At 37.7% G+C, this 143172-nt stretch overlaps 13 protein-coding genes, 1 long non-coding RNA gene and 1 pseudogene across 19 annotated transcripts; 7 read left to right on the top strand and 8 right to left on the bottom strand.

The window, feature by feature from the left end:
- Window positions 1–35163: 35163 nt before the first annotated feature.
- Window positions 35164–37396, bottom strand: LOC135679137 (uncharacterized). Its single transcript, XM_065192571.1, has 3 exons — window positions 36964–37396; window positions 36745–36827; window positions 35164–36321 (listed from the first exon to the last, which is right to left on the bottom strand). Exons 1-3 carry the CDS (start codon window positions 37234–37236, stop codon window positions 35553–35555), a joined length of 1125 nt encoding a protein of 374 aa, XP_065048643.1. The 5' UTR covers window positions 37237–37396; the 3' UTR covers window positions 35164–35552.
- Window positions 37397–39167: 1771 nt separating this feature from the next.
- On the bottom strand, window positions 39168–42638 carry LOC103992180 (DNA-3-methyladenine glycosylase). The gene is made up of 6 exons (XM_009411791.3): window positions 42230–42638; window positions 42098–42169; window positions 41779–41902; window positions 40102–40172; window positions 39652–39709; window positions 39168–39583 (listed from the first exon to the last, which is right to left on the bottom strand). The coding sequence occupies exons 1-6, from the start codon at window positions 42482–42484 to the stop codon at window positions 39420–39422; spliced, it is 744 nt and encodes a 247-aa protein (XP_009410066.2). The 5' UTR covers window positions 42485–42638; the 3' UTR covers window positions 39168–39419.
- Window positions 42639–44135: 1497 nt separating this feature from the next.
- Window positions 44136–45569, top strand: LOC103992179 (uncharacterized). Its single transcript, XM_009411790.3, has one exon. It carries the CDS (start codon window positions 44334–44336, stop codon window positions 45252–45254), a length of 921 nt encoding a protein of 306 aa, XP_009410065.2. The 5' UTR covers window positions 44136–44333; the 3' UTR covers window positions 45255–45569.
- A 1215-nt stretch (window positions 45570–46784) lies between these two features.
- Window positions 46785–49951, bottom strand: LOC135679136 (small ribosomal subunit protein uS3x-like). Its single transcript, XM_065192570.1, has 6 exons — window positions 49809–49951; window positions 49560–49707; window positions 49294–49465; window positions 47588–47642; window positions 47385–47516; window positions 46785–47213 (listed from the first exon to the last, which is right to left on the bottom strand). The coding sequence occupies exons 1-6, from the start codon at window positions 49836–49838 to the stop codon at window positions 47049–47051; spliced, it is 702 nt and encodes a 233-aa protein (XP_065048642.1). The 5' UTR covers window positions 49839–49951; the 3' UTR covers window positions 46785–47048.
- Window positions 49952–59653: 9702 nt separating this feature from the next.
- LOC135679996 (transcription factor MYB1-like) lies at window positions 59654–60919 on the top strand. Its single transcript, XM_065193974.1, has 3 exons — window positions 59654–59814; window positions 59975–60104; window positions 60181–60919. Exons 1-3 carry the CDS (start codon window positions 59682–59684, stop codon window positions 60725–60727), a joined length of 810 nt encoding a protein of 269 aa, XP_065050046.1. The 5' UTR covers window positions 59654–59681; the 3' UTR covers window positions 60728–60919.
- A 3074-nt stretch (window positions 60920–63993) lies between these two features.
- Window positions 63994–68261, bottom strand: LOC135679995 (transcription factor MYB1-like). 3 transcript variants are annotated; one of them, XM_065193972.1, is made up of 4 exons: window positions 68123–68261; window positions 65896–66075; window positions 64777–64906; window positions 63994–64706 (listed from the first exon to the last, which is right to left on the bottom strand). In XM_065193972.1, the coding sequence occupies exons 2-4, from the start codon at window positions 65990–65992 to the stop codon at window positions 64286–64288; spliced, it is 648 nt and encodes a 215-aa protein (XP_065050044.1). In that variant the 5' UTR covers window positions 65993–66075; window positions 68123–68261; the 3' UTR covers window positions 63994–64285. The 3 variants fall into 3 exon arrangements, with proteins under 3 accessions (XP_065050044.1, XP_065050043.1, XP_065050045.1); XM_065193971.1 differs by lacking the exons at window positions 65896–66075; window positions 68123–68261 and adding an exon at window positions 65254–65514; XM_065193973.1 differs by lacking the exons at window positions 65896–66075; window positions 68123–68261 and adding an exon at window positions 65244–65458.
- A 1511-nt stretch (window positions 68262–69772) lies between these two features.
- Window positions 69773–71252, top strand: LOC135679135 (uncharacterized). The gene is made up of 2 exons (XM_065192569.1): window positions 69773–70644; window positions 70984–71252. Exon 1 carries the CDS (start codon window positions 70001–70003, stop codon window positions 70478–70480), a length of 480 nt encoding a protein of 159 aa, XP_065048641.1. The 5' UTR covers window positions 69773–70000; the 3' UTR covers window positions 70481–70644; window positions 70984–71252.
- A 345-nt stretch (window positions 71253–71597) lies between these two features.
- Window positions 71598–75469, top strand: LOC135679134 (signal peptidase complex subunit 2-like). Its single transcript, XM_065192568.1, has 5 exons — window positions 71598–71805; window positions 71927–72078; window positions 72201–72282; window positions 73872–74014; window positions 75144–75469. The coding sequence occupies exons 1-5, from the start codon at window positions 71713–71715 to the stop codon at window positions 75235–75237; spliced, it is 564 nt and encodes a 187-aa protein (XP_065048640.1). The 5' UTR covers window positions 71598–71712; the 3' UTR covers window positions 75238–75469.
- Window positions 75470–77352: 1883 nt separating this feature from the next.
- Window positions 77353–84579, top strand: LOC135679716 (uncharacterized; annotated as a pseudogene).
- A 453-nt stretch (window positions 84580–85032) lies between these two features.
- LOC135584309 (protein trichome birefringence-like 16) lies at window positions 85033–88845 on the bottom strand. 4 transcript variants are annotated; one of them, XM_065192564.1, is made up of 5 exons: window positions 88661–88845; window positions 87034–87263; window positions 86733–86921; window positions 86242–86437; window positions 85033–86083 (listed from the first exon to the last, which is right to left on the bottom strand). In XM_065192564.1, the coding sequence occupies exons 2-5, from the start codon at window positions 87182–87184 to the stop codon at window positions 85255–85257; spliced, it is 1365 nt and encodes a 454-aa protein (XP_065048636.1). In that variant the 5' UTR covers window positions 87185–87263; window positions 88661–88845; the 3' UTR covers window positions 85033–85254. The 4 variants fall into 4 exon arrangements, with proteins under 4 accessions (XP_065048636.1, XP_065048637.1, XP_065048639.1 ...); XM_065192565.1 differs by having other exon boundaries at window positions 87034–87259; XM_065192567.1 differs by having other exon boundaries at window positions 87034–87188.
- Window positions 88846–104244: 15399 nt separating this feature from the next.
- Window positions 104245–105025, bottom strand: LOC135679994 (uncharacterized). Its single transcript, XR_010515391.1, has 2 exons — window positions 104763–105025; window positions 104245–104686 (listed from the first exon to the last, which is right to left on the bottom strand). It is a non-coding gene; the product is annotated as an uncharacterized LOC135679994 (long non-coding RNA).
- Window positions 105026–111360: 6335 nt separating this feature from the next.
- Window positions 111361–112613, bottom strand: LOC108953361 (uncharacterized). Its single transcript, XM_018828884.2, has 3 exons — window positions 112286–112613; window positions 112002–112214; window positions 111361–111581 (listed from the first exon to the last, which is right to left on the bottom strand). Exons 1-3 carry the CDS (start codon window positions 112501–112503, stop codon window positions 111575–111577), a joined length of 438 nt encoding a protein of 145 aa, XP_018684429.2. The 5' UTR covers window positions 112504–112613; the 3' UTR covers window positions 111361–111574.
- Window positions 112614–116674: 4061 nt separating this feature from the next.
- LOC135679993 (uncharacterized) lies at window positions 116675–117988 on the bottom strand. Its single transcript, XM_065193969.1, has 4 exons — window positions 117760–117988; window positions 117479–117688; window positions 117195–117407; window positions 116675–117122 (listed from the first exon to the last, which is right to left on the bottom strand). The coding sequence occupies exons 1-4, from the start codon at window positions 117975–117977 to the stop codon at window positions 116927–116929; spliced, it is 837 nt and encodes a 278-aa protein (XP_065050041.1). The 5' UTR covers window positions 117978–117988; the 3' UTR covers window positions 116675–116926.
- Window positions 117989–122350: 4362 nt separating this feature from the next.
- Window positions 122351–124845, top strand: LOC103992174 (O-fucosyltransferase 24). The gene is made up of 6 exons (XM_009411779.3): window positions 122351–122999; window positions 123094–123262; window positions 123651–123740; window positions 123814–124097; window positions 124193–124451; window positions 124524–124845. Exons 1-6 carry the CDS (start codon window positions 122518–122520, stop codon window positions 124767–124769), a joined length of 1530 nt encoding a protein of 509 aa, XP_009410054.2. The 5' UTR covers window positions 122351–122517; the 3' UTR covers window positions 124770–124845.
- A 386-nt stretch (window positions 124846–125231) lies between these two features.
- LOC135679132 (uncharacterized) lies at window positions 125232–138075 on the top strand. The gene is made up of 9 exons (XM_065192563.1): window positions 125232–125715; window positions 125793–125912; window positions 126593–126672; window positions 128200–128624; window positions 130519–130694; window positions 132788–132873; window positions 134665–134798; window positions 136779–137081; window positions 137591–138075. The coding sequence occupies exons 1-9, from the start codon at window positions 125278–125280 to the stop codon at window positions 137779–137781; spliced, it is 1953 nt and encodes a 650-aa protein (XP_065048635.1). The 5' UTR covers window positions 125232–125277; the 3' UTR covers window positions 137782–138075.
- The last annotated feature ends 5097 nt before the right edge of the window (window positions 138076–143172 follow it).

Genomic DNA, 143172 nt, shown 5'->3' with positions numbered 1-143172 from the left:
CCTCGCCCACGTGCGAGATGCTGTCTGCACGTGCCATCCGGATGCCGTATCGCTGCGGGTCCCGCTCGCTAGACGGCCGATCTCCCGCCGTCGCTCGTCGCTCGCGTACACGAGTCGTCCGGGAAACGTAGCCGAACCCCGTCGTTAAAGTATCGGAGAGAACGATAGCACTTGGTTGCGGGATTGCATCACAAACCCGGCAAGGCAAAAAAGCCATCTCTTATTAAGTCCAGCTTAGGTGAGACGGAGGACGTACCCAAACCCGGTACGGTATAATAACCCCTGGCTAGGTTTCGGCCATTAGTTTATGATGTAGAAGCAGCTGTTCAGTACATCCAAGTAACCCAAGACCTGACCTACTAATTGACATCCACCACCTCCTGCCGTCGCATCAGCCCCACCTGGGCGACGCCTCCAGGAAGCCGTCGACGGCCGCCATCTGCCCACGTAGTGACAAAACGGACTGTCGGACACGTGGCCCCTGTCGGGGCTTTAGTTAGTGGGGGGCAGCGGCGGGACCCGCGCTCTTCCATCAAGCGGCTTTGCTTGCGTCATCCCTTCCGCCCTACGCGGCCGGCAACTCCTCGGCTGGGGCAGCAGGCGCCTGTGTGTGTGTTGTGGAGCGAGGACTTAGCTTTTGGCTCTTGTACAAGTTCGTATTCTAGATCGAGACTCCTCCACACAACCCCCTGCCTGGACGAGTCTACCCCTCCGATCCATACGCCAGTTGTTTGGCCACCGTCTCCTCCAATTATTGTGCTCGCGTTCATTGTAGCCATGTCAGCTGGTGGACTTTCCTCTTGTTCCGGCAGGAAGAATCAAGGGGGTTCGGGCTCTTCAGTTTGGAACTTGTTCTAGTCTGCTTCCTCCAGGCCTCACCGTGCTTTTGTCTGCTTGGCCGTGGCCTTACCCTCCCCGGTCGACCTCCGAGAGCCTGTTGTCGGACCAACGCGGTCGTCCGGTGCGGCCTTGCCCATGGCTTTTCTGCTCATCTCCATGCTCTCTCTCGATCTCTCTCTCGTCGTCTTCTTCTCCCCAGTGGTGATGCTGGGATTGACACATGCACGCTTGTGCTGGGACAAGACCAGGATCGGCATGGCGGTGAACAGGAGCCATATCGAGCTTCCATTTGGTAGGTTCACTGACGTTGCTCTCGGAATATTGCGGAAAATGATACAGCGGTTATAGGACAAACGAAATACTTCGTTTCTCCAACAATTACGACGATTCCATCACTGTTGCCAACGCTCGCTCCAACGTATACAAGACAACAAAGGAGGTCATTTTGACGTGATGATTTCCCATTCTGGACTCTACTATAGCGTACATCTGTTGAGCAATAGTTGCGTTTGGAATCGCAATGATTAGTTTAGCTCGGATATGTGGCTTCTGCTTGCCCATTGCATTCCTGGAGAATGTCTTATGCCGACATTTGATATGTGATAAATCATCAAACTGAGTTAGCTATGCATCATATTATACTCATCACAGATAATAACTCGTCAAGATATACACATCATGCTATTGCAACCAACAAGGAATCGTAGAGAGCCAAGACGACTTCGACCATGTACATCTGTCACATATTGAACGAGTTGATTCATTTGTTTCGTTGCGTACGTGTTATGGTTAGATCAGAACGCCCAGAAAGATCCCTTGGAAAACTTCAACAGGAGCGGTAGGATCACTACATAGGCTCGCAATGATCCAACTCAAGTTGCTGGAGACATGAGAGCGATAACTAGGGTAATGGACGACTGTTGAACCATGTGGAGCAATAGTGAGGGGCGAACTGTGATTACTGCGTATTGGTAAAGGAGGATTTGCAAGGGAAGTAGGGCACCATCAAACATTATATTCTCAAGTTGTCTTCTTCCAATGGGGACCCATCCAAGAAGATATAATCACTTCCTGCTTGAAAGTTGGATATCATTGTTCCTGGAAAGTAAACGAGAGATTCCAGCACCATAACCCTTCTTGTTTCCAGACCCCAGCTTGCATGTCCTCTTGGCCTTGTTTATAGCTTCCTTTCTCCTATAATGAGGGTCATGAATGGATAATGCCATCTATCATTCATCACCTTCGCTTCTTTTTTCTCTCTGTGATAGCTGTTTTGTTCTGTCGCATCACCTTAGCATCTTTGCCTCTTCCCATGAAGGGAACCTTTCACCACGTCATGACAGGCTCTTGAGCCTGCAAGCGTAAACATGCCCACAGTATCTATCATTTACCATGTCATATGAAGAATTGCAACCACCGAACAAAGTGCTAACACCTCAAATAAGAATAATGATAGCACGCTCGCTTATCATTCAAGAAATGCCATTAGCCTAGTGAGAAAATTAGCCGACGTGGACGAACAACCACCTTGCACTTCTATGCATTCCTTTTGTCCAAAAACAAATGAAGATATGGCGTAGATTGAGAGACAATAATTGTTATACATGTTAATTTCAGGATATAATAACGTAAGGATGCCTACAAGCACGGCTTTCGGTGTGCAGTCTGCATGCGCTTTTACGTAAAACCAATGTATCCAGACGCTCTGTATGCTATGCTGCTGAGTATACGTATAAATTGAAGTATTTCGTACATGTCAAATGCTCATATAGAAATGGCTTGGACCTTTCGTAAGGCAGGCTAGGCGCACCCACCGTCATGCACAATGATCCTCTTTTTATGGTAAAACAATGATGTCCATCTTTGAAGCTCCTAACGAGAGATGTCATGAAAGCCACCTGCCACAAAGAACATCGTAAGGCCGCTAACATAAATGTGCGAAGAGCATCAACAAACTATGATGAACAGAGGGTTTGATGATTTCTGTACTAGTGCGGCTATTCCTTTGCTAGTCCCCCTCGCTTGGTGTTCTTTCCTTACCAAAGAAAACCAGAGTGCATGTCATAAAAGTAGAACGAGACAGCTGATACAAATGAGTCTGGAGCATCTAATGCTAGTGTAGAGAGGGATTCCTCTTCTGCTCTCTTCTTTGCCTTCTACCTTTACTACTCCTTCCTACCTCTCTTCTTTTTAGTTGACAAGTCCCTTTTTGGATGAGCCACCAGACCATGTGCTCCCATCACCCTCAGTCGTGGTGGTGGATCATTCCACATGAAAGACAAAAAAAATGAAACAAAAAGAGAGGGGGGGAAGAGATGGAGAGAGAAAGAGTGGTAGCATGTCACTCTGAAATAGTTGGATAAGAAGGAGAGCCTCGTTACAACGCAAAAGTTGGGTCTGAGCGTGACAGAGACAAATGGAGGTGCTGCTCTCGGGGAAAAAGAAGGATCTAAAGGAGGCTTGGTGGTACATGGGTTCAAATAGTTTTATATGAGAAGGTAGTCTTCTTTTCAGCAAGGCGAGTCCCACATCATTCAAGAGAGTTGGGAGGATGCTTCCATTTACGCATCTGGGTCCATGGGCTCGCCGGTTCGTGCATCTGTGAAAAGCTTTGGTAGGAGCTCGCCTCCCCCCCCCCCTCCTTTTCCAAAAGGCCTCGCGAGACCACAAAGGAGCAAAGGAACAGGCCATGTGAGCTCTCACCCCATGAAATGGAAAAGTCAAAACCGGGGAATCTTTAAGATGAGCTCTTCCTTTCTGCAACTGAAGCCCCACTTTGTGTCTCCCTTCAGACTGATGTCTTTTGGATCACTTAAAACATGGATTTGGGTGTGATGTGATGAGTAGGGACCAATCGCATCTTCTTTTTAGGACTACTCTTGGGCTTCCCATCTCAGTATCCGGCGCTCATATCACTCCTTCGGCCTGTTACTACGTAAGCTCCTTTAGCACCCATAAGCAAAGGAAACCTATTAATTACCTTCAGCGATTGAGGGGCTGACTCATTCATCTTAGCACTTCAATATGGAAGGCTGAACTGCATGAAGACCACTACAGCAATAGCTAGCGATATCTTGGAATACGTGAGGTATGCTAGAGAACTAATACCTTAAAATATATATCTCGATATCAGTCACTGCTTCAGAATGTTGACAACTCCTACCAGTCCTCCGAGCTTTTGCCGGTTGGGAGGACCACGAGGACTACAGAGCTAAATGAATGGATCTTTTGGGGACCAAACTAGTTGCTTCTGCTGGATGATTTGCAGATAGCTTTCCATTGGAGACTGCACCAATGCATAAAGACTCAATGATCAAAGGAAAGAAGAGATCTCTTTTTTTCGCATGCATGAGATGGACCATGCGTGTGTTTGTCCGCCATCCAGAGAGACTTCCTCTTCACGATGTAATACCATCTCCAATGAAACAAAATAAACCAGTAGAAAATGCTCCGAAATGTCTCGAGTAAAGTGTTCACAAAGTCCCTCTTCTTTACATGAACCAGCGGCGGTCCAGATCTTGAGACGTGAAGCACACTGCCATCTACTTTTGCTTTTGCATCAGCGCAGAGGAAGCTGCGGCGAACTTCCTCGTCATGGAGTCCTCACGATTTGTTCATGCTCCCAAATCCATTATCGTACGAGAAATAGTATATATTATCTGCCATTTCCTGTACCACAGGAAATGATCGGATTCCTTACTTTTAAGAACGATAATTACTGATTCTGTAGCAAAACTTTTCGGATGCTGATTCCCAATAATTTCTCTGAAAAGTCTCTCACTTTTGCCTCTTTCACACATCATTTTTTCTCTATTTTCTGATAGTATTATCTCATGATGTTATAACTACATTTTTTAATATGTCCTGCCTCTGTGATTCGATTAATTTGCTAAGCATTCGAGGTAGATTGAGGTGGCTCTGAAATCATGTTTTTCCATTGATGAATTGGTCAAACTTCGAACTACTTCTCGGATAAAAAAAGATTGGACTTTGACAATAGACGTATTTTATTTTAATGAGCAAGAGTTCAACGAGTAAAACAAATTTATATAATGGGTCTCATAACAGGCTGGATTGGGCATGGCATTTAACACTCCGATTTGGGCCTGCATGCTCTCTCTCTCTCTCTCTCTCTCTCTCTCTCCTATCAACAGTATAGTCGTCATTAGCATTGGTTTTGGAACGACATTGATAATGATTGCAATGAAATAGGTTAAACACTGTGTCCATTAATAAACAACGGCAGTAATGTGACCTACAACATCAATCATATTCTCTTGCGGCAGAACTTTAGTCACATCGTATAATTATCTGCATCGGTCTCATCATTTGGTAAACGGTTTGCAATTGCCGTGTTATAGCCAACAATATGGATACGTTTGGTAAGAGTCCTATTGCAAGCACTACATGACGACCGACTCCCAAGTTGTTCATTTGCTCGAGAGCCTTCATGCATATATTGTAGATCTCTCCTGTCCCCTTTGAGGAGTAAGAGAGTCTAATTTCCTTTTGGTAGATTGGTATTGTATATTACTTTATATGGATCGACAAATTAGACTACAGACTACGGTGTGTCGCTGTATCAAACAGAAGTATACCATCGATCATGACATTTAAAGGTACCATAAACTTAATTCGTCGATGTTATTTGTTTCGATCTTGATATTAAATTATTTTGCATGATATTATTAATATTATTTTATTATATCTATTGTTGCTATCATATATATATATATATATATATATATATATATATATATATATATATATATATATATATATATATATATATATATATATATATATATATATGTATGTATGCAAGTTTACTTGCTTGTACTTGTGAGTAGAACCATGGACGGAAGCACTTGCTCGATTTTGGTCGGTGGACTATCATGGGTAACTTTATGTCGACGATAATATTATGGAGGGCGATAGCTCAATGTGGTTGCCAAGAGGTAGAGTTGTTAGTAGCTATGTATAGCGGTGAGGCATGCGGCATCTACTACTATGGGCAACAATAGAGTGGTAGCGTCGTGGAGGGTAGTAGTTTTTCTTGATTGTCAGCTCGATCATGGGCAATTATTATTCAAATAGTATTACTAAACAATGGTGACACTAAGTGCAATGGCATAGGAGGAAAATAACCCTATTGAGTACGAAGATGTGTACGACTACTAAGTGTCATGGTAGTAGTTTGTAGTGGTTGAGCATGAGGGTTACTGTCTCCGAGCAGTAGAAGAGCCCTGACTCTATTGATGGTGTAGAAAAATCTAAGGGCAACATTACATGCACAGCGAAAGAAAAGAAAATAAAGATCATCAAATTTCCCAATGATGCATTCATCATCGTGAGAAGATTGATACGCAAAATCCACGAAGCCGAAAACCACGTATGAGATAGGTATATTACCTAGGGAGATCGTATATCCCTGAATCCTTGTAAATCTGTAGGAGAGGATGAAGGAGGTCAAGCGTCCTCATCTCTAGCGGTGATCCACATAGTTGGGCTACGATGACGCTCCTCCAATCGCTGCCTAAATCTCCACACCTATTATCTAAGGAGGAGAAGGGGATAGGAGAATAGGAGGTGGCAACCAAGAAACCTCTGGCCTAAGGGTGTTTGGTTCTCTCCTATTTATATAGGCTTCTTGTCAACTTAACCCTAAAAGGCTCCTCTTAGATTAGTAGATCTCTATCCAATAATCTCTCATTGACTCTTATTGGATCTCATCCATAGGATCTAATAAGTCAAGAGCTTATTGGATATCTAATAAGATAGGAGCTCTAACGGATATCTCAAATCCGAACCTCTATTTGTCGTAATGTCTACCAATGGAGAATCCAATCCATTAGACCTATTTATCCTCAGTTATTGTGTATTTATAGTCTCTCATTCATCTAATACCCCAGAGACCATATACTGAGTATGGTACTATCATGCCCATATAGTTTCTATTCGAGTCTTGCTTTGATCAGATTCTCTCAAAGGACTTTCTCTCTCAATCTGAATGACCTTGGCTAGGGATTTGTCTGAGTAAGAACATATGAGATATTCCTCTTATAACATTAAAAGTAAATGATCCTCTATCGATACTCAATAGTTCTCTAAGGTTGGCTACCACTCCCGATGGCCGGCTATGCTAGATTTGAAACTTCTAGGTCTACAAATCCGATATCAAACAATGAAGTACTTGTATAGGACATCATTATTGTTTCAAATCTAAGGATCAAGTAATCCACTAGGATAATGAAATGGTTATCTGACAATGAGGTATCATTAACCATCCAATATTTTGTAAGCGGATCAACCAGTAAACTCATTATTTAATGAGCACCTGTATTGTAGCCCTAGTGTTCCCACATGAGTAACTATGAAACCAATTGCCTCTATCATATGGATAAGTATACAACACACTAGTCTATCGTGTTATCTTAATGTTCCTCTCGAGTAACCTATGACCGAGATTATTTAAGATATATGTTTAAAGGTGAATTGGTCTTATTATCGTAATCTCATCATGATCTGATTCCTATTATACAGATCCATGGACATCACAAAATATATGAATATATACAACAAGCAATATAAAGTGATAAAATGATAAAATATAATAAGCAAAAAGAATATGTATCATGTCACATATGTCATCATTCACCCGATTGGCTTGTAGGGCACCTATAATTAGCAATCTCCCATTTGACCTAAAGCCAATTACTTATGTGTCTGATCCCCATTAGACCCCTGTGACACTCAAAGACAATATAAGATAACGACTTTATTAGTGGATCTGTGATGTTATTTTCTAATGTAACTCTTTCTAGTGCTACATCTCCTCAGGCCACGATCTCTCTAATAAGTTGGAACCTCCTTATAACACTTCTGATGAGACCCAAGTTCCCTCATTTGAGTAATTACCCTATAATTATCATAATATAAGAGAATCAGCTCCTCACTACCTGACACGACTCCTAGATCTGTGATGAACTTCTTTATCCAAACTCCATCCTTTACTATCTTTGCTATAGCAATGTACTCTGCTTTTGTGGTCGAGACAACAATAGTATCTTGCTTGAAACTCTTCCAGCATATTGCTCTTATATTCAAGATGAAGACATACCTCGAATTAGACTTGCTATCATCGACATCGGACTAGAAACTAACTCTATGTAGCCTTCAACCTTAAGGCTACTACCTCTATATACCAGTAAAAGATCCTTAGTCTTTCTCAAGTACTTAAGAATACACTTTACTGCTTTCTAGTGCTCCAAGCCTAGATCCACTAGATACCTGCTTGTGATACTCAGAGCATACGCTATATTTGGCTTGGTACATAGCATGACATACATGATAGACTCTATCATTGAGGTATAAGGTATCGTATTCATGCTCGTCCTTTTGTCATGAGTCTTTGGGGACATACTCATATAAAGCGATATCCCATGTCTCATTAGTATGAGACATCTTTTGAAATTTTTCATGCCAAAGTTTTGACAATGATGTCTATGTAGTTGGATCAGGACAAACCAAGTATCCTCTTGGATCTATTTCTATAGATTCGAATCCCCAAGATATAGGATGCTTCACCTAAATCCTTTATGGAGAAGTATCTAGATAACCAAGCTTTTACTGTGGATAGCATTCCTACATCATTTCAAATGATCAGGATGCCATCCACATATAACACCAAGAAGGTGATAGCGCTCCCACTTACCTTCTTGTATATACAAGGCTCATTTTCATTTTTAACAAAATCGTAAGATTTGATCGCCTCATTAAATCTTATGTTCTAACTTCGGAAAGCTTGCTTGAGTCCATAAATGAACTAAAGCAACTTACACACCCTATTTGGGCAGTCCTTGGATATGAATCCTTCAGGCTGTTGTTGCAAAATCTTAAGGGGTATCACATGCGTAGTGGAAGAACATAAAAAATAAAATCTCCAAATTTCTCATCAATGTGTTCGTCATCGTATGAAGATTGGTGTGCAAAATCCACAAAATAAAAAACTATGTATATTAAATATTGTGTTACATAGGGAGATCGTATATCCCAGAATCCCTACAGAACTCTAGGAGATGGTGAAGGAGGTCAAGCGTCCTCTTCTCTAGCGGTGATCCACACAGCAGGGTTGCGACGATGCTCCTCAAAACTCTATTTAAGGAGGAGAAGAGGAGTAGAATATGAGAGGCAACCCAAAAAGGCTCTAGCCTATAAACCATTGGTTCCCTCTTATTTGTAGAGGTCTCATGTCACCTTAACCCTAATAGATCTTGCCCTATTGGGTATTGAATCTTCATCCAACTACCCAAGCCTCTTAGATTGCTTATACACCTATTAGATATGCATATATCTAATATGTGTGTGTGTGTGATGTCAGGAGACCAAATCAAAATCTCAAATCTTAATAATATTAAGTCGGTAAACGTGAGGTAATTAAATTAACCCACGTGGCCTTCCATCATTATAGGTAGGGATTGATTCTTGATGTAGATTGAGTTGGTTGAGTTCATCGAGACTCAATTATATAGTGATTCACTATCTTACCTATGACATAGAGATGTCACTGGTGACCTGAGGACATTGTATACTTAGTCGAGTCCCTTGAAGGTATATCATTGAATCAGACTTATCTTATAACGATGGTGTTGACTTAACCAAACATTATGGTTGGTCGAGTCCCTCGAGACAATGGTGGTTTAGAGGCCGAACAAGATGAGAATCATAAGGGGTTATGATCGGCAAGAGTTGCATACTTTTTGGGCTTAGTGTGATTGGTCAAGTCTCTCGAAGTTATATTAAGATGCTGATTGAATCCCGATCCCTACTAGAAGTCTATTGGAGACTTATGTTTCACGTGCTAAGGGTGTCACATGAATCGCTAGTAAAATAGTGGGAGTAGATTAAGATAGAAGTTCATATCTTATTTATTTATTTTTGAAAAATCTGTATTCTATTTATTTCTGCTATATCTTTATTTTGAGAAAATATCATTTTCAAATCTCTTACATGACATACTTGATGTCAACTACCTCATTAGTCTGAACTATACAGATTGGCTCAGCAACTTGAGAATTATTCTCACGGTGAGGAAAATCACATATGTCTTTGATACAATAATGCCTACGCCCGAGGAAGAGGCAAGAGATGATTGTTGAATCTTGTATTTTGATGATGAAACCACTTGATATGTGTTTATGATTTAATCTGCATTTTGAGTGACTTAGGATGCTTCGATCAGGATGAGACAATTAAAGTAGGAAAATCATGTTGGGCCGGAGGAACATGTTAGAAGATTGGACGTTGGGCTGGTGGATCAGTCAACGTATCGATGGAAGGCTTCGGGCCAAAAAGAGCGAGTATTACGCCAAGGATATCGGAGTTACATAGTCAACTGGTCGATTGGGCAATAGGCCGCAAGAGAGGACGATGCACCGAAGAATCGGACGAAGCATCGAGGGACCAATGACATGCCGGACAACCTGATTAATTACTTAGGAGTAATTGTCTAGATCGAAGTTTTACTTTACTTGTGCAGGATTAACTACGATAGCTTGAAGACATAAAGCAACTCTATCGGAGTCAAGTTTGATGGTGTTCAAGAGTCCGCTGAGAGTCCAAAGATTCGTCGAAAGTGCTACCAAAACCAATCGAGAAGAAATCGGGGACTTGCCAAAGTTTTCGGAAGTCCGTCGAAGAGATCGTCGGAGGTTCGCGGAGATCACTGAGAAGGTTTGGCTACTTGCCAAAGACTCGCTGAACTCACCACAAGATCGGGAGCCTGTTGGGAGTTCGCGGGAAGAAATCTGAGGGTGTATCGGAAGTCCGCCGGAAGATCGCCGGAAAACTCGCCAGAAGGAAACTCGATGTTACTGGTTAAAAACTTGCTTAGGACTATGTCTTAATTTTGTAGTTTGCATGTAATTAAAGTTATGATTAAGGGTTAATCCTATAACCTAGTTAGGGGCCAATTGGGCCCAAGTTCGGACTGGTTTGGGCCAAGTTTGGAGCCAACGAGTGAGCTAAAATAGTCTAGGCGGTGGCACCGCCTAGAGCCCAAAGGATCCGGTTGTGGTACCGTCGGACTGGGTAATGGCACTGCCCAGCACCCGAAAGATTGGACGGTGGCACCACCCAAAACTCGAGAGGTCTAATGGTGGCACCACCAGTACACTGTTAATATCAAACACTAGCAGGCGGTGGCACCGCCAGCACCGGAAAACCCAAAAGCAATTCAAATTTGGAGCATAAATTTGAATCCTCTTGGGGCCTATAAATACTCCTCAATTCTCAACAGAGAACACAACCTTTGAGAAGTTAGAGATTGAGAAAAAGCCTTAGCAAAGTCTTTAGCAAATCTTGTTTTCAATAGCTTAAGTGTTCACCTCCCTCTTTCTTTTTGAAAATTCTGTAAGAGTATAAACCACTTGTAAAAGGTTGTAAGAGGGGTATTTGTCCTTTCCCTTCAAATGATTTGCTAGTGGAAGTTGGGAGCCTCATCGAAGAAGGCTTCGCAAGTGGATGTAGGTCATTTGACCGAACCACTTTAAATTAGTGTGTTCCTTGAATGTGTGAGTGTTTACCTTTCTGAAACCTTTATTTACATAGCAGCAAGCTTTTGGTTTTCATCTCCTTACTTTACTCGAGCAACTTTTACCAAGTCATTCTTTGTCGAATCGAAATCTTTATGCATTTACGAAATCGTTTTCAAACTTATGAGTTTTAATCCGCTGCACTAATTCACCCCCCCCCCCTCTTAGTACTGCTCCGATCCTATTAATTTGTATCAGAGCCTCGTTATTTCTCAGTTGGTTTAACACCCAAGAGAAATGACTCTTTACGGCCTTTAAGAGGGGCACTCTCTCATTCGTCCTCCTTTTTTCAATAGGACGGACTACACTTATTGGAAAACTCGAATGAGAATTTTCTTACTTTCTTTGGATTTTAATTTATAGGACATAGTCGAAAATGGATTTGAAATGTCTTCTCTTCCCATTAACCATTGGAATGATTTGGAGAAGAAGATGTTTTCTCTAAATGCAAAAGTTATGAATGCATTATATTGTGCACTTAACAAAAATGAATTTAATCGCGTTTCGATTTGTGATTCAGCTTTTAATATTTGGAGAACTTTTGAGGTCACTCATAAAGGCATTAGCCGAGTGAAAGAGTCCAAAATCAACATTCTTGTGCATTCTTACGAACTTTTCCGGATGAAACCAAGTGAGTCCATCGGAGACATATACACCCGTTTCACGGGTGTCATCAATGGACTCAAAGCTCTTGGTAAAATTTTTTTTAACTTTGAACTAGTAACTAAAATTTTAAAATCCCTTCCAAAGAGTTGGGATCCAAAAATTACGGTCATTCAAGAGGCCAAGGATCTTAAAACATTTTCACTCAAAGAACTAATTAGGTCTTTAATGACCTATGAAATGAACAATGTGATAAAAATGGAACTCGAGAACAACCTTCCAAAGGACAAGAAGGATTTGGGACATAGAACACATGAAGACCACTCGAGCATAAGCTCAAGTGATAGTGAACTTAAACTACAAATGAAACAAAATTTAAAAAGTAAAAAGAACGGAACTACTTGCTTTGAATGCAAGAAGAAAAATAAAAATTGGGATGAATTGAGCTCCTCCGAAGACGAGGAGAAAATCAAGAAAGGCAAGGTGACAAAGTACGTCTTAATCACTTTCAATGATGAGGTAATCGAAATTCCCTTAATTTACTTCGAAATTACATAATACTTTTCATAATGCACTTTTTTTTGTAATTTAGTTTTGAATCAATTTTCTTGAAAATTAAACGAAAATGCAAAAAATATGATCATGCTCATAATTTTAAAAATCACAATGAAAATTATATGTTTTATGTTAATGTAATAAAATGTTAGATATAAATCTAATGCTTGTACACCTAGTAAGATTAATCTTATGTATGTGCTTGAGAAGCAAGAATGTATATTTTGATGATTTCCATATTGATTTTCAATGACGATGCATGGCTTTTGTTTGAAAGGCTTAATGATTTTTTTATGAACCTTATCTTTGGTTTTCAAACATGATGTATAGTTTTGACATAAGAACAAAATTTGAGCATGCTAATATAAAGTCAATCATATAAATTAAAACAAAAGAAGTTTTAGTTATCTATAAGAATAATTCAAAATTATGTTCAATGAACCAATGCATAATGATGTAATGAAAATATTAAATGTTTTGAAACCATGATTGACGATTTTATGCATGATATTTTAAAAGTTATACATGATGATTTTTGTGATTTTTTTTTCGATCCTAACAATTGGTATCAATTGTTATGATGCATAATGATGAAATTATGTAATGAAAGTAGCTTTTCTGGTTAAAATATATGATGATTTTCATGATAATAAAAGTGGTTTTTTCGGTTTAAAAATATGATGATGTATAATGATTAAATTATGTAATGAAAATATTAAACATTTTGAAACCATGTTTTAATGTCATGCATAACGATCATGCTTAATAAATTTCAAAATTATGCATGGTGATTTTTAAGTAATTTATAGATTGTCGATTTTTATCATGATGAAATATTACATTTTCGATTTTAAATATGATGTATGATTTCATACAAAAAAAACTTGAGCATATTGATTTGAAATCATGTTTAATGGTTTTATAATTCGAAATTATACATGATGAATCTTGCGATTTACGGATTATTGATTTTTACCATAATGAAAGTGCCTTATTGATCTTTGTCATAATAAATCTTACACTTTTGGTTTTAAAATTGATGCATATTTTTATTTGTCATAAAAGAAAAGAACATGCATGTATGAAATAAATCACATGAATTAAAACAACTAAAAAGTGGAAAGGTTTCTTCTTAAAAAAATTTATTTTTTTGATTTTATCTATTTTTCAAAAAAGAAAATTAATGAATCTATTTGTATCACTTTTGTGAATCTCTTGAAAATGATCTTGATTTGATGATTTAAATGAGCTTTATCTTGATTTTTTGAAATTTATAAATTGAGATTTGTTATGCTTAAGTCAAGATTGTATATGCATGAATTAATGTATTGTTCTCTTACATTGTATGAATTCTATCTCTTTCATGATTTTCTAAGAATTCTTTAGATTATTTATTTAAGAAGAGATTTGTTAAAATGAATCATGGTTTCTCTTGATTTTTCAGAATTATAACTTGAGTATTTGTTTTACAAATCAAGATTGTTAATCATGATTCTCTCATTTTATCAAAGAGAACATTTTTCAAAATTAATAATTAAGTTGTTTTCTCTTGATTTTTCGATACCCACAATTTGAGAAAATGTACCTTGATACTTGGAACATTTTATGTATAGATTGATTTTCTTTATGATTCAATACTCCTTTGTAATTATGATATATTTATGGCATGATATGATTGAATCAATGTTATAAAAGAAAAAGGAAATTGTTAGCTTGCTAATTATAAAAATATATGCGGGCTTGAATGATAAAACATGAGATTGTCTATAGTGTAAATTTATTGTTCTCATGATGTGTAGATTGAAATAATGATTAGAATTTTAATGGTTTTTATGACAAAATTTATTTTTTGATTCTAAATGATTGATGATATATATATATATATATATATATATATATATATATATATATATATATATATATATATATATATTAGTACAAAAAGGATAAAGACATGCTTGTATGAAACAACTAAATAAAGAAAAATATTTTTCTTGAAAATTCTTTTTCTCTATCTTATTGACTTTGATGAATCCATTTATATTATTTTTATGAATCTTATGGATTAAGAAAATTATTTGAATTTAATGGGTTTTATTGAAATCATGATCTTGATTTTTTGTAATTATAATTTAAATTTTTTATTGAATGAATCAAGATTGTTTTCTATTTAAAAGGAGATTTATCGAAATGTTTCATGGTCTTTTGGTATTCATGATCTTGATAATTATGTTTTGAAACTTTATGTAAATCAAGATTGTTCATCATGATTCTCTCTTTGAATATTGAAACAGGAGAATTTTCTAGATGAATCATAATTTTGATGATTGAATATTTGATATGCATGAATTGAGATCTTGCTCTCCTACAATTATTTTTGCTATTCACAAAAAAGAAGACTAATTCTAATAAACCATGATATGCTATATGAATTTTATTGTATTCATGAAGTAATATATCATCACCAAATTTTTTTTATATTCCTTCATGTGATGATATGAATGCATGAAACTTATGATATGATTTGTATACAATTCCGTGTATTCATAAAATATTTATCTCATTACCCAATTAATTCTTTTTGATATTCCTAATGTGATGAAATGAAATTATGCATGAAATACAAATGGAGAGAAGTTTTGATCATGCATGGTAAGATGCAATTTGACAAATTAATACCATCATGATTTGAAACATTTATGATTTGAATTATGCATGCAATTGCTTTTTATTGTGATGATATGTGCATATAATGTGTATCATGAATACTCTAAATAATGAATGCTTGGTATCATGATCAAAATATTGATAAATGCTATGATTTGTTACCAAAATGATGTATCATGTATGATATGCCCATAGTGATTAATTTATTTGTATAATGCATGAAGTAAGGATACAAATGTAAAGTTTTAAAATTGTGCATATTTTAATTTGAAAACATAATGATGCACAAATAAGATTGATACTTATCTTTGTCATGATTTAAAAATTGATGTAAAGGGTCTTTCTTTCTTTTTGCCAATGACAAAGGGGGAGAAAGAGTTACTAATGTGCTATCTTGAATTGATGTAAAGGGTATCTCAAAGAGAAATTAGCTAGCTTGTACAAGTCAAGAAAATGTAAAAACTTGATTACCTTTTTGCACATCTAAAGAGAAGATGCAAATATAACACTTGTCAAATTGTTTGCTTGCCTCGTGTATAACATTGTCTCTTGTAGTTTAGCATTTTGCTAAAGAAGCAAAAATGACACTTCTTAAAAGAGAAGAAAGAGTTTACTATCTTGAACATCACAAGCTTGCTTATCTTAAGAAACAAAAATTACAAAAGTGTTATCTGATGGAAAGAATAGAAGATAAGAATAATTATTGAAGAAGCTTTATTGAAGTAACTTTAGCTTAAATACATTAACATGTCCCTCTCCTATTTATACAGATTAGGAGGGAGGATTTTCCTTAATATAATAGAGGATTTCCCTAAATAGAGTAGAGAGATTTCCTCATATAGTTGAGGAAATCTTATCTGCTATCATGCCCCCGCAAGATGGTGCTCTTGTCAAGGATACCAATCTTAGATTGATGCAAAGCAAATAGTTTAAAGCCAGAAGCTTCGTGTGAGTAGGGCAAGAGCAGATCGCTGCTGTTATTGTTGTTGTTGTTGTTGTTGTGGCGCGACAACGATGGCTACAGCAGAAGAGAAAGCTGCAGCAATGGAAAATGCTATAGCAATGTTGTAGTAGAGGAATAAGCTACAGCAGAGGAGGAAGTTATAACGATATTATAGCGATGCTATAGCATAAGAGGAAGCTACAACAGAGGTGCAACAAAGGAGAAAGCTGCAATAGATGTATAATAGAAGAGGAAGCTATAATAGAAGAGGAAGCTGCATCATTGTTTGAAAACTAAAAAATAAGTTTCATCACAAAAATCATCAAGATCAATAAGCCATAAATCATAAAAATTATAGGTACTTCAAATTATTATGTATAATTTTAAAATATAAATGCATTAAGCATGATTTCAAATCATCATTTCTTCAAATCATCATTATATTATTATATCATTAAACATAAAACATCTCCAATCAAAATCATTTTATTTCAATTAGTGAGCTTTGTGAAGTGTATTGGATCTCGGGTCATATGCCTTAAGCATCCACTATCAAGATATAATTTTTGCTCCTAGCTTTCAATTGTAGATATTTCTACAAGAAATGTGGGTTTGCTATAGGCACATGTTTAACTTTAAATCCCTCATATTTAGATCTACCTATCTTGTCTTTTGGCATGAGGTCATTTATGGTTCTTTTAGGAACTCAAACTAATTTATACAAGTTATATCTTTTAAATGAATATTTATATACAAAATGATCACGTCTACCACAAAAATTATACTTATCCTTAGGAAAATATGTAATATGGGTCCTTTAACAAAAATAGTTGGCTTTTGTTGAGTGCTACTCACAAAGCCAATTCCTTCATTTCTAAGAATATGACCCTCGTTGACAAGAATCATGTTTAATGATTTATTACCTATTTTAAAATATTTTAAAGTTTATTATAAGACTACATTTTTTCCCTTAATTGAATCTAACTCTTTACACTTAATGCAAGGAGTTAACATGCAATTATCATGCTCATTTTTTAATTTTTTAAATTTATAGAGAGAGAAGCATGATTATTTTTTAACAACTTATATTTTTTACCAACTAGCTTAAATTTATCATATAAATCATTAAAAGCATTAAGTAATTCATCATAAGATAAATAAGATTCGATCGAGTCACTTACCTCGTCATTGAACACCTGTACTGTATCCCTAGTGTCCCCACACGAGCAGCTATGAGAACAATTGCCTCCATCATATGGATGGGTATATAGTATACTAGTTTGTCCAGTTATCTCAATGTCCCTCTCGAGTAATCTATGACTGAGATTATTTATGGTATATGTTTAAAGGCGAATCAGTCTCATTATTATGATCTTATCATGATTCGATTCCCATTATATAGATCTATGGATATCATAATATATTCATGTAATAAGTAATATAAATATCAAATAATATAATAAACAAAAAATAATACATGTCATGTCATACATATCATCACTCATGTGATTGGCTTGCAGGGCACCTATGACTAGCAACTGCATGCTTTAAGTACCCAACTATGAAGTGCCGATAATAGTTAACAAAACCAAGGAAGGATCTCAGCTCCGGTACCTTCTTTGGTGTTCACCGTTCTATCACAGCTTGCACATTTGATTTGTCCATCCGAACAAAACCTTCAATGATTCGATGCCTTAATAATAAAATATTTGTCTGAGTAAAGTAGTACTTCTTCATTTTCATGAATAAAATATTTTTCCTAAGAACCTTGAAAATTATTCAAAGGTGCATGACATACTCCTCGAGCATTTGATTGTTAACAACAATATCATCCAAGTAGATGACTATAAATTTGTCAATATACTTCTTGAATAGTTAGTTCATGAGAGTGCAAAATATGACCAGAGCATTGATTAAGTTGAAAGGCATCAACTATGAACTCGAATACTCCATACATAATCACATAAGTAGTTTTCGCTTCTTTGCCTTCAACAATGTGCACCTGCTAGTAACCCAATCGATGGTCAAGTTTGGAGAAATAATTCACTTTGCCCAATTGGTTGAATAATAAGTCTCCGATGAGTGAGATGAGATATTTGTTCTTCACCATTACCTTACATATGGCTCAATAGTCGACACATAATCGAAGGCTTTCATCTTATTTCTTTTGGAAGAGGACTGAAACTCTAAATTGTGCTATAGAACTACAAATGAGACCATCGCTTAACAATTCATTGATTACTTCCTTAGCTCTATCAACTCTAGAGAGACCATTCGGTATGGTGGTCTCATTGGAGCCTTCATTCTCAACTTTAGCTCGATATGATGATCCATGCCTCTACATGGCGATGGAGTTTTTGACAACTCAAGTGGCATAATATCAATAAACTCCTTTAAAATATTTGCCACCTAAGTATATTCATAAGTAACCTTCACATCAAGTATCTCTAGTTTTACTATGGCCTGAAACTTAATTCACCTTTTTGCACCTCTTACTTAAATTATAAAATAGATATTTATTATGGGACCTTAGTTCCTCTTTCAGAAATTGGAACCACGTAAGAGTCATCACCTCCCATCAAGCATAGGGAGTTCAGAAATAACATTAGCACTAACTTCGTTGTGTGCTTGAACTTAATTCTAAGGATCACTTGGAAGTCATCTCGTGGTATCGCTATCATGTTTATACTTCTGCTCTATATCCTGATCTTGATGGGGACTCCCTTGGCCAAGATGCTTAGCCTCTTTGAGTCCAGAGATATGTTTATCCTTCTCTCCCATGTAACCCTATAACACGTTCAATAAATACATTGCTCTAATGTGGGGCTCTTGTAACTATTGGGAACCTAGGGGAGGCCACATGCATAGCAGAAAATAGAAACAAAAACTGATTCTTAGAAGAACAGTATAGGAACGCCATGCGATGATTAGGAGTGAAAATCTCGTCAAACTAAAAAACTACACAAGATGTGAGACAATCTCACCTAAGGGAACATATATCCTTGATTTGTAGATCTCAGTCCGTGGATGAAAGAGATCTCGCGTTCTTTTCTATAGCGGTGATTCATACGACGGATGAAGAGACGATACACCTTCTCTCGTGACACATTCTTTCCTCACTTTTGCACACCACCACTAACATAATAAGGATAGTCCTTCTTACCACCCTCTTACATAGAGAGGGGGCAATCAGTTGAGACAGAAGCATGTGACAAATTAGGGAGGTGGTGGCTAAGGGGACTAGTCTTATAATCCTTACAGTCTCACATCCCTTGTATAGAGAGCTACTATTGCTAACCTTAATGAACAATACCATATTGGGTATTGGATCTCTATCCAATTATCTTGGTATATTGGATATTGGATCTCCATCCAATTATCCTTAGCTTAATGAAAATTACATCTCTATCCAATTATCCACTTTAAGCTCTTATTGAATCTCACTCAATGGATCCAATAAAATATAAACTTATTGGATATCATATATCAAATCCTCTATTCGTCGCATTATCCATCATATGTGTATGACCATCTAAGCCCAATATCGAGCTGGTCATGAGTTACAACTATCAGAACTCTATCTGATTTAATGAATTATCATTTTATGATAATTCACTCAACTCATCGACTATGGATATATTATGCCATTACACCATAATCCCTAGATGGTACAGGAGGATATAATTCATTAGACCTTTCGGACCTTAATTATCGTGTATCTATAGTCTCTCATCTATCTAATATCCTAGTGATCCTATATCAAGCATAGTATTGTCAATGACCAAATACACAACTAGGATCACGTAATCGCTATTTGATAATGAAGTATTATTTAACTATTCAGAATTCTATGAGCGGATCATTCAATAAATTCATTCTTCAATAAGCACTTGCACTATATCTCTAGTGTCCTTACATAAGCAGTTATGAGACCAATTGCCTCTATCATATAGATGAATATACAATACACCGGTCTCTCTAGTTATCTCAATGTTTATGTTGAGTAATCTATGATAAAAAATATTTATGGTTCGTGTTTATAGGCGAATTGGTCTCATTAACATAATCTCATCATGATCCAATTCACATTGCACATATCCATAGATAACACAATATATCAATCAAGTAATATAAAGTGAGAAAATATTATAATAATAATAACTAAAAAGACTGTATAGCGTGTCACACGTGTTATCATTCACGTGATTGGCTTGTAGGGTACCTGTAACTAGCAGTCTTGCCTTGTTGTCATTGCTAGATTTTGAACTACTCAAACTAAGGGTGACAGCCTTGCCTTTGTCTAATCCGGAGGGTGGATTAATGTTGTTAATGATTGAGTGCTTGCTTTTGTAGGTACTCTCTCACAATGTGCACTTCTTCACATAAGAATCATATGTTAGGTTTCGAGGCCTTATCTTTTGAGCTCAATCCTTTGTGAGAATTTTTTTTCTTTTACTCGCTTTTGAACTCCCTCCCTCGGGAATACATATATGGGTGATTTTTTAATTTTATTTCTTCTTTCCCAAGTTCTATATAGAAACAAAGTCGATGAGCTTTTCTATAGTTGTGATTGCCTTGACCATATCGGTGACATTCCTTTGATGTAGTTCCTATTGTGCCCATGGCATCATGCTATTGAGGAAGCTGAATAGCTTGTCATTCTCAAGCATATCTTATATGTTTAGTATTAGTATAGAAAATTATATTATATAGTCGTGAATGAAAGTATTTTAATGGAGTTGTTTCGGCTTCCTTCTTACAACGTACTTTAGGTTCTCGTGTAAGAATTGAGTTATCAACTCCCATTTCAAGTCCTACCATATATCTACTCAACACTGACTTTATTGGATCTCTTTCCAATAAGTTTATAACTAAAGTTTTACATTTTCATTCAAATATATATTTGCTATCGAAACTCTAATTTTTCATAATTGGGTCTTGTAGCTCAAAAGTATTATTTCATATTAAATAAAATATTCTCGAGCTCATTTGTTTCCCTAATACCCCCATAGTAATGCAGCTTGGGTGCCCTCAAGTTTTATGAAAGAGTAATATAGGTGTTACTTTCTTTCGCATTAAGAGCCCTCGTGAGCAAAGTAATCTTAGACGTGAGTTCCGCTATGACTTCATATAGGTGATGCATGGAGTCTTTATTATATTCCATTAATCGATTTACTCAAGACTCAACTTTATCGATCTAAGATTCCACCTACTCTTGCAAGTTATCTATTTTGGGAAACTTTCATTAGCTTTGGTAGAGTGCCTTTGAACTTACTTCAAGAATGTCAAAATGGGTTTCTGCAATTGTAAATCTCTACTTATGGCTTCTTTTCTCGATTGACGCTCCAGATTGTGCTTCCTCCACTCAATGAGAATAATCAAATTTTCTGTCTTGTTTGTTGTCACGCTCCTCTTAAGTAGTTTCAATAGCTTAGAGAGTGAGTTCGTACTTGCAACCCAGTCATGACTACTTGGGGCAATGATTTGGCTCATCCCGTCTTACTCAATTTGCTACGATGCTTTGCCATGACAAGATTGTAAACTTTTTGCTATTTGCTCAAATTGCTTATCCCCTCTAATGCCACAATGTCATGAATTTAGTTAAAATTTCTGAAATTATGAGGCACTATTATGTTATCTATCTGCAAAAGGTTTGCCTAGTTACAACCTCGCTCAGGTCTTGAAAGACCTATAAGAAAGCAAATTAATTATTATGAAAGCGAGCAATTGACAAGTCTTTACGTTTCACGAATATGATAGCTTTACAAGCAATTCAGCAAATACTTAGTATGCATGAGAGAAAAGAGATAAGGGAGAAAGTAAGGACCTTAGAAGACAAACAAACAATCGTAAGTCTGCAAATGACTGCTCACCGGATATTGGGCGTGTTGACAAGTTCCTGTAGACTTAATATGCAAATTTGTAAATCCAATCAACACCTAACGCTATACCAAACCCCCATCCAACTAAGTGTCATCCTCGGGATTCTAGGGTATTGAGATGATTGATATTTTTCTCTACACCGTAGCTCGTAGAAAATAGACCATAACATATGCAAACTTTGCCTATTATAGCGAGTGATTGCTTTGCAATTTTGGAAACTATTCTTGCTTACAATTTTTTTAGTGGCTGACATTTTTCTAGTGAGTGATGGCCAATTCTAGTGGCTGACATTTTTCTCCACACTGTCCAAACATATGTACAAGAAAAAAAAAAAAAAGACCAATGATTTGTTGCAGGTGTACGATGGTATCACGCCAATAAGTCAATCACTATATCGATGAAGGGACATTTGTGAGGCCGACAATGGTGGAGACAATGCACACCGATAATGTGCAAAGGAGAGCCGCCTTGAGGAAGCATGAAAGGGGTTTTGGTCAAATTTGACCTAATTCAATTTTGAGCCGATCAACTTTCCCAATTCAATTTTGACTCAATCAATTATCCCAAATCAATTTTAACCTGATCAACTATCCCAATTCAATTTTGACTTTATCAATTACCCCAATTCAATTTAAATTTGATTTACTACTACATTGATCGATCAAATATAATTCTGACTTAGTGAAACCTAATTAATTTTGATTGGTTTAATTGATTAGATGAGCTGTTGGACCCAATTTGAGTGGTCCATTTCCGGACTGCCCAATTTGTTATAGTTTAGTTTGGATGGTCTAATTAAATAAGGTTGATTGGCTCATTTGGACTTTTTATATATTTTTTTAAAAATATAAATAATAGAATTTTTAATAGTTATTTCATATGCATATTAGTGAATTTTTTTGCTTATGGTACTTACATTATAATTATTATTTTTGGATATTTATGTAGTTATTCATATAAATATATTTAAAAAATTATAAAATAATATTTATTTCACATAAAAGTATATTTATTATTTTATCATAAATGTTGTCATTTTCTTGTGCTGATCAAAGTATATGTTAGTGATTTTTTTATTGAATATTTTTTATATAATTAAATTAAAAAATATAGTAAATATTATTTATAACTTATATCCCTAAGTTTTATTTAACTTATAGCCATCAAAATAACTTAAGATGACAGGCTTATAGGGTGCAAGTTATAATAAATATTTTATTTATTTTATAAAATATTTAAAATATATTTTATATTATTATATTATTCTCATAACAGATAAAGTGGTTTAGACTCATAAATTTATAAAATTATATCAAAGAATTAATTTTAAATGATATTAGCAATAATAATATTTATAATAGCATAGGAGATTTAGATAATCTTAAATAAAATCTATTATTTTGAATATCATTTTAATTTAAGATTGTATAGCAAAAGTAACAACACTATATAATAATTCTCCATAATTATAAAATTAAATATTAGATACATCAATATTTTATCCAAAATAGAGATGATATCAATAGTTTATCGTTTCTTAAAAAACTCAAAGCATTAACTTGAAAATATGCAATTTATAACAGATATCTTATATCTTTTTGAACTTATCGAAAAGATAACAAACATAAAAAAGTACTAAGACCGAGATAAATGATTAAGATATATTATATCTATCTTATTTGGATTTGTTAAAAATTCTAAGACAAATAATTAAGATAAATAATTATTAATAATTATTAATGATGTTTAGACTTCACTTGTGCATTAAAATATTTAAAACCTGATTTATATTTGCTGATCATCGACTGATAACTTAATAAAATAACTAAAAAATATGACCGCCTCACCGGCGCCGAGGAGGATGGGTTAAACGAAGTTCAAGAAGGGATGATCGACAGCTTTCCTTTTTTATGTGGTTGGTAACTAAAGGGATTGATTGCCTGCCCTTATGGGCTCGTCGTCGTTCCGTTCCATTATTGTGTTAGAGTCGATAGTCCGAGGGATGACATCGACAACCTCCACTGCCTCTAACGAGGAGTGCAACTCCTCCCACAGCCCTATGGTCCTCCGCAGCCTGACGAGGTGGCCGTCCGCAAGGCGAAGACCATCAAAGCCTGGCTTGAGTCTCTCGACCAATCCAACGCGGCCCGGCGGCGCGCTTTGCCGAGGGCAGCCCCATTGACCGGACCTGGGTGACGGTCGCCAATGGCTTTGGGACCAAGCTCAGGGAGACGATGAGGTTTGGTCTGCTGTCGGCTGTCGTTCTGGTTTCCTTGATTCTTATACTCATTATCTCTTTTACCAAGGTTGTTCCATTCTCGTTCTCGTTGCTTTCTGTGAATAGGAATCGTAATAAGATGAGTTTCTATTAGTACAATCGATGCACGGGTCTTTGTGGCCATCTAAGGGTTAGATATAGGAGAAAACTCACGTATTTTATTAATATAAGTTTTCTTTTTTTAATAAAAAAAGAAGGATAACATGTGAAAAATGTGATTCTCTCTTTTTTTTTCTTTTCTTTTTTTTAAGAAAAAGATAAGCAAGCAGGGTTTGATTTTATAAACTAAGCTAGTAACTTTCAAAAGTATATTGCATGTCGTGACTACATTGACAAAGATGATAATGATCTGAAATAACTGTGAGTTATTTTTTTAGAAACTAAACTTAGAGCACAAATCAAAATTTGACTCACACTATTAGTTGAAGTTAGGAGTTTGTCTATAATTAAAAGTCCTAATAAAATTAGGTTTAGGTTTATGTATGGTATGTATACTTTTTTATCGTAGCTTTGTGAACCTGAAATCCGAGAGTGGTGGCGAGAAATAATTGTTGAATCTCGTATTCTGATGATGAAACTACTTGATATATGTTTATGATTTAATCTGCGTTTTGAGTGACGCAGGATGCTTCGATCAGGATGAGACAATTAAAGCAGGAAAATCATGTTGTGCCGAAGGAACATGTCAGAAGATTGGACGTCGGGCCGGTGGATCGGTCGGCGTATCGACAGAAGGCTTCGGGCCGTGGACTCGGGCATCGGGCCAAGAAGAGCGGGTATTGTGCCAAGGATATCGGAGTTGCAGAGTCAACTGGCCGATTGAGCAATAGGCTGCACGAGAGGACGATGCGCCGAAGAATCGGACGAAGCGTCGAGGGACCAATGACATGTCGGACAACTTGGTTAATTGCTTAGGATTAATTGTCTCGATTGAAGTTTTGTTTTGTTGTGCAGGATTAACTATGATAACGATGAAGACATAAAGCGAAACAAAGTGTTGGAGTCAAGCGCGAAGGATTTGTTGCGAGTTCGAGAGTTCGACGGAAGTCCGAAGATTCGTTGGGAGTTCGCGGAGCTCGCCGAGAAAGATCGGAGCTTGCCGAAGAAGCTCGTTGGAACTCGCTAAGAACAAATCGTGAAGTCTAGGAGCTTGCCGGGAGTCCGCAGAATGGTTTCCGAGAGTTCATCGGAAGACCGCCGGAAGTTTGCCGGAAGCTCGCTAGAAGAAGTCTTGACTTGCGGACTTTGTAATAGCTTAGAAAATGTCTTTAAATTCATAGTTAGCACGTTAATTAGGGTTAGGATTAGGTGTTAATCCTATAACCCAAGTAGGGGCCAATTAGGCCCAAGTTCGGACTGGTTTGGACCAAGTTTGGAGCCAAACCAAGTGAGCTGGAATAGTGAAGAGGTGCCACCGCCAGGGTTGGAGGTAGCACCGCCCAGGGCTGTGAGGTTGGGAGGTGCAACCGCCCCAGCCGAGAGGTGCAACCGCCCAGAGCTCAGTCTTCGAGCTAGACTGGGCGGTGCAACCTCCTCTGCCAAGAGGTAGCACCGCCAGAGCTCAAGTTTCGAGCTCTGCCAGGCGATGCAACCACCGAGCTCAGTCTTCGAGCTCTGGCAGAGAGGTGCATCAGCCTGAGCTCAGTCTCGAGCTCTGGCAGGTGATGCATTCACCGAGCTCAGTCTTCGAGCTCTGGCAGAGAGGTGCATCAGCCTGAGCTCAGTCTGGAGCTCTGCCAGGTGATGCAACCACCGAGCTCAGTTTCGAGCTCTGCCAGGTGATGCAATCACCAAGCTCAGTCTTCGAGCTCTGCCAGGTGATGCAACCATCGAGCTCAGTCTTCGAGCTCTGGCAGAGAGAAGCAATCGCCTGAGCTCAGTCTTCGAGCTCTGCCAGGCGGTGCCACCTCTCCAGTCAACAGGTGCAACCGCCTGATCCCAGAATTCTGGGATTTGATCGATTTGATCGTTTTGAGCTCGAATTTTGAATTGGGTTGGGGCCTATAAATACCCCACCCATTCAGCACTGAAAAGATACAGACCTACACCGAAATCTTGATCTTTTCTGTGATTCTAAGAGCTCAAAAGTGTTGTAAAGCCTTTAAGTCTCCTCCTTCTGTTCTTCAAGTTTTCAGTTGTAAAGTGAGGAGAGAAAGGTCTGTAAAGGTTGTCTCCTGAGCCTGTCAAAAGGAGAGAAATTGTAAAAGGGCAGTTTGGCCTTCGCCCATTGAAGGAAGGCACCTAGTTGACGTCGGCAACCTCGTCGGTGGAGGAAGCCAAAAGTGGAGTAGGTCAAGGCTGACCGAACCACTCTAAATCTCTGGTTTGCGTTTATTTTCGAGCACTTTAGCATTACTGCAAACCTCCCTCATTACTACTGCTCTCTGCGCTTTCACGAACAAGTTCTAAGTGCTGTTCTTCCGAATCTGCATTCAGACGTAAATTCGTATTTTCATACGTTACTGTTTACGTTTACGTTTGATTCTGCAGAACTGTCTTCCGTGCTTTTACGAACGAACTTCTTTGCAGTTTATACTTACATTTTGATCCTATTGATAACTGCAAACTTTCCTCTTCGATTTTACGAACGAGTTTCAGCATTTAGACGTAAAACTGCATTCAGACGTAAATCGGCTTTCCTTGCTCAATCATCAGATCTCAGTTCACGTTTACGTCTTGATTCCAACTGCATACTGCCTTCTGCGAGTATACAAACAAGTTTCAAAGTTTAGACGTAAATCTGCGTCTAGACGTAAAACTGCGTTTAGACGTAAATCTGCGTTTAGACGTAAATCTGAGTTTAAGACGTAAATCTGAGTTTAGACGTAAATCTGAGTTTAGACGTAAATCTGCGTTTAGACATAAAACTGCGTTTAGACGTAAGTCTGCGTTTAGACGTAAATCTGCGTTTAGACGTAAATCTGCGTTTAGACGTAAAACAGCGTTTAGACGTAAATCTGAGTTTAGACGCAATCTGCGCTTAGACGCAAACTGCACTTAGATACAAACTGAGAATTTGCTTTTGCATCATAACAGTTTTTGAACGAACGCAGCTTTTGGTTTTTAATCGCTGTAAGATTTCCGCTGCACTAATTCACCCCCCCCCCCTCTTAGTGCTCTCGATCCTAACAATTGGTATCAGAGCGGGGTATTTCTCATTTCGGATTTACACCCGAGAGAAATGACTTTTCAAGAGGGCTGTTCGGTCTTTCGTCCACCGTTCTTTAACGGATTGGACTACACTTATTGGAAAACTCGAATGAGAGTTTTCTTAATTTCTCTAAATCTGGATTTATGGAATATCATTGAAAACGATTTTCAACTTCCCTCCAAACCGATGAACGAATGGTCGGTTTTGGAGAAGAAGAATTTTTCTTTAAACGCAAAGGCTATGAATGCCTTATTTTGCGCATTGGACAAAAATGAGTTCAATCGGATTTCTACGTGTGAAACGGCTTTCGATATTTGGCGCACTCTTGAAATCACGCACGAGGGAACTAGTAGAGTCAAAGACTCGAAAGTTAATATTTTACTGCTTGATTTCGAGCTTTTTCATATGAAACCAAGCGAAACCGTTGTTGACATGTACACCCGTTTTACGGATGTCGTCAATGGTTTAAAATCACTTGGTAAAAGCTTTTCGGATTTTGAACTCGTTAACAAAGTTTTGCGCTCACTTTCTAAAACTTGGGATTCAAAAGTAACTGCTATTCAAGAATCGAAAAACTTGAACCATTTTCCACTTGAAGAACTAATTGGTTCATTGATCACATATGAAATGACGTGCAATGCACGCGAAGAACTTGAGAACCACCTTCCAAAGAACAGGAAGGATTTGGGACATAGAACATTTGAAGACCACTCGAGCATAAGCTCAAGTGATGGTGAACTTAAACTACAAATGAAACGAAAATTAAAAAGCAAAAAGAATGGAACTACTTGCTTTAAACGCAAGAAGAAGAACAAAAATTGGGATGAATCGAGCTCATCTGAAGACGAGAAAGTCAATAAAAGCAAGGCGACAAAATACGCCTTACCAGCCTACGATGTTGAGGTAATTAAAATGCCTTTGGTTTATTTTGAAATTACTTGATGCTTTCATGATATATTTTCTTTTTTAGTTTAGAATTAATTTTCTTGAAAATTACATGTTTAAAAATAAAAATACAGAAATTATGATCATGCTGATAATTTCGAAAATAATATTATGATAAACAAACAAGATGATCATGGTTAAGAAGTAATAATGTGTATCATGTTTGATTAACATTGTTGAATGAAAATCACGTTTGATTTAAAGTAATGCATAAAGATGTAATATGAAATGGTTATTAACAATTTTATGCATATGATTTTAAGTTATCCATGATCATGAGCTTGTTTGATCTTCTTGACTTAATTTCAAGATCTATAGCAAAAATCATGTTTGAATATATGAAAGTGTTAATTTCATTTTCGGATTCAGTTAACAATTGGTATCCTAACAATCGGATTTTCTCATACACTTATGAAAAATATTTTTCTAAAATGGATTTGATGAAATGATTCATTCTTATAAACTCCATCTTGAAATATGAATGATAGTGTTTTTGCTTAGATTTGTTTCACATTTATATCTCCTATGATTCGTGTGCAGAAAAAGAATTTATAAATCATAACACAATGTGATTTCTTATGCAAAAATAAAGTGCTTTTGTGATTCTTTGCTAAAGAGAATAATTATTAAAATCATGATCTTGATAACATGAAGCTCTTTATAAATCAAGATCGTTCATTATGCTCCCTACATTTATCAAAAAGGAGTTCTTCAAATGAAATGCAATTCAATGAAGTGTCATATTGATATCTTGAAACTTGGAATATTTTAAAATGTGATCTTGATAAGAATGTTTCAAGTTGCTCTTTGTACTATATCTTTTCGAATGAATCATGAGCCTTGATATCATATATTTCATAATACAAGATTTCTTTGCCTTATGTCTTGAACTTTCATGCTTATCTTAATTTGGCATATAAAGACTAAGGCATGCTTAGATGAAAAGGAATCTCTTAAAAAATGCTTTTCGCATCTGATCGAGATTAATGATTTCATGATATTTTGTGAATCTCGAAATTAATTTCAATGACTAGATTATGAATTTCAAATCAATAATTTGATTTGAATAAGTTTTATCTAAATCATAATCTTGATCTTGCAAAATTGAAGTCACAAATAATATCTTGTGGTATTCATGAATTGATACTCACAATATGAAAGCATTGATATTCATGACTTGAATTGGATTGAAACATTGTATGCTTAATTTAATCATTCTCCTATGTTTCAAAAATTTCTTAAATGCCTTATGTGATGATTGAAAACTAACTTGCTTTATGATGAATCACGAATCATGACTTGATCTATGATGTAAATGCCTTGAAATGATTGAAATATTTAACACTTTTATGCTCTTCCCCCTACTTTCTTCTTGTTTTCAATGATAAAATGGGGAGAAGTTTTGGTCATGCATGGTAGGATATAATTTGACAAAATTTGATACCATCATGATATGAAACATTTATGATGTGATGTATTGCATATAATGTAAATCATGATTTAAAATGCTATGAGTGCCAAGTTACACATTTTGAGAAGAAATTGTTATATTGAAACATTAATGTAATTATGAATGGTGATATGATATCATGCATGTAATACTTCAATAATGATGCATGCAATGATAAAATATTCATGATGAAAAATTGTCTTGACATTCATAACTTGATTATTCATCATTTGTCATGATTTTGAAATCGTTGTAAAAGGAAAAGAGAACTACAAAACTGTATTCTCTCTTTCTTTTTTACAATGACAAAGGGGGAGATAGCTAGCTTGTACAAGTCAAGAAGATGCAAAAACTTGATTTGCTAGCTTACCTATTTTAAGAAGCAAAGATTGCTAACTTGCTTATTTCAAGAAGAAAAATTGTCTTCTTGAACATCACTATCTTGAATATCTCAAGAAGCAAAACTTGCAATTTGCACATTGCAATAGGAAGCAAGAATCATGAGCTTACACAAGAAATTTATCTTGCATTTGCTTTCGAAATTTTTGCTAGCTTATATATTGTGAAACTTGTATATCGTAAAAATTGCTAGCTTGTTGGTCTAAAGAGAAGCAAAAAGTTGCTATCTCAAAAGAAGCAAATGTGCTATCTTGCCTATCTCAAGAGGCAAAAATGCTAACTTGCGCATCTAGCAAAGTGAGCAAAATTTTCAAGAAGCAAGAGTTGCCTTCTTGAACATCTCTAATTTGCTAGCTTGCATGATGTAGAACTTGCTATCTTGAACATTACCAAAAGTGCTATCTTATATGCTATAAAACTTGCATATCTAAAACTTGATAGCATGAATGTTCTAAGCATGATGTAACACTTGCTAAATCTTCTAGCTCCAAGATTGCATGATGATAAAACTTGATACTATGTTTTTCATGCAATGAGTTGAACCAATATCACACACACTTGATTGTGATACTTCTCCTTTTTGTTGATGACAAAGGGGGAGAAGTATGTTGATGAAAGTATGTTGATGACATGACATGTGATGCATAAGTTTATGCATATGTTCATGTTGATGTATTGCAAGTATTCATGATGAATATTGCAATGACTTGAATTCAGTTTGAATTCAAGGTTCTATCAATATGGCATATTGATAGGGGGAGTTTGTTTAAACTCCGGGAGTTAAGTTTAACTCCGTCATCAAGTGGTTGTCATCATCAAAAAGGGGGAGATTGTTGAATCTCGTATTCTGATGATGAAACTACTTGATATATGTTTATGATTTAATCTGCGTTTTGAGTGACGCAGGATGCTTCGATCAGGATGAGACAATTAAAGCAGGAAAATCATGTTGTGCCGAAGGAACATGTCAGAAGATTGGACGTCGGGCCGGTGGATCGGTCGGCGTATCGACAGAAGGCTTCGGGCCGTGGACTCGGGCATCGGGCCAAGAAGAGCGGGTATTGTGCCAAGGATATCGGAGTTGCAGAGTCAACTGGCCGATTGAGCAATAGGCTGCACGAGAGGACGATGCGCCGAAGAATCGGACGAAGCGTCGAGGGACCAATGACATGTCGGACAACTTGGTTAATTGCTTAGGATTAATTGTCTCGATTGAAGTTTTGTTTTGTTGTGCAGGATTAACTATGATAACGATGAAGACATAAAGCGAAACAAAGTGTTGGAGTCAAGCGCGAAGGATTTGTTGCGAGTTCGAGAGTTCGACGGAAGTCCGAAGATTCGTTGGGAGTTCGCGGAGCTCGCCGAGAAAGATCGGAGCTTGCCGAAGAAGCTCGTTGGAACTCGCTAAGAACAAATCGTGAAGTCTAGGAGCTTGCCGGGAGTCCGCAGAATGGTTTCCGAGAGTTCATCGGAAGACCGCCGGAAGTTTGCCGGAAGCTCGCTAGAAGAAGTCTTGACTTGCGGACTTTGTAATAGCTTAGAAAATGTCTTTAAATTCATAGTTAGCACGTTAATTAGGGTTAGGATTAGGTGTTAATCCTATAACCCAAGTAGGGGCCAATTAGGCCCAAGTTCGGACTGGTTTGGACCAAGTTTGGAGCCAAACCAAGTGAGCTGGAATAGTGAAGAGGTGCCACCGCCAGGGTTGGAGGTAGCACCGCCCAGGGCTGTGAGGTTGGGAGGTGCAACCGCCCCAGCCGAGAGGTGCAACCGCCCAGAGCTCAGTCTTCGAGCTAGACTGGGCGGTGCAACCTCCTCTGCCAAGAGGTAGCACCGCCAGAGCTCAAGTTTCGAGCTCTGCCAGGCGATGCAACCACCGAGCTCAGTCTTCGAGCTCTGGCAGAGAGGTGCATCAGCCTGAGCTCAGTCTCGAGCTCTGGCAGGTGATGCATTCACCGAGCTCAGTCTTCGAGCTCTGGCAGAGAGGTGCATCAGCCTGAGCTCAGTCTGGAGCTCTGCCAGGTGATGCAACCACCGAGCTCAGTTTCGAGCTCTGCCAGGTGATGCAATCACCAAGCTCAGTCTTCGAGCTCTGCCAGGTGATGCAACCATCGAGCTCAGTCTTTGAGCTCTGGCAGAGAGAAGCAATCGCCTGAGCTCAGTCTTCGAGCTCTACCAGGCGGTGCCACCTCTCCAGTCAAGAGGTGCAACCGCCTGATCCCAGAATTCTGGGATTTGATCGATTTGATCGTTTTGAGCTCGAATTTTGAATTGGGTTGGGGCCTATAAATACCCCACCCATTCAGCACTGAAAAGATACAGACCTACACCGAAATCTTGATCTTTTCTGTGATTCTAAGAGCTCAAAAGTGTTGTAAAGCCTTTAAGTCTCCTCCTTCTGTTCTTCAAGTTTTCAGTTGTAAAGTGAGGAGAGAAAGGTCTGTAAAGGTTGTCTCCTGAGCCTGTCAAAAGGAGAGAAATTGTAAAAGGGCAGTTTGGCCTTCGCCCATTGAAGGAAGGCACCTAGTTGACGTCGGCAACCTCGTCGGTGGAGGAAGCCAAAAGTGGAGTAGGTCAAGGCTGACCGAACCACTCTAAATCTCTGGTTTGCGTTTATTTTCGAGCACTTTATCATTACTGCAAACCTCCCTCATTACTACTGCTCTCTGCGCTTTCACGAACAAGTTCTAAGTGCTGTTCTTCCGAATCTGCATTCAGACGTAAATTCGTATTTTCATACGTTACTGTTTACGTTTACGTTTGATTCTGCAGAACTGTCTTCCGTGCTTTTACGAACGAACTTCTTTGCAGTTTATACTTACATTTTGATCCTATTGATAACTGCAAACTTTCCTCTTCGATTTTACGAACGAGTTTCAGCATTTAGACGTAAAACTGCATTCAGACGTAAATCGGCTTTCCTTGCTCAATCATCAGATCTCAGTTCACGTTTACGTCTTGATTCCAACTGCATACTGCCTTCTGCGAGTATACAAACAAGTTTCAAAGTTTAGACGTAAATCTGCGTCTAAACGTAAAACTGCGTTTAGACGTAAATCTGCGTTTAGACGTAAATCTGAGTTTAAGACGTAAATCTGAGTTTAGACGTAAATCTGAGTTTAGACGTAAATCTGCGTTTAGACGTAAAACTGCGTTTAGACGTAAGTCTGCGTTTAGACGTAAATCTGCGTTTAGACGTAAATCTGAGTTTAGACGCAATCTGCGCTTAGACGCAAACTGCACTTAGATACAAACTGAGAATTTGCTTTTGCATCATAACAGTTTTTGAACGAACGCAGCTTTTGGTTTTTAATCGCTGTAAGATTTCCGCTGCACTAATTCACCCCCCCCCCCCCCCCCCTCTTAGTGCTCTCGATCCTAACAATAATACCTCTAATTAGCCTCTCACATTATTTTAATTCAATTATCTCTTTTCATTATGAATATTAGATTTATCATTTTTCAAATGTTTTCAACAAAAATATTATCATAATCTTTTTTTTTTTTCTATTGGACACACTTTTTTAATACATCCACTAGTAATACTATTTGTCATTACAAATACCTAAAATTAAATAAACAAGGATGCTTTATCAAAAATAAAAGCTCCTATAATAAACTTTTATGAGACATGCCTCATATTTGATTTTTTTTACCAAGGAGAGCTCTTTTTCAAACTTTGATCAAAATTATATTATTTAATTTATAAAAAAAATAATTATTATCCTTTGATTAAGTTTAACTTTTTTTTAAGATAAACTAAACCAAACCGATTTTAACTAATCCCTAACTAATCAATTTAATTTAATATTATATTATCTCTTGATATTTTTAAATTACTTTCACCTCCATCACCATCTCCTTCTCTCACTCCTTTTTGGCATCTCTTTGGCTAACCTTTCCCTCCTCCTCCTCCTCTCCCTCTTCTATCTCTATTATTCTCTTCCTCCTTGTTTTTCCTTTTTCATTGCTCCCTCCCTCTCCTCCTCCTCATAATTTATCAAAAATAAATTATTACACTCAAGTTATATTTATTCAATAGAGCATACTAAAAAATATATTTTTATATAAAATTATTCTATATTTATCATAAAATTAAAAAACTTAATCTATCCTAAAAAAATATATTAATTTTTATATAAAAATTATCTTAAAATTTCCAAAAAATAATTATGCTTGAGCTACACTCATTCACAATATATAAAAATAAATATATTATTTTTTTATATAAATTTATCCTAGATTGATTATAAAACTAAAAAACTTCGAGTTATTCTCAAAAACATATTATTTTTATATAAAATTATTGTAAATTTTTTTATAAAAAAATCGTTACATTCAAGTTATATTCATTCACAAAATATATAAAAATATATTAACTTATATATAAAATTATCTTAAATTTATCAAAAAAACTAATCACAAAATCCTACATTTCTTATTTCATATTTCCCATATTGACTTAGTTACAATTGAAGTTAAAATCAATTAAACTCAATTACCGATAGAATAGGATTGTAACAAAAATTTATACTAATTTTTTTATCTTATGATGAATTTAAAATAAATTTATATAAAATTTAATATATTTTTAATAAGTTATGTAAAAAGTGTAACTCGATTTTAACCCAATGTAACTTGAATATAAGTGATCCAATAATCAATTTGACCCATGTTAAACCAACCTGTGGATTGGTTAGGTTTAAAATAGTCCAATTCAAAAGTATTATATATATATATATATATATATATAAAGAGTCTGTTATGGCAGCCGTGAGCTCAATCAACAAGATATTACGATAGGAAACGGGACCCACAGAGCATGACAATGTGGTGCGGTCTTATTGGTCCAGTACAGAGCTAAAACAGGCATGACAGATTCGGTCTGCGAAAGAAAATTTTCCAAGTCACAGATTAAAGTAAAAAAAATAATGTAAAAGATACACAGATTAACAGCTACGCCCAGAACTACAAGGCTGCTCCCTATCAGAAAGCCAGAGCTTCCTCCACCCACCTCACCCTCTTGTATCAGCTAACATGGATGCTTAGTCTTCACATCTCTTGTCATAACGTGCCATCTCTTCACTAAATTATAATCAGTAGCACTGGCAGTAGAACCAATAATTGTCACGCTTGCAACAGTTGACGGCAATTTTGTGAGGGAGGGGGAGGAAGTGTAACAGTGGTTGCATGATATGGTGGCACTAAAAACTTGCACCGTCAAAGCTATCTCCCAAACCATCGCTTTAACTCACGCTTCTGGCCTCACTGCCATGACATGGTGGCAACGATGCAACTTCCGGCGCCTGCGGTGGTGACGACGACAACACAGGATGATTTGTGTTGTCCAGCAAACTGCTGATCGATCGAGCTTTCACCATTCCTGTCTTCTTCCTTTTCGTCCTTGACTTCTCCTCCTCTTCCTTTATGTTGTCCACCCCAGTGTCGAAAGCAATGGCAGGTTGCTTCCTTGGCTTTCTCTCTTCTTCCTCCAGCTTCTGCGGTGAAGTTAGCGGCACAACACTACTATTCCTGATATCGATACTCCATTTGGGCTTGCTGGTACCCAACTGCCCCCTGACACTGCTCATGCTCCTGAGCCTTCCTTTCCCGAGATGGTGCTCGCAAAGGGAGTACCCGACGAGGGTCTGCTGGCAGCACCGCCACCCCCTTCCATTGACGCGGCTGCACCGTGATCCCTCCATCAGCACCGCCGGGCTCCTCCGCCTCTTCCCGTTAACATTTGTCCCATGCCCAGCTCTCACCACTGCTGCCCCACCATCGCACCCTTCCTTATCACTATCCTTAACACTGGTGCAATTATTGTTCGCTGAAGCAGGACCAGAGCTTGCTCTTGCCTTCGCCTTGACCTTTTTCTCTTTCTCCCTCAGCTTGCCTTCAAATCCTCCGTCCCCATTTCCGTTTTCGTCCCCTCCTCTCGTGTTCTTCTGTGGCGATACCGTCTCCCCAAGCTGCGCCGCTTCTGACGCTACTGCACCTGTGCTGACACTCGTCCTAGGGAGGCAAAGAGATGCCAGAATGGAAGAAATTGCATCACACCCCAGATCTCATCCGTGGATTAGTATCGCACCACAGTGCACCCACACTTAACTCTTCACTCTTGTGTAATGAGCTACCACAAGTTTGGGATGAGCTAATTAAACTACCCACAACTAAAAGAGGAGGAGATGTGTGCGTGTGTGGGATGCACTCGTAGATGGGAATGAGGGTGGGCTGTTATTATGGGTCAGGCTGTCATGCATCGTGTATATAAATATATATATATATATATATATATATATATATATATATCAGCAGCAATTAAATACATGGATGCTTTTATTTTTATTTTGTTTGTTTTTATGCCCGCAGGCAATGCTGATGATACAAAGGCAAGAAGGCATTTCCTAAAGGGAGAAAGGGAGCAAGTTTACCTACCTATTGCTTCCATTGGCCTGGGCAAACCACCTCTCGCTGGAATCCACCATCACCTCCTCCTCTTCCTCCACCTCCTTGGGCACCTGCAACGAGTCCCAAATCCTCATCCCCCACAAGGGCGTGCACCAATCACCACATTGCACCCAGAAGCGAAGAGATAGAGTAGCCACGCAACTGAGAAGCCCAAGAATTGAAGCAAAGGTGGAAGTAACCGAGTACCTGCACACTGCCGCTGCTGCTTGGGGCCTTAGCGTCTGGATATGGATCTGAATGGAAAGGATCCACAACAGATCTTCCACGGTTTGGATTCTCCCCCAACTCATGGGGGTCTAGCGGCAGATCCGCAACCGGGTGCAACCTTTCTCCCACAGGTCCTCCTGCACTACTATTCGGTGGGTGGTCTTGGAGGGATGGATCTTGGGAGACACGAAGAGGGGCGAGAGAAGGGACGGAGAAGCAGGTGGAGGAGGAGGGTCTTTTACGGATCCTCATGGTGCACGAGATTGGGAGAGAAAGGGAGATGGATGGATGAGGAGTGAGAAGGGGGTGCGAAATTAGAAGCCTTCAGCGACACCGCACTCAAAAGACCAAATAATAAAGAGGAGCTCTTTTTGTTTCCCTTTTTCTCGTTTAATTATTGGATAAACGGGAAGGAAGGATGAAAGAAAACAAGAGAAATAAACGAAATAAAAAATCACAATATCGACCATAACAATGATGATAATAACAACAGCTCACAATAAAGAGGAAGTCCGGGGAGGGTGGCCCCCGGCACGTGCGGTCGGGCGCGCGGATCCGCCACCGGCAAAACCGGTTGGCGGCGGTTTACGTTGCCACGGACTAGATTTCCATTTAAATCTAGTCCGGGCGGACCTCGAGAGAGGATCCACGAAAACATTGGGCCCCTCTCTATCCGCCAACGGGAGCCTGGGATTCCGATCCTTCGGATCCCGAACGCTGGCTCTGCTAAGATAGGCGAGCCGCGCATGGGTCTGAGCACAGACAGCAACAGGAAGTGGAATCCAACCTTCTTCCCCCATCTGACTGCCATGAGCGGTGATGGCGACCCTCGCAACATTAATCTTTGCTTTCGTTGTTGTTGTCGTTGTTATGTGGACACGTCCAAACAATCTCTCATCTTTAAAGGCGACGCCTTTCCCTCTTTCTCTCTCTCTCTCTCAAGATCCTGCTTAGAGATGGAAGGACTAAGATTATTTTCTGTAGCAATGTCATGCGGCATTTGGTGTGATGGTCGGGCCCAAACATTAAAGGCTAATCCTAATTCTATCTTTTCGACCCAAGACCAGGAGTAACAATGGGCCCCGATTATTTGACCCGATTCTTATATTCGATGTTATTATTATTCCAATTTGTGTCGATTCAAAGAAGTTTATCTTTTAGCCTTACAGCGTGTGATCTATGTTTATCGACCGTCTCATTTAATCCTCGTTTATATTTGTACCTATTTTAGTCGTTTTTAATTACAGAATTTGATGTCGGTTCACTGTTTTATCATATTTGGATCTAATATTAAAAATGGATGTTATACTCACCACCTACTATGTTTCGATTATGATTATGATCGTTCGTTCATTTCTAGTGATGTTTTAACAATTTGATGACCGATATAGCTTCGTAAGTTCGGCTTTAATATCAGTCGTCACAATCCGATCTTTAACATGAAGATTTAATATCAGTTATAATACACGTATTATAATTTTATGAATTAATGAAATTAAATGGGAAAATTGGATAAGCTGGAGCAAGATTCACACAATTTTAAGATGATGATGATGATGATGATGATGATGATGGCTTAAAAGGCTGGAGTAGCAGATGAATGGAGGTTGGCTTGTTCCCACATATAAGCCTATAGTCTCCTATTGTTTCATGAGCAACAGCAGCATGTGAACCCAGCAAATAGATGAGAGAGAGGGACTGTCAATGCAAAGTTCACATGGGGAAGTCACTTGTTTCCGTCCTATCAGCACCACGCCAAGTATAGTTAAGTGGTCCTGTGGGGTCCAACACCACATGCAAAGACATCGAGGCCAACACCATCCTCTGCCATTTCATTTAGTTCTCGACATGCAACAGAGACACTGTACGACAGCAACTCCTCAACCGAGATTCCAACATTGAAGAAAGAGAGAGAGAGAGAGAGAGAAAGAGAAGAGAGACTATTTGTCATAATAATCGACTCGTTTATCACATCGAAATGTTATCCGAATTGAGTTTAAGATTACATACAATCTCTTTGTACTTATAAAGAAAGAGAGTGGTTTGGATGGGGTTTCCACGCGAGAGTTAGAATCTCTCGGGCGACGGATTGCAATCCCGCACGCTTTGCTGCCACCTGCACGGAGACACATGTTGCTCCAACTCTCTCAGAGGACGACAGCTTCCACGAGTACATTTTGCAGTGGGCATTTCAACAAACATTAAGGCTTCAACAAGTACAGAAATGTTCACAAAAGAAATATAGGATCTACAGATATGTTTCCACGAACATTGGATTCGGCTATATAAGCCGCGGCAAACGTTGCAAGAATAAAAGTAGAAACAAGAACGACAACATGAGTAGTTGTGTTACACACCGACTATTCTCCATTGTCAATGACGGGTGTAATACACTGCAGGGTGCAACGTTCCTTGTGCGGATCCACCGCTTTCATTTACGGAGGATGAAGTGTGTTTTTGGGGGCACTTATCCAGGGAGTACCAGCAATGGCAAACCTCCACGGTGCCGTGATGTGCTCAGGCAATGCGTACTGGATTCCCACACGTGGCCCCACCAAGATCTTCTCTGGCGCCGGCCCATCTAACACTTCCAAGCCTCCTGAGGATATGAGAATTGTTAGCCAAAAGAAAGATTAATAAGTACTAATTCTGTTCAACATGTCATACCGCGGGTGTAAAGTGGATGGTTTGACCAAGCAGTTGTAATCCCTAATGCTTGACCAACCTATCGACAAAAACAATTAAGAGAATTCCACCAGAGATTATGATGACAGAAGAAAACATATGCTTATCAAAGTTCTGGAAAAAATAAAAAGTCCGATAGATACTTAAAGAGGAAGCTCTTGTCGGTTTATTTGTTCATACATATAACATCTTTGAGGTTGTGACCGAAATAACCAAGCCTTCATGCTTATTTTTGTCACAAAAAGAAAAGTTCTTGGATTGCCAAAATTAATAAGACCAAATAACGTTTATAGAGATTGCTATTTTGCAACAACATTACATCTTACAAAAAGAAAAAAAAACATTTAATCTAGTCTTCCTGTCTGCAACATGTAAAGTATTTAAATCATGTATGCAAGAAACCAAAGAACATATTATGGAGAACAAGCTGACCTTTCCAGGTCCTGTTAGCAGGACAGGCTTCTCAGCCTTCCGCCCTCGACGTTCTTCGATAGTCCCAAGACCTGTAATTAATCATAAAAAATTCACAATTCTTCCTCTAGCATAGTAAATCTTTTTTTGTTCTTTTCAATAAAATGAAATATTGATAGTGAATCGCAGAGGAAATGCAGCAATGGATCACCTAGGATATCAACAAAACCATAATAACGAGGCACTGACAGAAAGATTGGATTCTCTCAAACTGAATGCCCAAAACCGGTAGCTAACGAGTCGAGAGTTAGATGCTTAAGAAAAAGAGTACACTGAATAGTCATATATAAAGTATAAACTTATATAAAGTAAAATGTCCAGAGCTTATCATTTCTTACTTCTAAGAGAAAAATAATATTACAATGCACTGAAGTGCTTCATGCTTTAAAAGTGGCATATACTTGATAGATACTTGCAACTGATGTGCAGAAGAATTTACAGATAACATTGAGGCTTATGTATTAGATTACCCCACCGAGAAGATCAAAAAGCCTCCTGAAATCAGAGAAAAAGAAACATATAAAGGCACAAAGGGAAAAAACCTGCAACAAAATTTTGGGAGAAGAACTCACAGGAACAAATTAAATAAGTTCAATAAGTCTATGAGAAAAGACTAAGTGAGGAAAAAAAAACAGAATCACAATATGGACTGTGGTAAAAGTACTAATACGGAGATATCTTCTTAAGGAGTGAGTGAAAATAATTGGCAAATGAACAAAACAAAAAAATGAATATGCCATTAATTTTATTTTTCTGAACATCTTCATGTTAAGCCTTCAGTTTAAGCAGAACACTTGGGCAATCAGGGATAACTGGTAACGGCACTCTGTAATAGTTATTCTGGCAACCAACCAAAGGGTTTCTCATGGAAGATTTATTTCGCCTAATGGTTATAAGTCACAGAAGCATCTAAAATAATCTTTTATGCAAGGAGACAAAACAGAGATATACATTTACAGAACCATCCGGTTCCTTGAGAACCTACATTCTCAAGTCCATTAATTTCACAAAAACATATGTGCATCTCAGCCTCCTTTTGCCACACAAAAGATATAGATGTAAGTTTCTTATTATCTTTTCCACAGTAACGAAAATGAGTTGGATGATAGACTAAATATGTCAGCTCACGACATAATTTCCATATCCAATAAAAATGGTGGCATAATTTCAAATATTAAAGGACTGCAGCAATGTGGAGCAATAGAATGAGGAACTAATTGTGCTTTTGGTTTTAAATTGCAAAGAGAAGTTAATGTAGCCTTGAGAAAGTTAATCCATATCCACCGGAGCATGTGATGAATCTTGAAAGAAGTGGAACCCTGCCAATTATGCTGAGGTTATACACCAAAAGCGGTTTATCAACCAAACTGCGGTCGATGCTCTGTGCACCGGAGTACATGTTGTTAAGCTGAAACATGATCAACATCGGTACCATTTCAATTAAGGCCTCAAAGCATACAAATTGAATTATCATTAGTGAGCTCACAAATCTTGACACACAGAGATGTATGGAGAAAATTTTATGATTGTTTTAAATAAGATGATCATGAGACAGAATGCGCTACAAAGAATTTCCAAGTATTATATACAATTTTAAGCTAACTTGAGCATGCATAAAGCAAATAAAACAAGATATACCACTAATGGGCGCACAAGAGCGTATCAAGACGGCTGCACCAACTCCCTCTTTATCTGCTACAACATTGAGCATTGTATGGAGTCCATAGCAAAGATACACATATGCATGCCCTCCTGGTCCAAACTATCACAAAAGAACTCAATACTTTGATCAAAATCTAAACTTGGAATCAAAAAAATATATCTATCTTTTACTAGATTACATGGCTTAAATCTAGCAGATGCGACTCGATTATCCTATCTAAGAATGAAATCACCCTGGTCAAATGGTAAAAACGAAAGAGAGAAGAAAGAAATTAGGGAACAGATCGGCACTTACTACTGGCGCCGTTCGTGAAGTGATGCCGAATCGACCATGGCATGCCGAATCATTCGGTCTATAAGCCTCGACCTGCAACAGTCGAAGCATTCAAAACCTAATTTCACCTACGAGAGAGAGAGAGAGAGAGACCTCGGTGATCTGGAGAACGACTTCATCGCGTCGAAGGAACTTGCCCAGCAAGCGAGGAGCGAGTTCGAGGGAATCAACCAGGAAAAAATCCTTGGGCAAGATCGCAGCCGGCTCCGAGGGGAGACGAAGTCCGTCCACCGAACATCCCGCCGCCTCCTCCGGCGCGGCAGGCGGAGGCCTCGGGATGCTGTCCCCATTCCTTCGGTTTCTCCGCGCGGTTCTCTTGAACCGGGCCGGAGATCCGCCGACCGTCATCGCCGCCGCAGCTGCCTGCTTTCCTTGTCCCTCCAGTGAGCTTGTAGATTCGTGTTGCGACGACTTTTCTCGGGGCGACACGAAGCTGGACGGTTAAGATCATCCGACGAATCCTCTCCCGCGAGTCGAGGTCTCAAAATTAAGTCCTTAATTACCACTGTCTTGGCTTTAATCAAAATTAATCAGTACTAGTATATGCGGAAGCTCTATAAAAAAAATATTTGAAGAATAAATGATGAAAACGAAAATGCTTACGATCCAATAATAAACTGCGAAAGTCCATTCTTTTCTTCTTATATAATTATCAATAATAATCGGCACCAAAATCAAAGTCAACATTGAGGGTGAAAAGGGACTGTCCGATATATTTTGAGAGACTTCCAATTCCAAAGTCAAGATCGAGGTCCTTCTTTGAGATTTTATCATCCTCACCTCACATTCACTTCAGATGTAATCAACATGTCATTGCTGAAAAATGTTGCCTCAGTTTGTCTTGGGGAAGACGTAACGAATATAGGTTGGCCAATGTAATTCAAGTTTGAACTGAGCTCTCGAGCTCTCTCGTTGGTCAATTTCAATTTGGTGGCTGCTATTAATGACGATCGATCTTATAAACGCTCCAAGGATTTGTCTTTCGTCAAACACTTGGCGGAGGCGGCGGCTACCAAGAAAACCAGGTGGAAGTTTGACACAAAAAAGCTGCGTGTGCTGACCTGAAACCTCACTCGAGTCCACGCCGTCGCCGTTTTGCGTGGCAAACAAGAAAAGCTCTCGTTATGCAATATTAATAAAAAAATTAGATTAAAACTTATTCTAAACTAAAGAAAAAGAAATCGACAAACCTATCCTTGCAATGTTTGAATACAACATATTTGCTCATGCAAATCTTTATGCACATGTCCCTTGAGACATCATCCTCACTGTTAGTGTCTGTCTTTTTGGTTATTTCAACAGCATATGTTAAAACTTAGATTTATAAGGTTAAATACTTTGAAGCGATATATATATATAATAAATTTTAATACATATCCTATATTTTTTTATAAAAAAAATAATACTGCTAATTTTAAAATATCTAAATTGTCCCTTTTTTATTATAATATTTTAGTCTATAATAATATTTTGACTATAAAAACAACAAAAATAAAAAATATATAATATTAAAATAATAAATAAACAATGACATCTAGAAAGATATGATATGATGTCACTTATAATTTTTTTCAATAGTATTTATAATGTCTTCAGTACATCAATAAAATATTATAAATATTACGAAAAAACAAGAAATTTTTATATATATATTTTTAAATTAAAAATATTATTTGAAAAAAAAAAATAAAAGAGGATATTCCTTTTGAGAAATACTTAAAATATGAATTTTTTTTAATAACCTATATATATACAATTTTTTTAAAAAATAATATCTAAGGATTTTAGTGGGCACAGTTATCAGATAAGCCCTTCTAGAAGGCCCACGCGGGCCCAACCCTTTGTCATGGCCCACAGCTGGTCAAACCATGACGAGTCAATCCCAAATCCCCTTCCCAAGCCAACTCCATCGCAACACTGAAGAACTTTCGAGGATCCAACAAATTCATGGAACCATCTAGAGTTGTACCTCAGTTGTTCCACTTTAAAACCTTCCCACCATTCTTCTCCCATATCATCTCTCTCTTTCTCTCTTGCTTTCCTCGTAACAAGGTAGCTTACTCCTAACCCCAAGGATGATCCCATAACTTCTCTTTCCTCCCTAGCTCAAGGAGTCTCCACACATACCATATACACCCAAAGCCGGTGTTGTCCCTCTCCAATTTATCCGGCAAAATCCTGCAGGGCCTGAGAAAGCATGGGCACTTTGGTGGGTCACGTGGCACCAGGGTTTGGGTTCCTGGTGATTGGGCTGTGGCACCTCTTCAACCACATCAAGCTGCACTCCATGCACCCCAACTCCTACTGTTCCCCTCCATGGTTCCCCACATCTAGGCTCAGGCACCTTGAGCTCTACCTCATCATCTTTGGCAGCCTGGCTTCCATCTCCATGGAGCTGGTCATCGGCCCGGAGAAGCACAACCCCTTCGACGACGACGGCACCATCCCCTCCAACCACCTGCACAACTTCGAGCACGCCTCCATCTCCCTCGCCCTCCTCATCTACGCCTCCTTCGCAATCGTCTTTGACCGCGTCAAGCCGAGGCTCCGCGACGAGATGACCATGCTCCTCGCCGCCGCCGCCTTCGGGCAGCAGCTGCTCATGTTCCACCTCCACTCCGCCGACCATATGGGCATGGAGGGGCAGTACCACTGGCTGCTGCAGACCGTCATCGTGGTGTCGCTCGCCACCGCCCTCCTCGGCGTCGCCCTGCCGCGGAGCTTCCTGGTGAGCTTCGTCCGGTCGGTGAGCATCGCCTTCCAAGGTGTGTGGTTCGTCGTCATGGGCTTCATGCTGTGGACGCCCAGCCTCATCCCCAAGGGCTGCTTCATGAACCTGGAGGAGGGGCACATGGTCGTCCGCTGCCACACCGACGCAGCGCTCCACCGCGCCAAGTCCCTCGTCAACCTCCAGTTCAGCTGGTACATGGCTGCCATGGCCGTGTTCTCCATGCTTCTCTTCTTGTTCCTGTCCAAGGTCTACCCCGAGGAGCCGCAATACCTGCCTCTTCTCAAGGAGGAGGAAGAAGAGGACTTGGAGTCACAGAAGAAGCTGATGGAGTCTGGGAGCTTCGTTCATATGGGTAAAAGGCTGAGATCCATTGAGCTTGGGAGGTAAAAAGGCAAAAGACCAATGAACTATTGCATCAGTTAATTGTGTGTCCCACCTTGTTAATGGCCTACAAGAACTTGTTGGCTTTTCTTTTCTCGTTTCCTTTTTACTTTCGTTCTTCTTTATCTTTTTTGTATAATCCAGCTCTTATCAAAAGGTGTCTAGTGGGATTATTTGGGGAATTCTTTTGGCTGTCAGTGGTGTGTGGCTCTTCCTGAAGGAGGAGTTACTATTGTGATTTGGGATGTGTAAAGAGAGTGGGGGCTAAGATTGGTCTCTGTTTGTGTCACCAAATAGTACAATTTTATGTGTTTATTCTCACCATCCATCTTTTTGATCTGAAGAGAATTGTCTGTGGTTTTCTGGCATCTTTTGGGTCAAAAGTTTCCTGCCCTATATGAATGCCCGAAAAAGCTTGGCCAGAAGCAGTTCAAGCAGCAATGAAGATGTACTACAAGATTTCAACAAAACAGGGTTCGAATATTTTGACGATTAAATAGAGTTTAGGATATTTCTATCCTAGTAACATTCAGACCGTACAATCAATGATTCAAACAGATCAAGATCCAAATTCCTGATTATTCGATTGGCAAACCGGGAGTTCAATTTGAAATTTGCCATCTAAGAGACGTGTCTGTCTCTCTCACACATCTTTGTCATTTGAGATGGGTTCTTTTGTGCCCCACCTTATCCATCCACAGGTACAAAAATGGGATCTCTTAGAAACTAAAGAGATCGAAGCATTGATGATTGAGTATAGTGCATTAGTCGTGCATCATTTTCACAGAACCAACGCTGCTTGGAATGATACTTGTGAATCAGATCATGAAAACCCAAAAGATAAGGCTCATTTGACCAATAAAAAAGGGCCAGATCAGATGAAACAAGGACACAGGAGACAATACAATAGAATAATGATTTCTTGGCATTGAAGTGTTCGTGCCTTCAAAGCAACTAAAACCCAAAAATAGTCCATTTGCCATGAAACCATATTGAGCAAACAACTAACTTTCCACATCATTTCACGCACCCAACTAGTGGAAATGGCACCCCAAGGCTCAGAAAATTCTACTGACTAGCAAACAAATTACAAACAAGCTGTGGCTGACCTAAGCTTGATTGATATTGTAGCAAAAACTAGTTGCTTAATCACTAAGATCCCAACTCTCAACAACTGTCATCAGAGGTTCGTAAGACCCCTTGCGAGCAATCGTTCTGCAGTACTCATTACCTCGACCATCTACAGTTCACTTATTACTGTAGGTTGGGTATGCTTGACATAAAACAGGATGAGTCAATGGTACTCAACATGAACCGAGTCCCCCATCTACTCTTTGTAGGACTCTGATTGGTATCGGGATAATAAATGATTTAACCCATATGCAGTTTAGTGAAGACTTTGGGGATTCAACGGAGCTATTACCATTTACAAATTAGAAATTTCTATGACAATTGAACAGAACATCATTCCATATTTATCCGAAAAATAGCTTCAGATAACCGCAATTTGCTTCTATACCAACCCAAACTAGTCTGTGGAACTAATACAAGGAAACTTAAAACAACTATGTTGAAGTCAGTACATTTTTCCTCCAAATAAATAATTCCAAATCATTTTCTAGCCCAATGAAACAGAAACAAAAGGGATCGGTGCAATTCAACCATTACAAACAATATTAATCTGGAAGATACCATCATAAAGCGAGTTTGGACACCGCAAATAAACCTAAGTTGATTAACTCTTTTTTGAAAGGAAAACAAGGAAATTCAACTCAGCAACACACACCCCCCCCCATGAGGTCATACAGCGGCAATCTCTGGAGCCACTGGTGGTGCTGGCCTAACGTATTCTTCTTCATCCTTTGGTGGATGAATGGTGACGAGATCCGGAAGAGGGGTAGTAGGACCTTGCTTTCCCTTTGGATCCCAATCCAACATAATTTTTACCTTGATTCCAAGAACACCCTAAGCATGTAAACAGACGGTTAATCTCCGAAAAAACATCATGACATCCTGCTAGTTGCATTGGAAACATATCCTTGCTAAAGGCAAGCAAAACACACTGATGATTTGAAAAGGCAAAAGGAACACTAAATCAACAACAAAAAACTAGTGCAGTAAATTTTAGACACTAACCTGTCTTAGGAGCACATGCCTCACCGCTGAGTCAATATATTCATTGACCGGCTGACCAGAAGAAATCATGTAACCATCCTTGAATTTCATCGACTTAGCTCGCTGAGCCCTAAGTTTTCCACTTACAATTACCTATGATAAATCATGAAATAAACCTCCAATCTCCACAGAAAAATTAATTCAGGCTTAGTTCCAGAATATACCTCACACCCCTTTGCACCACTCTCCATGACAAACCTCAGGACACCATAACATGCCCTGGAACAAAACACATGCAATTAAGACACCCTTGAATAGATAACTCCAACAAACAACAAGATATGCCAACATGTTTGGAAATAAACATCAGTCTGCTCAAAAAAAATTCAAAGCAAAGCCATCGATCAGCAGCCTAAGATAAAAAATAAGAACAAAATGTTGGAGAATATTCCAAACCCCAAGCATACAAGATACAAGAAGCCTGACAAACTCCATAACTCAGTCGTATGAGCATAAAAAACAAACCATCAGAAAATCATATATAGCCCAGCCACAGAATAAAAAACCACAAATGCTCAAATCGTTAGTAAGATAGTAAAATGCAAAAAATGTACAACCAAAAAAGTAGAGAAAACAGGCAACACTCGTATTCAGAAACATAAAACAAAGACAAAAACACAAAGTCATGCAGACATACATATACACATTTCATTAGCTCAGCTCTAAATTAGGACATATCTTACATAACTCCAATACTAATTTTGAAAGAATAAGCCAACTCAATAGAGCCACATATTCCAAATGTTAGTCAACACCAGCCTAACCCAAGTGACATTGCAAACCGATGAAAATAGCATTTTTAATCAGAAACTATCATACAAATCCCTGCACAAAAATTATCAAATTTGCAAACATGTTGCCAGGAGAATTGACATGAGATCAAGAGATACCACGAACCCAATTGCATCCATGGCAATCTTAATATTGTCATCTTCCGACACAAAGTTGGTACTGAGCAACCTATTTGCTTTATAGATGACAATAATCACACACAATAACTAAAAAATGACAACCAGGTGACAGTGTGGCCACGACATCAGCCCGTACAAGATTCAAGGAAGGCCAATATATGCAAGCCTTACACAAGACTCAAGTCATAGTCACCCAGATTCTGAATGAGAAAAATTATCAGGTTGTCAAGATATCTAATGATGCCAAAAAGACATTAGCTTCTGATGGCCACTGAAAAATTGTATAAAAATAGCTGATGAGCCACACTACATACAAGATATGGCACACAAGAGTAACCTAAACAACCAAAGAAACAAACAGGCATAAAATAAGTTTAACACAGAACAGTAAAGCCAAATTTATCGATTCCCTACAGTACTTCTCCTCTCACTTGTGCAAAAACCTACATCTATATGCCCTCATAGAACAAAAGGTCATACTTTTCACTACTCAATAAGATGTGATTACAATAATGAATAAATGTGTTGCCAGGGGGTTTTTATGTCATGAAAATAAGAAGCATCATGAACCTAAATGCATCCATGGCTATCCTGATATTGTCACCTTCCGACACAAAGTTTGGTTCTGAGTAACCTATTTGCTTTATAGATGACAGACATCACAACTTACATGCCCAAAATAACTTTCTTCTGATGTACCAACCTACATCACCACGTCCTAGTCTAATAATGAGATATTCTTCAATCGGACACAAGTGAAAAACAACTCGCGTTATCAATTTCAGCTACTAGTAGATAACACAAAGTCAACCGTCGGTCTTGAGAAAAATCATAAGCGTGAAGTGACTTATAATAACCATATGGAAACAAACATCTTACGAGAGAAATACGAGCATAACTACAGAGTTAGAATCAAAACAGTAAACACCAAACTTAAAAAAGGGTGAATATATCCCAACCTCCTAACAGCAAGGCCGCCAAGAAGCTTGTAACGGAGAGATTCAGCCTGAGCAATGGCACAGAGACCCCTATTGTTCACCTTCTCGGCGTACAGCTCAACGCCATTCTCCGGAAAGTTGAATCTTTTCTGCACCACTGATGTCAGTTCCCTAATTCTCCTTCCCTTCTCGCCTAAACCATCAGATAAAAGCATCAAAACACCGAACAACACCCCTTTATAACCCAAAAAAAGGGAACTAAAACATCGAAACAAGTGTCAAATCACCAAGAACGTTCTGGGTGCGCGTCGCCCGTATAATGATCTCAGTACGCATGGGCGTGACCCTAACTTCCACACCCGAATAGCCATCCTCCGCAAGCTCCCTCGTCAGGACCTCGTTCAGCTCCGCGAAGAACACCCCATCCGCCACAAACTGCGAGAAGGGATAGAAATAAACGAAATTTAGCGAACTTCGAACTCAAGAAAGAAGAAATATTGAGGGAAAGAGGATATTTGGAAGGGAAGAGAGAAGACCTTTCGCTTCTTACTCATCTGGGTCGCCATTTGCGCAGGGATTCAAGATAAGCGAATTCGCCGCAGCTATGAGTTCGGGTCTGTGGTCTTAGCTGACAAAGAAACCCTAGAAGAGACGAGGGACAGCCGCAAGACGATTCTTAAATAGCGGTTTGGGGGGACGATCGGACGGTCCGAAGACGTTGATGATAAATAGAAGGTTTAGATGGATGTAGCGCAGAGTCCTGTTCGGTTCGAATCGAAATCGGGTCTGAACCGCACCAAACCGGTCCGAGAGTTCGTCGATTTCAAATCGAATTAGAATCGAATGATTTGATTAAAATTCTTTATTTTTTTAAGAATCGAAACCGATGATTCCTCACTTAATGATTTTGGTTCCGATTCGAACCAACGGTTCATAATTTTTAACAAAATTATGATTTTTTATTTTAAAATTATTTTTAATTAAAACATTAACTATTCGAATAGAAATCAAAATAGTTCAAAATCAACCCTATATTAATTGGTTTTGATTTTTAAAATTTAGAAATCAAAATAGTTGATTATCGGACCGAATAGAGTATTATAGTTTTCATATGATTTTTAATCTCGATTAATCACAATGCAAGTTTATGATATATTCTATTTATGTAATAAGAGATCATTTGGTCGATCAATCATTGGTGCGACTATCTATACGATTTTATCCTTTGTAAGCATATAAACTTCAAAAAGGATTTCTAAGGGTAAAGGAGACTTGACATACTTACGAATCCTTAGTTCTTATGCTCCTCAACCAACGTCCGATTAAATAGTCTTATCAATCAGATTTAACTATTTTATAATAAAATTAAAGAAGAAAAACTATTTTACTCCAAATGTCAAACTCACCATCTGGTTTTTGACATTTTTGTCTTTTACATCATACACACATGATTCATTTCTAAAAAATATTTATAATCTTTTAGATCAATTCTAGCATGAATCTTCTGTAGGAGAACCTCTCTCTCTCTCTCTTAAAGTCTCTTAGATCAGTTTTAACACGAATCTTCCGTAGGAGAATCTCTCTCTCTCTCTCTCTCTTATAATCTTTTGATAAATTCTAGCATGAATCTTCTGTAGGAGAACCTCTCTCTCTCTCTTATAATCTCTTAGATTGAATCTTCTGTAGGAGAACCCCTCTCTCTCTCTCTCTCTCTCTCTCTCTCTCTGTCTGTGTTTGTTTGCCTTCATGTTTAAGCCCCTCGATCTAATGATTATTGTTAAGGCAAGCATTGTATCTGTGTTCGTTGCGTCACAATCACCTCTCGATTCCAGGAACACAACATACAACATCAGCTGCTCGTTTCTACTGGGCCACAACACCACGTACATCAAAAGATCCTAATGTCGAGGGGGCAAAGACAGCACCGAGAAACATCTGACATTTTTCTCGATTAACCAAAGTAGGTGGTTCAGCAATCCAAGTTTTGCCCAACTGAGGTCCCATTTTGAGGGTGAAATGTATCATAATATGCTGCCATTTGGTGTTCCCCCCACTACACATCCAGTCTGCAATCAAAGGACCAGACGTATAAGATCTGTATGTTTCTTGTTCTGCATGCAAACTAATTGTTTAGAGGACAATTCACATATGACTACTTCGTTGTTTGTCATGTACAAGAAAACTTGCACTATGTTTGCATTCAACTTTCATGCCACAAACACACTCCATACCAAATTTCATAGCCAATGCATTAACATGACAATATAGGTTAATGAAGCATTTTCACGTAATAGCCATAGAACTACAAAAAATTTCCATTATTTTCCATCAGTACTACTGTTTTAAGTTCCATAAAAATAAAATAGGTAGATTTGAATTTTGCAAAGGATTTAAGGTTGCTCATTGCACATCTACTATGCATACACCAAATTAAAGTTCATCTAGCTAAAAAAGAAGAACTAGGTTGATGCTTTTCAAACACTTTAATACCATAAAAAAAGAGCTATTTTCTTATAAAATATATATTTTAGGTATTTCTCAAAACGAACCCCTCTATTACTTTTTCTCAAACAATACATTTGAATTTAAAAAAAACTCAAAATATCTTTAAAAGTTTTTCCACCAAAATTTCTTGCTCTTTTTTTCGCCCGTTTTTAACTATTATAACGGTTTCATTTGATTTGTTTATAATATTTTTTAATACAATTTATAGTGTTTTATTGATACATCATAAATATCATAAAAATTATTAAAAAAATATTGTAAGTGGCATCATATCTTTCCTCTTCAATTATTATTCTTTTAGACCATTGGAATATCATATTTTTAGGTCTATAGTTAATTTGATTGAGGTTAGGAGTGTATTCATATCATTTCTAAGATTTTTAAGTAAACTTTATAATGTTTATATTATGATGGTTAAAACACTGCAGTAATTCAAAAACAGTATGATGAATTTTTTTTTAGATATTTCCAAAATTAAAAGTATTATTTTAAAAAAAAAGTAAAATGGGAGTATTGATTGAAAGATGCTTTAAATTGGGGTATTTTATAGGAAAATAGTCCTAAAAATATCATATAATACAAAATAGTAATATCAAAGTGGATCAAGGAAATTCTACATAAATAATTTTCTCATGCAGATTGTGAAAGTAAAAGCAAGACAAATATATATATATATATATATATATATATATATATATATATATATATATATAGTCTCCCCCTTTGCTCATTCCCTCTAGAGTCGTATAAACAACCATCAAAGGTAAAACCTGCATCCCGAGAAGACCATATCCCACCAGAAACATAGCCATATCCAAATTGTTCAGTTTAAACCTTACTAAATTGTTCATTCTGACAAAAAAGTATGCAGCGGAGGTATCTAATCAATTCAAAACTCGATAAAATCGACACCCAAAAGGTGAGATTTTTTTCTTTCAGGAGAAAAAGAGCAAAAGCAAAAGCGAATGAAACAGTGAGGACTGAGAGGCACTCACTTTGTAGCTTCTTTTCCATATATCTGAAGAAAAATAAGGCGTTGGAAGGGAACACAAATCAAGAAAGAAAGCATGAGAAGAAAGAAGATGATAAAGACGTGCAAAGACACAAAGTTTGCGGAAGAGACGATGAGACAATTCGCTTCTTGAGATCCGGGGGTTGACCCCATGGCTCATGGTGAGGAGAGAGAAAGGACCAACGAGTACCTTAATATTGGCTCTATTTTGCTCGAAAATTTTATTGGTGTTGAAAATATTTGTGTGAGATAAAAAGAGGGGAGCAAAGAGGATAGTCTAATATAGTTGAAGAGCTCACAATATAGAAACTTAAGTTTTTTAGTTAGATTAGTGGTTATATATATATATATATATATATATATATATATATATATATATATATATATATATATATATATATATATATATGTATATAACCATTACATTTAAACTTTTTAAATATATATATGAATAAAGAAAGAAATTCAATCCATTTTATAAGATTGAATTATTTGACATTTATATGAATAAAGAAAGAAATCTCTATAAATCAATTATTTGACAAAGTGGGTGGATAAAGAAGAAACATTTTTTTGATAAATCCTATCTTCCCAAATATATATAATGATTAATATTTTCGATCAATAGAGACTCAATATACGAAGTGCAGTCAATCAAGCTCATCACATTGGTATAAGAGATTATGATTTAAAATATTCTTGATGTGGGAATATTTTCTTTATCATTCTCTATAAATAAGAGTTTTTCAAGTTTGATTAGGGATCCGAATTGTTTTTTATTATTATCTTTTAAACCCTTCACTGGTATGAGTATAGTCCCGATGTTAGTTTTGTATGTGATACTTGTGAAGTGAGAGATTCTCTTTGACTAAATATCTTGAGAAATTATCTAATTTCAAAAGAATAAGTCATGTTGACCTATGACATGGATTCATGATACACTTAAAGAAATGGTTTTGGATGACTAATTATATTCTAAAATTGATAGGATAAAATTTACTTTATCAAATGTGTGGATGACTAATTAGATTTCAGAATTGATAAGATAAAATTGATTAACACTATTAATTAGATTTTTAGGTATATTTATCTCTATCTAACTTGCATAAATCATACATATACTTAGAAAGAGAAGGTTGAAACATGCATGCAAAAGTACTGAACACTTCATCATCATTTATTATCACTTATTATAATCTCATTTAATGAAACTGCAATGGGTGCGTGAATATTCCAATAAGAAATGAGAACAAAGTGGTCCAACAAAAAGGATCACATAATAGGGTTCAAGAAAACTCTAAAACGAGCAAAACAAAAGCAATTGGCTCGGCAAGGTCTCCTAGGTGTGTGTATGTGTGTGTGTGTGTGTGTGTGTGAGAGAGAGAGAGAGAGAGAGAGAGAGAGAGAGAGAGGTTGAAGCACTATCAAACACCTTTCTACTACGTGGGTCAGCCAGATCTACATACAGATGACCCCCCCACCTTTGCTTCAAGCTGCTGGGGATCTAAGCTAACAAATTTTCTCAGTCTGTGTTGAAAGGACCACTGGATTAAGGATGGGAAAAGCAGGTGATCCCTCTTCTTTTTCTCAATCTGCTCTCGGGGAACACAGTTGAATCATTCTGCATGGCATCCTTGCGCTTGTCTTCTAGTGCTGTGTCTCAGAATCAAAATTCTACAAGAAGACAAGCATGCTGGAGTCATGCTCAGGAAGAGAGGGACTGCTGATGGTGATGTTTCATCGGTTTCTTTCCTAAATGACGCGCATAAGTTGTGTTGCTTGTTCGAGCAAACTAAGTGAAACTGATGAGCTATGCAATTGAAGTTGAAGCTAGCAATAACTACAAGTATGATTGTGAAACCCTAAAACATATCGTGATTTATAGTTTTCGTGTCAGGATATCTAATATATAATTTATGGATCAGTTGAATTAAGTGGAACAGGTTTGGTTTGACTTGGTGGTTGAGACTCAAATTAATAGGAAGAAAAAGATTCGAGGAAGATCAACTATGACAAATGGTAACAACTCAATTCTCAACCTACAACATGTAAGTGTTTCAATTTTCAATAGTAAAAGTATAATATTTGGTTTGTGAAGATGAGAATCATCTTTCTTTCATTTGATATGTGAGATTTGATTAAGAATGGTCATGATGATTGATAATATAGGAACTATGACAAGAGATCAAATAATTAAATTAAAAATAATAATAATAAAGATATGTAATGGCTCTAGGAAAGATTTAATAAGGTGTTTCAGTTGTAATCTTCTCAAGGATCATGAGGGCTACAAAAGCAAAGGATACATGAGACCTTTTGCAAAAATAAAATTTAAAGAGATATAAAAATTAAGATTGTCAAACTTTAAACCCTAAAAAGAGAGTTTAGATAATATAAAAATGAAAAAAAATGTGTGTCCTTGAATGAATTCTATGCAAATCTTATGGAGTTGGTCAATCAAATAAAGACTTATGACAAAACGATTAATGATAAGTGAATTATAAAGAAGTTCCTAATCAGTATCCCAGAAAAACTTGATCTTATTGTCGCTATGATTAAAGAAACAAAAGATTTTTTCTATATCTTGTGTTGAAAAACTTATGGGTTGGCTGATTCAACATTTAGAGAAAGTCATGAAAATTGTATTTCAATCAAAACTTTGCTTCCAAAAATGGTGAGGATAAATCAAATAATCAATCACAAAGTAAGGGGGAGCAACCTAAATGTAAAAACTAAGAAAAAGGATGAGGAACAGATAGAAGTTCATCAAATGTTACAACAAATTATGATATAAATTTCAACAAATAACGATCATAAAAAGGACGCAAAATATGCAACACAAATAATTATGAAGAGAATATTTATTATTATAGAGAAAGGATAGAATGTTACAAGTGCAAGAAGTATGATCACAAGCATATATATATATATTTCACTACAATTTAGCAAGCAAGTTTTTCATAATAAAACAAAAGTGAAGTGAATTTGTCTTTTGCATATCAAAGAATTCAAAAATAAAAAGATAAAAAATGGTATATTGATAGTGCTTATAGTAATCATACAATAGCGAAAGAAGATATTTTTCTTAACATGAATACCTCATTTCAATATAAAGTTAGGATGGGTAATGATGAATTTATAGAGGTGAAAGAAAAGGACACAATTAGTGTTCAAACAAAAAGAAAAGTTAAAAAAAATTCATAATGTGTTATTTGTATCATATTTAGATCAGAATCTCTTAGCATTGTGCAACTTACGGAGCTAAGTATTCTCTATATTTTGAAGGTGATAAATGCATTATCTATAATAAAAAAATAGAAGATAAATATTAACACAAGTAAGAATAACAAACGTGAGTATTTCACTTTCTCTTAGATATATAAATAATGTTGCTAGAAGATCCAATATGATAGATGATTCATAATTATGACTTGGTCACTTGAATTTTGGTAGCCTCAAGTTTATATCCCAAAGATCATTGATGAAGGACTATATTTTATCAAATAAAAGCAAGAAATTTGTGAGAGATATGCACTTAGAAAGCATCATAGGCTATCATTCCCTAAAGATGTTGTTTGGAGAGCTAGAAAAATACTTCAGTTATGGTACATAGACATTTGTGGATCCATAAAGACCCCGTATAGAATAAGTACTTTATTCTCTTTTTATTGATGATTACACATGCATGACCTTGAGTTTATTTTATGAGACAAAAATTCAAAGTTTTTATAATTTTTTAAAAAGTTTAAATGGGAATGGAGTGGTTATTATATTAAGACTCTTAAGAGTGATAATGATAACAAAAAAATATAAATTTTCTGAGTTTGATAAGTTTTTGTTGAATTTTAAATTTTGATGATGAAACCAATTGATATTGATAGTGTTTATGATATGATCTATGTTTTAAGTGACGCAATAAGCTTCGATCAGGAAGAGACAACTAAAGTAAGAAGAATCATGTTGGGCCAGAGAGAAACATATTAGAAGATTGGACGTCGAGCCAAAGGATCGGTCGACGTGTCGACAGAAGACCTCAGGCCCTGGGTTTGAGCATCGGGCATCGGGCCAAAAAGAGCAAAAATTACGTCAAGAAAATCGGAGTTACCGAGGTCAACTAGTCGATTGGGCAATAGGCCACAAGATAGGACGATGCGCCGAAAAATCGGACGAAGAGTCAATGAACCAATGACATGCCGGACAATATAATTCAAGCTTTATAATAATTATCTAGATCATAGGTTTTATTTGTGCAGGATTAATTATGATAATGATCAAGACATAAAGCAAAATGAAGTCATAGAGTCAAAACGAGACTTCGTTGGGTGTTCGAGAGTTCGTCAGAAGTTCGAACATTCATCGAAAGTTCTACTGAAATTGATTGAGAAATCTAGGAGCTTGCCGAAGAAACTCATCGGAACTCGCCAAGAAGATCGTTGTGAAATCCAGGAGCTTATTGGAAGTCCGCTGGAACATTACCGAGAGATCATCGAAAGTTCACCGGAAGATCGTCGGAAGCTCACCGGAAGAAACCTAGACTAATCGAACCGAATTTACTTAGTGTATGCCTTAAATTTCATGATTAGCATATAATTGAGATTCGAATTGGACCAGCCCAAATTAGGGACTAGTTGGGCGAATGTGTTGGGTCAAGTGAAAGGTCTAAACAGTGACTCAACAAGTGGTATCATTGTAGCACAATCTTCGAGATTGTATCATATGATGGTATCGCTAGATTAGATAGTAATATATTATTTATAAAAATTATGAACCAACCCATGAAAAATATATTACCTGGCGGTACCCGAGTCTTAAGAGTGATAAAAATTAAAGGAAAATAACTAACTTCCTTCTTTTCTCTTAGAAATCAAATGTAATATATTAATTATATAAATCTAATAAGATCGCTGAGATTTAATGATCCTCTCTCTACCCAACTTTTTCCAATCATTATAATACATTTTGGTGTCATGATTCTCTCTCTACGGACGGACGAGTTGGGTTTTGTTCCTCCTCACGTATCTTGTTGTTTAGTGAAGTAGTCGATAAAGGTAGCGGAAGGTCACTGATACTGTTGAGAATTAGGTAAGAGCTTAGAAGCGCAACAAAAGCTGCGCCGGTGCGTTCTTCAAGGCAGCACTAGAAATAACCTTTCCATACACCAACCTGAGTTTGCGAAGTCAGTGACAAAAATAATGATGAGTATAAAGAGTTTTTGGAGGACTGTCAACTGGCGGAGCGGACGGTGTCTTGAAACCTATAAACCCATTCTTCAACGTATAGATCAATCCATGTACTTGGGATGAACTTTAAGGATGATGACACTATGCGTGATTCATCAGAAAAAAAGCTTCCAAAGCTATATTTTTTATACATCTCATCAAAAGATTGATTCCCCACCGGATTTCTTGTTTGAGCTCATCATACGGACGTGATGTCATGCAGCAAAGTAAAATGGCTTCGGGAACTCCAGCCAGCCTTACTGTATGATCCGATGCTTGTATGCTTTTTCTTGCTTTTTTACTTCTTTTGAGAATACTACAGTGGTCGTTACATAGATAGATGCGATGCACATTTTGATTGAGAGTGGTCGGATGCATGCATGGTGTATAAATAATGTCACCGTTCTTATCACTGGAAAGTGTCCTATTTTTCTCTTTGTTTTTTTCGCTTTGGGTTTGATTGGATTTGTTGGTTGACAAAATGACTTTTTCCTACGACTATAAAGGATGCCATCAAGTCAAATGTAAAAGAGAACAAAAGAAGATATGCGATTCTGTTTCACGATCATTAGTTCCGATTTTATTAAATTTGAAATTAAAATCCAATTCCTTTCGATCGTCTTTATGTATTTTTAGATTTAGACGAGGAGAAAATAAAATATAAATTCTTTAGGTTTATGTGAGACGATCCGTAAGGAAATATGTACTTAAATAAGGATAACTCATGGTCTTATAATTGATCAAAAGGAATTAATTTTTTTCATAGACGTAGACGCAAACGTAGACGTAGATAAGAGTTATCGAACTATGTTAAATATTACGTCGGATTTGCTTTTGATTGTTGATCTTTGATCGAACTACATTAAATATTTATATTTAACTGATTTGAAACGATCATATTTTTAGTTTGATTCGGAATCATCAAAATCATTGCGATTCACCCACAAGTGTGTTAGCCTTTCACCAAACTATAAAATAAGATACTAAAATCTTCACTCACTCAGGTGACAACCATTTTGGGATAGTAAACAGCGGCCACATCGGACGACGCCGCCCACCTAATCTCCAAGGAGCTAATGCTTCAGGATTGAGACGCAAAGGGATGAACACCAGTTGACCACGCTTTGTCCCCAATGGAAATTAGCATACGTCCCTAACTTGAAACATACTGTCGCCACCTTTCTGCATCTGCAGCATGAAAAAGAGAAAAAGAGAGAGAAAAAAGGAAGCGAGGAAGAAGCGCTTTTCATGCGTTATGACCGAAAAGGACCGACACACAGCAAGCGACGCTTTCCAGTTTCCACCACATAGCGCTATCGGGATGAGGTTTGAAGGGCCAGTGCGAACGGCAGGTGTGCGTGTATGTGTGTGTGTATTGGCTCCTCTTATCCACGTGGCAACTGATGGGACCCACGATACGAATCTTGTATATTTTATTCGATTTATACGAAGAGAAAACGAGATGTAATATTTGTTGGGTGTGGCCATTAGGTGGTCGCAGCAGCAGCAGCCGCCGCTTCCGCAGGGCGCGTAGGCGTTGGTATGGCTCGCGTGATCAATTATTGCATGTACCTGTACGTGATCCATCTTTATAACGACGACTGTCCACACTGGTAAGAAGAGTATTTCACAGAGGGAAGCCCGGAGCTCCTCCTCCGTCTCCTGTCCCAACCATGGGTAGAAGCTCATGCTGCTCCAGGGAGAAACTCAAGAAGGGGGCTTGGAGCGCCGTCGAGGACAAGGTGCTCCGTGACTACATCAGAGTTCATGGCGAGGGCAAGTGGGGAAAGGTCCCCAAGAAAGCAGGTGCAACCGTAGCGACGCATGGCCTCTTTGTTCTTGAAGCTTTTCTTTGCAACATGCGTTCTCCTTTCTTTTGGTTCTCTATCTATTTGTTTTTAGTCGTTATAGACATCGTCTTGGTTTGTGAAGTGAGAAGTGAGCTGTGTTCATGATGCGGTTTCAGGGCTGAATCGGTGTCCCCGGAGCTGCCGGCTGCGGTGGCTGAATTATCTGCGGCCGGATATTAAGAGGGGGAACATATCCGATGAAGAGGAAGACCTCATCATCAGACTCCATAATCTCTTGGGAAACAGGTACTTGTGTTCTGCTCGCACGAGACCATGTAGAGTAACTCCTTCGCTGATCTCTCTGCGTCATGCCCACTCGCAGGTGGTCTCTCATAGCCGGAAGACTACCGGGTCGAACAGACAACGAGATCAAGAACTACTGGAACACCGTCCTGAAGAAGAAGCTGCAGGCTCAGCCGGTTGCGTCGACGGCAACCACCGTCCTGCACTCGGACCGGGATGGAGTCGCGACCCTCAAGAACGAGAAAGAGGCCGAGGCTTCAACGCAGTGCAGCCAGGACCGCGCCGCGAGCCGTCATCAGCAATCGGGCAGGAGCGTGCAGAATGTTCATTGCAATCGGTTCAACTCGTCGGCGCCGGCGGTCGGAGACCTCCATTCCGATGGTTCTTCCATGGTGGCCGAAGAGTGCGATCTGTTTGACATACTCAAAGGTCTCGATACCGAGGAGCTCTGCTCGAGGTATCTTCTGGAACTAGACTTCTTCCAGCTCCTTGGGAGCACTGTCCCACAGGACACGAGAGACTGGTGTGGTGGTGGTGGTGGTGGTGACTCCTATGTGTTCTTCGATGATAGATTCCTCCTCGAGGGTGCTATTTCTGATACTTGGATTGGTGGCGAGCACATCTGATCTTACGGTGGTCCAGCATCTGATGATTTGGTACATTCTTCCAGTCCAAATCAGAATATGAGTTTGTGGACCAAACATGTGGTTTTAGAGTGGCATGCTCAGACAATAATAGTGTGCCCTCTGTCACTCTCTATGCAAATGTTTTAGCAGTGTAAGCCTTTACCTTTTTCTTTTTGGGCTCTTCAACCTTTATGCATCAGAACAATGAGTAGTGCTTTGCAGCTACTGCAATGGTCCCACAGTTTCAGCTTGGATATGGTAGGTCCAAAAGAAAGCAAAAAGCAACCACTGGTGAAAGCTCTGCTCTGCACTTCCCGCGTTGATATAAGAGACACAGATTGGAATTTAGAAGAAGAAATTGATTTATCAAAACCTTTAAAACTCCATAAAGTACATTTTTGATTGAGGGAACATAAAAAAGTTAATTGCTTACTCTCTGAGAGATGCTAGTAAGAATGTCAGCTAACTTTCAGTAATCATACAGGCGGAAAGTAGTGTTTGTTTCTCAGTCTGAAGGCATCAGGTGCCGATATGGATGATCGTCTTCCTTGATCATAATTGATCGGGGTTGAAAGCATCAGCTCCTGAGCTACGATTCTGTCGAGGTATTGGCAGTCCTGTACGTCTTAGCATGATGGCATCTTGCTTTAAGGAGTGACAGAAAAAGGTGCAGAAATCATTCATGACTGTAGCAGCTCAGCTTTCATCTGTAACTCTATGATGAAGCCTTTTACCAAAACTCCAGTGTAATAGAAAGACAATTTGATTTATTCCACCTAATAGTCCTACATCTACCGCAGCAAAGGGAGGATCGGTGCATTAGGACTGGTGCTATCAGGCTGGGGCAGTGAATGAACTATTTGGATAGGGATAATAAGTACAGAAAAGGACTCGGGACATCTTTGAAACGCAAAGAGCTTTCATTGCGCAGTGGAGGATGCGTAAGGCATTATTCCAGTCTGAGTCAGAATGTGTGTGGAACACAGACATGCTTTATGAATTTTTTTGGCACTGTTCAAAACCCCTCTGTTTCCCTACCTAATTTGCTTAGCCTTAGTTTATTCCAACAAGAATGTTCTGCTCTTAGTCATCATTACTCATCCTGAGTTTTGATTCCCACCTTTGGGTCTTCCAACCTCATGAACAATGCACTGCGGTTAGTTCATCGTTCCAAGCTGCACATACAAGATCAAAGACAACAACAACAAATCTTACTGAGGAGTAGGAAACTGATAGCGCGTAGAATAAGCTAACATAAGAAATCAGAGCAGCTTTCGTAGTTGCTAAAAGATTAGTCTGTTAAGCCATAAAGAATGTCAGCTAACCTCAAGCAACCACAATTCAATGGCATTAGAAAATTGGAGGTCAAAGCATGAAGCAGTCAGAATACTATTAACAACATTGCTCTGTTCCTCTACGAGGCTAGAACGAGGACATGAACAACTTGTGTCCGGCTTCTGGCCTTAACAACAGAGTACTTTGCAGCTACCTCTAGTTGATAATGACAATTATAAACAGCTGCGGTCAGTGGTTTGGTTAAGATTAATAAGCCGATAAACCCTGAAAAATAAGAGTTTCCAAAACAGCAGGTGTTGTGTTCGTCATATCGTCTTGTCGAACACAGTGCTCGATCGTGATACTCAGGATTAGGGCACATTCCAAGCAAGCTTAGTTGTCCTCAGCCCTACTGGTCCCGACATTTACCGTAGCGATTCTGAGGGGTGGTGCGTGTTTGAGGTAGTGAGAAAGACAATAATTCATATATGGTTGGTTCTTGGTGTGGGTAAGAGGTAATTTAAGGGGACTAAGCCATTGATCAAACGATAGCTACTGTGTCCGAGGAATCCCATGGTGGTTTACCGAGGTGGGACAAGACGAGGGAGCAGAACTCGGTGAGTGGCGATGACCCTTTTGAAGTCTTTTAACGGTGCACAGCAGCGACGTGTCTTTTTCATGCATGCAGCGGACGTGCAGGGTGGGGTGGGAAGAAGGAAGTGGGCGAAAGTGACGCAGACGAAGAAGGTGTCTTTTGTAATTTCCTGAGGCCGCGTGGGTCGTCTCGTCCTTTCCCGTGTTTAGTTAGTCGCTTGGATTTGGTTGAAGATGTAATTAATTATATCTATCTTTTTATTTAAATAAATTTGATTAACTCATTAGATAATTAACTTAAAAATATTTAATAAATTACCACGTGTTAATATCCACTGGGAAAAAGAAAGAAAGTACGGATAAGAGAATATTAGGACTTTTATATTATTGACTTTGCCTACACCGAGTGGAAAGAGTTGGCTAAAGAAGTTTGGTACAAGTCTCTAGCAAATAAGATAATATCGGCTAATGAGGACATCATTAAGATCGACAAATTATCTTCACACAGATACAAATCAATCTATCACTCCAAAAATATTATTTAAAAATAATATTTTTTTTTAAAAAAAATAAATCATATATTTGATTTAATATGATTATAATTTTTCTCTTTTATTTTTGTGCTCGAATCTATATATAAAAAAAAACAGAACGAAAATTATCTGAAATGAATCAATAAATTGAGTTTTCATGACTGATTGATTTCATTATCCACATGTGAAATCTACTGTTACTAATTGTACTAAAAGATCAAATTACATCAAATATTCATTGTTACTAGTCCTACGTCAACTGTGAGATGAAAATATATTTGATTTGAGAATTATAATCGAGTTATAAATCATATAAAATTCCTCCCAACATATGAAAGTATTAGGAAGAACTGCGAACTCGCTGTTTTCCTTCTCCGGAATCGAAGTGTTGGCCGCTGGATTTAATTTTGTCGGTACGAACTAAGGTACCTCTTTTCGTCACGAGGCAAATAGAAACGGGATCCACTTCACGGGTGTCAGATGACGCCGTAGGTGAATGACGTGGTGGGGGTCCAGCACTCGGTACTGCAGCGGTTCTGAGTTGGTACCTCATGTTCTTTAAACAGCAGCTCATCATAGTGTTCCAACGTTTTATTCAGATAATTTCTCTGGAATCACATGAGTTGTTCTTCTTTTATCGGATCTTGTGAGGACTGGTAAATAATCTCTAATTCATTATCTTCCGACGTCTTTAATTTCCAAACTGTCTTCTTATGATTCAAAAAATAAAAAAGAAAAATCGAATCAATTTTACGAATTTAGCATTCTAGAAAAGTGGATATATACATCCAAATCAAATTGTTTCAGATTATCTGACATATTTATTGATAACATTGATAAAACATTTCTGCTCATCAAAAAGAATATCTTAATTGTATTTTATGTTCTGATAATCAACTTGAGAAACATACAGTCTCAACAAGTGAGGACGAAAAGTAGAAGGTCTTTGAGTAGCACAAACGTACACAATAGGGACACAATGTTGTGCCGACATTTTAGAACACAACATTTTCTGAGAGCAGCTTACACTTCTAACTCAGCAGGCTCCAATACTATGATTCAGACTGGAAAGTTTACAGCAAATAATTTAAGGTCCATACCGGCATATAATTTGACAATGTCCCCCAAAACACTGTTATCCGAAGATACACAAGGATCACCACCACCACAAAGTTTCATGTTCTTTTGGGAGATTGCTCTCAAAGATTTCGAAGAAGTTCAGGTCCAGAAAGTGTCTAGGACAAAGCTCCTCATGGTTGGAATCCATCAGTGGATTAAATAGGTCACAATCTTCGGGTGCTAAGAAAGAAGTTTCTGAAAAGAAATCTCCATCGACCAGCGACTCTCCGAACTTGTTTTCCCCATGCTGAGGAAAAGAGGGAGGGTCGTTGCGGCCAGTTGAATTCCCAAATTTCGGGCATCTGATCGTTTCTTGGCTCTTGCCGTTCATATGCTCATCTTCGCCTGAATGCATGTCGACTGACTGACCTTGTACCTTCTTCTTTAGGACTGTGTTCCAATAGTTCTTGATTTCATTGTCTGTTCGACCAGGCAGTCTTCCGGCTATCAAAGACCACCTGTAAGTTGAGCATGAAAAAGCTCCATAAGAAATAATTTGCATGGTCCTAAGCAAATAGTACAAGTTACCTATTTCCCAAGAGATTATGAAGCCTGATAATAAGGTCCTCCTCTTCATGGGATATGTTCCCCCTCTTAATATCAGGACGCAGATAATTCAGCCAGCGGAGCCGGCAGCTTCTTGCACATCGACTTAGGCCTACAACAACACCAAATTTGGGTCATAAACTAATAACAAGCTAACTCAGTATGAAAAAAAAAAAAAAAGTCCAACATAGCAAGTTACTTAAAAGGCTTGAAATGGTCTGTTCAATTTAATACTAATTCGAAGTAGTAAATCTTGTATCTAGAAAACCAGTGTCAATAAATGAATGCATATCAGTCTTAGAGTTTTCTGCATAAGAATAAAGATACAGAGAAGCCAAAGAAAAAGCCTTTATAATTTCAAAAATAGAAAGAACACAAGATTTAGCCCCTCAATTTGCAATCACCACTGACAGAAAGAATAAAGAACCACTAAAGCTAGTTCACGGAACTTGAAAGAACCTGCTCCTTTGGGAACCTTCCCCCACCTCCCTTCTCCATGAGCTCTGATGTAGTCTGTCAGGATCTTGTCCTCAGTGGCACTCCAAGACCCCTTGTTAAAGCCCTCCTTGGAGGAACATGGGTTTCTACGCATGTTTAAGGGCAAATCTTACAAGCTCGAAGCTCCTCTGTGGTATCAAGCCTATCTGTGGATTCAGTCCTAAGTGGACAATCTCTCTCTCTCTCTCTCTCTCTCTCTCTCTCTCTCACACACACACACACACACTCCTAGTAGTCTCACTTTCACATACATATAACTGAGGAACCGGTGGGGGAGTTCCATAGTGGTTCAGTGGCAGGTAACAGCCGTGTGGTCATTTGTGTGATGTGGATGTGGCTGCTATGCTAAAAAAACAGCATCACTGGAGGTTATTACACCAATTGAATAGAACACTAATCATTCCCATCAACATCAGAAAGTGGACTCCAATGTGTTAGGCCACAACTATGCACCTCATAATAGCATGATGAAGGCTAATAAACCAATTGAATAGAACAATAATCATTCCCGTCAATATCAGAAAGTTCTTCAATGTGTTAGGCAACAACTATGCACCTCATAATAGTATGATGAAATTCCACATGTGAATGAATCTACTGCACCTGCCATTCTCACTAGTCCTTCAAAGCTTGTGTTACCACCGCCATTGTCCCAATGGTGGACATAGTCTGTAAGTAGTAGATTGTCCACTGTTTGCATCAATGTTATGGCTAAACATGTAGTTTATGTACTGCTCTAGATCATTTTAGCAGGATCCTGAATGCATGTTTACACAGGGCAACCTGCAGATGAAAACTATATCTTGATGAACAGGACAAGATATAATCTATAATGACGTCACATAATTCTTAAAACAAAATAAGTGGAAAACCTATTTGAAGCTAGAACCCATAAATAATCTACATTATATAATGAAGAGATAATTATACTATTGGTCCATAAATTATGAGTCATTGTACAATTCCATCCTTTTATATTTAGTTGTCAAATTGAGTTCTCATATATTTAGTTTGAGCTTACAATTATTCTAATGGTTTTTAGGTTAGCTGACTGTTATTCCAAGCGGAGCACTCGCTTAAACACTCATCATTGAATGGCTTCTAACTTGGTCTATCACTTCTGACCTGGCCACTGATCTTAGAAAAGAAAAGGTAGTTGTGGCATCTCCGATCACATCAACTCCAATTCCACCATAAAGTAAAAAAAAAGAGCGGAAAGTAGCTTTTCTCCAACTAGTACACTGGAACTAAAGAAGAAAGCCCCCCAGCCTCCATCTTTATCCTCCTCTTCAACTCTCATCTAACAATTAGATTCAGCTTTTTTATTAAAAAAAAGAAAAAAAATTGCGTCATCTATAGGATTGCTAGTCGCAGTGGTAAGGCAGCAAGGTGTGGGGAACTATGATAAATTCCCATGATGTGCTGCTGCAGCCCAGAATCCCAGAGGTGGACTTCATGGAATTCTAAGAAACCAAAAAGAAGGTATTTGTTTTCCTAAGTTTAAAGACAATGACTGAAGTTTCTTCATATAACATGATGCAACAGACAAGTGATCAAACAAGAGATGTGATTAAGAATCTCAGAGGCAATAAGAGGCTTTAGCTAATAACAACCATCTGTCAACTCACAATGGAGATTCATAATTTTTGTGAAGACAAATTGCTAAAATAAAAGATGGACAGACAATTGTAGGTAGTCAGAGTCTGTTGACAATGGCAGATAAAATATATATGTTTTTGTTGCTTAGTGTCTTGGGTAATTACCTTAAAAGTGCCATTTAGCTTGGAGATGTCCCAGTGGAGACAAATATTAGCTTAAGGATGGACATAATCATGATAATGTAATGATTTTGCACTGATTTGCTTTAATAAGCAGGGGTAAGAAATGATAATATAATGCTTTAATAATGTCTTTCGGAATGGTAATTCTTTTCCAACTGCTAATCATTTCAACAGCTAATTATTCTGTACCTTGTACTGAATTTTGTAATGCTCCATAAAAGTAATCATTTCAACCGAAGAATGTTGCATGTAAGATGTGCTGCTACATGTGAAAGAAAATAAAACCAAAACAATGTCCAAATCTGTATTTTTCTAAAACATGAATCAGCAATCTGAAGTCTGAACCATATTCAATTAACAAATCATTGATCTTCACATCTTCCACGATACCTCATGAACTGCAATGCCACTTGTACTTACTTTTCTTATATCAGCATGCTCATGATCATTGAACCTTTAGTCGTCAACATTATCATCTTCTTTAATTATCAGAACCTCAAATGCCGCCTCCTAAATGGTCTAGCAGCATTGGCCTCAAATACCTATCCCTCGATACTCAGCAATCTAATCAGCTCACAACGGTGCACACATGTGTTGCACATTTTATCATCAGGTATCAACATAAGGTCCTTTCTAAGTCATCTTCAAAACCCAATATACTAACAATCCTGAATTGGGATCCCAAGGACTCCTAAATATTCACAACTGTCTAATCCATGTCCTTCCACTGTGCTTCACATCCACCCTCCTCATCTTTCAACTTTGGCTTATGCACAAACTGATCTCAGACAAAGAACCTCAATGTGTATTGGACATCCTCTCACACAACTGCTCCGAAAAGGAAAGCAAGAACCCAACAGAGCTCCTTTCTACAAGATTCTGAGCGAAACCAGTTCCTAACAGCTCTGTTTCCCATAAACTATGTGTGGCCCTGCACATATGGGACCACAACCCACTCAAAACCCTTCAAATCATTACAAAAAGACCAAGAAAGAAAAAGATTTGCACTTGGGAAATCCAACGCGAACAAAATCTTCTGCGGAACGTACTTGGTGTCTCTGTCGTCTTGTCGTGTACCGATTCCGCTCCAAGGGATCGCCAAGAGGAAGCAGAAGCCCCTTCTTCGATTCCAGCGAAAGGGCAAAACCAATTAAAGGATAGGGTGACTTCTTTGATTCCAGTTAGTTCTCCCGACGAAGAACGAACCCCTTTCCGCTTTTTGGCTTCATGGGAAGATGGGTCTGTTGTGGTCGCAATAATTCAAAGTCAACCGTCAAAATAATAGTGACATGGCAGGTTACATTGTAACTAACATTATATTATATATATATATATATATATATGTGTGTGTGTGTGTGTGTTATTGTAGTTAAATTCAATAACATCATTAATATTCAAAACTATAACTAACAGTATACCGCTCATCTTCAAATGATGAAACTAATAAATAGTATTTTAGGTATTTAAAATGATAATAATTTTAAACTCAAAACAGCTGCATATGATCTACTCATTAATCATATATTATTATATAGACGTTAATGAAGTGACGATATTTAAATATTTCAAGGATCATATATGCTATATTCAGATTATTATGACCAACCTAATAGTTATCTCACGTAGTGTACTTACTGAGAGACTTGATATCATGATCAACAAAGGTTTTAGTAAAATAGTAAAATCATATCATAAACAGTAAAATTATTCGAATCAATTGTTTCAAATTCCTTAGATGAATTTCTGAATGTTTAGCAAACATTTTACAGGATTTACAAAGCTTTCTAGAGATTCCATGTGGATTAATTATATATTATTATCTCCTGTATATAGATCCTATTATCATCGTAATTTTTATACTTAAAAAATTTATATTAAGATCCTTATAATTATGAAAAAATAAAAAAATTATTATTTATCCTAACACCATTAATTATATTAATGAAAAATATAATATGTAATATTATGTGCTGGATTGATAAAAAATAATAGTCAAAAAAATAATTTTAACCTTTATTTTTTTCTAATAATTTTATTAGCAAAAATATAATTTCACTTGAAACTAAAAATAATGTTAATTTTATCTTTTTAACTATCATTTTTGTATTGATCTAATATACGATGTCACATGTTTTATTTTTTATCTATACAACTAACTGATATTAGAATAAATAATATTATTTATTTTATTTTTAAAATTATATGTATCTTAATATAAAATTTTGAAGTATAGAAATCGTAGTGTTAATTATTAGCCCTATGTTAATTAGAATTATATTACTAACTAGAAAGAAGTAGAGGCTCGGAAAGAGAGATATAATGGTCTCTCCTCAACGGCAACTATTCTTTAGACTCAATTCAAGCCGAGCCAAGTTTCCTTCTTCCGAGGTTTCCAACGTTAGTAGTTAACCATGGGATAAAGCTGTTATGGTTGGTACCAGACAGCTTCAAACATCCGATATATCGAAAAGTATTATCTAGCATAATTAATAAAGACTTTTGATAATTGATTATAAACCTCACTTATTTTCTTTATAAATAATAAAAAACTACACATTTTCATGCCTAACTTTTTCTTATTATCCAAACCGCCTGTTGTGGGCCACAATGGAGGAACGTGGGACCATAATGGAGAGCGCGTAATCCACAAAAATATTATTTTCTTTTCTTTTCCTTCTTTGAGCCTCCGCCCTCACCAAACAAAGCGGATGATGGCAAGGAACTAAAAGAAAAAGGAGGAGGAAGAAGAAGAAGAAGAAAAAGAAAACATTTTCGATTTTCCAGAACCGCAACCACTTCTCCATCCGCCATCCTTCTCTCTCCCTCCAAAGTATATGTGGTTCCGCAACCACCGGAATGAGGCGGAGCCGCCCGCCTTCGGCCGGAAACGCTGACCCTACCCCTTCTCCACCCCCCACCCACCTTCCATGGAGTCGCGATCTCTAATCCTCGCCGTGCTCCTGACCGTGCTCCTTTCCCCCCACCTCGTCCCCGCCGATGTCCCCTCCTTCGGCCCCTTCCCGTCGCCGTCGTCATCCCCATCCCCATCCCCATCTCCGTCGCCGTCGTCATGCCCATCCCCGTCGCCGTCGTCATTCCCATCTCCGTCGCCGCACACTTACGCCACGCTGCAGAATCATGTGACATCGACCGCCCGCCAGCTGCCGCATCAGCCTAGTAGCAATGACGGCCACCAGGAGCAGCCACCGGCGCCGCACGGAAATTTTGACCGGCTCAATCTCGGGGAGAAGGTTGGGCTGGCGTTTCTCGCCGTCGCCGTGGCGCTCCAGGTGGTGCTGGGGGGATTCCTGGTCTTCCAGAGACAGCAGTTGAGGAAAATGGAGCGCGGGGATCGGCTGATGGCGGAGGAGCCTTCCTCTTCCTCTGCTTCCTCTTCTTCTTCGTGATCCTTGGGATTAGGATTGGGGCTTCCCCAAAACCCAAGTTTTTCCTCTCCCATGGATGGAAAAAGTTGTTTCTTTCTTATCTTCCCCGAGCCACCGCTAGAAATCGGTTCATTCAGAATCCAATTTTGAGTCTCGCGCTCGGGAATCGGATGCTCGGTGATCAGGTACGTCTTGTATGCAACAACGAGGCAAAATTTGAAATCTGTGTCATGTTTCAATTGTCCATAGCCAGATCCTAAATAATTTCATCTGCCTTAAAGATCCATTCTTTTCTTCTTTTCGATCAATGTTTGTTGGTTTCTACTCTCATCTACATCTCCGTCCTGTTATTCCCCGTGTGATAGGAGCGTGCAGTAATCCCCTCTTTCTCTTTCTGCATGTTTTCCAAGAATAATGTTCTCAGAATCTCCTTCACTTTGTACTATTTCTGACGTGCACAGTGTTGCGTTGTGTTCCTGAGTTCGCTTTTGCAGTTTGCATCGTTCTTTCTTTTCTTTTTGCAGTTGATTGGCTTGGATTTATCTGAACAAGACTTCGTGAGCCCCAAAGATGCGTGGACGATTAAAGGGGATGAAGGAGACTGCAAGAATTGTAGCAAACGATCATTCAACAACCATGAATCCACATCCATCATCGATCGCCTCAACTGCGACATCGTCACTTTTTCTGGAGGACTAACAGCATCTTAGGCAATAGGTTTTTGGAGGACTATTATCACCCTCGTCACTTATGTTTTATTTTGATGGTGAGACTTCTTGTTTAAGAATTTTGAGATTCGATGCCCTTTCAATTAATCAGCACTTAAAACATATGAAAATGTGAATCATATAACTAGAAATTATTAATCATGAAAATGATAAAAAAAATAATTAGTTAATATTAAAAACAAGCTATGTTTCCTAAAATGTCAGGATAGAATGTAGAGCATCGAAAACCTCATTGTGCTTATGCGTTTTCGGAAGGACAAGAAAGAAATCGATGAAAGGGGTTGACTATGGATCTGTTGAATAAGCGCCGAAAGCATTTTGACCACAACGTAGTCAACGATATTATTGAGATTGGAGATAACATTCTCGTGTACATTATTTATTCGTGAGAGGAAATAAAACCACAGTAGAAACGCTTGGAGGCGAGTCCGCAAACCACAGTATTTTGACTGAGAGAAAACCAAACCGCAAGACCCCAAACACCGCGCCGAACCCTAACGGAGAGAGAACAAAGATCACCAGAAAATGGCGAGCAGCAGCGCGGCGAAGAACCCCAAGAAGACGAACCTCCTCGATCACCACTCCATCAAGCATCTCCTCGACGAATCCGTCACCGAGGTCGAAATCCGGACCCATGTTTCGCTTCCTCTTTCGATCTCTCGATCTCTCGAATTTCTCGTTTGCCGAGATCTCTCGGTCTCTAGGGTTTCTTAGATGGAATCAGTTTCTTTGGATTCAGGTCGTCAAGAGTCGGGGGTACGCGGAAGACTCCAGGTTGAGCAACGTGAGGTTGCTGATCGGATCCATCATCATCGCCATCGCGCTCCTTGCGCAGTTCTACCCCAAGAAGTTTCCCGAGAACAGGGATTTCCTTATTGTTTGCATCGGATTATATCCTCCTTTCCATTTTGTTGTTTAAAGTTGGAATCTTTGTTATTTTTGCTTCCCCCTAAAAAAGCTGGAACTTTTGGTTGGTTCTTTTGATGAGATTGTTTTCTCTTTGACGTGGGCAAGTATGTGGTATTTAACGGGCTGTTGCAGTTCATCAGCTACACAAAGGAGAAGAACGCTATCCTTTTTACTTATCCTCCGGCTGTGAGTTCCCTTTTCTTGAATCAGCGTAGTGATTTTCGATGTTTTTACCTTGTTAATAATGGTCGTGTTGTAGATGTTGGTGTTAATGTGAAGAGATGATATGCCACAACTTCTGTTTCTTTTCTTTCATGTACTTGTATGGCAAGAAATTTGTTGGTTGTCTAATGAAAACGACCAATTGAAACAAGTTAAAAGATGGTGGTTAAGAGAAGGAAGATAGGGATGAGGCCTAGAAAGATGGGAATGTGAGGAGGAGGAGGAGGAGGAGGAGCCTCAATCTACGATGATCACACTAACAAGAAGCTTAAGATCCCAACCATTTTTGGGCAGCTTTATGAATCTATTCCTTTCAAGTAGCTCTATTTACTGTTACCTCACCAGTTTTGAACAATAGCACGAGCCTTCATATGTTAATTCTAATAAATTATTCAACTTATGTAGCACTTTCATTGTGTCTTCTTTCACCACTAATTTTTTTATTCAGCTCATGCCAATGGTGACTCTGTGGTCTCCAAAGAAGTAAGAGCACAATATCATGGTCATCATATCCTTGTTGGAGATGTTAACACATGTACACATTGAACATGTGTCGGAAACATTTTGTGTCTGATGGTTCTGCAAACTGATATTTATCATGAAAGTACATTTTGAATGTCAATGTCACTTACAAGACTTTAGGTGCATTGTGATTCTAATGTTTAAAAGGTAATAAAGAAACTCTCACAATAATTATCTATTAGCTAACTCAAAAATGGATAAAACATCTATTAATCTCCTACAAAAGTCCCGGGCTACCTCTTAGTTGCTTAGGCATTAATTTTTGTGTGAGTTAGTTGTGGATCAAAATTTTTTTTTAATCCCCTTTCGCTTCTCCTGAAATTCCTCAGCAACAGTAATGATAACGATATTTAGAGACAGTTCCTTTTTCTTCTTTTCTCATCCTTGTCATGACAACTAGAGGCACAGCTTATACTGCCTGCAGAGCCATCACATCTTGAAGCATGCTTTAGTAATCACTTTTCTTTTGGATTATGTAGTTTTTATGTCTGAATATGATCTTTCTTTTTTCTTTTGCTAAAATTTACTGGTTCTTCCATTTTTGTCTTCAAGAATAGGGAGTATAATCTAAAATCGAAAAATATGATGAAATCACTGATTTTGGAAGATGTTCAGATGATTGTAGTAATTAAGAACAGAAAACTGAACTTTTAATTTGTTGATAATTGGTACACACAAAAGCAACTACAGTGATGGTGTCTTACCATTTAATTCTCAAAGAATTTGAGTCAATTATAAGTTGGCTCAACCTTCGTCAGGTGTTTGATGAACTAACGTCATAGTGCCTAACAGAAAGAATCATTCAAAGAATGAGTATGCCAAGAATTATTTGTTGTTGAGAGATAATTGTTTGCGTCATTGTAATCGTGGTCAGGTGGTAAATCATTTTGCTTCTCATTTGAAAAAAAAAAACATTATTATATAGCTTATTGGGTTGTTTTAGGGGTGATGAGTTTCAGGCATTCAAACTAAATAATTTTCACCCTCGTGATACATATTGGAGCTCATACTAATTTTTATCATGGAAACAGGGATCTTTCAATAGTACTGGATTGGTTGTGTCTTCGAAGTTGCCAAGGTTCTCTGATATGTACACTCTTACAATAGCCAGTGCAGATCCAAAGTCCATTTCTGCTAATAAGCCAGTTGTTCTGACAAAGAGCGTCACAAAATGGTTAGTTTTGTTTTTGTGCTATCTTTGTTATTTGATACAAACATCTCTTTCAGTGTGATTTCTTGATTCATGTTGAAATGTGAGTGTTAAATGAAATGACCGAGGGCCGTCAATAAATTAAGATTTGAATCAGCAACAAAACTGAAAATTGATGTTAGCTTAATTTATTTATCGTTCTGTGATGATGTAACATGTTTTTCGTGGAAATTAAGGGATTTATGACCAAGGATTTAGAATAACTTGCTGAATTCTTGGCATAGTTTTTCCTGGATATAGTATATTTTTAAAAAACCATAATGATGAAGGCAATTATGGATATTGTTATAGTTGCATCTGTTCTAAGATTTGCTGCAGATAACTGCTGTGATAAAACAATCTTATCACAGCTTTTTGTCACCTTCATATTAAATTCCTACCTGAGCTTCTGTCAACCAATCATTTGACTTTTATTGAACATAGTAGTCATCAATCAAGTGAGTTCTTTTTAGTAGCAAAATTGGATAACACAATTATTTATCCAAATCCAATTTGTATCCTGGTGCAGTTGTAAATGGTTTACATGAATACATGTGTATCATATAGTCATATACAAATGAGACAATGAATATAGTTCTAATTCCACCCACATCTGAATATCCGGGTGTATTCTAGTGTTTAAATAAAAAAAATTATATTGTTGATTTCCTATGTATGAATATTGCCTTTTTTTTATAATTGTTTTACTTTTTGCATTTGTACAAGTGTGATCGTTCGAGAAATAAGTTCGGTGGATTTCAGTTACTTTTTGACTATTTGTTAGCCACATCCTCAATTCAAAGCCATATCTGTTATTTATCTGACTGTTATCGCATCAGATTAAACGTTGTTACAGAGATGGTATTCTTTAGTTGCACATGCATAACCAAAATTTTATCTGCTTATTGTAGATGGATTTGGATATGGTTTTTCCAATATTGTATCATTAGCCCCTTCGATAAGAAATAATTGCGGATGTGGGCAGAGGACCCAATGTTCTTTTCTTAAGTTGTCTTGTCGGATTTTGTTTTTGAGAAAACTGATCCAACTCTTTGTTTGTGAGCTTGTTTGGCATTTTAGCTTCATGATTCACCTGTTTCTGCCTCTCTTTCAGGTTCACCAAAGATGGTGTCCTTGTTGAAGGTCTCTTCTGGAAGGATGTTGAGAAACTGATTGATGATTACAATGGGGATCGGAAGAGCAAATGAGATCAGACGTTTTCAAGACTAGTTTATGAAAACCTGCTTTAGACATTTGGTGCAGCGGGGAGCCCTTTTCTGATCGAAGCATTTGCTAGATTGCGCAACATAATGATAGTGGAAGTAAATTGCATGAACTAACTCAAAACAGCTTACAAATTGTTAAATCCAACATTCTGTCGCAAGCAAATGTCATCTACTGACTGACCTGCTGAAATCAAGAAATCCAGTTTCTCGGAAATGCTTAATAACGTGGAATGATGTTTCTTGCAATTCTGAATTTTGCTAAGTAGCTTAATTTCTTTGTTATCAAAGGTGATTCAATAATATGTGATGGTTTACATCCCAGAGAAGCATGTGTTTGGTGGCTTCTGCTGGATGAAACAATCAATCTTCAGGCTTTACCAGTAGAAGCCATCAGCAAGAATCCTTTATTATGCTACCATTTCTTCAAACTGGTGTTTGATGAACTGCTAGTGTTGGATGTTTTGTCTATATTAAATTTGAAAGGATGGTGATGTTGGTATGTGACAGATGCACTGAACATTCTTATCAAGCCTTTGATTTCTTTTTATTTTATTAATAATCATGACATGTCGGTTAAGAATCGGGATAAGATCTTTGTCTGTGTTTTAATGAGCTACAGGTAATATCGCTTCTACTACGATGCATCGGTAAATGACGTTGCAGATTGTTGAGTAACTGTTATTGATCTTACTTTTGTGTCCACGTTGAATCGAGCTCTAAGATGATGATTGATATCATTGGAAGATAATAATTATTTTTTCCTTGGAAGAATTATGAATATTGTTAAGTATACTTTTCATCTTATATCTAACAACACATGTACTCCGAAAAGAAGAAAGGTTGGCTACTATCTCGAAAAGAAGGGATTCTTTTCCTCCATATGTATCTAACGTGGACATGAATGAATGGGGATTGAATTCTTTCTTTCGTCAATAAAACTTAAAAACTTTAGAAAATATATGTAATATCTGGAAAGTGGAATATAATTGATGAAGCCATCAAATCCTTTTTTCTGTGAATGTGGCATGACTATTTTGTGTGAGATATCTGCAGCTTTAGCCTGTAGCCAACTCTGACAACGGCAGTGGCTACAATCCAAAATTCTAGTCAGTAGTATATCATGCTCTCTGTTCATCTTTGCGGATACATCTTTGGGAATCAAAAGTAGTGTCATCAGAGTGGCAGTGATCACCACTGATGCCCCGACAACAATATCTCCCATCTGAAAGCCCCAATTGCAGCAGTTCCATTACAGGTTAGGTTAGTGTGTGGTTGGATTATTTACTAGTCAGTCTCTTCAACACAGAGAGAGAGAGAGAGAGAGAGAGAGAGAGAGAGAGAGAGAGAAAACCTAATGGACCACCAACCAGGAGATGCTGAAATATATCAGAAGAAAAATTGCTCAAGTTTGGCAAATTTTCTATCCAGTAGTTAAAAAACATAATATAAGAAGAATAAAACAAAAAAGAAAAGAATGAAACTTTTAAATCTTAGTCATCAATAATATCTTTAAATATTTAAAAATATAATTATGTATGTCGATTTTCTCTCAATATATTATATTAATGAGAGAGTCTCACTGAATATATCTTTTTTTAGTCACTAATATTTTTCAAGTTCGTTTAGTAAGTATGACTTCCTTCAAAATAATTATCGAAAATTTATTTAGTAAAACTAATCATTTATCTGAACTAATTATATATTATATTATGTAATTAGTCGCTTTTAACATCTCGATCTCTATATTTTTAAATATTAAATACAGATTCTTATACTTTAAAACATTGAGATGCTTATACAGAATTTAAAAAATAATTTTATAAAATTTAAAATCAAGAAAGAGAAAGGTTTTGTTGAATTAACAAATTAAATGTCTCTCTTTATTGAGTATAGAAATAATCTCAATGTAATTTTTGAAAATATAAAGATCGAAATACTAAAAATAATTAATTACAAAAGATAATATATAATTAACTTCATTTATCCCTATTAAACAAAATCCAGTCTTCCAGCAATATCATAATGCATTTAAGTCATTTAACTTCATTTACCTACAACCAAAGGAAAAAAAAAAAAAAAAAATCCAAAGATCAGACAATGGAGATCTCCGCCTGCCTTCTCGCTGCTTTCCTATTCCTCCTCTTGTCTCTCACTTCAGCCACTGACAGTAAGAGTAAGTGCTTCCTCTCTATCTTCGCTCGCTCTCTTCTTCTTAGATCTCAGTAAGGAGCTCTTCCTCACTGTGGAAGGGAGCTCCATTTCTGCTGGGATCTGTGGAGTCAGTGCTGCATTGTCTGATTCAGGAGTCCGTCCTCCTATTTGCGTTTCTTTCCTTTTTTTTTTCTTTTTGCTATGATGGTGTTTCTTTCCTTCATTTAGTTGCGTGCCATTTGACGATGTTCACGTTTCTGTACGTGAAGCAGATTGCTTGGTGATGCTAATTGGTTTGAGGATTTTGGCTATATTGTACTTTCTTGTTCATCTTGTTTTCTCTTGTTGTTGCTTTGCTGCTGAATCAGATGCTTACTTATCTTTGTTTGTAATTTCCAGCAACGTAATCGATTTAGATTCTCTTAGTAACGAAGCATCACTAGGATTTTAATAAATTATTACATTATAAGGTGATATAAAATATATAATCAGTCACCCACTGTCCGTCGAGCTAATGCCACGTAAACCTCAAAAAGAGTAAAAAAAGACTCGGACATCCTGACGCCCAGAAATCGAAAAGGTAGTTCAGATTAATTACCGAAATACTTCCCCCTATATAATATTATCGGGACTTCAAAGACGACTTGAATCCGTTATGAATTATCTCCTTTAGAATATTCATAAGAATATTTTTAAAAATTCATAAGAACATAGTGAATTATTATTAAAACTTTAAGAATCTGTACCTTTATTTTGGTTCTTTCGACGATAGATCAAATGCAAGAAAAATATGATTATAAAGCTTGTTGGATAGGATTAAATAGTTTAATCATAAAAAATTATGATTTATGGAGTGAGTCCTTATATTTTGATGAAGGTGCACGATAAAAATAAAGTGCTTTTATAAGAATAGAAGATCAAGTATTAGTCTTAGTAAGAAGCCGAGTAGATAGATAAAAAAGCTCTAGGATTATAACAATTTATTCAAACTTGTGCATTATATGAAGATTAATTATCAATCTCAGAATCAAAGTACTTCAAATTGGCTTAGCCACTTAATACTTGATGACTCTTTAGTCATTATTGTGGCAAAGGATAACTCATACTGTCTTCATTAATCATGATCATCCAAGCTAGAGCATTGGCTTACATGCCATCAAATGCAAACTTAAAGGGAGCTTGAGAAGGCTCAAAAGTCTTCTAATCATCTTGGGAAGAGGGGTCAACCATCATGAAAAATGATAATTATCTGCCGGAAAGTAGGATAGGTTCAAGAAGGTATTTAATTGTTGTCATCATTATCTGGTGCATATTTTGTAGTGGAATTAGGATCCAGAGAAACTGTTACATGGATTGATGAGTTTAGCTCTTCACTCTTAACTTCTAAATACTAGTTATATAATGACAACCAGTATATTTCCTACCTGTCCTTTTTCCATCACTCTCTTCTCCCTTTAATTTTCTTTCTGCCTCAATTTTCTCTTAGAGTTTACCTTCCCTTTACTGTAACATTGAATAGTAGGCAACCATTCTCTCAGCTTCTCAGTTTGTTTATACTATTAGCTGAAATATGATTGAAAGAAGCTTCTTTAAGTTTTGTCATTCCACATAATTGTTCATATTGTACTTGTTTTCTCCCTAATTTTCCTCATGAACAGCTCTATAAGCATCTTTCTTGCCCCAAATTTCCTTGTTTTTACAGATAATCCTGCAAGACCAGCTTGTGGCAGTGATCAACAGCGACAGAACATCCCACAAATCGCATGCACTATTTGACAATGCAGGCCTTGGTTGCTTAGCCTTGCAATTCATCAAAGCCTACCAGGGTCAGTGTGGTGAGGTTGGCGACAACAAGAAGCCACCTGACACTAGTTTTGTCGACACATTTGCTCCCCTCTGTGGTGTCGAGGCACCAACCCTTGCTCCGATCACCGGTCGGCTACTTGCCTGCCAGAGCACCTATGTCTCTCCCGAAGAGGCCTTCGATATCTTGATTGAAAATGGTAGGAGCCTGCAGATACTGTATGACAAGAACCACGTTAAAGTAGGAGTTGCTGTGAGTGGCACTGATGGTGGAGCTTCCTGTTGGGCTGATAGCCCATATTCAGCCCATGTGGGCTGGGGCAGCCTACAGCCCACACCTCCTCTTAACCTAACCCTAATTAAGAGAAGAATGAGAATAAGACAGAAAAGGAAGAGAAAGAAAGGGAAATAGACAAGGACAACGCAGAGAGACTGTTCTTAATCATTTAGTAGTATTCTTATCTCAGGTTAGATCAAATCTACAGTACACTCTTGCTGTGATTACTTGGGGAGGTTTTAAATATTATGGGCAGTGACGTGATCCTTGTATCCCAGTTATTCTCTTGTGGTTGTTGCTAGGGTTTAGGGCAAGAGATTGAGATTTGTATATTCATTATTCTCATAGTGGATTATCTCTAATTTGCCTCGTGGTTTTTACCCTTCACATTGAAGGGGTTTTCCACGTATATCTTGGTGTTCTATTTGATTGTGTTTCTATTTAATTCCGCTATGTATTATGATCTTCTAGTATTTGTTCATATACAAAGGTTATTCCTCTCTATATCCCCATCAACTAGTATCAGAGCGGGGTTTTGGTGATTTAATTTTTGTATTTGAACATGGAGACCAGTAATATTTCTCGCATGATTAGTTTGAATGGAAATAATTGGATGATATGAAAACCAAGAATGAAAGATCTCTTACATTGCAAAGATTTGTATGGACCTTTGTATGGGGATAGTGCAAAACCTACAACTATGACAGATGATGAGTGTAAGAGGTTAGATCGAAAAACAATTGGGTTTATTAGACAGTGGCTTGATGATAGTGTCTTTCACCATGTTTCTACTGAAATTTCTGCATATTCTCTTTGGAAAAAATTGGAAAGTCTCTATGAAAGAAAAACAACTGGTAACAAAACTTTTTTTGATCAGAAAACTTATGAACCTAAAATATAGAGAGGGTGCTTCTATTGCTGAGCATTTGAATGAAATGCAGAGTATTACTAACCAGTTATCCTCTATGAAAATGTCTCTTGATAATGAGTTGCAGGCATTGTTACTTCTCAGTTCATTACCAGAAAGTTGGGAGACACTAGTGGTTTCCCTTAGTAATTCTGCGTCAGATGGCATTGTCACTATGAGTCAAGTAACAAGCAGTTTGTTGAATAAGGAGTTGAGAAGAAAGAGTTCAGCAACATCTCAGAATGATTCACAGGCACTTATCTCAGAGAACAGAGGAAGGTCAAAGTCTAGAAGCAGTTCACATATGGATATGAGCAAGTCAAGATCAAGAAAAGATATTGTTTGCTATAACTGTGGTGAGAAAGGACATTACAAGAACCAATGTAAGCAACCTAAGAAGAACAAGAAAAAGGGAAAAGAAGTGGAGTCTACAGAGTCAAAGGATAATACTACAGTTATAGTACAGGATGGTGATTATTTGATTTTGTCTCCTTCTGATGATATTTTTTCTTGTGTGTGTCAGGATCTTGAGTGGGTGATTGACACAGGTGCTTCTTATCATGCTACATCACGGAGGGAGTTTTTTGCTACATATAGGTCTGGAAACTTTGGTGTTGTCAAGATGGGCAACTATGGCACAGCAGACATCATTGGCATGGGTGATATCCATTTAAAGACCAACCTTGGCTGCAAGTTGGTGCTTAAGGATGTGAGGCATGTGATTGACTTGAGCCTGAATTTAATTTCAGTTGGAAGACTAGATGATGAAGACTATGAAAGCAGATTTCACAAAGGGCAATGGAAGCTCAGTAAGGGTTCCCTTGTTATAGCTAGTGGAAAGAAATGTCATACTTTGTACAGGTTGCAGGCTAAAGCTTATGGTGAGCAGTTAAATGCTACAGAGAAAGACTTCAGTATGGAGTTGTGGCATAGGCGATTGGGACACATGAGTGAGAAGGGGCTGCAAGCTCTTTCCAAGAGAGAGGTATTGCCAGATCTCAGAGGTATACATCTGAACCCTTGTATTGATTGTTTGGCTGGTAAACAACATAGAGTTTCATTTGCTAGTGCTGCTTTGTCTAGAAGAATGCATGCCTTAGACTGTGTTTATACAGATGTATGTGGTCCTTTGAGGACAAAAACTCTTGGTGGATCTGTTGATGTTCTTGGTATAAGTGGTGAACTTTATTTTGTCACTTTTATAGATGATTTTTCCAGAAAAGTTTGGGCCTATGCTTTGAAGACCAAAGATCAGGTTATTAATATCTTCAAAGAGTTTCATGCCAGGGTTGAAAGGGAGACAGAAAGGAAATTGAAATGCATAAGATCAGATAATGGTGATGAGTCTAAAGAATGTATTTTTCTTGGTTACTCACATGATCATTTTGGTTACAGGTTTTGGGATCCAGAAAAGCAGAAGGTATTCAGAAGCAGAGATGTAGTCTTCTTTGAGGATCAAACCTTTGAAGATTTGAAGAAGAAGACACATGTCAAGACTTCTGCAGAAGGATTAGAAGATTGTGACCCAGTTATTCCTCCAATATATCATGGTGATGGGGGAGATGTGCAGGAAGATAGTGTAGAGCCTGATGTTGATATACCTGCAGGACATGTTGAGCAAGAAGAAGTAGGAGAGCAAGTTCCAACAGAACCTCAATTGAGAAGATCTTCTAGACAACGTCAACCTTCCAGAAGATACTCTACAGATGTTTATGTGATGCTTACTGATGCAGGTGAACCAGAGAGTTACCATGAAGCAATTGAAAGTGAGCAGAAAGAGAAGTGGTTAGTTGCCATGCAGGAAGAGATTGATGCTCTTCAGAAGAACCACACTTATAATTTGGTGCTGCTACCAAATGGAATGAAGGCCTTGAAGAACAAGTGGGTTTTTAGGTTGAAGACTCAAGAATATTGTTCTCAACCAAAGTACAAAGCTAGATTGGTTGTGAAAGACTTTGGTCAAAAGAAAGGTATTGACTTTGAAGAGATTTTCTCTCCTGTTGTTAAAATGACTTCTATTCGTGTTGATCTTGGTATTGTTGCTAGCCAGGACTTGGAGGTTGAGCAGTTAGATGTGAAGACAGCTTTCCTTCATGGTGATTTGGAGGAGGAAATTTATATGGAGCAACCAGAAGGCTTCAAAGTCAAAGGTAAAGATAATTTTGTCTGCGAGTTGAAGAAGAGCTTGTATGGGCTAAAGCAAGCTCCAAGATAGTGGTACAGAAAGTTTGATTCATTTATGATAGAAAATGGATATAAAAGAACGACATCAGATCATTGTGTGTGCATCAAATGGTTTGGTGAGGGTTTTATTATTATCTTACTTTATGTTGATGACATGCTTATTCTTGGGAAAGATATGTCTAAAATTGACAGGTTGAAGAAGGAACTGAGTGAGTCTTTTGCAATGAAGGACATGGGGCCAACAAAACAAATACTAGGCATGTAGATTTCCCGTGACAGAAAAAATAAGAAGATTTGGTTGTCACAGGAGAAATACATCGAGAAGGTATTAGAAAGATTCAATATGAGCAACGCAAAACCAGTTGGTTCTCCTCTTGCAGGTCACTTCAAGTTGTGCTCAGAACAGAGTCTGTCAAGTGATGAGGAGAAGGAGAAAATGTAAAAGGTTCCTTATGCTTTAGCAGTTGGAAGTTTAATGTATGCAATGGTATGTACGAGGCCGGACATCGCATATGCAGTGGGTGTTACTAGCAGATTTCTTGCAAATCCAGGCAAAGAGCACTGGGCAGCAGTGAAGTGGATTCTTAGATATCTCAAAGGGAGCTCTAAGATTTGTTTAAGCTTTGGAGGTGGACCACATGTGTTGACAGGTTACACAGATGCAGATATGGCAAGAGATATAGATACAAGAAAGTCTACTTCAGGTTATGTACTTACTTTTGCAGGGGGAGCTGTGTCATGGCAATCCAGGTTGCAAAGGTGTATTGCTCTCTCTACCACAGAAGCAGAATATATTGCTGCTACAGAGGTATGCAAAGAAATGTTATGGATGAAAGAATTCTTACAAGAATTGGGGTTGAAACAGGAAAATTATGTGGTGCATTGTGACAACCAGAGTGCCATCCATTTGTGTAAGAACCCAATGTTTCATTCCAAATCAAAGCATATAGATGTCAGATACCACTGGATTCGAAATGTATTTGAAGAGAAGCAGTTGCAGCTTCAGAAAATTCATACAGATGATAACGGAGCAGACATGTTGACGAAGACCTTACCAAAAGAAAGACAGGAGATATGCCGACAGCTGGTCGGCATGGCTTCACATTGAGGAGTCATGGGACAGCCTCCCTTATGGGCTGAAGGGGGAGGTTGTTGGGCTGATAGCCCATATTCAGCCCATGTGGGCTAGGGCAGCCCACAGCCCACACCCCCTCTTAACCTAACCCTAATTTAGATTAGGGGGGGTGTGGTGGCTGCGTTTTAGAAGCAGAAAAAGGCTATAAAAAGGCAGTAACGAGGCATATCTTGAGAGCCACGGGATTCCAAAGAGAAGAAGGAGAACAAGGCAGAAAAGGAAGAAAGAAAGGGAAGAAGACAAGGACAACGCAGAGAGACTGTTCTCAATCATCTAGTAGTGTTCTTATCTCAGGTTAGATCAAATCTACAGTAGACTCTTGCTGTGATTACTTGGGGAGGTTTTAGATATTGTGGGCAGTGACGTGATCCTTGTATCCCAGTTATTCTCTTGTGGTTGTTGCTAGGGTTTAGGGCAAGAGATTGAGATTTGTATATTCATTATTCTCATAGTGGATTATCTCTAGTTTTCCCTATGGTTTTTACCCTTCACATTGAAAAGATTTTCCACGTATATCTTGGTGTTCTGTTTGATTGTGTTTCTATTTAATTCCGCTGCGTATTATGGTCTTCTAGTATTTGTTCATATACAAAGGTTATTCCTCTTTATATCCCCATCACTCCCTACTTTTGGTGCGTTCTGTTTAGTAACGGGACGACAAACGACAGCTTCGTGCTCCAAAGAAGAGTGATGAAGATTGTCCACCCTAGATGTTTTGGCGGCAACGGCGACGACTGCAGCGGTGGCAGTGGCTTCAGCAGTGGTTTATGGGCTATGGCTGCTGGAATTTGGATAAGCTGGCTTGTGAGATCCATGATACTAGGAGGAACATACCATTGGATGTTCTTTATTCTTTTCCTCAGTTAAATAGGATGGACATCATGAGAATTTTCCTTAATCAGTACCATCTAACCTTCCTTAATGTATCGAGAACTCCATGTCTAATATCAATTTCTTGGAGCATCAAACTCCCTTCATTTCATTCTAGATGGTTATTATTCAAGTTAGGAGTTTATTGTTGTTGTAGACAACTAAATATGAACATTTAAAATGAAATAATGAACCACATAAATTTATTTTCATTTCTATGAAACATATGATTGTAATGACCTATCATCAGATAAAATTGATCTTTCAATAGGCCACAGAATCTAATATAATGTCTTGAGCTTGCACAAATGCCATGTAAATTTCACTAGGTTATATGAGTGAATAAACCAGTAGCTAGAAATAAATACTAGCTTTGAATAGTTCTCCTGTCAAAATGATTTCATAGTTTTATGTATTTCTCAGGGCATTATGATTCCTTTTGCACATCTCTAAAGAAAACTCAGTCATTTAATGTGTAACAAAGAAAACAGAGAATGTTACATTGGCAACAAAATCATCTCCATACTAAATGATCTCTCTCTCTCTCTCTCTCTCTCTCTCTCATGCCATTATCTACCTCAAAGAGGTCCAATTGATTTCCTTAAACATAGCCTTACAAAACATTAGAAAGAATGGCTACACATTTTTTAATATTTGCACTCAGATGATAGCTTAGAGCTGAGCGGCTAAGATCTCATTCCATGTATCAGGAATACCTGGCAGGCACCAATGCAAGCAATCCTGAACACCTTGTGTGCCTTTAATACTGTACTTGGAGATATGCCCCTCATCCCTCAGTTGGGATAAAGCAGTGATATCCAAAAGCTCAACACTCGTGCCATTCACAGCACTTACAGCAGCTACATCAACAGCAGCATCCTGTGAAACAACACTCCCACCTGCCAGTGGTTTGGTATTATCACAAGTGCCTCCAGAGTTCCACTCTCCATTAAAGAAATGCCTGGGAGAAATTGACCTATAAAATGCTTTCAGCCGTGGATGCAGTGGCAGCTGGCCGTCTAACCACTTGACGACACTATGAACAGCAAAATCTTTGGCACTTCCCATGGGTGCAAGCTTCTTGTCGGTGTTGGGTGCTCCATTAACATACATTTCCCACCTATTAGCATTTAGCTTCCCTCTGTTCCAGTGGTGGCCAGTGTTAAGAATCAGAACATCAAATCTATGAAGATTTTGGCTTAAAAATGATGTTGGCCGATCAAGGTGCATGGCATAATTAGTAGCTGCATCTGATACATTCAGAGGTTCCACATCACAGAGGGTTGCAGACCAGTAGTACAAGATGGTGGTATTGGTGCTTGAGAACCGATAAGCCCAACCATTTGGTCGTGCAGCATCAGGGCCTGTGACAAAACCATACTGTAGCCCAACATCTTCCACATCGGATCTTTGTTCGCCACCGGACACCATACACATAAGTGATTGGAACTGCTGTCTTCCCAAGGAATCCCCTACAAAGGCAATGGTTTTGTCCTGCATCCTAAAAGACATTTAAACATTTAGAAAGCAAAAAAAACAATAGTTCCTCATATTCTAGAATACATAAACGATACTTTGGTCCTAGAATACACGAACATCAATGAGACCACCAAACATGCATCAAATAAAGGACGACAACAAAAGAAAAAGTAACTGCACCTTCTCAAGAATTTGGAACCCTCAAACTCGGGCATATCACAGCTTTCTGGCTGCCATCTGAATTTTTCATAGGAGAAATCTTTCCGCTGAGTCAATCTACATGCCCAAGGTTCAGATAGCCACTGTTTACATCCAAACCCAGAATACAAAGGTCTTCTCTCGTGTGAAACCCATTTCCCTTTTGCGTAGTTACAAGCTAACATAATCAAGAGATCAGAACATTGTGGATGATGAATTAATAAACTTCAAACATCTTCTGAAATCTAGTCAGATAGATGATTAGCACAAAAATTGCTATCTAGTTTATCGAATGCAGAAAGATTAAAGGTTATCACATATTAAATGATGAGGAAACACAAATTTTACAAGGAATTAAAAATGAAAGAGTTCATGCAACTTATCACATATACGTATCATTTGAGAATCAGAAAATTGACTCTAGGAAATTGGAACAACTGCAATATGAAACATCATCAAGAGCAAAAGACTACCGTTATTCTCTACAGTTATTGCTTGAAGACCTTCATCCACTTCTGTTGTTTTACTTGCTGTTGGAGAACCTACTGGCTTATCACTGAGAACTTGCGGTACTGTTCCATTTGTCCGATTTCCAATTGTGTCAGCATCTGGAAAATCTTCCTCTTCTGATGGAAGCTGATGGATATACTTAATGCGAGCAACTGGAATTAATAAAAAACCAGAGAACTAAATGGTGAGGAAAGATAGAACACCATTATTAGCAAAAGAATTAAAGAAATGAATATTGATGTATAATAAAAGAACATAACAGACCTTGAGGATACAAATCCTGCTCATGTTGTGGGTGGAAAGTATCTTGGTGCGGTGTTCTCTCCCATCCCCATATAAGAAGCGTTGTGAAGATGATGATGAGAGTGAGCGAAAGACGTTTACCTCTCAGTCCATTTAGAGTCCCCAATTTCATCCCTCTACAAACAAGCCAAACCACTTATTTTTGGCTTAAAAGGTGTGCAGACATAACATCACAAGATCCAGTTTCCTGTCTGCCGGAGAATGTAAAGAAAAAGAATGAAAAGGAGGGGGTCAAACTTCTGTTCTGATGATTTATCTTACAGACATCAACAGACGATGCAAATATAAAAACAACTAAACTAATTAAAAAGATTGATAAAGAACAAACACTTCAATCCTTCCAAGTGTTTATGGTTTAGCTCTTTAAAACACTGTTTGTACCTCACGTTGTAACCTTTATCTAACTTGATTTGCCCCTATATTCTTAAACTCTTCCCAAGCCTAGAAAAACCTCCATGTGCAACTTCAATTGGACGCAAGTAGGTTGCAGTAGTTATGTCACCAGAATATCAACTAGCTCATCTCTAAGATTACATGATGACTTCCCATACCTGATCCAGGCAGATGGATTCATAATGCTGCAGCAGCTTATTGTGTAATGCTAGTTGACATATTTGCATGCTTGTTGAATTTTATATATCTTAATTGATAATCATAATACAATTGTGAACCTACACTATCCTTTAGTTCACCGATATGCATGCCAACTGGATCATCCTCTCCTGCAATGATTGATTCAAATGTAACACAACTGATGCAGAAAACAATGCGGGAGAAAAGATTGCTAAGTTGTTAGATGCTTGTGGATGAACAAATAGGTCGGTCGACACCCTGAAACACGAGTTTGATAACTCTTATCAATTTCCATATAGTATTTATCTAATCAAAATTTGATACATGCAGAATAGGACAAAGAGAATAAGTGAAACCAGAGTTCCCATTCAATTGGATCAACTCTTCCAATTTCTGTCAGTACAACAGCTACAGAAACCCAAATCTTGAAAGAAGAAACCAACATGCTAGATATCTCAAACTCTGCTAATCATCAAAATCCAGAAGTAGAACCGCAATTACTAGCCATTGTCCCAAATGTTTGTGAGGCTTCATGAGCCATCATTAGAGTCCTGCTAGTCAAAAATAAATCTAGGAAAAATGTTTGCCCAAAGATTGGAACAACGTTTATAAGATTCATGCAGGACATGAAGAAAGATCAGCATTTTCCCGGTCATCAAGAGAGTGCACATCTATGTCTTGAGCTCAAAAAGTCCTAATATCTCCAGATTTTTCAGAGTTTGGGATAGATCTACTACTTACCGAAAACAAATTAAACGTAAGACGAGATAGGCATACAACAACACGAAATAGAAAAAAAAAAGAAAAGAGGAATTAAATCCAAGAAATTAGGGCGAAAAGCTCGGTCGCTATAATCACATTGATTATTTTTTTCCTTGATTTGACGATGAATCATGAAGGGGAAGCGGAAAGGAAAGAGATTTCGCAGTGATGATGGCTTGACTTGCACCAAATACCAAACCAGACTCCGAAAAGGAAACTAGACAACCCACACGAAGAGTGTATCGGCTCGTACCTTGCAGGATGTGTGGGTCCGAATCCGATCGATTCAGAGGAAATCGAATGCAGAAGAAGCGACGGACTCGAGGGAGGAGAGAAGGAAAGAAGGGAAGGGGACGAGGGCGGCTAATTTTCTACCGCGAAGTGGTCGGGCCGCCGTTGCTTTCTCCGAGAAGTAATCGACCGACGTCGTGAAGGGGAAGGAATCAGCATTTTTACGAAATTACAGATAATAGATAATAATCAAAACACTTTTCAGCCGTCCGATCCCAGTGAACTCCGCGTCTCGACGCGTGTAAACTCGTCGCTGCATCCCCATTTTTTCATTCCTTTCAAATGTAATATAGTTTTCTTTTTTGGGGAAAGAATAGTTCTGTGCGTAAATGTTTGGAATGAGCGCATTTACCCATCCAAATTCTAATTATGACGTATGCATCTCTATAAATATTATATTCGTTCGTCAATTTAAATGCTTCGCTCTCAATTCACTATAAGCATTCGAATCTGAGATTTATTACTTACCTAATAATATATATATATTAACTAATTTGAATATCGCTCATTAAAACTCATTAATTAAGATTGTCCATTATCAACCAAAAAACAATTTTAATTTAAGCATCTAAAATCCCCTTTCACTTATACTGATCATTTGATGACTCTTTAGCTTTTGAACATGAATTTATGGAAATAATATATATAATTTTCCTTTTTCTTTTTTTAAAAGCTTAGATCTCATGTTTATGCCCTCCCACATAGTTAGAAGAAATTTATTTAAGTGAAACCAAGTATTCATATTTATGTCAACTATGAAGAAAATTATTAATTGTTTGTTCAGGTTTTTTTATTGTTATAATTGTATAGAAACTCAAAAAAAAAAAAAAGGAACTCTTGTAATGTATTTTTTTGATCGTATCGGAGTATATAGTGAATTAAGAAACAATTTGTGACAATTTATTATGAAAGCTCAAAATATGTGGTCATATTTTACTTATGTATATATAACTAATTTAAAGAAAAACTTACATCAGATGAAGCTAAATAGATTATCTTGACGTATATTTATTGTAAGCTATTCTCTGCATAATAGGTATTGACGTAAATTTACATCAGATGAATCTAAAGAAAAAATAACAATTTTCTGCAAACATAATAAATTTAGAAAGATTTGATGAATTAAAATTAAATTATAAGAAAGATGGTATTGACGTATGCACCATTTACTATGAATTCATTTGCACATCATCGAAAAGAAAGATTAAGATGTTACAATAGTATCGTAATTCAATCAATAAATTCTCAAGGAAAATAAAGTGTATCTTTCTAACCGCAACCCCACAAAAATATGAGTACTTCCACCGTATCTTTCGTCGCCGATGTCACTTCACGTCTCCTACAAAATGCATGAGTAATGAGTATATGGACACATTAAACATACATCCAATGCATGTGTAATGAATATATGGACATACATGTCACTTCACGTCTCCTACAAATGCATGAGTAATGAGTATATGGACACATTAAACATACATCCAATGCATGTGTAATGAATATATGGACATACATGTCACTTCACGTCTCCTACAAAACTCCAACGCATGAGTAATTGAGTATATGGAACATACATCCAATGCATGTGTAATGAATATATGGACATACATATTCGATAAGACATAAATGTCTTGAGAGGTGGGATATATATATATATATATATATATATATATATATATATATATATATATATATATATATTTCATCTATTAAAGTATCTTGATATGTTACAGTGTTTTTGGCTTATTAAAGTGTTTTGACCACAACAACAAAAACACTGTAAAGTTTATTTAAAATTATTATAAATAAATCGAATAAAATCAAAACATATAGAATGTATTTGATATATCATATTATGATTCAAATATATATTTATAATAATTTAGGAACAACATCATCCAAATAAAAATAAAAAATTACTTGTTATAATGTTTTGACTATCAAAATAAAATACTATAAAGAATATTCAATCCAAATAAACGTCTAACCTCAACCAAATCAAATACGAGCCTAAATATATGGTATCACAATGATTTACAAATAATAATAATAGAAAGAGATATAGTATGATGTCAATTATAATATTTTTTAATAGTGTTTATAATATTTTTACTACTTCTATAAAAAAAATTATAAATGCTATTGAAAAATATTATAAATGAGTCAAATGAAAATAGTATAATAATTTAAAATTTCTAAAAATCGATAAAAATTTTGACCAAAAATTGTTTTAGGGATCTTTTGGTTTTTTAAGTTAAAAATATTATTGTAGAAAAGATAATCATATGTATATGGATATTTTTATAAAAATCATATATATATTGAATCTCCAATTTTGATGATTAAATTAATTGATTTATTATCTAATCTATTTATTAAGAAAAGTAATGCGAGACTAACTATGATCATAAAAAGGTAAAACAATTAAAGAATTGAACGTTAGGCGGAAGTTAAAGATCAGGCTGTTGAATCTCGGATTTTGATGATGAAGTCAATTGTCATTTGTTATCTAATCTATGTGTTGAGATAAGTGTGCAGGATTAACTACGATTAAGACAAGCAGCAGGAGTTGCGCCGGAGTCAAGATCATGATCACGTTGGGAGTTCGAGAGTTCGACGGAAGTTCGGACGGTCGTCGGAGGTTCAGAGAGAACAGATCCGAGAAGTCCAGAAGCTTGCCAAGCGAAGCTCGTCGGAACTCGCCAAGTGGATCGTCGCAAAGTCCAGGAGTATGCCGGATGTCCGCAGAAGGATCACCGAGGGTTATCGGTTGATCGACGGAAGTTGGCCGGAAACTCGCCGGAAGAAGCGATTGACGCATCGGAGCAAGCTGCAGAAGTTGTCTTAGAGATAATCGTAGTTAGCACGATGATTAAGCATGAAAATGGGAGGTGATCCCATTAGCTTAATCTTGGGGCAATTGGGCCCCTGAAAAGATTCAAAGTGGGTCGAATGGAGTGAACCATTCGGACCCTGATTGCACCAGGAGGTGCAACCGCCCCAGCCAGGAGGTGCAACCGCCTGGGCTGTGGGGCTGGGAGGTGCAACCGCCCCAGCCAGGAGGTGCAACCGCCTGGGCTGTGGGGCTGGGAGGTGCAACCGCCCCAGCCAGGAGGTGCAACCGCCAGGGTTGCAAGGCTGGGAGGTGCAACCGCTCCAGCCAAGAGGTTGCACCGCCAGAGCTCAAGTTCCGAGCTCTGCCAGGCGATGCAACCACCAAGCTCAGTCTTCGAGCTTTGGCAGAGTGGTGCATCAGCCTAAGCTCAGTCTCGAGCTTTGCCAGGTGATGAATTCACCAAGCTCAGTCTTCGAGCTATGGCAGAATGGTGCATCAGCTTGAGCTCAGTTTGGAGCTCTGCCAAGTGATGCAACCACCAAGCTCAGATTTCGAGCTCTGCCAGGTGATGCAACCACCAAGCTCAGTCTTCGAGCTCTGCCAGGTGATGCAACCATCGAGCTCAGTCTTCGAGCTCTGGCAGAGAAGAAGCAATCGGCAGAGCTCAGTCTTCGAGCTCTGCCAGGCGGTGCCACCTCTCCAGTTGAGAGGTGCAACCGCCTGATCCCAGAAATTCTGGGATTAGATCGATTTGATCGTTTTGAGCTCGAATTTTGAACTGGGTTGGGGCCTATAAATACCCCACCCATTCAGCACTGAAAAGATACAGACCTATACCGAAATTGTGATCTTTTCTGTGATTCTAAAGAGCTCAAAAGTGTTGTAAATCCTTGAGTCTCCTCCTTCTGTTCTTCAAGTTTTCAACTGTAAAGTGAGGAGAGAAAGGTCTGTAAAGGTTGTCTCCTAAGCCTGTCAAAAGGAGAGAAATTGTAAGAGGGAAGTTTGGCCTTCGCCCATTGAAGGAAGGCAGCTAGTTGACGTCGGCAACCTCATCGGTGGAGGAAGCCAAAAGTGGAGTAGGTCAAGGCTGACCGAACCACTCTAAATCTCTGGTTTGCGTTTAATTTCGAGCACTCTATCATTACTGCAAACCTCCCTCATCACTACTGCTCTCTGCGCTTTCACGAACAAGTTCTAAGTGCTGTTCTTCCAAATCTGCATTCAGACGTAAACTTGTATTTTCGTACATTACAGTTTACGTTTACGTTTGATTCTGCAGAACTGTTTTCCGCGCTTTTACGAACGAGCTTCCTTGCAGTTTACGCTTACATTTTAATCCTATTAATAACTGCAATCTGTCCTCTACGATTTTACGAACGAGTTTCAACATTTAGACGTAAAACTGCATTCGGACGTAAATCGGCTTTCTTCGCTCAATCATCAGATTTCAGTTTACGTTTACGTCTTGATTTCAACTGCATACTGCCTTCTGCGAATATACAAACGAGTTTCAAAGTTTAGACGTAAATCTGCGTCTAGACGTAAAACTGCGTTTAGACGTAAAACTGCGTTTAGACGTAAATCTGCGTTTAGACGTAAAACTGCGTTTAGACGTAAAACTGCGTTTAGACGTAAATCTGCGTTTAGACGTAAAACTACGTTTAGACGTAAAACTGCGTTTAGACGCAAAACTGCGCTTAGACGCAAAACTGCGCTTAGACGCAAAACTGCGCTTAGACGCAAACTGCGCTTAGACGCAATCTGCGCTTAGACGCAAAATTGCGCTTAGACACAATCTGCGCTTAGACGCAAACTGCACTTAGATACAAACTGAGAATTTGCTTTTGCATCATAATCGTTTTTGAACGAACGCAGCTTTTTGTTTTAAAATTATTATAAGGTTTCCGCTGCACTAATTCACCCCCCCCTCTTAGTGCTCTTGATCCTAACAATTGGTATCAGAGCTCGGTTAACTCTCTAAAGGATTAAAACCCAAGAGAGATGGCATACGCCGGAAACCAAGAGGGGCATTCGATTACACGTCCACCCATGTTCAGTGGAACGGACTACACTTACTGGAAGACCCGAATGAGGATCTTTCTTATTTCTATGGATTTTGAACTATGGAACCTTGTTGAAAATGGATTTTCAAAATCTTCTCTTCCAATGATCGATTGGAACGATTTGGAAAAGAAGGCTTTCGCTCTTAATGCATAGGCTATGAATGCCTTATTTTGCGCACTAGATAAAAACGAATTTAATCGTGTTTCAACTTGCGAAACTGCTTTTGATATTTGGCACACACTTGAAGTGACCCACGAGGGCACAAGTAGAGTGAAAGAGTCAAAAATCAATCTGTTGCTGCATTCTTTTGAACTTTTTCGAATGAAACCGAGTGAAACCATTGGCGACATGTTTACCCGTTTCACGGATGTCGTCAACGGTTTAAAAGGTCTCGGAAAGAGCTTTTCGGATTTTGAGCTTGTTAATAAGATACTAAGATCCCTTCCTAAGAGTTGGGATCCTAAAGTCACCGCCATTCAAGAGGCAAAAGATCTGCAAAATTTCCCTCTTGAAGAACTAATCGGGTCATTAATGACCTACGAAATGACCTGCAAAGCTCATGAAGAGCAAGAAGACATCCTTCCAAAGAACAGGAAGGATATGGCACTTAAAACTTCTGAATGCCACTTGAGAGAAAACTCAAGTGATGAGGATTGTGACGATGACTTGGCACTGTTGACAAGAAAGTTTAAAAAATTCTTCAAAAGAAACAAGTTTAAAAACGATATGAAAAATAAACTTGAACCTAAGAAGGACCAAGTGATCTGCTATGAATGTAAAAAGCCGGGACATTACAAAAGTGATTGTCCCCAAGTCAAGAAAAGAACAACAAAGAAGAAGGCGCTCCAAGCAACATGGGATGATTCGAGCGCATCCGAGGAAGAAGAATCCAACACCGAGCAAGTTGCTCATTACGCCTTTATGGCCATCGAAGGGGAGGTAACAGATTTATTAGATGCTGATTTATCTTTCGATGAATTATTAAATGCCTTCCATGATTTATTTGATGAATGCAAAGTTATAAATAGAAAATATAAGTTGCTAAAAAGGGTACATGATAATCTTACTTGTGAGTTTGATAAGTTAAAAGTCAAACATCATGATAGTTTAAACTCATGTATCAAATGTCATGATTTAGAAACTATACAAAAAGAAAACTTGCTGCTTAAGGACACCTTGAAGAAATTCGAGGTTGGTAGCAAGTCATTAAACATGATCCTTACAAACAAGGGTCATGCTCCCAAAAGAAGTGGGATTGGATTTGTGAGGAGTCCTCACCGAAATCCAACTACCTTTGTAAAAGGCCCCATCTTACATGTTCAAAACCAAACCAAGTGCAACTTTTGTTGCAAATCTGGACACAAGACACATTGTTGTCCATTCAAGAAAATAAGTCCAAACAAATTAATTTGGGTTCCTAAAGGAACCATGATAAACTCTATGCAACATGATAGAAAATGTAGATCTATTTATGAGGCACCCAAAAGCAAATGGGTACCTAAACGTCATCCTTTCTTGTAGAAAACTAAACAATCGCAAGCTAGGAGCAAGAAATGGTACCTTGATAGTGGATGCTCAAGGCATATGACCGGAGATCCATCTCAATTCTCTAAGCTCTCTAGCATAGACGAAGGATATGTCACCTTCGGAGACAACAACAAGGGTAAAATCATTGGCAAAGGAACCATAGGTAACAAATCCAACCTCTCTATTGAAGATGTTTTACTAGTTGATGGTTTAAAACATAACCTCTTGAGCATTAGTCAATTATGTGATAAAGGATATATTATAAGATTTGAATCTAATGCCTGCATCATTGAAAAACCACACAAAAATATATCTATGATTGCATTAAAACAAAACAACGTATACACTATTGACATCAATGACTTATGTGATGAAATGTGCTTTGCCGTTATGAATGAGGATGCTTGGCTATGGCATAGAAGATTAGGTCATGCTAGCATGAAACTAATCAATCAAGTATCATCTAGAGAACTTGTAAGAGGAATTCCTCATATCAAGTTCATCAAAGATAATGTATGTGATGCTTGCCAATTAGGTAAGCAAATTAGGGGTAGCTTCAAAGCTAAGAATCAAATAAGCACCTCTAGGCCCTTACAATTGATCCATATGGACTTGTTCGGACCAATCTCTACATCGAGTCTAGGAGGTAGCAAATACGCCTTTGTCATTATTGATGACTATAGCAGATATACATGGACCTACTTCTTAAAACAAAAAAATGAATGCTTTAGACATTTTACCAAGTTTTGTAAACTTGTTCAAAATGAGAAGGAATCTATGATTTCGTCAATTAGAAGTGATCACGGTGGAGAATTTCAAAACCATGACTTCCAAGAATTCTGTGAACTCAACGGATACAACCATAACTTCTCTACTCCAAGAAATCCTCAACAAAATGGGGTAGTAGAAAGAAAAAATCGAAATTTGCAAGAAATGGCTAGAACCATGTTGAATGAACATAGCCTACCCAAATATTTTTGGGCCGAAGCTGTAAACACTGCATGTTATATTTTAAATAGAGTCCTAGTAAGACCCTTACTCACCAAAACTCCTTATGAGTTATGGAATAACAAAAAACCCAATGTCTCATATTTTAAAGTCTTTGGGTGTAAGTGTTTTATCTTGAATGAAAAGGATAACTTAGGAAAATTCGATGCTAAATCTGATGAAGGAATTTTTCTTGGTTATTCTTCGGTTTCTAAAGCTTTTCGCATCTTCAATAAAAGAACCTTAATTATTGAAGAATCCATCCATGTTGTTTTCAATGAGATTTCAGAAATTAAGAAAAATGATCTTGATGATGATATTAATTTTGATTCCTTGAATTTAAACGAAACCCCGTCTCCAACTAGCAACTTGGTTGCATCCACTTCCAAAACATCCTTACCCAAGGATTGGAAGTATATAGATGCTCATCCTAAGGAGCTAATCCTAGGAGACACATCAAAGGGGGTTCAAACACGATCTTCTTTTAAAAACTTTTGTGCCAACACCGCTTTTCTCTCCCAAATTGAACCCAAATGTGTTGATGAAGCCATGAAAGATGATTCATGGATTATCGCAATGCAAGATGAATTAAATCAATTTGAGAGAAATGAGGTGTGGACGCTTGTTCCCAGGCCAAATGACCATTTAGTAATTGGTACTAAATGGGTCTTTAGAAACAAGCAAGATGAAAATGGTATCGTGGTTAGAAACAAGGCTAGATTAGTGGCCAAAGGTTTCAACCAAGAAGAAGGTATCGATTACGAAGAAACCTTCGCACCTGTGGCTCGATTGGAAGCCATAAGGATGCTCCTTGCCTATGCTAGTTGCAATAATTTTAAGTTGTTTCAAATGGATGTTAAAAGCGCTTTTCTAAATGGTTTCATTTCCGAAGAAGTTTATGTTGAACAACCTCCTGGATTTGAAAATAATGGCTACCCTAATCATGTGTTTAGATTAACTAAAGCTCTCTATGGTTTAAAGCAAGCCCCAAGGGCTTGGTATGAGAGACTTAGCTCTTTTCTCATTGAAAATAATTTCGTAAAAGGCAAGGTTGATACTACATTGTTTATCAAGAATTTTGAAAATGATTTTCTCATTGTTCAGATTTATGTTGATGACATTATCTTTGGTTCTACAAATGAATCTCTTTGTGAATCCTTTTCGAAAACTATGAGTCATGAATTCGAAATGAGTCTAATGGGAGAGTTAACATTCTTCTTAGGCCTACAAATCAAACAACTAAGCAATGGCATCTTTATTAGTCAAACCAAATATGCTGTAAGTTTGCTAAAGAAGTTCAAAATGAATAATTCAAAAGCCATTGACACTCCTATGAGCACCTCCACTAAGTTAGAAATTGATGAGAATGGAGAAAGCTTCGATCAAAAAACCTATAGGGGTATGATAGGAAGTTTACTTTACCTCACTGCCACCAGACCAGACATTATGTTCAGTGTAGGACTTTGTGCTAGATTTCAATCAGACCCTAAGATATCTCATCTCAAAGCTGTCAAAAGAATACTCAGATATCTTAATGGAACTACCAATCTAGGATTATGGTACCCAAAAACAGAAAATTTTGAATTAACAGCCTATGCTGATGCGGACTTTGCTGGCTGTAAACTAGACAGAAAAAGCACATCAGGATCATGTCAATTTTTAGGACATGCCCTTGTATCCTGGTCATCTAAGAAACAAAACTCGGTTGCCCTATCAACAACCGAAGCTGAATACATTGCAGCAAGTGCATGCTGTGCACAAGTTGTATGGATGAAAAACACTTTAGAAGATTACAAAGTGAATCTTAAAAATATTCCCATTAAATGTGATAACACGAGTGCAATATGCTTAACTAAAAATCCTATACAACACTCAAGAACAAAACACATTGATATTAGACATCACTTTATACGTGATCATGTCACTAATCATGACGTGACCATAGAGTTTATTGATACCAAACATCAACTGGCTGATATCTTCACAAAACCCCTATGTGAAGAACAATTTGATTACATAAGAAGAGAATTAGGTATGTTGGTGTGTCCAAATACTTAAACTAGTTAAAATTATTTTTCGGATGTTATTACTATTACATGCCTTGACAAACGCTTGATCAAATAACATGTTGCAAATTATGTGACAAATATTCTTAACCAAATGCATGTAAGAAGTTCATTTTTCAGGTTGTATGCTAAAAATGGGATGTTCCCGTACACTCTTATGAAAACTCCTTGGAAAATGACTTTCCTCCGTCAAGCAAAAACAATAAAGAGATATATGTGTCATGACTTCCTTTATATGCTTGATCATGCTATCATGCTTTTTGTTGATGACAAAGGGGGAGAAAAATATGAATTGATAAACATGAATTGATAAACACTATGTCATAGCTGAACTGCCATAATCATATCTATGTCATAGTTACAAATACTTGAGTGATGCCATAAACAATGATATGCCATCCTTGCATCACCAAGAGATATGTGAACATGTACTATAGTTTGCATCATATCTTGATTTGATATTGTGAAGAAAATGCAAACGTACTAGAAAATCTCAAATATGAGCATCATGTAAAAAGTCCTTAGTTGTTTTATGATTACATGATGAATGGTTACAAACACAATCATACAAACTTGATGATGTATGTCATGCCTTGACATAATTCTTGAAGAGATACATCATGATAGGCATCATGATGGGAGCATTGATAAGTTTAACTGATCTAACTTATCAATGCGTCACTTGAATTCTTAGGTCTTGAATTCAAGGTTGACTTATCTCAACTATGGCATATAGATAGGGGGAGTTAAGGATAACTCCTTTATCAATTGATTGTCATCATCAAAAAGGGGGAGATTGTTGAATCTCGGATTTTGATGATGAAGTCAATTGTCATTTGTTATCTAATCTATGTGTTGAGATAAGTGTGCAGGATTAACTACGATTAAGACAAGCAGCAGGAGTTGCGCCGGAGTCAAGATCATGATCACGTTGGGAGTTCGAGAGTTCGACGGAAGTTCGGACGGTCGTCGGAGGTTCAGAGAGAACAGATCCGAGAAGTCCAGAAGCTTGCCAAGCGAAGCTCGTCGGAACTCGCCAAGTGGATCGTCGCAAAGTCCATGAGTATGCCGGATGTCCGCAGAAGGATCACCGAGGGTTATCGGTTGATCGACGGAAGTTGGCCGGAAACTCGCCGGAAGAAGCGATTGACGCATCGGAGCAAGCTGCAGAAGTTGTCTTAGAGATAATCGTAGTTAGCACGATGATTAAGCATGAAAATGGGAGGTGATCCCATTAGCTTAATCTTGGGGCAATTGGGCCCCTGAAAAGATTCAAAGTGGGTCGAATGGAGTGAACCATTCGGACCCTGATTGCACCAGGAGGTGCAACCGCCCCAGCCAGGAGGTGCAACCGCCTGGGCTGTGGGGCTGGGAGGTGCAACCGCCCCAGCCAGGAGGTGCAACCGCCTGGGCTGTGGGGCTGGGAGGTGCAACCGCCCCAGCCAGGAGGTGCAACCGCCAGGGTTGCAAGGCTGGGAGGTGCAACCGCTCCAGCCAAGAGGTTGCACCGCCAGAGCTCAAGTTCCGAGCTCTGCCAGGCGATGCAACCACCAAGCTCAGTCTTCGAGCTTTGGCAGAGTGGTGCATCAGCCTAAGCTCAGTCTCGAGCTTTGCCAGGTGATGAATTCACCAAGCTCAGTCTTCGAGCTATGGCAGAATGGTGCATCAGCTTGAGCTCAGTTTGGAGCTCTGCCAAGTGATGCAACCACCAAGCTCAGATTTCGAGCTCTGCCAGGTGATGCAACCACCAAGCTCAGTCTTCGAGCTCTGCCAGGTGATGCAACCATCGAGCTCAGTCTTCGAGCTCTGGCAGAGAAGAAGCAATCGGCAGAGCTCAGTCTTCGAGCTCTGCCAGGCGGTGCCACCTCTCCAGTTGAGAGGTGCAACCGCCTGATCCCAGAAATTCTGGGATTAGATCGATTTGATCGTTTTGAGCTCGAATTTTGAACTGGGTTGGGGCCTATAAATACCCCACCCATTCAGCACTGAAAAGATACAGACCTATACCGAAATTGTGATCTTTTCTGTGATTCTAAAGAGCTCAAAAGTGTTGTAAATCCTTGAGTCTCCTCCTTCTGTTCTTCAAGTTTTCAACTGTAAAGTGAGGAGAGAAAGGTCTGTAAAGGTTGTCTCCTAAGCCTGTCAAAAGGAGAGAAACTGTAAGAGGGAAGTTTGGCCTTCGCCCATTGAAGGAAGGCAGCTAGTTGACGTCGGCAACCTCATCGGTGGAGGAAGCCAAAAGTGGAGTAGGTCAAGGCTGACCGAACCACTCTAAATCTCTGGTTTGCGTTTAATTTCGAGCACTCTATCATTACTGCAAACCTCCCTCATCACTACTGCTCTCTGCGCTTTCACGAACAAGTTCTAAGTGCTGTTCTTCCAAATCTGCATTCAGACGTAAACTTGTATTTTCGTACATTACAGTTTACGTTTACGTTTGATTCTGCAGAACTGTTTTCCGCGCTTTTACGAACGAGCTTCCTTGCAGTTTACGCTTACATTTTAATCCTATTAATAACTGCAATCTGTCCTCTACGATTTTACGAACGAGTTTCAACATTTAGACGTAAAACTGCATTCGGACGTAAATCGGCTTTCTTCGCTCAATCATCAGATTTCAGTTTACGTTTACGTCTTGATTTCAACTGCATACTGCCTTCTGCGAATATACAAACGAGTTTCAAAGTTTAGACGTAAATCTGCGTCTAGACGTAAAACTGCGTTTAGACGTAAAACTGCGTTTAGACGTAAATCTGCGTTTAGACGTAAAACTGCGTTTAGACGTAAATCTGCGTTTAGACGTAAAACTACGTTTAGACGTAAAACTGCGTTTAGACGCAAAACTGCGCTTAGACGCAAAACTGCGCTTAGACGCAAAACTGCGCTTAGACGCAAACTGCGCTTAGACGCAATCTGCGCTTAGACGCAAAATTGCGCTTAGACACAATCTGCGCTTAGACGCAAACTGCACTTAGATACAAACTGAGAATTTGCTTTTGCATCATAATCGTTTTTGAACGAACGCAGCTTTTTGTTTTAAAATTATTATAAGGTTTCCGCTGCACTAATTCACCCCCCCCTCTTAGTGCTCTTGATCCTAACACAGGCATCGAGCCAGAACAATTGAATAATGCGCTGAGAACGAATGGATCGAATATTACGTCCAAGATTCGGATGATGCACCGAAAACTCACCGAAAGTTCGTTAAGAGTTCGCCAGAAGTTCAGATGAATAATTGACATACCGAATAACTAAGATTGCTTGTATTATAATTGTTTTAGCCTTAATTAGTATAGTTAGGTGTCAATTTGAGTTAGTTTAGGAGTAATCCTACTAACCGGACAAATTTGAGCTGAATTGGGTTGGATAGATGGCACATTCAGTGACCTAGAGCTACATTTGGCGATGGAATCGTTTGAGGCTTGATCTCCCAAGTATTGTTTGGGCGGTGATACCATCATAAGTTAATATTGTCAAGCGGTGGTACCGCCTAACAGGTGGTGGTACCGTTAGAGCCCAATCTCTGAGGTTTTATCAGGCGATCGTACCATTTTGACTAATGGTAGTATCGCCAGTTGTCAAGGGAGTAGGCGGTGGTATCGCCAGTACCCCGGAAACTCAAGATGAGATACTTTTTTACTTCATTTTGAAGTCATTTGGGGCTTATAAATACCTCACTCTTTCCTGCACGAAAAAGTACGAAAAAGTGAATCAAAAACTTATGATTTAAGTGGGAAAACACTGTTTAATTCCATGAGAGTTCCCCTCCTGTTCTATGAGTGTAATTTTTGTTTAAGGGAGGGCTGAGAGAATTATAAAGGTTATCTCCTAAACCTGTCAAAAATAGAATATAGTTGTAAGAGGATAGTTGATCTTCACCTATTGAAAAAAGATCAATAGTGGAGGCGGGTGACCTCAACGGAGGGGGAATCGAGAGTGGATGTAGGTTATGATGATCGAACCACTATAAAACTGGTATATCTTCTCTTATTTGCCTTTTTCTTTATATTGTTTACCGTAGAGTGATCTAAGAGTGACATCACATGCACAACGAAATAACATAAAACAAAAATCTCTAAATTTACTAATTATATGTTCATCGTCATGCGAAGATTTGTGCATAAAATTCACAAAACTGAAAGCTGCATATATGAAAGATTGTGTTTTACATAGGAAGATCGTATATCCTTGAATCACTACAGATCTTTAAGAGAGTATGAATGAGGTCAAGCGCCCTCCTCTCTAATGGTGATCCACATAATAGGGCTACGATGATGCTCCTTCAATCGTTACCCAAAACTCTATACATGCAATGTGAGAAAGAGAAGGGAAGAGGAGAATATGAAGTGAAAACCAAGAAACCTCTGGCCTATGGGTGTTTGGTTCTCTCCTATTTATAGAGGCCCTTTATCAACTAATCATAATGGATCCTACCCTATTGAGTATTGAATCTCCATCCAACTACCCAAGTCACTTAGATTAGTAGATTTCTATATAATAATCTCTTATTGGCTCTTATTGGATCTCATCCATAGGATCCAATAATTCAAGAGCTTATTGGATATCCAATAAGATAGGGACTCCGACGTATATCTTATATCCGAACCTCTAATTATCATAATGTCTATCATATGTGTGTAACCCTCTAGGCCCAATATTGAGATGACCATGAGTCATACATGTCAGAACTCCTTTTGGCTCAATGAATTATTATCTCCATAATAATTCACTCGACTCATCGACTGCGGACGTACTATGCTACTATACCATAATCCTCAAACGATATAGGAGAATCTAATCCTTTGGACATATTTATCCTTAATTACCATATATCTATAGTCACTCATCTATCTAATATCCCAAAGACCATATATCGGGTATAGTGTTGTCAGATCCATACGATTTCTACTCGAGTCTCATTCTAATCGGATTCTCTCGGAGAATTCATTTTTTCTCCTTCTGAATGACCCTGACTATAAATTTGTCTGAACAAGAACACATGAGATATTCCTATTATGAAATCGAGAGTGGATGATCCTCTATCGACACTCAACAGTCATCGTAAAGTTGGTTGCCACTCCCGATGACCGGTTGTGCTAGATCTGGAACTTCTAAACCTATAAATCCAGTATCAAAAAGTAGAATACTTAAATACAACATCCATTATGTCTCAAATTATATATATATATGTATATATATATATATGTATATATATATATGTATATATATATATGTATATATGTATATATGTATATATGTATATATATATGTATATATATATATATATATATGTATATATATATATATGTATATATATATATATGTATATATGTATATATGTATATATACATATATATACATATATATATATATATATACATATATATATATATATGTATATATATATATATATGTATATATATATATATATGTATATATATATATGTATATGTATATATATATATATATATATATATATATATATATATATATCTCGTGCAGAATCCCTATCAAGTCAAAAAAAACGTTTTATACTCGCATATATATATTTATATATTTACGTGTGCGTGTACGTGTGTTTTAGAAACAATGTACAGAATCCCTGTCAAATAAAGCGTATTATACTCGCATAAGAGCGATAACGAAATCACAATAATCTTCTCCGTCAACTGCCATAAGAGGACCAATTTCTAAAAGAAGTAAGACGACAAAGTCTTCACGAGAAGAAAACAGAAACAGATGAAAAGAATGCAAGGAAGAAGGAAAACGACAGCACGGTTTCGTGGGGGGCGAATCGAGGAACAAGAAAGAAGGAAAAGGGAGGAGATATTGTTTCAGGCATACGAGACTTGTATTAGAAATATCGAGAAGACTGTCCTCTGCAAATCCACCAAAGTGTTTCGATTGGAAGAGGAGAAGAAAAGTTTAAGCAACTTTGGATCTTCGCTGTTCATCTAACTAACTCATATGATGGCATGCATACAAACAGCAATAAGAAGTGTAAAGTACGTGATGAAAGATGATTGGAAGAAAGAATATGAGCAAAGCATCACTGAGACGAAGTGCAAAACAAAGATCAAGCCATACTGTGGGAAGATACAAGAACAAATTGTCTCGTGCAACCACAACTAGTGGAAATAGGACCTACGACTGAGCAAAGTAGAACGAACACAAACGACTGCTGAACTCCAAGCTAACAGAAACTAATTCGCCATAAGTGACGCACATCGACCCGAAATATTAAACGATCACCGAGGGTGCGCGAGGGAAAGGAGGGCGTGCAGGAACAGTAATTGTGGCTCGCTGGGAACCATCAGCTGTCGTTGTCCATCCCAGTCGTGAACGACACATGGAAAGGTAGAGCATGAGGAAGCTTAGGATCACCAGGAGGTACATGGTCATGGCATAACTGGGGTAGTCCACGGGCGACTGGCAAACAAGGAGAAAACCTCCGGTGGCGATGGCGAGCACGAACTTGGCAGCTTTGAGAAGTTGTTCTGTTGGAACGCTGGACACACAATGAATGAATTTTATCAGAAGCTGCGTCCGAGAGAGAGAGAGAGAGAGCGCGAACTGTGGCTCACCAGGAACCATCGGCGGTGATGGCCGTTGTCGATCCCAGCTGTGGACGACCCAGCGAGAAGTAGAGCAGCAGGAAGGCTGCTGTCACCAGGACGTACATGGCGGCAACAAAATTAGGGAAGTCCATGGGCCGCTGGCAAACGAGAAGAAATCCCCCGGCGGCGATGCTGAGCACAAACTTCGCGGCATGGAGAAGTTGCATAGCTGGAACGTTTGCCATGATGAATAAATATGATCACAAGTGGTAGCGACGATCGAGAACGGAAGATCAACTGCGAAAGGTGTGTGTGAAGAACAGCAACGCATTTGTGTGGCTTAAATAGAGGTCGGTGAGTTTATCCTCAGAAACAGGCAGCCATCAGGCAACCAGTGATGCAACAGTTGTTCTTATTGTTTTGGTTCGATGACCTTTACAGCCATCGGGGAACCATACGTTTTACATTTGCGTGTTGGAACATATCAGAAGACGGATTTTTTTTGAAAAAGTTCCTCCGCCATTAACTAGTCCTTTGACATAGTCTTGTATGGTTGATTCAGTCGGAAATGTTACATCATATCAATTGGGACGTGTAAAACTGAAGACTCTTGATTTGATGAATAAACTACGGATGGTGAGGTGGGTTATTTGTTGTGATCTGGTGGTGCACAAAGACATTTGTTGAGTGTAAATATATACATGATACAAGTTGTTGTTGTTGGGCAAATACATCGTAAGAGTTAGTCGGGTATGAGATGCTGTTCGGCAAATAAATGTGTTGGAATGTATGAGGCATTTGTTTTAAACATTATCTAGTCTTCTTGACATATTCTATATGGTTGTTTGGTTGATCAGTCATAATAGCTGTCACTTCAATTCGAGGGAGATATGTTACATAACATAGTTTATTTGGGTAAATAAATTACTAGTCGTAAGAGAGGGTATCTTTACTGTAATATTACATAAATAATAAAAATTATTAAGTAAATAAATTTTGATTTATTTAGAATCAGGCATGAAGATATCCATGGCATCAATGCTGAGAGAGGCTTGGAAGGGACAAACGAAGATTCCTTCACGTCACAACGATCACATGCACGCCGGTGGACGTCCAAAGAAAGACATTTACTGCGTCGCGACTTGTGTTACGACTTTAAGCGATTCGTGTGGGTTGGGGCGCATTCAAGATGCCGCTGCCAATTTTGACCCACGTAATCTCTTCTTGTTGAGAGAGAGAGAGAGAGAGAGAGAGAGAGAGAGAGAACTGTGGCTCACCAGGAATCATCGGCGGCGGTCGTCGCCGTTGTGGATCCCAGATGAGGACGAGCCAGGGAAAGGTAGAGCAGCAGGAAGCCTAGGGTCATCAGGAGGTACATGGCGGCGACAAAGCTGCGGAAGTCCGTGGGCCGCTGGCAAACGAGAAGAATTCCTCCGGTAGCGAAGCAGAGCACGAACTTGGCAGTGTTGAGCAGTCGGTCAGCTGAAACCCTGAGCTCGATGATGGAATTTGATCAGAATCTGTAACGGAGAGAGAAACAAGATCAGGAATTGTGGCTGACCGGAAGCCATCGGCGGTGATGGCGACTGTCGATCCCGGCTGAGGACGGCCCAGCGAGAAGTAGAGCAGCAGAAAGGCTGCGATCACCAGGAGGTACATGGCGGCAACAAAATTGGGGAAGTCCATGGGCCGCTGGCAAACGAGAAGAAATCCTCCGGCGGCGATGCTGAGCACAAACTTCGCGGCCTGGAGAAGTTGCACAGCTGAAACACTTGCCATGATGAATAAATATGATCACGAGTGGTAGAGAGGATCGAAAACGGAAGATCACCTGTGAAAGGTGTATGCGGAAAGAACACCAACAGGTTTCCTTAAATAGAGGTAAATGGGTTGCCTGTAAATCAATAAATGCTTGCTTTCTGGTTCATTTGGAACAAAGTCGAAACTTTGCTTGCTCAAATGGAAGGATCAATAAATGCTTGCATCATCACTATTGATTTCTGGTTCCTTTGGATCAATAAAGCCAAAACTTTCTTGGGTCAAATGGAAGGGAAAGATCAATAAATGCTTGCATCATCACTATTGATTTCTGGTACCTTTGGAGCAATAAAGCCAAAACTTTTGTTGGGTCAAATGGCAGGACAAGTTGTGTTAGTGATGACTAATGACATAGAGATATCAGTGATCCAAGAATTGTTCTCATGTAAAAGATAATTTGACATCTTGATCTTATCATATAGATCACGAAGTCGAAAGACAGGTAGGATTCAAGGGAACCATCGATAACTTTGTGATGTCTGTTCTGACCTTGACTTCGAGTGACAGACTTTTGGATGAGAGAACCCGAGAAAAAGCTCCCTCTTGGTTTCTCATTTGGTGACTAAACTGTCATGGAGAATATTGGGAGTTGACGTTTCGGTGACGAACACACGAGAGCACAGTGGTCCTTCCAATATTTTATGATGGACGAGTGCATCATAAACGTTGTCATCATGTAAAAGGTCACGCATCAGTCATAGTCACAGAATGCTTACAGTATGCTGACATTTCTCCGGGCATTATGATTCCTTTTGCACATCTCTACAGAAAACTTAGTCATTTAATGTGTAACAAAGAATGTTACATTGGCAACAAAATCATCTCCATACTAAATGACACATCTCTCTCTCTCTCTCTTTCTCTTTCTCATATGCCATTATCTACCTCAGAGAGGTCCAATTGATTTCCTTAAACATAGCCTTACAAAACATTAGAAAGAATGGCTACACATTTTTTATTTTTGCACTCAGATGATAGCTTAGAGCTGAGCGGCTAGGATCTCATTCCATGTATCAGGAATACCTGGCAGGCACCAATGCAAGCAATCCTGAACACCTTGTGTGCCTTTAATACTGGGAGATATGCCCCTCATCCCTCATTTGGGATAAAGCAGTGATATCGAAAAGCTCAACACTCGTGCCATTCACAGCATTTGCAGCAGCTCAAAATTTAGATATATTTCTAAATCATTGTAACAGAAACATAAGAAAACAAACGAGGAAACAAAATATCATACTTTCGGTCATTATTGTTAACAATTTTAACAACGATTTCTTTTTAAATTTTAGCACGTCTCAGCTCAAAACTCTTACTTTAGATGGTATATAAATCATTTAGATTTCAAAAATATATTGAGCTCAGGGACCAAAATCTTTGTTTATATATATGTTCTCACATCAAGAACATTTATTATCACCAACTCATAACATTCAAGAATTAATTCAAATTTATAACGTTTGGACCATGATGAAAATTTCTAATGATATTAAATAAATTATTTAATAATAACAATTTGATTTATAATGAATAAAAAACTAAAATTATTTAAACCATAATAAATAAAGAAATTCATGTTAATGAATTATGAATCTTAACGAGAACGGTTACATTCTCCCACTTGGTCCATACGGTTGGCTTAAGAATTTGAATTAATCTTTATCGAATAACTTTCTTAAGAAATAAATATATGAATCATAGTGATAAGTCTTCTGAGAGCAAGTATTATCATCTATGTATCACGATTTATTTAGTTTCTTAATCTTAATTTGGTAATATTACTTAATGAATAAACCTTATATTTATTCTTGTCCAGTAATAATATATTTTCTCAAAATAACGTGCACATGAATGAAAAAATATCATAATATATAAGAGTTTTAATATCATTATAAAGTGGAACCAAGTCTCATTTTTTCTACATGATCCTTGAATTTTAAATGTGGTTTGCCTTTAGTCAAAGGATCAGCAATCATCAATTCAGTGTTAATATGCTCAATGACCACTTTCTTTTCTTTTACACATTTTCTTATGGCTAAATACTTAATATCGATGTATTTACTTCGACTTCGACTTTTATTATTTTTTGTCATAAAGATAGCAGCTGAATTATCGCAGAAGATTCTTAATGGCCTAGAAATAGAATCCATGATTCTAAACCCATAAATGAAACTTTTAAGCCATACATTATATGAAGTAGACTTAAAACAGGAGACAAACTCAACTTCTATGGTAGAAGTAGAAATCAAGATCTACTTAGTATTTAACTAAGAAATAGCTCCACTAGTCATCATAAAAATATATCCTGATATTGATTTATGAGAATCAACACAACTTGCGAAGTCTAAATTTGAGTAACCAATCACATCCAGATTGTCTGTATGTCTATACATAAGCATGTAATATTTGGTTCCTTGTAGATACCTCATCACTTTCTTTGCAGCTCTCCAGTGGTCCATATCTAGATTACTTTGATATCGACCTAACATCCTCACAACAAATGCAATATCAGGTCTAGTATAGACCTGAGCATACATAAGGCTTCCCACAGCAGAAGCATATGTGATGTTTTTCATTGATTCCCTTTCAAGGTTAATTATTGGGCAATGGTTCAAATTGAATCTATCACCTTTCACAATGGGAGCAACACTTGGTGAACAATCCTTTATCCGAAATCTTTCTAAAAGTTTATCGATATATGTTTCTTGTGATAGACCTAAAATGCCTCGAGGTCTATCTCTATGGATCTTAATACCAATGACAAACGGTGCTTCATCCATATCCTTCATGTCAAAATTTTTAGAAATGAATTATTTTACCTTGTGCAACAAACTCTTATCGTTAATTGCAAGCAAAATATCATCTATGTATAAAACAATGAAACATATTTTACTTTCATTGACCTTCTTGTATATACATTGAGTTACGGGATTTTCAACAAATCCGAATGAAGAAATCACTTCATAGAATTTAAAATATAATTGGCGGGAGGCTTGTTTTAAATCATATATAGACTTCTTAAGTTTACAAACCAAATGCTCACCAATACTAGAGGAGAAACCTTCATGTTGTTTCATATAAACCTCTTCCTCTAGATCTCCATTAAGAAATATCATTTTCATATCCATTTATTGTAACTCAAGGTCAAAATGAACAACCAATGCCAAAATGATACGAAGAGAATCTTTCTTAGATACATGAGAAAACATCTTCGTATAATCGATTCCCTCCTTTTGAGTAAATCTTTTTGCAACAAGTCTTGTCTTTTATCTCTCAATGTTGCTTAATGAATCTTTCTTAGTTTTAAAAACTAATTTATAGCTAATAGCCTTTGTTTCATTAGGCAACTCTATAAGATCTCAAACTCTGTTGCTCTTCATGGAATTCATCTCTTCTTTCATGGCATTATACGACAATTTGACTCTTTGCAACTCATGGCTTGTGAAAATGTTTCAAGATCATTTTTGGCTCCAATATTATAGTTAGATTCTTATAGATATACAACATAATCACTAAAAATTACTGATCTTTTATTTTTTGTAGTTCTTCTTAATGTTGTATCAATGTTTCCCTGAGAAACTTGTTGTTCAAGAATTTATTGTAATTCCTAAACTACTTGATCTATTAGAATATTATCAACAACTTATGAAATTTTAATGATTGGTTATTCAGCACCAGTTTGTACTTGAGGAGTGTTATAAACTATAACAAATATATCATTTGATGTGAAAGGTTGAGATTCCATATGATAATATGTAGAAACTATGTTCCTGAAATGATCGCTCTCACTAATCATGTCATTTTCAAGAAATTTAGCATTTCTTGATTCCACAGTCTTAGTTATATAAGATGAACAATATAACCCGTAACCTTTAGACTTTTCGACATATGCAATGAAATACCCACTAATAGTCCTCAGGTCCAGTTTCTTTGTTTGTGGATTATATATCCTGACCTCAGACGGACATCCCCAAACATGCATATATTATAAACTCGGTTTCCAACCTTTTCCATAATTCAAATGACGTCTTTTGGATAGTCTTGATTGGAACTCGGTTTAATATATACACAGTTGTCTTTAGTGCTTTAGTCCACGAGAATTTAGAAATATTGAGATTGTTAAGCATACTCCGCACCATGTCTAATAATGTTCGGTTTCTTCTTTCTGTAACATCATTCTGGTCTGGAGAACCAGGCATAGTGTATTGGGCAACAATCCCATGTTCTTGAAGAAACTTAGCAAAAGGACTAGGTGCTTATCCATTTTTAGTATATCTACCATAATATTCTCCACATTTATCTGATCTCACAATTTTAATTTGCTTACCATATTGGTTCTCAACTTCAACATTAAAGACTTTGAAGACATCCGATGCTTCTTTTTTATTATGAAGTAAATAGATATATATATATATATATATATATATATATATATATATATATATATATATATATCGTGAGTAATCATCTATAAAGGAGATGAAGTATTTCTGACAACATATATTAGTATGAATGATTTCTAATCCTATTAACATCCTTTTTGGATTTATTGGTTTGCTTTCATTTAATACAGTCTAAACAAGTCTTAAAATTAGTAAAATCAAAAGTACTAAATATCCCATTATTTGAGCATCAGTATGATGAAATGATGATGAACAATTTATTTCTTAAAAAAATTATTTTTCTGGCTAGTAAAAATAGCATAAGATTTGTTTTCAAAATATAATAGGCAAAAGTCACGTGTGTCTTAAAGCTACATAAGATCGCAAAGGATAGAATATATATGCAGAATCCTAACAAATGAAGCCTATCATAGGCGCAACAAAGAGCGATAGAAAAATGATAATAATATTTTTCTATCAACTGTCAAAACAATGGCAAATGATAATAATCTTCACACGAAGAAGATAGCAACAGAAAAGAAACAAATAAATACGACGATAAAGAACAACACGGTATGACTTTGGATCCTCCACCTTTCCCACGAATCGCCCAGTTTATGGCAAGTCGAACTCGGGTCACCGTCACAACCTGTCATTATTCCACACGAAGATGAAAAGCTAATCCCGTTTGGGATTATGAAGGATCGAACCCAAACTGCATTAAATCGGGATGGATGATCTATTGACCTTTTTTTTTTCTTTTCTATTTTGCCTTTTGGTATTAGTGAACTCATCATGAAAGACAGTTCCTGCGGAACAAGGGACAAAATCATGGCATCAATGCTGAGAGAGGCTTGAAAGGGACAAACGAAGATTCCTTCACGTCACAACGATCACATGCACGCCGGTGGACGTCCAAAGAAAGACATTTACTGCGTCGCGACTTGTGTTACGACTTTAAGCGATTCGTGTGGGTTGGGGCGCATTCAAGATGCCGCTGCCAATTTTGACCCACGTAATCTCTTCTTGTTGAGAGAGAGAGAGAGAGAGAGAGAGAACTGTGGCTCACCAGGAATCATCGGCGGCGGTCGTCGCCGTTGTGGATCCCAGATGAGGACGAGCCAGGGAAAGGTAGAGCAGCAGGAAGCCTAGGGTCATCAGGAGGTACATGGCGGCGACAAAGCTGCGGAAGTCCGTGGGCCGCTGGCAAACGAGAAGAATTCCTCCGGTAGCGAAGCATAGCACGAACTTGGCAGTGTTGAGCAGTCGGTCAGCTGAAACCCTGAGCTCGATGATGGAATTTGATCAGAATCTGTCACGGAGAGAGAAACAAGATCAGGAATTGTGGCCGACCGGAAGCCATCGGCGGTGGTGGCGACTGTCGATCCCAGCTGTGGACGGCCCAGCGAGAAGTAGAGCAGCTGGATGGCTGCGATCACCAGGAGGTACATGGCGGCAACAAAAATGGGGAAGTCCATGGGCCGCTGGCAAACGAGAAGAAATCCTCCGGCGGCGATGCTGAGCACAAACTTCGCGGCCTGGAGAAGTTGCACAGCCGGAACGTTTGCCATGGTGAATGAATATGATCACACGAGTAGTAGACGATCGAGAATGGAAGATCAACTGCGAAAGGTGTGTCTTTAAATAGAGATATCTGGGGTGGGGTTTTGCGCGAAATATAATAATTCTACAAATTCTTTTAATGGAAATATAAAGCTAAAATCAGAATACATAATTTTTAATAGAATATTGATCATATGATCTAATCAGCAATCAATTTATCCACAGGATATTATTCATAATATATTCAATATATTACTTACATAATTTATATATTTTTCAAAATTGATATAATCTTATATTAGTTAAATGATAATAATATTTATATTTTTTTATTTAAATCCTTTTCAAACATATATTTTTCGTATTTTTCATAAATCAATAAATGCTTGCATCGTCACTATTTTCCTCTGCAACAATAAAGTCAAAACTTTGTTTGGTCAAAAGGACAAGTTGTGGCAGTACTGACTTTCGGCATAGAATTGCCACCGATCGTGCTTGTACGAAAGATAATTTTACATCTTGATCTTATCATCTTTGATTAGGAAGTCGAAGAACAATTAGGATACTTTGTCACCGTGCACGCCATTTTGTAATGTCTGTTCTAACCTCGACGACGAGTTATCGGACTTTTGGACGAGAGCAATCGAGAATATTCGGAGCCGATGTTTCGGTGTCCAAAATGTGAGAACGGCACTGTGCACCAAACAGATTGTCATGACATCATCTGTCGTACTCAGAATACGCATACATTTATGCTATTTAGTCGTCCACTTTGACGGTCCGCCCAATCGTCAAAGCGGCGACGAAGTCAATTAGATAAAGAGAAGTGAGAGCTTTCCTCGGTGGAAAAGTTTGTGTGTGTATAAAACATTACCGATCAAAAGCACTACTATAGGAACAATTTTGATTCACGATTAGATTGTGTTGTATGATTGTATCCTTCTTTGGATGTGCTTCTTTGTTACTTAGTTGATTTTGATATTATAATGATTTGATGGTTTTGGATAACTAGATTTTGTCTCTATAATATATCTTTTTTTATTTGTTTTGATGCCAATAATTTTGTCTCTGTAATATAATTTCGTTGTCTCTTTTTCCAGTTTTGATTTTTTTTCTTATTTTCTCGAAAACCTTTATTTCAATTTACAAATCGGCCATTCTCCAATTAAAGAGAGACTGATGCTCGTACGACTTTACATGAACGATCGAATATTAGGGTGATTTGTATATTAATTTTAAATGTTTGAATTCTCGTACATCTTTTGACTGCATTAATTGCATGACGTCGACCGAATTGCACTCTCTGAAGATAATAAAAATACGGTAATTTTGAGAGTAATATATATATATATATATTTATATATATATATATATATATATATATATATATATATATATATATATATATATCTTTATATATAAGATTACAGGTTGCTACTACATCCCATAATTTTTCATCGTACTTTGTTTTAACCCGATTAAAGATGACTTAAATACTGATTTCTTCTATTCCAATGGATTTTTATATCTTAATTTAATTAATATTTCAGATTAGACAGGGTTAAGTTAAATGGAATATCTTAATTTAACTTAAGAAATATTTGATTTATCTCTTTGACTGAAATATTCCACGAAGCCATCATGTCATTAACTTTTCTAACAACTAAGATTGCTTGTATTATAATTGTTTTAACCTTAATTAGTATAGTTAGGTGTCAATTTGAGTTAATTTAGGAGTAATCTTACTAACGGGACTAATTTGAGCTGAATTGGGTTGGATAGATGGCACATTCAGTTACCTAGAGTCACATTTGGCGGTGGAACCGTTTGAGGCTTGATCTCCCAAGTATTGTTTGGGCGGTGATACCATCATAAGTTAATATTGTCAAGCGGTGGTACCGCCTAACAGGTGGTGGTACCGTTAGAGCCCAATCTCTAAGGTTTTATCAGGCGATCGTACCATTTTGACTAATGGTAGTACCGTCAGTTGTCAAGGGAGTAGGCGGTGGTATCGCTAGTACCCTGGAAACTCAAGATGAGATACTTTTTTACTTCATTTTGAAGTCATTTGGGGCTTATAAATACCTCACTCTTTCCTACACCAAAAAAACACGAAAAAGTGAATCAAAAACTTATGATTTAAGTGGGAAAACACTGTTTAATTCCTTGAGAGTTCCCCTCCTCTTCCATGAGTGTAATTTTTGTTTAAGGGAGGGCTGAGAGAATTATAAAGGTTATCTCCTAAACCTATCAAAAATAGAATATAGTTGTAAGAGGATAGTTGATCTTCACCTATTGAAAAAAGATCAATAGTGGAGGCAAGTGACCTCAACGGAGGGGGAATCGAGAGTGGATGTAGGTTATGATGATCGAACCACTATAAAATTGGTATATCTTCTCTTCTTTGCCTTTTTCTTTATATTGTTTACTGTAGAGTGATCTAAGAGTGACATCACATGCACAACGAAATAACATAAAACAAAAATCTCTAAATTTACTAATTATATGTTCATCGTCATACGAAGATTTGTGCATAAAATTCACAAAACTAAAAGCTGCATATATGAAAGATTGTGTTTTACATAGGAAGATCGTATATCCTTGAATCACTACAGATATGTAAGAGAGTATGAATGAGGTCAAGCGCCCTCCTCTCTAGTGGTGATCCACATAATAGGGCTACGATGATGCTCCTTCAATCGTTACCCAAAACTCTATACATGCAATATGAGAAAGAGAAGGGAAGAGGAGAATATGAAGTGAAAACTAAGAAACCTCTAGCCTATGGGTGTTTGGTTCTCTCCTATTTATAGAGGCCATTTATCAACTAACCATAATGGATCCTACCCTATTGGGTATTGAATCTCCATCCAACTACCCAAGTCACTTAGATTAGTAGATTTCTATCTAATAATCTCTTATTCGCTCTTATTGGATCTCATCCATATGATCCAATAATTCAAGAGCTTATTGGATATCCAATAAAATAAGGACTCCGACGTATATCTTATATCCGAACCTCTAATTATCATAATGTCTATCATATGTATGTAACCCTCTAGGCCCAATATTGAGATGACCATGAGTCATACATGTCAGAACTCCTTTTGGCTCAATGAATTATTATCTCTATAATAATTCACTCGACTCATCGACTGCGGACGTACTATGCTACTATACCATAATCCTCAAACGATATAGGAGAATCTAATCCTTTGGACATATTTGTCCTTAATTACCATATATCTATAGTCACTCATCTATCTAATATCCCAAAGACCATATATCGGGTATAGTGTTATCAGATCCATACGATTTCTACTCGAGTCTCATTCTAATCGGATTCTCTCGGAGAATTCATTTTTTCTCCTTCTGAATGACTCTGACCATGAATTTGTCTGAACAAGAACACATGAGATATTCCTATTATGAAATCGAGAGTGGATGATCCTCTATCGAAACTCAACAGTCATCATAAAGTTGGTTGCCACTTCCGATGACCGGTTGTGCTAGATCTGGAACTTCTAAACCTATAAATCCAGTATCAAAAAGTAGAATACTTAAATACAACATCCATTATGTCTCAAATAATATATATATATATATATATATATATACCGTACAAAATCCCTATCAAGTCAAAAAAACGTTTTATACTCGCATATATATATATTTATATATTTACGTGTGCGTGTACGTGTGTTTTAGAAACAATCTACAGAATCCCTGTCAAATAAAGCGTATTATACTCGCATAAGAGCGATAACGAAATCACAATAATCTTCTCCGTCAACTGCCATAAGAGGACCAATTTCTAAAAGAAGTAAGACGACAAAGTCTTCACGAGAAGAAAACAGAAACAGATGAAAAGAATGCAAGGAAGAAGGAAAACGACAGCACGGTTTCGTGGGGGAGAATCAAGGAACAAGAAAGAAGGAAAAGGGAGGAGATATTGTTTCAGGCATACGAGACTTGTATTAGAAATATCGAGAAGAATGTCCTCTCCAAATCCACCAAAGTGTTTCGATTGGAAGAGGAGAAGAAAAGTTTAAGCAACTTTGGATCTTCGCTGTTCATCTAACTCATATGATGGAAGGCATACAAACAGCAATAAGAAGTGTAAAGTACGTGATGAAAGATGATTGGAAGAAAGTATATGAGCAAAGCATCACTGAGACGAAGTGCAAAACAAAGATCAAACCATACTGTGGGAAGATACAAGAACAAATTGTCTCGTGCAACCACAACTAGTGGAAATAGGACCTACGACTGAGCAGAGTAGAACGACACCAACGACTGCTGAACTCCAAGCTAACAGAAACTAATTCGCCATAAGTGACGCACATCGACCCGAAATATTAAACGATCAAGGAGGGTGCGCGAGGGAAAAGAGGGCGTGCAGGAACAGTAATTGTGGCTCGCTGGGAACCATCAGCTGGTCGTTGTCCATCCCAGTCGTGAACGACACATGGAAAGGTATAGCAGAAGGAAGCCTAGTGTCATCAGGAGGTACATGGTCATGGCATAACTGGGGTAGTCCATGGGCGACTGGCAAACAAGAAGAAAACCTACGGTGGAGATGGCGAGCACGAACTTTGCAACCTTGAGAAGCTGCTCTGTTGGAACGCTGGCCACACAATGAACGAATTTGATCAGAAGCTGCACTGGGGAGAGAGAGAGAGAGAGAACTGTGGCTCACCAGGAATCATCGGCGGCGGTCGTCGCCGTTGTGGATCCCAGATGAGGTCGAGCCAGGGAAAGGTAGAGCAGCAGGAAGCCTAGGGTCATCATGAGGTACATGGCGGCGACAAAGCTGCGGAAGTCCGTGGGCCGCTGGCAAACGAGAAGAATTCCTCCGGTGGCGAAGCAGAGCACGAACTTGGCAGTGTTGAGCAGTCGGTCGGCTGAAACCCTGAGCTCGATGATGAAATTTGATCAGAATCTGTAACGGAGAGAGAAACAAGATCAGGAATTGTGGCTGACCGGAAGCCATCGGCGGTGGTGGCGACTGTCGATCCCAGCTGTGGACGGCCCAACGAGAAGTAGAGCAGCAGGATGGCTGCGATCACCAGGAGGTACATGGCGGCAACAAAAATGGGGAAGTCCATGGGCCGCTGGCAAACGAGAAGAAATCCTCCGGCGGCGATGCAGAGCACGAACTTGGCAGTGTTGAGCAGTCGGTCAGCTGAAACCCTAAGCTCGATGATGGAATTTGATCAGAATCTGTAACGGAGAGAGAAACAAGATCAGGAATTGTGGCCGACCGGAAGCCATCGGCGGTGGTGGCGACTGTCGATCCCAGCTGTGGACGGCCCAGCGAGAAGTAGAGCAGCAGGATGGCTGCGATCACCAGGAGGTACATGGCGGCAACAAAAATGGGGTAGTCCATGGGCCGCTGGCAAACGAGAAGAAATCCTCCGGCGGCGATGCTGAGCACAAACTTCGCGGCCTGGAGAAGTTGCACAGCCGGAACGTTTGCCATGGTGACGATCGAGAATGGAAGATCAACTGCGAAAGGTGTGTCTTTAAATAGAGATATCTGGGGTGGGGTTTTGCGTGAAATATAATAATTCTACAATTTTTTTAATGGAAATATAAAGCTAAAATCAGATTAAATAATTGTGTATAGAATATTGATCATATGATTTAATAATATATATATATATATATATATTCAAAATTGATTTAATCATAATATTTGTATTTTTTTATTTAAATCCTTTTCAAATATAATATCAAACATATATTTTTCATAAATCAATAAATGCTTGCATCATATCACTATGTTCCTTTGCAACAATAGTCAAAACTTTGTTTGGTCAAAAGGACAAGTGTTGGCAGTAATGACTTTCGGCATAGAATTGCCGACGATCGTTCTTATACGGAAGATAATTTTACATCTTGATCTTATCATCTTTGATTAGGAAGTCGAAGAACAATTAGGATACGTTGCCACCGTGCACGCCATTTTGTGATGCCTGTTCTAACCTTGACTTCGAGTCATCAGACTTTTGGATGAGAGCAACCGAGAAAAAGGTCCCGCTTGGTTTCTCATTTGGTGACTGAACTGAAACGAGAATATTGGGAGCCGTGCCGACGTTTCGGTGTCTAATATATGGGAGCAGCACAGTGCACCAAACGCATTGTCGTCATGTAAAATATGACGTGCATCTGTCGTAGTTACATTTTATGATTTTTAGTCGTCCACTTTGACGGCGACGAAGCCAATTAGACAAAATACCTATTTGGCCCCACAGGAGAAGTGAGAGCTTTCCTTGGTGGAAAAGTTTGAGTTAGTATTGTTGGAAATAAGCCTTTTTTTTGTGTATATAAAATTAGATTGTTTTGTAAGATTGTATCCTTCTTTGGATGTGCTTCTTTGTTACTCCGTTGATTTTGATATTATAATGATTTGATGGTTTTGGATAATTAGATTTTGTCTCTGTAATATAATTTCGTCGTCTCTTTTTCTAGTTTTGGTTTTTTTTCTTATTTTCTCGAACACCTTTATTTCAATTTACATCCTTTGACTGCATTAATTGCATGAAGTCGATCGAATTGAACTCTCTGAAGATAATAAAAATACGTTAATTTTGAGAGAGTATATATATAATTTTTCATCGTACTTTGTTTTAACCCGATTAAAGCTGACTTAAATACTGATTTCTTCTATTCCAATGGATTTTTATATCTTAATTTAATTAATATTTCATATTAGACAGGGTTAAGTTAAATGGAATATCTTAATTTAACTCGAGAAATATTTGATTTATCTCTTTGACTGAAATATTCCACGAAGCCACCATGTCATTAACTCTTCTAACGACAAAACCCAACGAAATATGACGTAACATTTTCTCGAACCACAAATGTTGACATATTATGCTGCTTATGACGAAAGGGTAATCCGAATAGATTTTAGATCGGTTTAATTTTGAAAGTTATACATTATTTTAGTTCAAGATTAATTTTCCTTAATTCGGTCAATCGAACCAAATCAAATTGATTTTAATTTAAAAAATTATTGTGATCAAATTTATTGTCTTAAGCTCATAATTAGTTCGATCGATTTAATTAAATCGGTCCAAAGGCTCTAGTAATAATGTCAACTCAATTTTAATTTTATAATTTCATAAATGACGTGGGTTTCATTTCATAAATCTTATTATGTCGGTTTAATTAGATCGATATTTTAATTCAATTTAATTAAATATATAATTTTAAATTATTAAAAATGATAAATTGATTAATCTATTTTTGAACTAATTCAATTAGGTAGGTATGAAACAATTTCGATTCAAATATATCTTATTTTTAACCTAATTAAATCAAATTTTAATTTGATTCGATTGGAACCGATTTGAACACCCACCAAAAATAATATAACCTCAACCAAATTGATCTAACAATAATCCTTTTGGTGCCATTGAGTTGTTGATTCGTGAAGGCATACTCTTTATTAGAGTTATAAATCTAAACCTATATGACCGATCGGATCAGAAAAATCAAGAATCAAATTGGTTAGCTCATTAATTAAACTGTTTGAGTTTTTCAAAGATAGTAAAATACTTTCAATTATTTATTTGTTTCAAAAATAACAATTTTTTTTCTCAATGTCATTTAGATTTTTTTTTTATTATAGGTATGAGAAAAAGAAGAAAAACATTACCATTTTCATTAGGTTTTAATCAACTCAATGTATTTGCTCATTCTCCGTCCCTACCGACCTATCGACTAAAATAAGGATCGGTGGCACAGTGAGACAACCCCGACACGATTTTGATAAATCTATCGGTTATTGATAAAACATATTTCGAATCTTTGTCACATCATGATTCACACTATGTCACACCCCTACGGATTCCACGCAAGGGTTGCCTCCCTCCCATGTCGAGCCTAAGCCCATACAAGAAGACGTTCTCTTGGCAAGTCTTGTCCCGGAAAGCTCGGGACAACACCACATGGCATCATTCCGTGCATATCGAACAACGATCGCCACATCAAATCTATGTACGATTGGCCTTCGAACAATAGTATAAAAGCCTCCGACCGACATCTAACCAAGGGGGGAGAAAAAAAGAGAAAAGCCATTGACTTAATCTACGAGGGGCCCAAGTCGGGAATCTCTCGACTCGAGTCTGTATGCAAGAACGCGATCACCCCCAAGCCAGCTCAATCCCGCACTAAAGATGCGGCCATCCGATCTTGGTCGATCTTGGCACTTCCTCCAATTGACTGAGAGATGCGCTCTTGAGCATTGAAAACTTCAAACATCAATCCGTGAATCAAATCATGCTGACTCCTCGATGACGGCGTGTGAGTTCACCAACAATTCTAAACATTTCATTCCTCCCATTAACCATCATAGTGTTATGAAATGTCAAAATCTGCCATATCTAAGTTGTAGAGAAATATTTTTTGCTCTTCGGTGAAACCATAATTTAGGCATAGAATGAGTCTTTTTTGTTGACAATAATTTTTGGCGGAAGATACACCACACAAGGTTGGCTGGTCTATCATGTCTCATGGAGTGGACGTGTTGACCATGTCAATCCTGTCACATCACCAATATAGAAAAATCATGACTAATATTTCAGTCACATCATCAAATTTGGACCTGTTTTGATTAAAATTTATTGACGAAAAAAAAGTTTTTATTGATCAAAGTTGATTGATGTTCATGAATTATAAAAAGAAAAAAAATAAAAGAAAGTAAAACTTTAGTTCATCACTTCCACTGTATAATTTGGGCTACCGAATGCTTGTTCTATTCTTGTCTTAGCTTCGAAGAAACTGTTGTTGGTGATTGGTGTACGTCCTTTTCTTACTTCTCGGCCATATATTTGGTGGGTCTTATGAAGCTTCTGACACAAGGAGCACATTTTGAGGCATATATCTATCCGCGAGTTTATGCCTAAATCATCCACCTACAACTTAGAAGTGAGTGTCCACCACGTTCGACAAGCATTTAAGAGAACCACATCGGTGGCGAGGACAGGAAGCCCCGTATGTTTCGCTGCCACATTACTTTGTTTAGAAGATCCCACGTTTTAGTGGCTCCATTAGAGATCAAATCTGCATCACTCATTGACCTTACGACATTAAAAGATGAAGCTTTGTCTTCCTCCGTAATGGTGCCTCGTTATTTCATTTAAAGACTCGAGGATGAGAATACTTTAGAATCATTTCATTTAGAGATTATTTTTTACGATACCATGAATATTATTGAATGAGTCACTATTCATTCAGCGTAGAGACGAGTGGAGCACCAATGTCATCGGCACAATGGATCCCGTAGTGTGATCCCATTAATGTGGATAGCTGTCAAAATGTGGCTATTCTAACAATAATATGATGCGAGAAATTATTGCATGGTTGATATTAATAATGTTGACAAATTGATGCTGATGCCATTATTTTGACTCTGCAACATGAAGGATGGAAATTCACATGCCACGGTTCTGACACTCGATAAAAGAATCTCAACTTTTCTCTGTCTCCTGTGTTTGAAGTCTCTGATATCAAATTCTTTGGATCCTCTCCTTCATTTATAGGACTTATCTTGTGCACAAGGATCAGCAAATGTGGGTTCACTACAATGAATGATAATGCAAGATCATGCAACCCTTTAACAATAAGCTTTTGTTTTCTTCTCCCCAGATTCATCTCAACTTTGATCAAAGGCCACAGTTGCTACCTTCCCCTGCTAATCAAGTCAAGGTCAAACGCATACAAGAAGAGAGAGAGAGAGCTTAAGACATCAATTTGAAACCAGAACATAAAAAATTACCAGCACAGAGACATGTTATTATAGAACTAGTAGCAACTTTAATGAATCCCTCTTCCTCAAAGACACCGACCCTCAGCCTCTCTTCTTCTTCTTCTTCTTCCCGTTTCTTTTGTTGTCTTCCAATGGTATAAGAACCTGAGTGCAAGCTATCAAATCTCCTTCCGTTGGATTATAGGCATCCGTTTCAGTGTATAAAGTCTCAACCTGTAACGGCTGAGCACAACTCCAAGCCATGCCCCCCCACACCTACATCTCCGTCACACGGAAGCCCTTATCCCTCAAACCATTTCTAAGATCACCCGGAGCATCAATCTACAAGCTCCTCCTCCCCTCTCCTCTCCGTGCCGGCCGCTGCTTGCTTCCCTTTCTGGCCTTCTGGGCACTGCTCAGTATATCCCAGCTCCACCCCTCCCTCCCCATCTCCTGCTCTCCTCACCTCCACCATGTCAGGCTGAGCTGGAGGCCCCGACGGGGACCCGTAGACGAGTTCTGGAAATGGGCGCAGTCGGAGGTGCCGCAGCTCGTGCCGTGCACCAACTACAGCGAGCCGCACCGCCATGCGTCGATCTCGGGGAAGTACATGCTGGTGGTGGTCTCGGGAGGGCTGAACCAGCAGCGAAACCAGATCATCGACGCCGTGGTGGTCGCCAGGATCCTGGAGGCGGTGCTCGTCGTCCCGGTGTTTCAGGTCAACCAAGTTTGGGGTGACGACAGGTCCGTGCGTGGTCGGTTCTGCAGATTGGCTTCCCCTTGTCTGAGTTGACACGCACGAAGAGCTAATGCTTTGGGGATGCCTTTTGTAGCGCAGTGAATTTGGTGATATATTTGATGTTGAGCGTTTCAAGAAGACGTTGAAGGATGATGTGGTGGTGGTCTCGTCGTTGCCGGCGACGCACATAAGAAAACGGCGAGTTAGGGCGCCGTCGATGCCGTTCAATGCCGACGAGGGCTGGATTCGGAGTAATTACTCGAGCAAGGTGTGTCACCATTAACCCTTAGCAGAAGGTATTACTATTCTAAGTGAAGTAGAATACGAATGACTCGTTTAATTATATGATATGAGTTCCTTTTAGTCCTTTAATTTATTTTTTTTTTCTTCGAGAGGACTTGAAGACGAAGATGCTTAGATAATTAGCTATAAGTTTGTCCTTTTTTCACTCCTTGATCTGAGAAAAAGGTTTGACATTTGCAGCTATAAGATACTTATTGCATGTGTATCATTGCGCTTCATAATATATCTATCCGTGTGTACACTTATTATACATCTACGTATTCCATAACATGCAAAACCATATGCAAACACGTAATGCAATATAAATGAAATGAGTGTCTAACTTGCATTGCATCCATGACTGGTTTGTACAGCTTGACCGCGACACCGTCTTGCTTCTCCGAGCATTTGACTCCAGGCTCGCAAAGCATCTCAGTGTCGATCTACAAAAGCTTCGGTGCAAGGTGGTTTCATATCGTGGTCACTATAGCCACAGCGACATGACTCGAGTAATTGATCACTCGCTGTACCGTGCAGGTGGCTTTTGAGGCTTTAAGATTCAAGCCATGGATCGAGTCACTGGCGAATAGTTTTGTTGAGAGAATGGAGGAAGAAGGACCCTTCTTGGCCTTGCACCTTCGTCTAGAGAAGGATGTGTGGGTGAGGACAGGGTGTCACTCAGGATTGGGTATCGAAGCAGACCTTGCAATAGAAAGAATACGTTCTTCCAAACCTCATCTCCTGACTTCACGTTCCAAGCTCACTGCTCAAGAGCGTTCTCATGCAGGTCTTTGCCCCCTGAACGCCAATGAGATATCCAGGTCAACTTCAAGACTACTTGTCATTTGTTCTCATTCATATCCATCATGTTAACGGATCCATCCATTCTAAGTTTAATGTTTTTGTCTTTGTTCAGGTTGCTCAAAGGACTTGGTGCACCAAGAAATATAAGAATTTACTGGGCTGGTGGTGAGCCATTTGGAGGAGTAAAAGCATTGCAACCACTCGAGTCTCAGTACCCAAACTTGTTCAACAAATGGGACCTCGCAAATCCTCAAGAACTAGATGGAATTAAGGATAAACCATCCATTATGGCAGCACTAGATTACATTGTTTGTCTCAGAAGTAGAGTGTTCTTGGCAAGCCATGGGGGGAATATGGCACGTTCGTTACAGGTTGGTCTTGTCTCTCAGTGGTGTCTAATGCTTAATATTACTGCTATAAATATTTCCTTTTGATTTTGATAGGGGCATCGAACTTTCATTGGCAGCGGAAAGAACATTAAGCCAAAGAAGAAGTTATTAGTGCAGTTATTCCTTGATGGGAGCTTAACTGATGCAGAGATGAGGAATCGGATACAGCATATACATAGAGAATCTACTGATCTATCATCGATCATGAAAAATCAATCTAAGATCGATGTGATTGCGTTTCCTACACCATATTGCATGTGTAGTGGAGGAAGGAGTAGTAATGTCTCGGCTTCCAATTAGCTTTTCGATCTCATATCCATTAGTTTTTTGTATGGCTTGAATATATGGTTATATAAATATACAAGTAAAATTGTAAAGTGGCTCTTTTACTGAGGTATTTGTTGACTTCGTGTCAATGACCTTTTTGTGTTCTTAAGTTGATGCAGTGTGTTTCTTATTAATCTAATCTAGCCAACATATTGTTCAGATTTAGACTACTCAAATGAAGAAACAAATTAGAACTAGTAGAAGAAAATATTATCCATTTAGTCAGAATAAATTATATATATTTTTTATTTGTATGAATTTAATTTTAAGTATTATGGAACTTAATTTAATTGATTCAATCCGTATTATCCTTGAATTAATTGAATCCGGCCGAGTCGAACCGGACCTCCTCGACCGGCTGGTTTAACAGCTTGCAAGAAACCGCCCGTAGGTGACTCTTCCCCTGCCCTATTTAACGAAAACCACGGAGCGTCCCGATTGAGCAGCGCGCGACTCCTCAATTCAAGGAGCTCGTGAACACATGGCGATTTCCGGGAGCGCCTCTGCTTACGTCGGCGCGAGGATTAAGGTGGAGGAGGAAGTAGTCCGGAGGGTTAAGGTGGAGGAGGAACTAGATGCGGAAGAATTCGGTGATGGCGATAATAACAACAACCATTACAAATACCAACCACAACCAGAGGAGGAGGAGGAGGAGAGAGGGCCGGCGGAGAGGATCGATAGCTTAGCTGCGGAGAAGGCCTCGGAGCAGCTGCTGATGACTCGGCCTTGGAAGCGGCGCCGCGCTGTCGGGCGGTTAGGCCCAAAACCCTTGCTGTCTCAGAACAGGCACAGGTTGAGCCGCCTCTTGGACCGCCTCGCTAGGGCGCACAGCTGGAAGGAAGCCAGCGGCACCTTGAGCGCCCTCTTGAAGGGGACACCTCGTGCCAGCACCCTGTTGGAGGATCGGAGGAACTTCTTGGTGAGCGTTGCACAGAAGTCGATCTGCTGTCTGTGGTACTGCTCTTTGCATGATGCACTGGACGCGTTTGTTGGCAGGTCGCAATGGAGATTCAGAGACGTCTTGGAGGAAAGGGGGGCAATTACCAGACCAAGATCAAAAAGATGTACGAGGTTTGGATGAGTAAGCTCGTGTGGACGAAAAAGTGCTCCAAGAAGGTATCAGCTATCCGTCAGTGAGATTTTTGCACTTTCGGTTTCTTAGGGAATTCATTGAGGAACATAAACATGTTTGATGCCATCATAGTGGTTAATTTGTTTGGAATATATCTCGTCTGGCTGATGTATATTAGAAGGCTCGTCACGAACAAAATAATTATGAAAGCTGAATGGTCGAGTTCCACCTGGATTTGTGCTGTGTCGAGCTTTATAATTGAGCTGATCTTTTGCTTTCCATGTACCGGCTTTACTCTTTTAACTTCTGGCCTTGAAAGTAAATCTGGTCCTTTGAAATTCAAAAGTATTTGGTGTTAGTCTTACTTTTGTTTATCATATAATGTTTATAGTTTGTCAATTTTCTTCCACAGTACCAGATTTAGATCCTCTTTCTTTGAAGTTTTTCATGTTTATGTTATCTTTTAACGCGCTGTCTTTGTTTCTTACAGCAATGGGTGTCTATCATCTACCAATCCGATGTTGTAAATTTATTATGCTATTATCATGATATATGCTATTCAATAATTACTTTTGCTATTTGACACGATTAAACCTTTAGTATGCTGCTTATGACATTTCTTCATTCTTAATAATTCCATAGCTCAATACTGATTGTGATTTTACTGCATAACAATAACTTGTATTTTTGTGGTTGATCTCTCTGTCTTCTTATTGTCGAACAGAGGTACTCCATCCAGCTGGAATTAGCTCTATTCTATCTTTCACATGGGAACATTGAAGAGGCATTCAATACTACAAAATTGTATGTATCTTCTCAGATATGATACACAATCTTTTACATCGAAACTATATTATCTAACTATCAACTAATTAACCTCTTTTTATGCATGCATTATAAGTTATGTTATCTATGACCAAGACATTGATTTTGTTGATGCTGTACTTTTCAAGAATGAAGCATCTTTTCTTTTGTCCTTTCTTGGCAATCAGTTTCTTGTTGTACTATATGACGAAGATATGATTATGTATTGATCAGAACATATTAGTTTCTATATGTGTATGCTTATATAGATTTATTATGATACAGAAATTTGATTAGTCCCATGTCATGTCTAATTACTTTGAATAGTATATGAGTTGCTACCAACTGAAAGAAAACCTTCTGAGTAACCTTAGTTGGGGCCTTGGCATATTTTGGCCCTTGACACACAATGTCAGAGCAACAACCACCTGCAGTATGTGGACCATGTCAGGATCTTAAAACACTGCAGAGGATGGCAACGATGTGGTGGGCTATAACATTCAGATGCTGGTGATTCATGTCTATGATATGTGTGTGGATCTGATGAGAATGTTAGAAATGTAGGCGGAGATTGTGATAGCCCAGTTTGAATAGTCCACATCAGTGTGCCTGATGATGGTGATTAGTGTATAGGCTGTTTTCGGCTGCAGGGGCAGCAGTTTCTCAGTAAAGTGTTGGGTTTGGTCCATGTGGGAGCTCGGATGATGACATTCATGAATAATCATATCTTAATGGTTGTTCTAAAGCTAGGGTTGTGTTATTGATTAGATTGGTCAGAGTTTAAGTGATAGTAAGTAGTGTTTTAAGTGTTTGGCTTAGATGGTAGTACCTAGTAGGCTAGTACCTATTCATCATATAACAGAACCACCATTGTATCTCATGTTTTAGAAATTCATAGCTTGAAAGGTGTATGTGCTGTTGTGACTCTATGCAGATTGGCATATGCCATATTGACTTAATATTGGTATAGTTCCTCATCATGCCAGTGTCTACCAATACAGTGATGGTCTGGCACAAAGCTCATGCTAGTTGGAGTGGAACATATGTTAATCCATGTAAGTCTATACGTACTGTGTTGGTGCTCCTTTGCTGTGAATTGAAAACCTTGTTGTGGCTATTTATCAAGGTGAAATAGAAGTACTTCTGTAGGCATTGTGGAGCAATGAAGGTCCTAAGTTATAGATCACAATAACTTGTCCATTAATTTATCCTATGATTTGATGTGAGTTGCAGCTTTCGGTAGCATTCAGTTTGTTGTGAAGTTCCTACCAGAAAATGCCACAGTCAAATTTAACAATAATTAATTTTAATTTTGTAGTTACTCCTTTTAACTGTTTTCATTGTATGTAAGAGTTCACACAATATTAAATAATCAACTATTTTCTTTCCCGTTGAGTTCATGGGAAAGGTGAATTCCAATAATTGGTTAACTTTTTTAATAGTTTGTTGGGTAAACAAATAAAAGGGTCTATCTTTTGTTTATATATTATTATCCTATTTCACTAAAATTATGTTTTTTTTCTTCAGTCTTGTTCAATATCATGATTCTGCAAGTGAACCAATTGTGAACCTGATCCATGGGTTAATACTGTATCACATGTGGTATTCTGGTCTCCCAGAAGGCATGAAAATAAAAGATTTTGACCTACAGATGGCATCAGAGGCTCTTGATGCAACCTCTTGTGATGGTTCTGAAGGACCTGAAATTTTTGCAAGTTCAAATGGGCATAATGCCATTAATACTGAAGATGCCAATTATTCTGCCAGAGTTGCTTCCCAAAGCTCAGTTGGCAATGAAAAAAAAAATTTTGACTTGAAAATTGAGGTGAAAAAAGAAATTGATGATGCTTTTCGAGCTTCTGAACTCCACCCAAGTGGATCTGAAATGAATGATGACCAACCTTTTAACCCTCGTCCACACTCCTTAAACTGTTCTATTTTTCTTGCACATGGTTAGTTCCTCTACACTCAGTTACAAGTTATGCTTCATTACTTGTCTTCTTTGTAGCTATAGATTAAGCTTGTATTTCCTTTTAAGTGGATGCATAATTTTTATTATGTTTACAATGGAATGATGACGTTTTTATATTTGAAAATTTATATTTCCCAATAACTAACAAGCTGAATTAAAAGTATACAATAAAGATTCATATGGATGTGATCAGCTCATTATTGTTGTTCCTGGGGCACATTTGGTCTTACCATTGATTCATTCAGAAGCAAGTTTATGGAATGGTCTTATTCTAAATCTTGGGTTGATCTTTCTTTTCCATATTTACTTCTGGGTTTGCAGTACGTAGGGTTCATTTTGAACTTGTTTAGGCATATATAAGACCACAATTTGTAGGATCTCATGGTTGATCCGGTTAATCACTAAGTATATGCGGTCTTTATTTAGGAGTGCTAGAGCACTTAAGCTGAAGGGTGTAATACATGACTGTGATTATTCTTTTTATCCTGTGATATTTTGGGTTATTCTTTCTTTTTTATCAGTTTAAGGGCCTTAATCGCATGTAACAAGCTGTCTTCTCTTCAGTTTTCTCTTTTTCGAAAACCTGGATAAGAAATGTCTGTTGTTTGAAGTTTGAACCTAACAGGGAAGGTCATTGTGTAGCCTCCATGTTGTTGTCTTCTTTCTTATAAGTTCAAATGGGCTGTGGTTGTTTTAGTTCAAGCAGGGCTGCAAAATGTGTGTGGCGCGAGAGCGTTTAACTAATGCATCCATGGGAATCTTATGAACTCACAGCCTACTGACTCTTTGACATTTGTAGTAAGAATAAAGATACAAGTTCCACTATATCATGCTTCTAAGGTTAGAAGCTATTAGTGATCAGACATTTTACTTACACCAAAAGGTTGCAGAAATTTATATAAATGAAATTTTGGCTTAGAGGGATTTCTCATCTAGTGATACACTAAAAGGGCGAACCAGTGCATGAATCACAACTCAAATCTTGGTCACCTTGGTCACAGAAGAGCAATCTTACATTGTACAATAGCTCACTTTCGATCTAATTGATGACCCACTACTGACCAGAATTGTGCCTAACTGCATAATGAAATGCATCTTAGTATTATAGTAATCCACAAATCATGAAAATATAGACATGTCATCAGTAGCTAAAATTATGAAAAGAACCTCCATCACAAGACTAGTTAGGTAACTCATATCCACTGTTTCATGAGAAGCATCTTGCAACTCAATCAGAACAAACTGATCAATGAATAATTTCTTTTTCTCAACTTTAATGGCAGATGTTGGGGCAACCATACTTAACCATGGAGCTTGCGCAGGTCATGTTAGATTAATCCAGTTGTAGTTTCATTTTACTAAACGAATGATGCAGGACTGGGAAGTGAGTAGACAGCTAAAGCTTGAGGTTTTAAACGAGAAATTGCACAAGAAACATGCAATCAGATCAAATTTTATCACCAGTGGCCTAGAGTGTAACATAAGTATGAGGAAAGAAAACATATGAGGAGCACATGAACTTAAACTATATAGGGTTTAAATATTGGCAAACATTCTTTATTGGCCACGAGATGAACTATATTTATGATATGACCACATTAAACTTTTATTGGCAATTTATTTTGCTTGAACATAGATTTCTACCTATGCTGATATGGTTGTTGCTTCCCATTGGCTTCATGCCATTGGTTGTGAGGTAAATTTCTTTTGCAAAACTTTTAAATGTATCACAGGATACTAATCTTTTTGAAGTTCTTGTTTAGTTCTATTTTGATATATTGACATGAATTTGTGCTAACTACAAGTTGCCTGTCTGGGCCTCAGAAGAAAAGGTTGTGGTCATGACTCACTGCAGTATTGTTTATGTTTGAAAGGATTGGAAAAATGTTTGCTGCCTGTACAATTGGATCATTTGACTGGGGATCTGGAGCATATTATATGCTCATACAGAAGGTTGGTCAATCAGTATTATAACGATGCAGTGAAACATTTGAGGCTTGCTCTTCACTCTACACCTCCATTATTGGCAGCCATACTGCCTCTTGTACAGGTATCTTGTTCAACATTATATTTGTGAGGACCAGCAGATAATTCTTTTTATATAAAATTGAACCATAATGTCTATTTCTCATGTATCGACAGTTGTTGCTAACTGACCTCAAGTATTTGGACATAAGTCAACATGTTTAATATTTCATGTTCTGTACTTTTGGTTCCTTTGATTATTAAACAAGGCAAAATAAGATTGTTTTAAACTATTTAAAAATAATAAGTACACAATTCTGTTACTACATCTAACTTCTGCCTGGATGTGATGTACCTACCACAAAAAAAGTATCAATCAATTCCATCTGGTATTTTAGCTTAATTATTGATTCATTAATCAATCTATGCCTTTAGCAAATTCATGAAAATATAAAATAAATTAAATTCTCGATTTCCATTTGTCATTATTAAATGAGGAAACGGTAAGAAGATTTTGTAGAATAAGAACTGATGGAGGTGCTTACAATCACAGTTTTAAATCTCGATACCAGATCCACAAGGATTCCTGGCTGTGTCAGTACGGATCAATTACATATTGGCATACTGACATAAGGTATGTTGGCATTTCGGTTGACACCAAGAAGGGGGTGGAGGAGAAGAAAAAGGGGAGGAAAGGTGGAGAATGAGAGTGGAGTAGGCAGAGGTGGAGAAGTTTTATTGGCTGGTGGCAATGAGTTACAGGTGGTGTGAGATGAATCAGTGGAGAGAGGATAGCTTCTAGAAATGGTTGTATTTGGATATCAGACTTGGTGTTGTTGGTCGTGATGTCATCTTGCTTATCCGAGCCTTCATATTACTACCCAGTTGCATTCATATGGTTGAATTGGTTGAGTTTTCTGATGTTAGCTAGAGGTGGGGTTTTTGCACGATTGACTATATATACAAGCTGCATAACTTTATGGAGTTTCCATAATGATGTCCGGTGGAGTAGTGATATGTGGCCTGCAAAGCAGCTACCATATTTTTCACTTGGATATGTAACAACAATTTTTAGCTATCAGGTCCCAGGAAGAATATCGAGGCCTAGGAACATGCTTCTAAAATTTTCCACTTCTTTTCCATTATTATAAATAAATCATATGCATTTAGTGGTTGAGTCAGCCCTTTATCATAGAGATCAAAATTTGTAAGAATTGTTGGTTTGCTAACTTAAAACACCAACTTTAATTTTCACTTGGCATAAGTTTGATTATTTAACTGCAAGATCCCTCTAGCACACCTTTACTTGAAAAGGGAACAGATTAAAGTCATCTTAAGATGATTGAGCATGTGAGATTTTCTAGAATGTGTTTTATCTTAGTGAGTTGTGAGAGTTCTTTTTTTTTTCTCATAGTCTATGCACTTTAAGGAATGCATGAAGATTGTTAAAATAAGTTTGTTACAGCAGTGAAGAAATTTCTTTTGACCTCATCTGATGGTCATCTGATTCAACTTTAGTACACCATCCAAACTAACGTTCTTTCAACAACAAGAACTTGATATACAGAAATTGTTAAGCCATCAAGTCCCTTTTCACCGACGTGGTCTTTAGATCTGTTCTTTTGTATGAAATGAACTTAATAGAGTGACACTTGTTATTGTCATTTTTAAGGAAGTAAATGTGTTCTGTAGGACAGCTGCATTCATCTTTAATATCATCTCTAGGATTCATTTTCATTACTTCTTTGCAATGAAATGAGAGTTTTTCCCTTAATTGACGTGCATGTATTTACAGTTGAGTGCTATTTAGGTTGGCTGTTCTGATTAAAGTATTACTTAGTAGCAGTATATTATTTTGTCAGCTTTGCATCCCAAGGAAGTGACGTTGCAGGAGTTGTGTTTCACTGTATTGATTCTGAATAGAATATGCTTCATAACAATTTGTTTCTCATTATCAAAATTATGTTGTCTCAAAACAGTGAACACAATTGTGCTGAACATGTCATCATTGAGTCAATTGTTCATGTCTGTTCTGTTTTGGTGTGCTTCACTAGCATTACTTAATAATTATTTACATATTTACTTGGACTAGCATTGTAAAAAGCATATTTAAATCAGGGTATCATTTTGGTCTTTTTTTGGATATGCTCACTCTAGCTGATATTTCTTTACTGCCAGCTACTTCTGCTTGGTGATCGTGTTGACGATGCATTAATGGAGCTGGAGAATTCTTGCCAGAATTTCAGCGGTGCACTTCCTTTCAGGTTTCTTCAGCTGAGTGATTTCGGGTGTTCTTTTTAGATCTTTACAATGCCCATTTATTAATATCTAGGGTCAAACTTTTACAGTAACATCGTTGTTCATCCTATAGACTAGTTCACTTAATTAGCTATATTTTTCACCAAGCCTACTAACAGCTCTTATGTATTTAGCATCAGTGATGGCAATAAGTAGCTGCAAAATCAGGGGGGAAAACTTCCTTTTTTTCTCTTCATTAATAAAGGCACAAGACACTACACATAACATTTGGAGCTACTTAATGTGCATAACTTTCTGGCAATGTTTAGTTTCCAAGTTACTCTGGTTTAAGGTAATTGTAATATTGTGAAATAGGATTCTTTTTCATTTTCTGTTTCTTAAACACCTAAGTTAGTGCAGCATCCAAACAAAAGATTTCTGTAGCCACGGTCTGTGCTTAGTGCTTTCACATCCTCTGGGGTTCATCATGCTAAATTTAACCAGTATGATTATCATATCATGGAACTGAGGATAATTGTTTCAAATTGTTGTCAATTTTTCTTTCAAAATTGTATGATAACACATTATAACTGAGAATGGAACAGAGGAGGAAATTAATCTTTTTTTTTCCAGTGGCTGTCGTTATATCTATTCAAGGATAATCTTTTTGCTTTCTTTCTTTCCACCGTCAACAATATCTCGAGGTGAATACTTCCATATTTGTTCAATGATATTGCCTTACCCATCTTCTATTCTCCTTTCTCACTCCATTTGTGTCTCTATCACTGTCTTTTATCTTCTATTCTTTTATGTAGTCTCCTTGTATATCTTTCTTTATTCTCCTGTCTTCATTTTACAATATCCTTGATAATAGTTAAATGGATTTTGACCTTGTTAATTTATTCATTTAATTCCTGCCTCCAATTTCTCTTAAGGCACTGGTGAATGGCTTCTTTTTGCATTTGTTTAAATCAAGGTCTGCCGTACCGTATCGTACCGGTGTTTTGACCCGGGTTCAGTACCGGTATGGTATGGTGTACCGAGATGCTACAGTGTTCGGTACACTGCTACAGAACTACTGTAGTAGTGGTACAGTGCGGACCGGTACCGGGCGGTCCATGTACTGCTGCCCTGTCGAACCGGTACGTACCGCCCATACCGGGCGGCACGGTTCGATACGGCAGACCTTGGTTTAAACTGTATACTCTTTTCTTATGAATCATCCTTCTTTGAACTTAAAAGATCTGCAACTTCTGCTAATGTTCTTTTATTTCTTATTTAGTTTTATTTGCCAAGGTAGATCTCTTTACCTAGTTTATGACTCTACTCTGTCCCATTTGGAAATTATCACAGCCGTCTCACTTTTTTATTTCCTTTGAATTATTGTTAAACTTTGTCATGGATTAAGGTCGATGTGTGCTTGGTTGGTTTTATGATTTTGAATGGATGTGATGATGTGGGTGGCCTTTTTATTTGACAAAGAATGTGAAAGATTGTCAACATTTATGGTGGGCCCAGTGTGGGACCTAGCCTGTTTTAGATTCATATGTAGGGCCTTATCTGGACCTAGAATCACGTGGGGCCTAGTTTAGATTTGTTTATGTTTCTTGTAGTTTAGTTTCAAATGAACATCTTATGATATTGTTCAGTTTGTTATTATAGTTGATTTTTTCATTCCTTTTGACTTTTTATAGGGCTTCCAGATTTTCTTACGGTGCTCTGTCTTTTTATTGATTATTCGTTTACTTCAGGTGCACTAATTGCTTGAAATTTTAATTTATCTTTTGTTTGTGTTAAACTTGCCATTTCTCCTTCAGATTGAGGGCTAGAATTTTGGAGGCTTTTCAGAGCAGTCAATTAACTGCTATTCATAGATGCTATGAGGATGCTTTGACAAGGGACCCTTCGTGTAACCTGTCACTTGAAAGGCTAATTAAAATGCATAGAAGTGGTATGGCCTAATCATAAGTATTATCTTTGATATGTGCTGAGTTTCATAGTTTACGTAAGTTGTAGCTACGTAGCTTTTCTTGCTGTCTTTTATGCCTTCTTGTATCGTTGTTGTTTTTCAAAATGACTAATTATTTTCCATTACTTTGAAATTGACATAAGATGTTGATATATTCTAGTAAGATTTTGCTTATATGCCAAAGTATGGACTTCCAGAGCAGCCTGCAAATAGGAAAAATATGTAAACCAGTCAGATATTTATGGAATTTTAAGTGACGAATTTGAAGTGAGGAAAAAGTGACAAAGTGGGAACCCTACAGGTCTCCCATTGAGATCTCACAATAATCGTAGCCATCGACAATGATGGCTTGCAGCATGTTGTAGCAATCATTGGAGCAAGTACCTGGAAGATGTGATGGGCTGCAATGGCGGAAGGAGGTGGTAGTAAAACAGAAGAGATGGCTAGATTGGTCAGTGCTATAGTATATCAAGTGTTTCTTACACTCATAATTGGGTTGTATATCTTTTTGTCTTGCTACGTACTTCTTCCCACATCTTATCATCCTCAATGACATGCAGTTGGAACGATAGCTGGCAGCAGTTGCTTCAAGGTTCCTATTACTCTTTTGTCCTCTTCTTGTCCTTCTTCGTCCATTATAGTAATCGATCAGTCTGAATCAGTTGATTTCAAGCTGAAATGATTGACTTATAATTTCTTGTGTTAAAATAGGTTATAATCTGTACCAACTAGATCTAATTGGAATTGCAAACCATGGTTTCTCCTTTTTTTCGTATTTCAGGTTTTTGTGCTTGGGAATTAATATAGGTTCCTACTGTCATAGCTTGTCCTTTTTACTTTATTGGTAAGACTTCCGAATGTAGGAAACTTCTGAGAGTTGTTTTTTCGTAGGATGAGCACAATTGCAGCAGAGAAGGTATTTATTTTTACCAATAAGTCACCTCAAAGGTGATGAAGTTTGTCCACCGTATGCCTAAATTTGCCTTGGCTAGACACCAACTTTGGAGCATCTGCATAGGTGTAAATATGCCTATGTCGATTTATATTGAGTCAAAGAGTGGCAATTTCTGTAGTGTTGCTTGCTTATGATGGTGGTATTTGTTTCTGGCTGGGGGGAAGTTGGTTTGCGTATAGGAGTTGGATGTCTTGAGTAACACATATAGGAAAATGTCGGAATGTTGTTTACTTGTGTTGGCTTTAATTTAGGAGATTAGTAGTGGCTATAGCAGGCCTACAGCTACTTATATCTGAATCTTGTTTAAGATGCAATAGAGCTTCACATCTCAAGGAGAAGAGGGAAGGGAGGCTGACAGGTAGGAGAATTTGGTCAGTTAGATGATAGGAATGAGTGGGTGAATGATGTGTGGGTCCAGGAGGAGGATCATCAAGGCAGACCCTGTAATTTTCTAAAATTTTTGTGACATATCAGGGAAGCTGGAAAGCAAAGGAAAACGAGGCAAGTCTTGAAAGAGGTGGGTATGGCTGGGTCTGACCTGTTGTAAGTTCATATTTACACATTTATGTGATGCACATTATTAAACTTTTACTGTTTGTGCATATTATTCATATACAAGAAATGTACATTTGGATATACTTTATATATGTCTACATGTTTGTATATAGTTTCCACATGTATTCACTTGTGTTTACACATATATGCATGTGTGTATTTGTCTGTGTTTGAAAATTTTTGAATTTTCTTGGTGCTGCTTCACTTTGTGGTGACATATGGGCGACAATTCCCAGACCTCCTAACAGATTAATGGATTGCTAACTAACTATATATTGAACAACTAGTTACTTCATTCTCCTTATGAATATATGTGCTGATTGCCCGGTTCTGAGTATTAAAAATGATTTGTTATGATATTAACTGATTGGTCTTATTGAATATCAGTATGTGGTGCAATGACAGTCAAGATGTTTTTAACCTACGCCGTTCTGTTTTCTCACTTCTTTTAGGTAATTATGATACTGTACCTCTCCTCGAGATGATAACTTTGCATCTGGATGCTACTGATGGGAGGTCTGGCGTATGGGAAGAGTTTGCTTCGTGCTTCCTCAAGATTCTTACTTCCTCGGTAGCCGATTATGAAGACCGTGTATCAGCAAATGGACAAGGAGGTTCAGCTGCTATCATATCTTCTAATAAAATTCCTAGAGTTTTTACCGAGGGTCAAGCAAGAGAATCATGGAAGGTTCGTTGTAGATGGTGGATAACACGCCACTTCAGCAAGAATGCTTATCTCCAAGATATGCAATACAGTAAGTTGTCCAATTAACTCCTAATCAATTTAGGTGTTTTTCTTCTCCTGTGAATGAACATACGAGTAAGAAACACAAAATTGGAGGGCTTATATACTTCTGGCGGTCCAGTTTTGTGGGAGTTGATTAATTTCGTAATCTGTAACCTGATTCGATTCCAGAATACAGAGAGAGATATCATGATTGTCAGAGGCAATCATGATAGCATGATTCGTAATCTGTAATCTTATTCCACCCTCCTGTTCCTTGATAGTTACTTCCACCTTCATGAAAAATAACAAAATGCCATTTACAGATGTATGGTGTGATGCATGTCCAGGATACACGTTTATATGTTTGTTGTTTTCCATTAGTGTTTTTTTTACTTTTGTAGCCATCTTTTCCAAGAGAGATGACCCTTTACCATCTAACAAAACACAACCTGGATCCTTCTAGGTTGCAGTCTAGTTGTAATTTTTGTATTATCCATGTTTCCTGTGCCATATCTAAGCATTCCATTGTTGCAACAGGTGACCGGAAACTCCTTGCCACTAAAGCAGCATGTGCATCTCATATTTATGGCCCAAATTTTGAGTACGTCAAAGCTGCTTTATGCAGCCTGACAAACGAGGTAAATATTGTTCAGGTCTCGTTCTTGCAAGCACACATGGAGAAATCTACGAGGTTACATGAAAATTTGACTGCACTTAGTACCTTGTAAGGAAGGATTTTATGCAGAATTTAATCCTTTGGGTGGGAAAAATCTCTATTGTGGTTTATTCTTTCTCAATGGAATTTGTAGCGTTTATAATTTGCTGCCGCAGCTATGTTCAATAGATGCCTGTGCTGACTATTCCTGTGGTTATTGTTACATTTGTCTTCCTGGATGACATGGATTGTGCATGTCAAAACATATGCTGTAGCATTAAGCTAAACGTTTATATACATGTCAACTGAATAATATTTCTAATAAAGTTTTCTATGATAATAAGATTGTTTCTCATCTTTTCTTTTACGTTATGACCAATTCTCGGGTCGGGATAAAAAGGTCAACTACAATTTAACTCAACTAAGGTTAAGCTTGTTTTAACATTTTCTGTTTTACAAAGATTTGCTTCTTCAAATTTTTGTTGCTTCCTTTCATTTAGTTCAGTATCAAATGCATCAACATAAGTGCTAGAGAGGCTTCACAATTAGGCATATGGGTTAGGATTATAGATGATAATATTTCATATGGGTTAGGATTATAGAAATTTTGACAATTATATAGTCATGACGATCAAGATGCCTTATAGTTAACCATTTGGTTCATGTGTCACCCACTATTCGAGACGCAACGGCACATACCTTTCCACATGTTAGACCAATACAAGATTGAACTTCCCCTTGTCATTGGTTTTTCATTTTAGAAATTTTTTGTGTTATTTTTTCAAAAATTTCACCTATTTTCTCTTTTTTTTTTAATTTCTACCAAAAGATAATACATCCGTGCAATGTTTTCTAACATCTGAGCGTATATAAATGTCCACAATATATGGAGAAAACTTGGTCTAGAAAAAAAAAATTCTAATATGCAATGCATTGTTTTTAAAGAAAAATAGAAAATAGTGCATCGCGGAGATGTACTATTCAAAATGATTTGAAAATTTTTAAAAAACTTTGAATAGATGGACATATGTCACTAGTTTCCTATTTTAGGGATTATTTTGATATTTTTCTAAATTTTTTAATATTTGAACAGTGATTTTTTTTTTCTCCTTTTTTAATTTATACTAAAATCCAATGGATCCATATAATATTTTTTGACATCTGAGCTTCTATATGGTCCACAATATATGGAGAAAATTTGGTTCAGAAAAATAATTTCCTAATATGCTTTTGGAATAAAAATAAAAATAATAATACATTGCATAGAAGCACTTGTTAAAATGATTTAAGATTTTTAGAAAAACTTTCAATACAACACAGATAGACAATATACCATTGGCTTTCTATTTTATTATTTTTTATTTTTTAGTATCACAAGGTTTTTTATTTTCTCCATATTTATTATATTTAGATAATGTTTGATTTAGTTATCAACACTAATTATTTTGGCTTTAAATAAGAATTAATCATGTCATCAAATGCTTATTAGCTTATTATGAAGAGTGTATATAGTGCATGAGGCTCTCCCCCCCCCCCCCGCATGTGCAAAAGGTCAATGTATATAGTTTTATCTTTAAATATTTAAAAAAATTGTTTTCATGACTCGATACCCTAGTTTCCCGGGTCATAAAGGAGCAATCTTACTATTCTGTAAGGCCCATCCTCTTATTAAATATTTATTATACATGTAGAAAATCTAAAGCCATAAGAATGTTGCTTTAAGCATAAATATATTTTTATTTATATTCTTTTAAAATTATCATTGATAATTTTTTAATTTCATTTTATAATTTCATATATTGGTAATCATGGAATAAGTAATTCTGATGACGAAGAGGGGTTGAAAAATAATTTCGATTGGATAATTTTAGAAAGAAGTCTTATGAATTATTTTCATCACTTCCTTATTGCACCTATTAAGCATAGTCAATGGTCTCGTTATCATCAAGGTAATGTTAGAAATGGGCCTGACACTAAGAGGGGGGGGGTGAAATAGTACAACGGTAAAATAATATCTGTTTAAAAACTTCGTTGCAATAAAACATAGTGAAGGAGGAATTCATTTTGCAATAAAGTGGTTCGGTCGTCGTGACCTACATCCACTTCGTTGATTTCTCTTCCGTCGAGGCCATCGGCATCCATTATCGATCTTCTTTTAATAGACGAAGATTAACCTCCTTCTTACAACTCGATTCTCCTTTTATCGGGTTTAGGAGATAAATCTTACACCCCCACTTACTCTTCTCTTAAACTATTCTAATACTTAGAACTTTGAGAGGAGTTCACATAAGATTGTAGCAGCGTTTCTTTCCTTTTTTACTCTCAATACTTGTGTTTGTTAACCAGGGATGAGAGGGGTATTTATAGGCCTCAAGTTGATTCAAACTTGGGGCCTAAAAATATCTCATCTCGGGTTTCTTAGGTATGGGCGGTACCATTGTCTGTGTCAGTCTGACACTAACACTGCGTTGGGCGGTACCACCGCCCAGACTAGCGATACCACCACCTGACACCCTGCCAGAGGTGGTACCACCGCCCAGACTGGCAGTACCACTACCTGACATAGTCTCGAAGACTGTGCCACGATGGTGCCATCTCTTGGGTCATTGTTTGGGATTTTCATTGGGCCCAACACAATCCTTACATGGGCCCAACTAGCCCATAATTGGGTTGGCTCAATTCTAATCATAATTACATGCTAACTATGATTCCTAAAACATATTCTAAGCTAAACAAGTCCGTAAGTCTAGTTTCTTCCGGCGAGCTTTTGGCGAACTTCCGACGATCTTTCGGCAATATTCCAATGCACTCCCGACAAGCTCCTAGACTTCACGACAATCTTCTTGGCGAGTTCCGACGAGCTTCTTTGGCAAGCTCCTGGACTTCTCGACTGGTTCCTGCAGAACTTCCGACGAACGTTTGGACTTTCGATGAACTCTCGGACTCCAAACGAAATCACATCCTTAACTCTGAGACTTCATTTTGCTTTATGCCTTGCTATCGTAGTTAATCCTGCATATGTAAAAACACACTTCGATCTAGACAATTAATACTAAACATTAATCATGTTGTCCGGCATGTCATTGGTCCCTCGATGCTTCGTTCTATTCTTCAACGCATCGTCCTCTCTTATGGCCTATTGCCCAATAAGCTAATTGACTCCGCAACTCTGATATCCTTGGCGCAATATCCACTCTTCTTGGCCCGATGCCCAAATCCATGGCCCAAAGCCTTCTGTTGATACATCGACCAATCCACTGGCTCGACGTCTAATCTTCTGACATGTTTTCTCCCGGCCTAACATGATTCTTCCTGCTTTAATTATCTTATCCTGATCGAAGCATCATGCGTCACTCAAAACACAGATTAAATCATAAACACTCATCAATTTGTTTCATCATCAAAATCTGAGATTCAACAATCTCCCCCTTTTTTATGATGCCAACCAATTGATGACTGAGTTAACTAAACTCCCCCTATCAATATTGCATATTTGAGTTGAACTCTTGGATTCAAAAATCCAAGCAATATGTTATCATAAACTTATGCATAACATCATATTTCTCCCCCTTTGTCATCAACAAAAAGGAGAAGTGTAATTTTTAATATGTTTAGACATAATTTCAACTCATTGCATAATAAACATAATCTTCAGTTTTATCATCATGCAATTTATAAGCTAGCAAATAATTTTGAGTTTTGCAAGTTTATAAATTTTGCTAAACTTACAAGTTAGCATATTTTGTTTCTTGCGATGGGCAAGATAACAATTCTTTGTAATGTTCAAGATAGCAAGTTCAACATCATGCAAGCTAGCAAATTAGAGATATTCAAAAATGCAACTCTTGCTTCTTGAAATAAACAAGTTGCAAGCTAACAATTTTTTGCTTCCTTTGTAATGTTTGAGCTAGCAATTTTACTTCCATTGCAAAGTGCATGTTAGCATGTTTTGCATCTTGAGCTAGCAATATTTCTCCCCCTTTATTATTGTCAAAAAGAAGGAAGAATACAATATTATAATTCTTTTTCCCTTTACAATAATTTTTAATTTATGACAAAGGTAAACAACAAAAATGAATGTCAAAAGATCATATATCATTTTTGACAAGTTTCTTCATTTTGTAAATAGAAAGCATGATAGGAAACAATCTTGATTCAAAAAGAAAACTCAAGTTATAAATCAAGAATTAAAGAAAATCATAATTCATTTGATAAAAAGATTGTTGATTCATACAATTAAACCAACATCACATCAACTCATCATGCATAATTTCAAAATATAAAATCATAAAAAATGATACAAACATTTGTGTTCAAAACCTTCATCATTACCCCCATGCATGATATTAAATGATACCAAACATTAAATCATTAAATCAACATTTTGATCATTTATTTTCTCTTTAGCAATTGGCAAAAAGAAACATAGGAGAAAAAATGATATAATATCTTGATTGATGCATAAGAAATCTCTAGTTATAAAGCTCGAAAAATCAAGATAAAACTCATTCAAATTCAATTTGTTAAATCAAAATTATTTTCAAGAGATTCATAAAAAGGACATAAATATATTCATTAATATCTCCTTTTTAGAAAAATGGTAGGAGTTCAAAATCAAGATGATGATTCATAAAAAATATCATAAGTTATAATTAAGAGAAAAATCATCATTTGTTCTCATTCATTCAACTTGTCAAATCAAAACATATATCATTATTTAATATGAAAGTGCAAGATTTATCATAAAAATCATCAAGATCAATAAATCATAAAAATCATCATATATAACTTTAAAATCTCATGCATAAAATCGTGAATCATGGTATCAAAACATTTAATATTTTTATTACATCATTATACATCATTAAATATACAATCGTCAACACTTACACTATTTCATATAAGTATGTCTTTTTCATTTATGCTAAATCAAAACATGCATCATTTTTGAAACAAAAAAGTCACTTTTATTACCATGAAAATCGATAATCCATAAATCACAAAAATCTTCGTGCATCATTTCGAAAGGAAGACTCATTAAGCATGATCATTATACATTACTTCAAATCAAACATGATTTCATTTAATCAAAATCAAGAAATAATACGGAAATCAACATGATACACATTATTACTTCTTAAACACATATATCATGATTTCATAAGGCATTTTTAATCAAAATTATTTTGTTTGTTTATCATAAAACATGTAATTTTTATGATTATTTTTTAAATCACTAGAAAGGTAAGCATCATCCCATTTTATTTTTATTTTTTTATATTTTTATTACATTATTTAAACATATAATTTTCAAGAAAAATAATCAAAAATAATTATGAAAAGAATTATGTAATTTTGAAATAAACTAAAAGTATTTTGATTACCTTATCGTCGAAAGTCGTTAAGGTGTAGTTTGCCATCTCACCTTTGTTGATTTTCTCCTCGTCTTCGGATGAGCTTGATT

This window comes from Musa acuminata, chromosome BXJ1-7 (genome assembly GCF_036884655.1).
Source record: "Musa acuminata AAA Group cultivar baxijiao chromosome BXJ1-7, Cavendish_Baxijiao_AAA, whole genome shotgun sequence".
NCBI classification, from domain to species: Eukaryota; Viridiplantae; Streptophyta; class Magnoliopsida; order Zingiberales; family Musaceae; genus Musa; species Musa acuminata.
This window is presented reverse-complemented; position numbering and strand designations above follow the sequence as displayed.

Coding starts and splice junctions, on each gene's coding strand:
- LOC135679135 (XM_065192569.1), top strand. CDS start 70,001: ATGGAGTCGCGATCTCTAATCCTCGCCGTGCTCCTGACCGTGCTCCTT.
- LOC135679995 (XM_065193971.1), bottom strand. CDS start 65,386: ATGCGTAGAAACCCATGTTCCTCCAAGGAGGGCTTTAACAAGGGGTCT. Junction 64,907..65,253: donor GAAGGTTCCCAAAGGAGCAG/GTTCTTTCAAGT, acceptor GTGTTGTTGTAG/GCCTAAGTCGATGTGCAAGA. Junction 64,707..64,776: donor CATAATCTCTTGGGAAATAG/GTAACTTGTACT, acceptor CTCAACTTACAG/GTGGTCTTTGATAGCCGGAA.
- LOC108953361 (XM_018828884.2), bottom strand. CDS start 112,503: ATGGCAAACGTTCCGGCTGTGCAACTTCTCCAGGCCGCGAAGTTTGTG. Junction 112,215..112,285: donor ACCACCGCCGATGGCTTCCG/GTCGGCCACAAT, acceptor CATCGAGCTCAG/GGTTTCAGCTGACCGACTGC.
- LOC135584309 (XM_065192564.1), bottom strand. CDS start 87,184: ATGAAATTGGGGACTCTAAATGGACTGAGAGGTAAACGTCTTTCGCTC. Junction 86,438..86,732: donor AATAACTGTAGAGAATAACG/GTAGTCTTTTGC, acceptor TGATTATGTTAG/CTTGTAACTACGCAAAAGGG. Junction 86,084..86,241: donor GGTTCCAAATTCTTGAGAAG/GTGCAGTTACTT, acceptor AATGTCTTTTAG/GATGCAGGACAAAACCATTG.
- LOC135679136 (XM_065192570.1), bottom strand. CDS start 49,838: ATGGCGACCCAGATGAGTAAGAAGCGAAAG. Junction 47,643..49,293: donor GGCGGCCTTGCTGTTAGGAG/GTTGGGATATAT, acceptor GTTTTGTTCCAG/GGCATGTTATGGTGTCCTGA. Junction 47,517..47,587: donor GTGGTGCAAAGGGGTGTGAG/GTATATTCTGGA, acceptor GATTTATCATAG/GTAATTGTAAGTGGAAAACT.
- LOC103992180 (XM_009411791.3), bottom strand. CDS start 42,484: ATGACGGTCGGCGGATCTCCGGCCCGGTTCAAGAGAACCGCGCGGAGA. Junction 42,170..42,229: donor TCGTTCTCCAGATCACCGAG/GTCTCTCTCTCT, acceptor CGACTGTTGCAG/GTCGAGGCTTATAGACCGAA. Junction 39,584..39,651: donor CCATCCACTTTACACCCGCG/GTATGACATGTT, acceptor TCATATCCTCAG/GAGGCTTGGAAGTGTTAGAT.
- LOC135679993 (XM_065193969.1), bottom strand. CDS start 117,977: ATGGCAAACGTTCCGGCTGTGCAACTTCTCCAGGCCGCGAAGTTTGTG. Junction 117,689..117,759: donor ACCACCGCCGATGGCTTCCG/GTCGGCCACAAT, acceptor CATCGAGCTTAG/GGTTTCAGCTGACCGACTGC. Junction 117,408..117,478: donor ACCACCGCCGATGGCTTCCG/GTCAGCCACAAT, acceptor CATCGAGCTCAG/GGTTTCAGCCGACCGACTGC.
- LOC135679134 (XM_065192568.1), top strand. CDS start 71,713: ATGGCGAGCAGCAGCGCGGCGAAGAACCCCAAGAAGACGAACCTCCTC. Junction 72,283..73,871: donor TTTTTACTTATCCTCCGGCT/GTGAGTTCCCTT, acceptor TCATGGAAACAG/GGATCTTTCAATAGTACTGG. Junction 74,015..75,143: donor ACAAAGAGCGTCACAAAATG/GTTAGTTTTGTT, acceptor CCTCTCTTTCAG/GTTCACCAAAGATGGTGTCC.
- LOC135679137 (XM_065192571.1), bottom strand. CDS start 37,236: ATGAGGATCCGTAAAAGACCCTCCTCCTCCACCTGCTTCTCCGTCCCT. Junction 36,828..36,963: donor GCAGCAGCGGCAGTGTGCAG/GTACTCGGTTAC, acceptor GACTCGTTGCAG/GTGCCCAAGGAGGTGGAGGA. Junction 36,322..36,744: donor CAGGCCAATGGAAGCAATAG/GTAGGTAAACTT, acceptor TTGCCTCCCTAG/GACGAGTGTCAGCACAGGTG.
- LOC103992174 (XM_009411779.3), top strand. CDS start 122,518: ATGCCCCCCCACACCTACATCTCCGTCACACGGAAGCCCTTATCCCTC. Junction 123,263..123,650: donor GGAGTAATTACTCGAGCAAG/GTGTGTCACCAT, acceptor TGGTTTGTACAG/CTTGACCGCGACACCGTCTT. Junction 124,098..124,192: donor AACGCCAATGAGATATCCAG/GTCAACTTCAAG, acceptor GTCTTTGTTCAG/GTTGCTCAAAGGACTTGGTG.
- LOC135679132 (XM_065192563.1), top strand. CDS start 125,278: ATGGCGATTTCCGGGAGCGCCTCTGCTTACGTCGGCGCGAGGATTAAG. Junction 128,625..130,518: donor TTCTATTTTTCTTGCACATG/GTTAGTTCCTCT, acceptor TATGTTTGAAAG/GATTGGAAAAATGTTTGCTG. Junction 134,799..136,778: donor AATTAAAATGCATAGAAGTG/GTATGGCCTAAT, acceptor CACTTCTTTTAG/GTAATTATGATACTGTACCT.
- LOC135679996 (XM_065193974.1), top strand. CDS start 59,682: ATGGGTAGAAGCTCATGCTGCTCCAGGGAGAAACTCAAGAAGGGGGCT. Junction 59,815..59,974: donor AAAGGTCCCCAAGAAAGCAG/GTGCAACCGTAG, acceptor ATGCGGTTTCAG/GGCTGAATCGGTGTCCCCGG. Junction 60,105..60,180: donor CATAATCTCTTGGGAAACAG/GTACTTGTGTTC, acceptor GCCCACTCGCAG/GTGGTCTCTCATAGCCGGAA.
- LOC103992179 (XM_009411790.3), top strand. CDS start 44,334: ATGGGCACTTTGGTGGGTCACGTGGCACCAGGGTTTGGGTTCCTGGTG.